Raw genomic sequence first — 118,547 nt, 5'->3', positions numbered from 1 at the left:
ATTTCACAAAACAGTTACATGCACATCCTGGTCGTTATGCAAATGAGGAAACTGATGAAGTCATCCACTCACTATTTCTTTTGTATTTCATTATATGAAATACGAAATATTCTAATTTTCTCCTCACTGTCAAGTGAACAATAATTAATTGGTCCATGAACATGTGGAATTAGCATTGTTTGATATGGTTCAGTCAAGTTGGTCCTTTTTGTCAAAGATGTAAAAAAAAAAAAAGGATAATTCAAACAATAGAAAACAAGAGAAATAGTGAGTGAGGGACATTATCGAAAGTCTCATTTGCATGACACTGAGTTGTGCATATCACTTTTTTATGAAAAATTAGCGAAACCTTAAAATGTCATAACTTTCTTATTTTACACCCGATTTTGATGAAATTTTCAACTTTATGCTAGTTTGATTTCTCTCTATTTATTCAAATCAACGTTTTTCTACGGTGGACTTGTCCTTTAATACTTCCGTGCCCACCTGCCAGGTGGACGAGGAAGTAACTCAGGCAGAAAGTTCACTCGAAAGAACTCAACTGCATGCCACATCTTCGCAGCTGAACAATAAGGCTGTTTGTGCATGGGTAAACACTTACAAATTTAAGTTGAAGTCCCTCTTTTTATTACAAAAGGAGGTAGATAGAATATGTTCTTTGAATTCATATTGGCCCGAATTCACAAAGGTGGACTAAAGTTATACCCGGGGTATAAAACGCGTCATTTGACGTCATTTTAATCCATGGACTAAAGTTAGCACCGGGGTATAACTCAGCCGTGGGTTAAATTTAACCCTGGGTGCTAAAGTTAGTCCATGGATTAGTTAGTCCACTGTTTGTGAATAGCGCGGTGGACTAACTTTATACCCGGGTGTTAGTTAACCCCCGACTAAATTTAACCACGGTATAACTTTAGTCGACCTTTGTGAATACGGGCCAATGCCCATAGTAGGCCACTGTTCGAATCACTCCAAATTCTTGACATATTTATCAATTGAATAGATATTGCATCTTAATTTCATTGTTCAAACATAATTTTTTTTTGCCTTGTTTACTCAATATTATGCTTTCATTAAATACCTAAGTACATAACTATAATACAAGGAATAAAAATAAATATCATTTATGGGCAGCGGAAAAACCCTGTTTGCTATTTTCAGTTAGTCACAAAGCACCAACAGTTTGGAAAGACCTGGCAAGTAATATAGCATCTCTAATGAATTACCATGCATTTAAAAAGTGTCAAGGAGCATTTAAAGGACTAGTCAACCCCAACAAAATCTTGATTTGAATAAAAAGAGAAAAATCCAACAAGCATAACGCTGATAATTTCATCAAAATCGGACTTAAAATAAGAAAGTTATAACATTTTAAAGTTTCGCTTCATTTTACAAAACAGTTATATGCACATCTCAGTTGGAATGTAAATGAGGGAACTGATGACATCACTCACTCACTATTTTTATTCCTATACCATTCCACGAATACTACATTGATACAGGTTACGGATGACTGGCTAATGTCTCTTGACAAAGGATACACTAATGGGGTACCACAAGGATCCATATTGGGTCCGGTCCTCTTCCTTCTATTTATAAACGATTTACCTCTATGTTTCGATAAATCATCAGTACACCTTTACGCAGACGACACTGCTGTTTATTATACTAAAAAATATCCCATTTTGGTTCAAAATACTCTACAACATGAATTAAATTCCCTGCAAAATTGGATGAGGCACAATAGATTAAAAATAAATTCTACAAAAACAGATTGTATGTTAATTGGTACTAAACGTATGATTCGAAAGCACGACGAATTAAATCTAAGAATTCACGATATCCGTATCGAGCAGGTTAAATCCATTAAATATCTTGGTATTACCATTGATTCTGAGTTAAAATGGAATGATCATGTTTTGAGCCTTTGTAAAAAGGTCAGTAAGATGATCAGTTTTCTTGGTAGACTCGGTTCTTTTTAGAATGAGTCAACTCTAAATCTTTTATACAAGGCTGTAATTATGCCACACTTTGATTATGCCGACATCATCTGGTCATCTGCAACTAAAACTTGTTTGGGTATGTTGCAAAAACTGCAAAACCGTGCAGGTAGGATTATTCTAAAAACTAAATTGTCCGAGCACAGGCCAGTGCATGGAATTCATGATACTCTGGAATGGAATACTCTTCAACAACGTCAAACTTTCCATACTTATTGTTTATTATATAAAATGTGTCATGATACGTCTCCTGCCTATTTAAAAGATAAAATGATTTTTAAGACATCGAAGTACCCCACAAGAAAAGGAAATCAAGTTATAATGCCTAAACCAAAGACTGAAAATTGTAAGCGTACATTCATATATCGTTGTGGTACATTATACAACAATCTACCTCTTAACATACAAAAATTAAACAACTTTTCAACCTATAAAAAAGAAATCCTAGAAATAACTAGAACTGTGTAATGATGATTTCATGGGTGGGGGGGGGGAATCTTAGCTTGCACTGAAAGTTCATGCATCTTAACTTTTATATCTCTTTGTATTAATTTGAAGTTGTCATTTAAATTGTAATGTTAATCTAAGATATTTATTTCCAGGGACCTCGGGGGAAAACAGATGGGCTATGTTATTTTTAGCCCATCTGAAACGAGTCATCCCTACGATATGTATAAGTTTTATATGTTTTATTATATTCATTATTTATGTTATGATTCTGTTCTACTTATTTGATCTTACAATGTATATCTTGTTTATATTTATATATTTTTTTATCGTGAATAAACCAAACCAACCAAAAATTATTTCTTTTGTATTTTATTATATGAAATATTCTAATTTTCTCCACATTGTCATGTGAAACAGAGTTTTATTTCTCCCTGAAAATGTGGAATTACAATTGTTTAACATTTTATGGTTCAGTTAATTTGATCCTTACCGTCAAATCTGTAAAAATTGAAATATTGTATTATTCAGACAATAAAAAGCAAAAGAAATAGTGAGTGAGCGACATCATCGACTCTCTCATTTGCATGTAACTGACTCGTTCATATAACTATTTTGTGAAAAATAAGCGAAACTTTAAAATGTCATAACTTTCTTATTTTACATCCGATTTTGATGAAATTTTCAGCATTATGCTTGTATGATTTTTCTCTTTTGATTCAAATCATCAGTTTTCTGAGATGGACTTGACCTTTAATCAATTTTCAAGTTGTGTAGATTTATTTTCCACATTTTACTTTTTTGCGTAGGATTTGTTTGTTTTTGTTTGTTATTTGGTATCTTACTATGTCAATTATATTACATATTTAGGGGAGGTTATCTAGACAAACTCTATTCTGGGGTTTTTATAGTTTCCCTATTTCCCCCGACGTTAACTTAATGTATACACACATTATTTCATGTGGAAGACTTTTGTAATACATGTACATGAATATGGTTTACATTAGCTCAATTATGTATTTTTATGAATTTTTATTTTGTGATTTTTAATTGGAAATAAATGAACTGAACTTGAACTTGAGTTGTTTAGTTATATGCCTCTCCCGTTCACGCTTACAAAAAGTGCTAAGAATGTCCATCTTTAGGAAGGAATGTCAAAAACTTTCGCGCTCGCATTATATTTATCGTTGAAATATGTATCGTCTTTCTTGCTAACTGCAAAAAGACCTTAACAGGTCGCTCTTCGATCAGGCCACAACGCATGTAAAAATTTATGCTAAAAATGATCACGTTTTAGGACAAAATACATAAAATTTTCAAACATTTTAACTTGCGCTTCGCATTAAACACAGGGCATGAATGAGATTATTACGCATTTACGTTGTTTTATAAGAATAAAGATAAGAAGTGACTCTTGGGACTACCCTTTCAAAGAAAAACAAGTGGAATGCCTCTGGAGATCTCACCTGCGTCACGCGATTCAATATAGCAGCAGTGCTGACTTTGGAAACTACTATAACTCGCACAAGATGTTCAGTGATACTTGGTTACTCTTATTTCCACGTTTAATGAACTAGACCAAATGAACTAGACCAATACACTTACAGAGATATGATGGTAATTCAACAAATACCCCCAACGTGGCCAAAGTTCATTGACCTTACATGACCTTTGACCTTGATCATGTGACCTGAAACTCGCACAGGATGTTCAGTGATACTTGATTACTCTTATGTCCAAGTTTCATGAGTCAGATTCATAAACTTTCAAAGTTATGATGGTAATTCAACAGATAACCCCATTATGGCCAAAGTTCATTGACCTTTGACCTTGGTCATGTGACCTAAAATGCGCACAGGATGTTCAGTGATACTTGATTACTCTTATGTCCAAGTTTTATGAACTAGACCAACATACATGTACTTTCAAGGTTATGATGGTAATTCAACAAATACCCCCAATTTGGCCAAAGTTCATTGACCCCAAATGACCTTTGACCTTGGTCATGTGACATGAAACTCATGCAGGATGTTCAGTAATACTTTATTAATCTTATGGCCAAGTTTAATGAACTAGGTCCATATACTTTCTAAGATATGCTGTCATTTCAAAAACTTAACCTTCGGTTAAGATTTGGTGTTGACGGCGCGCCGTCGCCGCCGCCGTCGGAAAAGCGGCGCCTATAGTCTCACTCTGCTATGCAGGTGAGACAAAAAATCATCTTTGAGAAGCCGATCGGGGAAAATATGGGTGAAAAAATTTGCCCCCCATGGTGGAAGCTGCATCAGCCCTTGTAATGCAATTCTTCATAGCTATGATATGCTTCAATTACGAAGCATAGCATGCATGTGCTTCAACGATTGATTGGGTGTATGATTATTTGAGATATTCATGTAAATTTCATTTATTGATTTTTGCAACATTTTCATAATAAAACTAACAAATATGGCAGGCATGAATTGTAGTTTTCTCTTACGTTTTTCCTTTTTTCAGAGTTGGAAAATTACTTGATAGGGGAGCAGTTGCCAGTTGTTCCCACTATTTTTTATTTACACCATTAGATCCCTGCTTTCACTTCCATCTATATCGAAGAGAACTCTGTAATCCACAGTGTTTTCACAGTGTGGAACACAATGCAACACCACCTTCACAGTGTTTTCAAAGTGAGGAACATAATGTAACACCACCTTCACAGTGTTTCCACAGTGTGGAGCACTATGCAACACCGCCTTCACAGTGTTCCACAGTGTTTTCACAGTGAGGAACACAGTGTAACACCACCTTCACAATGTTCCACAGTGTTTTCACAGTGTGGAACACAATGTGACATGACCTTTACAGTGTTCCACAGTGTTTTCACAGTGTGGAACACAATGCAACACCACCTTCACAGTGTTCCACAGTGTTTTCACAGTTTAGGAACACAATGTAACACCACCTTCACAGTGTTCCACAGTGTTTTCACAGTGTGGAACACAATGCAACACCACCTTCACAGTGTTCCACAGTGTTTTCACAGTGAGGAACACAATTTAACACCACCTTCACAGTGTTCCACAGTGTGTTCACAGTGAGGAACACTATGTAACACCACCTTCACAGTGTTTTCACAGTGTGGAACACAATGCAACACCACCTTCACAGTGTTCCACAGTGTTTTCACAGTTTAGGAACACAATGTAACACCACCTTCACAGTGTTCCACAGTGTTTTCACAGTGTGGAACACAATGCAACACCACCTTCACAGTGTTCCACAGTGTGTTCACAGTGAGGAACACTATGTAACACCACCTTCACAGTGTTTTCACAGTGTGGAACACAATGAAACACCACCTAAACAGTGTTCCACAGTGTTTTCACAGTGAGGAACACAATGCAACACCACCTTCACAGTGTTCCACAGTGAGGAACACAATTTAACACCACCTTCACAGTGTTCCACAGTGTGTTCACAGTGAGGAACACTATGTAACACCACCTTCACAGTGTTTTCACAGTGGGGAACACAATGTAACACCATCTTCACAGTGTTCCACAGTCAAATCAAGTCATTTTCACAGTGTTTTCACAGTGAGGAACACAGTGTAACACCACCTTCACAGTGTTCCACAGTGTTTTCACAGTGTGCAACACAATGTGATTCCACCTTCACAGTGTTCCACAGTGTTTTCACAGTGAGGAACACAGTGTAACACCACCTTCACAGTGTTCCACAGTGTTTTCACAGTGTGGAACACAAGTGCCATCACCCTCACACTGTTAAATTTCAGCATTTCAACAGTGTGAATCACAGAGTCGACCATGTGAACACTCATGTGTGAACCGTCAAACTGTCACGGTGTCCACAGTGTAAAAAACATCTCCACACTATTGAATTTAGGCCTTCCAGCAATGTGAATGATATTTTCACAAAGTCCACTATGCGAACACACTGTTATTGCATTGTATTGTGTTTATTTTCTGTCAATTAAAAATAATAATGATATATTTTCGATAACAAAGAATGATCAGTAAAAAGACGGATGGATATTGCTCTACTCAGCGTTAAAATATCAACGCTGTTTTACAGAGGGTCCCGAGAATTACACTGATGAGACAATGGCCCGTTTAACTTAGACCACGGTCTCACTCAGTGCTAAAATTATGGGGAGCCAAAATTTCACAAAATCTGTTTATATTGTATTTTTCCTGTTTACTTTTTTGTTTCCTTTGCTTTCATAATGAATAAAAAATACTTTAGTTATCATTCCCAGACAATTATGAACAATTTGAGTGTCAGTTTAGTTAATGAAGTGGGTTTGTGCTCCAATTGGCTCTCCATATTTAAACCACAACCTAAGACCAGGGTTTTAAACTCGAGTTCAGAATACGGACCCCTGTGTTCTTTCCAGCAAGGGATATTTTGTTTTTAATGGTTGATTTTTTTTAAAACTTTTTAATTAATTTATGTTATTTTTTGCAACATAATACATGCAAGATTTCACACACAAAAACGATATTGGGCAGCATTATTAGGTTTTTTATCAATTGTTTTTATTATTGATTTGCAATTACACCATGAGTGCATATATCTCACAATATTCTGCATTATATAACAAAACTATTACGAAAAACTACTTTATATCAACAGGCACGTCGGTTATGCGTATGAAAATGCGTAAAAGGCAGTTACTTAATTCATAGGCCCATATACTGAAGTCAGGTTTAAGTTAGACCGCAGTCTAACTCTGCTAGAATTATGGGGAGCCAAAAATTATGTTTGTATGTATATTTTTTATGTTAACTATTTTGTTTTATTTTGCTTTCATAGGTAGGAAAAACATTTCAGTTATCATACCCAGACAATTATGAACAATTTGGGTATCATGTGAGTTAATAAATTGATCGTGTTCTGTTAGGGATTTGTGCCCCAATTTGCTCTCCATAATTATACCACAATTTTAAACCAATGTTTAATTCAAACCCGGGGGGCGTTTCATAAAGCTGTTCGTAAGTTAAGAGCGACTTTAAGAACGACTGGTGAAACCTTCTTACGCGCTAAACAATCGTCAATTCAATATATAATTTACCACAAGAAAGGATCACCAGTCGTTCTTAAAGTCGCTCTTAACTTACGAACAGCTTTATGAAACACCCACCGGCAGTTACCATAGGAACAGTGCCTCTCAGCCAATCAAAATCATGGAAAGATGTCAGATCTGACAACTTGTCGGATGAAAATATTGATGAAACGCTCCCCTGAGTTCAGAATACGGGCCATTGTGTTTATTCGTGAGGGTGTGTGCACGTGTGCGCGCGGGGGGAAGGGGATGAGCATCTAGTTTCCTCTTATCTTCATGTGCATTTGATAAGATGTGATGTAGTGGCGTCATGCATCCACGCTGTTTGGAACTTTCACAATCGACACATACGAAAAGTTCAGCCATTGGACAGAAGAATATTAGGTCATTTATCCAATATTCATCAGTCTTTAAGCCCATCGACTGCATAAATTGATATCAGTAATGTCAGTGATCGACAGGACCAACGGCGTGCGACGTGAAGAGCGGTCCGGTGAAGCGCCCTCTAAACAGCTTTCCCAGAGAAGATCTGAATATTAGGTAATTTATCCAATATTCATCAGTCTTTAAGCCCATCGACTGCATAAATTGATATCAGTAATGTCAGTGATCGACAGGACCAACGGCATGCGACGTGAAGAGCGGTCCGGTGAAGCGCCCTCTAAACAGCTTTCCCAGAGAAGATCTGAATATTAGGTCATTTATCCAATATTCATCAGTCTTTAAGCCCATCGACTGCATAAATTGATATCAGTAATGTCAGTGATCGACAGGACCAACGGCATGCGACGTGAAGAGCGGTCCGGTGAAGCGCCCTCTAAACAGCTTTCCCAGAGAAGATCTGAATATTAGGTCATTTATCCAATATTCATCAGTCTTTAAGCCCATCGACTGCATAAATTGATATCAGTAATGTCAGTGATCGACAGGACCAACGGCATGCGACGTGAAGAGCGGTCCGGTGAAGCGCCCTCTAAACAGCTTTCCCAGAGAAGATCTGAACTGCGGATGCTTGGTTCCATAGATAAGGGGGTTAAGGCAACTGTTGAAGAGAAGAAAGGCCAACGCCAACGGCGTACCACCTGGTCCATACCCACCTAGGATACAAATACCGTAGGGAATCACACACAGGAGGAAACCAAGGACCACGTAGAAGGCATTCTTGGTGATCTTGTACTCAAGCGAGTTTCGACTGTTGTTTTTGGTGGCAGCGGTGGGATTGACCTAAAGTGTAAATATAGAAGAAGAGCTTATGTTTGCCTGTTTGAATTAACAAGTTAAAATAGCAAACTGATAGGCCAGATCGTCCTATGATTTTTGTCAAGGATGTGGCATCACTAACGTGCTGTTTTGGTGTAGACCTACAAAAGCCATAGGCGCATAATTCATGTTTCAGAAATGAACAAACGATATTCGTTATTTTATTCCCCTAAGTAGGCATTAAACCTGAACCTCAAATTTGAAAATAATACAATTGAAGTTTAATGGGAGAAGTTATTACTTTCATTAGAACTGGATTATTTGTTTCCTATCACACAGACTAAGTTTTTCACTGTTATTATTCTCCGCAATACCACAGAGAGCACGAACCTTATTATTTCCTGACGTAGAGAGCGTCTGTGCGGTCTCCTTGACAGAACTGGCTCCTGGTACTGCAGCATCGTTCGATCCTATCGGAGTCATGGACTGACTTGTCCCCGCAGTGTCGGCTGCCAATTTTCGCCCAAACGATGGAGGGACACTTTCTCTGGTTAATGAATTGGTCTTCCATGTGTTCTTGTTCCTTTCATGCTTGCGGATGAAGATGAAGATGCGGAAGTAGAAGAAGAGAACGAGGGCGAGTGGGAAACACGTCAAGAACGTTGCCTGCAGGTAGGTGTGGATTAGATTCTCCGAGCCTGTTACAAAAAAGCATTCAAGAAAAACTAGCAAGAATGCGACAGTTATCTCCGGCTACAAGGGCAAAATAGGGATCCGAAAAGGCAAAAGGTTACTTGGCGATAATGAATTTGAATTATTCATTTATTTAAGGTGGTGATCAAGGAGGGTGGTCTTATGGTATTTTTTTTATCCATGAAAACGTATTTGTTTTTAGCTTTTCTTCGTTGTAGGTTAATCTCTGAACTTTTTCTGAGGGGGGAGGAGAGGGGTTATAATTACGTTATTATTATATTAAAAGTAATATGTTTAGCACAGTATTGATCTTTCAGAGCTGGCGAGCAATCTAAAATAAATGAACAACAAAGGACTTTTGATTAGTCAACTTTGCTAAGAAGATCGACTCTATTCAGGAAGGTGTATGGGGTCTTGTTTTGTCATGGAATCTTTTGTATTATGAATATTTGTTATAATGCTCACCATCTTCGTTTTCTTCAATGTCTGAACAGGTGTGCGGTCCATCGGAATATCCTAGACGGGTGAAACCTCCAAGATAAGGCACCAGGATCACGCTCAGTGGGATAAACCATGTGACAAGCAGAAAAATCAACACGTGCGACTTTGAAAAGATCTGTAATGTCAGTATCACGATCAAAATAGTTACGAAGTAAAATTATTGACTGGCTAATTTGGCGGATGATTCACTTAATCACGTGCATTAAAAAAACCAAATAATCACGATACAAAATTATTGATTATCAGGAAATGGGCCCAGATTCCCAAAGCTCAATGTTCATTCCTCGTCAAAGTAACACATTAAAATGATAAGGGATGTGACTCGGTCCAAGCGAGCACTGGAAGTCTAAGGTGAAGTTTTATATCCCAAAGTAAACATTTTCTCTTTACAATCTGGCCTAGAGCAATATGAGAGATGATGTGACGAATGACACCTTTTGTAAATGAAAAAAAAAGATCGACGATTATATAATATTCATTTCGTTCTTCTTTCCTCCCTTTTTAAAGCTCTTGTTTTTCGTCAATTTCTCTCATATTTTAGAATGATCATTCGGGTGGAGCCACGTACCCTTTTGCTCCGCCCCCATGTAGGCCTACAATAAATTAGCCGACTCGCCCCCTTTCCATGGTGTGTCATTAAATCACCCCAGATATGCCCCAAATAATATAATATCAACAAATACACTGTTTTACAGTTAGAATAGATGAATCCCACTGCCCCCTCCCCAAATAATGTATCTTTTACCTTAATCCTTGTTGGTTTTGGGAAACCTATCTACCTGTTAAGAAGTTTTTATTTCATATAATTTTTTTTTGCATTTTGCATTAAAAAAAGCTTTCTCTCCCCCAAAAAGGAAATTTTAGAAAATACCTTTCGATATCTTGATGACGTCATCGTAATCAGGACCATGCGGTTGAATCCAATGATGGCCAAATGCCAAACACTGGATCCCGTGCAAACGAATGAGACGACGGCGACGAGAACGCAGGACGCGTCCGACAACGGCCAACCCGTGGTCGACACCACGCCGACAATCGTGAACGGGATCGTGAGACATGTCATCATGTCCGCCATCGCCAAGCTTGTCACATAAACATTGGTGATCGTGCGGAGTTTCGGGTAAATGACGACCACGCTGACGATGAGGAGGTTTCCGAAGAATCCAACAACGCCCACGAAGCCAAGCCAGCCGCTGAGGGCGATGCGGGGGATGATGTTTTCCGGGTCGACGGATTCGTTCGCGCTGTTGTTCACGCTGACGGTTGTTGCTACATTCATATTCTTGTTTGTTCTGTAAAAAGGAACAGGAGAAAAAAAGGCATTCGAGCGAATTTCAACTTTATTGACTATGATTGCAAGATAAGTCTTTGTCAAATCTTTATTTTTGTAGGTTCGTCTCATCAGATTTTTTACCATCAACCATTTCCCCTGTTTTTATATTTTAAAAACGAAATAGAAGACGGCTGTTATACCGTTTCATGGTCTTTGTTGGATTGTTATAAAATAAACTGTTGAATGTCCTTTGAAAATGCCTTTGTTTCAACAAGGGTGCCATAATCATGCAAATGCACGGTCAAAACACGACTTGCGCTTTGCCTTATACGGTATGTGTAACTGTTTATAGGCCTATATCGAATCTCGGCATTCACCAATTTGGATCATTACTCCGAATTATTACTGGAAATGTATAATTAGAAGCTTTTTGGCGAAGACCTGCAACTTTGCGATGCCGTTGCTATGGGTTGCTATGAAACTGTCATGGAAATTACCTTTAAGTATCCTTAGAAGGTGATATTGTAATTAGGATATAGCTGAAAAAAGTATGGCTGCTTATAATTGCCTCAAGTGTATGGCCTGAGTAATCTTGCTAGTATTAAAGCAAAACCATGGGGGGACTCCTGTGAGTGCTTCATGTAGATTTACAACGTGCAAAAGATCCCCTAACCATAAATTTCATAACTGTTTTTTTTTTTTCTGAGGGGGAACACTCTGATACTTATACTGATACGGGAAAACTGCCCCTTGATCTTTCCAGTGATTTTTTTAAAGATGAAAATATGGGAACATTAATGAAAGAAGAAAAAGAAAAGCATTGAAAAGATAATTTTGAGTTGTGGAAACTTTGATCATACGTACAACTTGAGATCTAATTAAACCGTGTGGGAGCTTACTATGAAAATTCCTGAACTATTTTTTTTTCATTCAGAATAGAAATTAAGCTACCTATATAGATCACCTTCCCCCATTAAACTACCCTGGATCCGCCCCTACTTTCACTCATAATTATTACTTCGGAGTGCAGTCAATACCCCCCTTTCACAGATTAAAAAAAAAGTTCTCTCTCTCTCTTTTACAATTTCTTAAATGTTGATCTCTCGTAGATATGAACACATCAGGACCCCGTAACACAAAGGCTGGCGATCAATCGCTAAATGAAATGGCCAATCAAGATCATCGTTGCATGCGCATTTTGCTCAGGAGACTGACTAGGAACCAATCAGAATTGTTATTTTCAAATTAACGATCATTCGCTAATCTTTGTGTACGGGGCCCCATGGGCGGAAATCCCAGGGGGACGCGTCCCCAACTCCCCTCTACCCAAAATAGTAGGGGGGCGCAATATCAAATGTCCCCCTACTATTTTTGGTCTTTCGTGACGGAAAGAAATACATCATTCAAAATCGAAATAAAACATGTATTTTGGTCGAAATGACATAACATTTGGGGTGATAACCTGTTTTGGGGTCAAATTTTCCAGCCCATGGTCCCCCTACCTTTAGGGAGAGATTTCCACCCTTGCGGGGCCCTGAGGTGGAACACTTTGAAACTTATTGAAAAGCCGATTGAAACGGAGAAATGGATTTGGAAATGAAGGATGGATGTCTTTTGATAAGCAATTAAAAGGTTGCGTTTTTTCGTTGAATAATGATTTTTACAAGGATAAATAATCAGTCTGGAATATAACATTCTTTTAGTAGAACTTGAGTAGACTGGTTAACAGTCTGATTTTTCAAGTCTCCCTCTCTCTATTATTTTTTTAAGTATCATAAATTTCTTTTAATAAAAAGTTAGTTAGCTTCACGAAAAGCACTTCATGTATTTTATTTTACTGATTTCTTTTTAAATTAACCATTGATATTAGAAATGAATTTATTAATATTTATGGGCATACTTGCAAGTAATAATCCCCCTGTCAAGAACACTTATCAAAATAAAAATACAAATGCAAAATTACTAAAAATGAAGAGAGAAATATTCCAATATACAGGTGATCATTTCGAAGAATAACATCTTGCTTCAACCAATTAGCCAAGCATGCGAGAAACGAATTACACGATCTCAAATATCAATTTGCACTTGAGAACTACTTAGACATTTTATTTCGTATATCATATCCTTCATTTTACACTTCATCGTATTGAGTTATTCCCAGGAGTGCAATTATGCATGCACGATATCAATGTATCGTGCTTAATATTGTCAGGCAATAATACCTCTTTCTTCGCCTAAAATCATAAGTGGTGATAATTATTATACGAATTGATATATTGCACTATTCCCAGAAAACGTGAAGTGATAATATTCCGCTATCGAAGTGTAAAAAACACAATTATAATAAATATGATTTTTTTTAACTTGGTAATAGTTTTCTGAAAAGGGGAGAATTCAGGAGAAAAAGAAGTTGGGGCGAGATAATATATATATATATATATATTTCTATATATGTTTGTGAAGAGTAGAGTAGAATCAAGGATGAAGAAAAGTACATGCATGTATACACTATGTTGTAAAGCTTTCGGAGATGAGAGATAGAAGACATGACACATTTACAAGTGATTTATTTTACATAGGCTATGTAGATTCGAATCAGTGATAGGTCAATACGCCATCACGTGACCATCATGCGCGGATCGCATTTGTTATATTCTAGGTTTTGACGTCACCTCAGTGAATATAACTGCGTTGTATTGTCAATAGCGGCGTTATATTCGCTAAGGCAACGTCACTCGCTGCTTGCAAGTTGCGTAATCAGGTAATTTATTTGATGTACGCGCTAGTGTTAATGCGTCGATTGCATGAAGAACGCGCTTGATGTATTTAAAGAAAAATCGATTATGACGTAGATGGATCAGAGCTGTAGCAAGAATTTCGGGTTGGAGCCAGATGATGAATGCAATCTCTGATGGCGAATCCACATAGACTATATAATATAACAGACATTGCCCGGTCTATCGTTTTAATAGATAACATTTCAACTCCCCTCCGAAGCTATATTTTTCCCTCGGGAGAAAATTTTCCATCAGCGCTGCGCGCTTCGGGCAAAATATAATCCCTTGGGAAAAATATAACTCAGTCGTGGAGAGGAAATGTTATATTCAAACTCTAGGTAGGCAATATCTGTATAATATATTATCACCTCTCTTTTGTTTACCGGGAAAGAGCTAAATGATCAAAGCGATTGGTACATATTATATTCACACGCCTCTCTCGTTTTCTCTCTCTCTCTCTCTATATATATATATATATATAAAACTTCGAGATTGGGTGGTCCTTTTCAGGACCAACATCTGCCCAAGAAAGATACATGGTGTACCGTGAAACCTACTACACTATATATATATATAGAGAGAGAGAGAGAGTATGTGTGAGGATGTGAGTATATGTGTATGTGTGAGAAACAAAGTCACGGGGGAGGGAGAGAGAGAGAGAGGAGTGGGGAAAGGGAGAAGAGAGATAGAAGACATGACACATTTACAAGTGATTTATATATTATTACCTCTCTTTCGTTTACTGGGAAAGAGCTAAATCTCCGCATCATTAAACCCAACGCACAATAAATTAATGATATGCCCTACCGAAGATTATAAAAATTGTAAAACCGTCATTTCGAAAATTTATTCCCATGAGGATGCCGATAGTGATCGTGACAGAAGAGGTGGTTTCAAACCGCCTCGATCACAAGAATCCCCGTTAAATTACGAGAACTTTTTTAGGCTGAAAAATACCCATTAATTATTCCTGCATTCACACCGCCCTGAAACATACCCTTCGGGATAAGTTCCTGAAGTTACGAGCATGCGCAGTATGGTCTGATAAGCAGCAAGGCGCGAAATTCAAAATCACTAGCCCAGCAGCAACCCATGCACGGCGCCGCACCCAACGACACGCTGGGCTAAAATTTCCCGTAATTTGCTTTCAGACCGCCAAAATACCCACGACCTTGGAAAAATCCCCGCGAAAGTTCTCGTAATTTCGCCAAGTACCTACTATTTATCGGGTATTTTCTTTCGGGGATATTACGCGTAGTTTGCTTTCAGACCGCCAAAATACCTGGTATTTTCTGATCGGGGTAAATTTCCCGATCAGAGAATACCTGGAACTGGCGAACTTCGAGGCGGTCTGAAACCACCTTATGTTTGGTTAATATTTGATATGGGGATGATGATTCAGCTCTCGTTTTATTTTGATAAAGTTACATTTTTGTGTGAGTCTGACCCAAAGGTCCGACCCCTTCCCGGTCAGCGCGGGGTATCCTAGAAAATGTCCATTAAAACTACCGTATATTCATTTTTTTTTTTTGGGGGGGGGGGTAATTTCAGCATTATTATTAAGTTACTTGTTTAGCATTTTTAATTGTATAAACTCGAAATTCTTAAAAGAGTCAATACTTTTTTGGGGGGTGGCTTGGTCGCTCAATTGAAATAGAGCACCGTCTCAAATGCAGCCCCTCAATTTTCTGGCCTTACTTTCCTTTAATAATAAAATCTATAGTGGATTTATGCTGATCTTCTTACAATATTATGTTAGTCAGGATTACAGGTTGTCGTGGGAGGGGGTCGAAAAGGAAGTTTTGATCTCGTCTTTAAATTGATTTCTTCAAAGAGGATAAGTGTGGAAAGTAACGGAAGAAGAATTGTTTAAAAAGGGAGCATTTAAAAAAAAGAGTGATGGGTCGCGAAAACCTTATATACTAGGGCCCGTATTCTGAAGTCAGGTTTAACTTAGACCATGGTCTAACTCTGTGCTAAATTTATGGGGAGCCAAAAGCTCAAGAATTCTCCTTATGATTTAAATTCATCTTTTTTTTTTGTTTCCCTTAGCTTTCATTATGAAGAAAATATTTCAGTTATCATTTCTGAGACAGATATAAATGATTTGAGTGTCATGAGAGTTGATAAATTGAACATGCAATTATATAAAGATTTGTGTACCAATTGGCTCTCCATAGTTAAACTACAACTTTAACATGTTTAAACCAGGGTTTTAAACCCGAGTTCACAATACGGGCCCGAGGGTTTTCTTTTCATTAAAACAATCAAACAATCTTTAAATTACTTTGCCCCTCCCCCTTCAAATACTCTGGATCTGCCCCTGATGCCGTTTTAGAAAGTAAACAGGAAGCGTTTCGTGAAAGGACTTGTCGGACGTTTTATCCGACAAGTCCTGTTTTATCCGACAGTTACCATAGTGAAGGTGCTTCTCAGCCAATCAAAATCTTGTAAAGATGTCGGATCTGACAACTTGTCGGACAAAAATTTTGATGAAACATTCCCTGGGGGGCGTTTCATGAAAGGACTTGTCGGACGTTTTATCCGACAAGTCCCATTTTATCCGACAGTTACCATAGGAACAGTGCCTCTCTGCCAATCAAAATCATGGAAAGATGTCAGATCTGACAACTTGTCGGATGAAAATATTGATGAAACGCTCCCCGGGTCTCTATGTAAATAATGAACGATCTTTGGTAGATATGAACATGGCCTTTACTGATGATTACCTGGGTCTCGCAACACAAAGGTTAGCGATTGATCGTACGCTTGATTTTTACGACTGATTGTACATTGTAGTCAATGCAATCATTCGTAGATAAAATTAAAATGTTCTACGATCGTTGCTAAGCTTTGTGTTACGGGCCCCTGGGCCCCGTCCTACAAAGACTTACGATTGATCCAATCAATCGTAACTCTATGGAACTCGATAAGTGTCATATTTTTTCTACGGGAAATCTGCAAAATGTACTTTGTAAACGAAGGAGAACACACCAAATTGATAAGAAATCAATTAATTTATGGATATACATTCATATCTAGAATTTTTTAAACAAACATGCATTTTATATGTCGACCGGCTTTCCATAGTTGCGATTGATTGGATCGATCACAACACTTTGTAAGACGGGGCCAAGGTGTTTCTAATTCTCCAGGTTTTCAGGAATTCACCCTTTCAGATTGAATACAGTGTCAAGTAGTTTTTTCACACGGTGAATCGTTCAAATCTAACTACGTATTGTTTTTCACACTGTGGACGCCTCTACTTTGAGTATTCCCAGTGTGTTTCTGTTTTATGGTAACTCCCGTAGGAACTTAGCCTATAATCTAGGAGAAAGCTGCAGTTATGCTGAACGCAAGCGATACGTCCGATGTGGCAAAGACTACGAAAAGTGTATGCTTGTGGATGCGAAGCATCAGAATTCGTAGTCTTTGCCACATCAGACGTATCGCTTGCGTTCAGCATAAAAGGAAAGACAATAACTTCAGCCTCCGCCTAGATTATAGGCTAGTAGGAACTCGGCAGGACAGCTTTCTGCTGGCATAACGCCATCTGGTATAACCAATCGCATGCGAGAAATTTTACGTCTAAGATAACCAGGCATAGAAGATGACCTTATATGAGACAGAGATTACTCTCGGGTCTTGAATATCGAAGTGGAGACAGTGGCAGAGCGGGGATTCGAACTCATATCCTCACGATTATGCGTCCAATGCTCTAACCACTAGACCATGCACACGACCGCCACCATCATCAAACCTAATCGCTCACGATGGCGGTCTCCTGCATTCCTCTAAATTATAATTTCGTTAAATGGACAATATGTTTGTTACTCAAGTTAATTACTTATGTTACGACCACAGGCACAGTATTGTTGATTTGTTATAAATTTTGTATGCTTATTGCCTCTGTATAAATTGTATATCTCTGAAGTGAATGCAGAAATGAATCGAAATCAAATCAACCATACCTGTCTGTGTTCATTTAACGGTCTATATTAAAATGTGAATCTATATACAAAATGCTTTAACTTTACCGTGCGAATATAATTTTTCACACTGTCACGCCCGTATATGTTCACAGTGTGTTCACACACATAGTAGACGGTGAGTTGAAAATATTCACATTGTTCAAATACGACAGTGTGAGGATTGTTTTTCATATCTGGGGCCCGTTGCAGAAAGAGTTGCAATCAATCACAACTCTAAAAATCCTGCGCAACTTGATTTTCAACCAATCAACAGCGCGCATTTGGGACTTGCGATTGATTTTTCCATAGAGTTACAACTGATTGGATCAATCGCAACTCTTTGCAAGACGATGCCCAGGAGGGCATTTTCAAGAGTTTTTGAGTTTGTTAATCATTCTAGATTGTAAAATAATAAAATTCAAGGATTTTTCAAGGATACATTTATGACGTTTAGACGGGCCAATAAGGATTTTATATTCTTGTTAGTGTCTACGTCCCTATTTTTTGTTTTGGGGGGGAGGCTCCCTTAATTGCTGAACTCCCTCGCAAAATTAAGTTACAAATTAAATTGTAAAATTGTGATGCAACCATGATTCATGGTCCGTGCAGACACATTCTGCCTCCTTCTTCAGCAAAACTATAACACGACACACAAAACAGTTAAGTGAAAAACATTGGTATATTTGAAAAACAATTTTTTTTTTTAAATAGATATTCCTGGAATTTAAAATTTGTATTTTAGGGTGATTAGTTTTGAAGAGAGGAAGCACGTACTGTTCTAGCTGATCATATTATTTAGTGGGTACTAAACAATATAACAAAATCATAGTACTCGAAATTAATCAATGAAGTATGGGGAAAGGGCTGCAGTGGGCAGTTGTATCGGGGCGTTTATTGAATTACTCGGAAGTTGACTTATCAAATATGATTATGGGGTTAGATCCTCATGTCCTTCCCTACTGCTGATAGGATTAATTACCCTAATTCCAAATCTTATTAAATTATATAGAGCAAGCGGTCAAACTTCTGAGGATGAAAATAAATAGGCCTACCTCTTTTATTTTAGTATAGGCCTATGGTGCTAGTCAGCCTGCGCATGCGGCTTTTTTTTTTTCGTTTCTGCCTTGAAAATCGTGGCTAATAACAGTTAATCCAGCTTGTAAATAATCATTTATTCCAGCCATTGTATTGACCTAGATTTATTATAATACCCAATTTCCGTTTTAATAATCAATATAATATAGTAGTCGGCTTTTTATGCCCAATCGTGGTAATTAGGATACAGGTAACTAACGTGAAATTTTAATGGACAGCATGGTATTATATCTGCCATTATATATGTCCTTGGATGGTTGGGCTTGCAATACCACGAAATATCTATGGGAGTTCATTATTAATATTGCTACCACCCCCCCCCCCCCCTGCTCGGATCGGATTTGCGCATGTTTTACAGGATGACTTCATTAATCAGTGCACTGAAGAATTTCCTATTCGTCTAATGCCAATTCGTCCAATTACCAACTCGTCTACTATCATTTGGTCTACCATCGGTTCGTCCACTACCTTCATAGTCTAATTGCCAATTTGTCCACTCTCCATTTCGTCTAATTACCAGTTGGTCCAATAGCCATTCAGTCCATATGCCATTTGGTCTTATTGGATCAAGTGTGAATATTGTGCAATAAGAATGAAAATGAATTGGATATTAGACCAACTGGACAAATGAGACGAAATGGTCATAGAGGAAATGGTGATTAGACAAAATGATGATTGGACCAAATGGTTGTTAGACGAAATATTGATGGACGGACTGGCATTTAGACTAAATGAAAGTAGACCGTGTGGTGAGTGGACGAGTTGGCAGTAGACGAATTTGAAATTTGCCAAAAGGATTATGCAATGTGTATGCATCGTGAAAACGATGACGCCTAAAAAGTTCATAAAAATTGTCACGCGAAACTGTCGTGGAAATGCGATTTCATGGCCTCGAGACATGTATCTAATAAATTTTACTATATATAATGAAGAATTGAATATGCAGTCTACATAATAGCTTTAATCCTCTCTCTTCTTTGTCTATTTTCCTATTAAGCGCATAAAGACGCCCATGGGTATATAGTGATATGCGCTATACAAGCAACTTTGTATTATTATTATCATTATTATTATTATCATTACATGTATTATTATCTTTATTATTATTATCATTATTATTATATCATTATTATTATCATTATTATTATTATCATTATTATTATATCATTATTATTATTATGAAGGGGTATCTGCAGGGCCCTGGGAACGATTTTATTTTTTTTTACTGGGGGTGCTGATGTAAATTTGAAACCCCGCCCCTTAAAAAAGGTTTTAACTACAACATGGAAATCAAATTGGTCCCGAGAATTTAAAAAAAAAAATCAGAATACCTGGGGTGCTGCCCCAGCACCCTTGCTTCCCAGGGCCATGGGTATCTGCATTTCAAAATGGTCATTGTCGTCGGTATTTTTTATATTCTGAAGGCCTTTTTAAACATATTTGTTTTTATGAGAGCTTCTATGGAGGCATCAAGATGGCAAAAAAATGGGATTTTAGTCATTTTTTATTACTACAAATGGTTTTGTAACACATCAATAAATTTCTTGGTAGTATTCATTTTTTCTCCCATGATATTTCTCATTATATATTTTAGTGCTGTGATAATAGGCCTTTAGCTAGTTCAACCACATCTTACAAATGGGGGGGGGGGGGCGTTCAAGTAGGCATGTCCATAAGTTCAATCAATACGAGAGTAAAATGAGTGTGAAATGAGATTGAAATGATTTTGACAGTAATCTCTTCCGAACACATAGTTACCTGGTTAAGGAACGTAGCTTCTGAAGAAAACGTAATTCACATTATTCTATTAAATTGAACCTTGTATTCCAGAAATTTCCCAAACACAACTTAAATTATACGGTAGATTTTCTGGAGAGCAAATGAAAATGGTTCTTGAATTTCTCAAGCCCAAAACCATTGGCGTACAGATGGGGGGACCTTGGGGGTGCTTGCCCCCCCCCCCAAAAAAAAAATACTATCAAGAAAAAAAATAGAAAAGGAAAGAGAGAAGAGTGAAATATGATATTATTTTCTGAATATTATGTCAAAATCTATCACAAAATTGGATATTTGTAGTTTAAAAATGTCGAATTTTTTGTCTCATTCCGCCACTGCTCAAAATTGTATACTATTCCATTGTATAAAACAAGGAATTTCAATTCAATTCAAAGTGGTCTAGGCCCATTTGAATAATTTCTTTTCGTCAAAAGTCGAATTGCAAAAGTTGAAAAATATAATGATCCTTGCACTGTATAACAAAATCAAATAGACCAAAAGGCTTAAGTACAAATGTTTATTAAAAAAATATAGAACAATGCATGGTATCCGCAATCAAATTGTTCTAATATAATAAAGTGATGAGATATAAATCAAGTGGACGTACCGTCTCTTAGTCCTGCATCCAAAACAGACATAAAGATTTATTTGAAAGCTATGGCTATGCTGAAATCGACTAGCTGTTCATCCGAAGCGTCAATGACCACGACTGTGCAGTGAAGCGCCGACTATCTCAAATCACAATGGACAAAATGACAACGATCGCGGTTATTATTTTATTTCATCACTCGCTTCGAAATATAATGTACCTGGTCACGTGATTGAAGCAACAGAAAATGCACCAGACAGCCATGAGGTTTGTGGGTGAAACCATGTCATTGCTAAGTAGCGTCTCGAAAATTATGATTTTCTATTGATTAATGTCACGTTATTTTTAGTTTGATGGAAAGCAGAGAAAGCGAGAATTTAGTGCTGCGCTGTGTGCATGTCGCTTTTCTAACCTCCATTAAACGCTGTTGCTATTTAGGCCTATTCTTCAATAATCGAATGACCAGGGGCGGATCCAGGATTTTTCGAAAAGGGGGAGGGGGCACATTTTCCCGAGGAAAAATTTGACAAGCAAAAAAAAAAGGAAAAAGGAATAAAGGGTTTTAACCAAAAATTAATGTGATTTCGTCCACGAAAAAATTTTAAAATGCAAAAAAAAAATAGGTTTTAACCACACAATTAGGGGATTTTTTCTACGAAAAAAAATTGACAAGAAAAACTAGGTCTTCACATCCAAAGGGGGGGGGGGGCACATTTCTGTTTTTATGGCATTTTTAAATTACAAATTCTAATTGTGCCTCTCAAAAGAGGGGAACGGGCCGTATGTGCCCCCCCCCCTGGATCCACCAGTGCGAATGACAGAATGAAGATGTCTAGATACAAAGAGAGAGAGAGAGAGAGAGCAGTGGCGTAGCTACGGGGGGGCCTGGGGGGGCACGTGCCCCCCCTGAGATTTGGTGTGCCCCCCCAGGTGCCCCCCCAGAAAAAATTGGCAGAGCAAAAAAAAAAAAAAAAAAAGGGAGAAAGAAGAAAAGAAAAAGGAAAAGAAGAAGAAAGACAGAAGAAAAAAAAAAGAAGAGGAAAATAAGAGGAGGAAGACGAGTGAATGAAATAATGTGAGGGGAAGACTTGCAATTAAAAAACAAATCTTTTCATGTTACTATATAAAATTTTTGCTGGCGCTTCGCGCCAGAATTGCCTGTTCGATGAGATTCATATCTTGCTCAATAGGCTGATATGGAGCAAGTTTTGAAGTCAATATGCAAAACATATTTTAGCTCGGACATCGAGCTTTCATTATTTTTTTTTCATTTACAAATTTAAGTGCTCTGTGAAATCGGTCCGTTTTATGGTCTACATATCAGCATTTTAAGCTCACGCTGCGCGGTCACATTGTTTGATTTGCCAAGCTCATATTGTATTCCATAATGTTCCATTAAACAAATGTATTCAGAATGCCCAGATTCTAGGTCTAAATCTAAAACATGCGCGATAGCCTGCATGTTCTTTATTTAAAATGTACTTAAATTATCCAGTTTCACATCAGAATATCAATAATCGTCTACTCACGCTTCACAATCGCATTATTAATTATACCCAATTGACTATATTCTATTTATGATTTACAAAATATGAATAGAGTGTCCCGCTTTTAGGTCTAAAATCTCAATTTTAAAATTTCTTCCTCTCGCGCTTCGCGCTCGCATCAATTATTTAGTTACATATCTACTCCATTTATTAATACAAAAAGTGCTTAGAAAGACAATTTTTTAGGTCGGAATGTCAAAAAATTTGCTCGCGCTTCGCGCTCGCATTATTGAAATATATACCGTCTTCGTGGGTAACTGTAAGCAGTCCTTAAGCAGTCCTTTTCGATAATGCTAGAACAGTTGATAAAAATTTCTGTTCACGCTTGGCGTTCGCAGTAACCATCTAGTTACATACGAATCTTGTTCAGGATCACACATAACATTGCCCAGAAAATTAAATTTTCAGGAAAAAATACATGAAAGTAAAAATTAAAAAAAAATCGCTCGCGCTTCGCGCTCGCACTTTTTATAAGGCTTATGAGATTATTTCATGTTTATGTTGTTTTATAAGAATAAAACTAAGAAGTGACTGATATAGGTGAAGATAATTTCGGGCCCCATCCCCTAATGGCGAAAGTCGGATCCGCCCTTGTGACACATACACACACACACACCGGAAAAATGGCCGGTGCCCCCCCTGAAAAAGCAAGGACCCCCCAGTGCCCCCCCGTGAAAAAAATCCTAGCTACGCCACTGAGAGAGAGAGAGAGTATTTGTACGCTTTTCCTATTTGCATGATCAATTTTGGAAGACAAATGTAGAATGCTACGCATCCAACCTAATAAAAATAATTGCTTGCTTAGATAGCCAAGGAGACGGCAGTATGATATTTTCTCTTCGGTATTTTTTGTTTCTATTTCTCTTGAGGGAACTCCCGTAGGAACTCGGCAAAGCAGCGTTCCACCGCATTAATAACGCCAAGCTGATATCATAACCAATGACATATGAGACGTTTTACGTCGAGGTTAATCAGCCATAGTGGCTGACCGTTAAAGTATCTGTATCATATCTTTGCATAATTTTAGAGTTTTATGGTTGCATTCTCAATTGTGGTATATTCAATTACTTTTTTTTCTTTAAGAAATTGATTTTCCATTGAGAAGGAAACATGCCACGCCCTCATGCACGCATCATTCACAATTCTTTCTTCCTTCTTTCATATTTTTATACAAACATTTTGTTTTATACATATATATTTTTTTCAATCTTCCGTTTCACTCCTTGATATTATTATATGCCAATTATCATCGTCCATCACTCTTTTTTCTCTCTCCCTCTCATCTTCCTGTTCTTTTTTAAAGAAATTAGCAAAGAAAAATAAATTATTCTTCAGCTTTTTCCCACTCTTATTTTTCGTTTATCATCGTCTCGTCTCTATCTCCGCATTCCCTTAATTCACATCTCAAGCTCTCTTTCTCCTCTCTTTTCACCCTGAAGACAAGTGTGTTGTAAATGATTAAAATATTGTTGAAGGTTTGAGGAAATCCATTAAAGATTAAGAAAGATATTAGAATTTTAGGTTTTGGATTTGTGACGTCATAAACGAGCAGCTGCTCCATACGTTATGTAATATAAATAACATAAATTTTAATTTTTCAATGGTTCGTCGTGACTTTTTTTTTTCTTCTTCTCAGGAACAGGTGTGAAATGATTTGTCTATTGACATACTGAAGGTACAGTAATAACCATTTTCAATTTTCTGAGAAAATGACATTTGATTGATTTTTTTTCAACATACGCTATGTAATATGAAAGCTGCTCGCATATGTCACCAATCAAATCATGAAGAATCTAATAACTTTTTTATTATCTGATGGATTTTTCTCAAACCTTCGGCACTATTATTGTTATTTTATGTGTTTTGCTATTTTTACAATTTTTTTTTTTTTTGTCAGGGTGAAATTCCTCTTTAAATCTCTCCATCTTAATCTTTCTTCTCTTCTTGGTTTCTTTTTCTTTATAATTATATTTCCTCTTTCTTTTTTTAACTGTCTCTGTCTCCTTTCTTTTTTTTAACTGTCTCTGTCTCCTTTCTTTTATATATTTCTCCCTCATATTTCTCCTTCTACCCACTAATCAATAGATTGAGGGGGCGTCGTGGTCTAGTGGTCATGACACTCCTCTTTCAATCTGAGGGGCGTGGGTTCGATTCCCATCAATAGTTTTCCTTCAGCGATTAATCTACCCGCATTGTGCTGCACTCAACCCAGGTGAGGTGAATGGGTACCCAGTAGGAAGAAATTCCTCGAATGCTTAGCGCCTCTAATAACGGCAGCGCAGCTTAAGCCGGGGTAATGATAGCAGTGCTTTGTCCTCGGGCAAAAAGCGCTTTATAAATTCAATTATTGTTATCATTATTATAGAGATATCAACAAAACTTTATATAGCATTACAAAAAAAGTAGTCTTGTCATTTTATTCTGATAATTGATTATAGGAGTATCAGGTTAAATAAAAGATGGTTCTGGGTAAAAGAAACATAATCAATGCCTTAAAAATGCAGATAATATCAATTTCCCAGTATAAAATGAAAAGAACAGAAATGCCATGCCTACATCCAATACCTCCTTCTCATTCACTCAGTACTTACCATCATTTTGGTATTTTCGCAATAATTACAATTCATGCAATGCAAAGAGAATACATTTATGATATCATTTGTTAATATACATTTCTTATATTTCATTAATTCTTCATTGTTATTCATTTTTCATATCAAAATTTGTATTTTAAACATCATTTGGCCTACTATTTATATAATAGGGATAATAGCATGTTTTCCCTCATGAAACTAATGCACCATCCATCACAATACACAAGGTATATATGCATATCATAGCTGTAGTGTACTAAATAATAAAAAAGGGTGTGTTGCAAGAAAATATTTGATATCAGTTGCATCGCAGATATTCTGTTTCAATTTTACAATAGTAGATCAATTTTAACTGATGTAGCCAATCAGATGAACACGATCCTTGTCGTAAGAAGCAGATTTAAAATCAATCGCAAATTTACAATTAATTGCAAGGCATATTGATTAATGGACCAAAAATAGACTTGTAATTGATCGCAAGTTTCGTGCAACACTCCATGAGAGTTGAAAGCTAAAAAGTCTATGTGACAACTACGTCTATTTCCATGTGATTTAAGTAATTCAATCCAATTTCCAATCAATCATGCTTGTTCCGAGCACAAGGTTTCCATGTAGCATCAATTGGTATTTAATGAAAGCAATATTTGATAAATCACTGGCCACTTAATGAAGTTATGCAAATAACATATATTATACTACACATTAGAACGATACGACCCCGACTCATATCCATGCGTGATATAGATGTACATTGCTAATATATGAGTTAATGAATGTAACAAGATTGTGAATTTACAAGATATGAAAACGGTGATGTTACTGAGAGTTCACTAGTGAAAAGCTTTTATAATAAGCATATCAATTTGCATTAAACTAAATAAATTGTTTGAGGGCATGTGGGGTTGAAAGGGTGGGAATCGGGCATTTTGGGGCGTATGATGAGGGTGCTTGGTGGTCAAAGGAATGCAATAGAATGTTTGGGTGTTTGGGGATATATTTCGGGTCAAAATAAGGGAGTGGTGTTTGACTAATACCTTGGACAATACCATGGATGATGGCATTTAAAGATAAAACACGTATTAGCCACCTCTACTTGATGTCTGATGAATAATTTGGACTGGAACATATGTGAAAATGCCCCGGTACAGCATTAGAACATGGACGGCCAAGGACTCTACAAATTAATAGACTAAAATATCAACAATGAATCAAGTGATGAGCTCTTCACCACATCAAAGTGGAGGATATTCAATTTGTTAATTCAACTTAAGTTAATTTCCTGTCTATCATAAGCCATAAATGTATGTCATGCCACCACGACGTGGTCAGGGATTTATCGAGTATTGATTGTATTTAAAGCTTATACAGCAACCCTAATCGTAATTTCATTAGGTCCGTTTTGGGGCAGGAGCATGTTAGGTAGGTAATTGGGTTGAATATTGATTAACTTACTGCATAATGAAATATTCCATTAATAATTTTATGAGATAGTATTGAATGGAAGTTGAAATGTATGTTGTTACACAAGGGGCTAACCTACGCTGTACATGCAGGGATGTAGTCAAAGCCGGCCTCAGGGAGATATTTTGCCGGCCTCGACCTACGTCAGGTGTACAAAGTCTATGAGAGAAGATTTCCTGTAGTGGCCTCGTGACTCGGAAGAGCCGGCCTTGAGTACATTCCTGCTATGAATCTAGCTTGATTAGAAACAATACTTTGAATAGGCCAACCACTGTGTACAGGTATCACAGGCCTAATTCATTTCCCGTAGTGGCACTTAAAAAAAAATCATAAAAAATGAGGAGGAAAATCGAGGTTAAATGTTTACTACCAGTGGATAGGAAATATATCTGACCAGAAAAGGGTACCTCAACCAGCTCATTTTAAAAATAAATCAGCATTTATGAAGACTACACCTGACAGGATCTAATTCCTCACTTGAGAGAGTAAAATGATCCTAATTCTTTCGCCAGTACAAAAATAGTTCCAAAGTAGTGATATAGTCAGGCAGCATATGTCATGATTTACCGGCTACTTCGACAAATTGGCTAAGTCTGATTTTTCACTTTTATGTGATCGGTGACATCACAAGGAACAACTTTCAACTTGGTGACAAATTTCTAATGGTCATCTTGACCATGTTAGGGGTAAAAAATAAGGTCAATAGGGGTCAATTTTTTAAATTGCCCCGATTCTGTCGAATGACACAGCAAATTGTTTGTCTTGTTATACTAAACAAAAAAGTGTACACAACCATATACTCTTGACCTCCCGTTAAAAAGTTATGACCGGAAATGTCAAAGGTCAACGAACTTTTGTTAAATGGCAAATTACACTGATGGTGTTAAGGAAGCTCATTTTTTCCGTTTTTTATGCATGTGTGTACTTCTTTATTTTCGATTTTGATAAGTCCATCGTCAAAAGTCCTTATCCAGGAGATATAAATAATATAATATAGGGTATTTATATTGCGCACATATCCACCTTGTTAGGTGCTCAAGGCGCTCCTATATTACCCGGCTAAGCTAGGCGTTCATAGCGCACACAGCTTTTTAAGGAATTACTTCCTACCGGTACCCATTTACCTCACCTGGGTTGAGTGCAGCACACTGTGGATCAGTTTCTTGCTGAAGGAAATTACGCCATGGCTGGGATTCGAACCCACGACCCTCTGTTTCAAAGTCCGAATACTAATCCACTGGGCCACAACGCTCCACAAGGGTCAAGACAAGGTCAGGGAAAGGTCAAAAGGTCAACAAACTTTCATTAGAAGCCAAAATACACGTCTAAAAGCGGTTAGAAGCTTAGAAGTCTTATTTTTCGTGGGTTCTTTATTTTGAAAAGTCTATATCTAAGAAGACATTATATATAAAGGGGTCAAATGTGCTTATTTTAGGAACAAAATAGATAAACAGAGATAGACGTCGAATACATTCAGTGTGGTATCATGGTATTGCAGGAATACCTTGAAACGACTTGACAAACCCTTATGCCCTTAAAATCTTATCACCTTCATGGTGTGATAATTAAGTGCAACCAGGAAGTTTTTTTTATTTACGAATTCAATTCAAGTTCAATTCTTTTTCAATTCACTGGTCTTTGATATGTAAAGAAGTATTTCCTTCATTTGCTTTGTACAGAATATTCTAATCAACAGAAATTATTGTAATGTATTGGGGTATAAGTATAATACTATGTTAACAGAATAAACACATCGATTGATCAGTGCTCCCAGCTCCTAAGAAAGTTGCCTAACATTTCATTTGGATTATCTTGCGAATAAGATGCTCGATCTATGAAGCCAAGAAGGACAACACATTTCCGGTGCATGTGCTGTTCTGAGCTTACCATTCGGGCCCTTTTGCATTTTGTAAAGTGAAATCTGAAGATTTCGTGCATACTTTTGGTCAATTTTATTTATTTTTCAGTAAAAATGCAAGTCTTCACAATTTATGGGGGCTGCTACCCCCCCCCCCCTCTTCCCGCTGTGGTATGGCCGTGGTTTACTTCTATGACAAGTGTGATTATTCTTTCTAGTAACATCCAGGTAGTTCAGCAAGTAGGAAAAAACAAGAACGACAAAAGAACACAAAACAAAATCTGCATCTATCATCTATCGCGAGAACTGGTTGTATGCTCTGGAAAAAACACACTTGATAAAATAGTACAAGCCGTGTTAATGCACATAATCAGGAATGTGTAGTCCTTGGCTCCAGAGATCGAGTAATGGTCAGAACATATCACATCAGCATGATAGACACATATGACTGACTACAAACAGCATGCTTGCACGATGTTGCCTCTTTGTCAGAAATAGTAGAAAAAATAAAACCGTCACACATTAGAATTAATTGAGGGGCAATTGGAGTCCAACTTATCATATCATCCTCAATTCTAACCTCATTATCTTATTCGTAAGTTAATCCAAATAAGATGTTTAGATGAAAGTTTGTTGACCTTTTGACCTTTCCCTGACCTTGTCTTGACCCTTTATATCTTTTGGATAAGGACTTCTGACGATGTACTTATCAAAATCGAAAATAAAAATGTACACACATGAATAAGAACACGAAAAAATGAGCTTTCTTCACACCTTCAGTGTAATTTGCCATTTAACGAAAGTTCGTTGACCTTTGACACTTCCGGTCATAACTTTTTAACGGGAGGTCGAGAGTATATGATTGTGTACACTTTTTTGTTCAGTATAACAAGACAAACAATTTGCTGTGTCACTCGACAGAAACGGGGCAAATTTAAAAAATTGACCCCTATTGACCCCATTTTGACCACTAACATGGTCAAGATGACCATTATATAATTTTGTCACCAAGTTGAAAGTTGTTCCTTGTGATGTCACCAATCACATAAAAGTGAAAAATCAGACTTAGCCAATTTTTCGAAGTAAATTACATATGCTGCCTGACTAATATATCTTTCAAATTTGGAAAAAGGAAGTTCAGTAGGTACCCTCCCTAGAATCAGTGTTAGATTGTCAATCACATTCATTCATTTTTGTCAATCAGCAATATCAAATTTAAAAATTGAGAATGGGTTGGCTCGAATGAATATCTTTTGCCCGACAGTTGTAATTAGGCCCGTGTAATCTTCAACAATCCAGGCAAACAATCTGGCGGGTGACAGTGTATATATCCACTGTTCATTAAACAATGGGGTACATGATAATACTTCCAAAGGGGGGAGGTGTTTCACAAAGACTTATGGGGTGTTGCAAGAAAGTTGCGATCAATTGCAAGTCTATATTGGGTCCCCAAATCAGTCGCAAGTCTTGCAACCAATTACAAATTTGCCTTTGATTGCCAATCTGCTCCTTGAAACAATGAGTGTAATCTGATTTGGTACAGCTAAAATTGATCTATCACTCAGTTGTAAAATTGCAACCGAATATTTGCAATTGATTGCAAATATTTTCTTGCAACACCCCCATACACTCATGCGTAAATCACGATTTGTAATGCACAATCTTATTGATTAATATGCAGTAGTGTACATCCTCTTCACCTCTAAGCATGAATTTCTAAGCATGAATTACCAATTATGCAGTGATGCCTTTTATACAGCATGCAAATGGGAATTTAAGTGCGACCCTTAACTCACACATAACTTTTTGTGAAACACCCCTCCCCCCCCCCGATCACATGATATCCCTCAAATTGGCAACAGATCATTATGTTTGATCAATATAGTGATAGAATAAATCCAATTTCTTTCAAAATATCATACAGACATTCAGAACATGTGTACTGCATAATGTTTTCAATGACCAGTTTAAGTCTCTCAATGTGGTGCCAATTTAGGGATTATTATCATAATTATTATTACCAGTACTCATGACCTATACTGCGCTTTTCCCATATGGCCCAAAGTGCTTTGAAACCAATAACATGATCATAAAAGAAAAATGGATGTACTGTTGGCAATTAGGGAGGCGCGATAGCTCAGTCGGTAGAGCGGGGGTTTCGGATTCCGGTGACCAGGGTTCGATTCCCAAGTGGTGCGCTAGTGCCCTTTGGTAAGGCATTTATCCTCATTACCAGGTCCCTTAGAAGAGGACCTTAAGCCGTTGGTCCCCTGGTTGCTTGGTCACAGGCATTCATGCTTTCTCAGCAGTCAGGTAAAAAACCTCGGTATAACAATAATTGATCTTTGGAGACATGAACTTGGATATATCAATTTGGTATATTTGTCAAATTTGAAACAACCATATATCATCACTTAAAACATAATAAGCAGTTTTGCCACATGAAAAACAACATTCCTGTCCTTTCATAAAGGACATTATATATTTGCTTTTTTTATGCAAATCGGACTTTATTTGACACTGGATAATAAACAATGTTTACCTGGATAATAATTAAAAAGAAAAAAACACATATTTTATACAAAAACACATAAATCCCCCGGGGGGGGGGGGGGGGGGGCAGTGAAATATATTGCTGTACATACGCGTGACCAAGGAATTTCCAAACACCCCCTAAACAAGTTTTTCTCTGTGTGCAAAATAACCCCCTAAACAAGTTTTTCCCGGGCTTTATTTACATATTTTGGCCCTAAACAAGCTGTCGCCAAATTATGACCTCGGGGGAAAAAGCTTGGGAAAAAAACATACCCTAAATACGTTTGACCCCGCGATTGACCATTGACTAGTCTTTCAAACCCACCCTTTTTCTTGAAAATCAGTGTTTTTGATACCCTTAACGAGTCCACACGCAAACAGCGTCTAAAAAACACCCCTTTAAATGCGTTTTTTGGTCACGCGTGTGTACAGCAATATATTTGACTGCCCCCCCCCCCCCCCGGGATAAATCCATACAAAGTCTAGTAGCTGAATATTACACTGTACGATGCACATCATCATGTACAATTGATCAACTATTACAGAATGCTCTCTTTTTCATAAATCTTTGGCCTTTTTTATCAATAACAAACCAAGACCAATAATCATCAAGGTTCTTGGAATTTGCTTGACTATTTCCTCTTAATTATTACCCCTAATTATTCTATCATAAAACATCTTGCTTTGCATTATGCCACTTACTATATACTTGGATACTTAAATTGCATAAAAAATTCTCCAATGAAGGACAGAAAATAAAACCTGATTGTCCAATCAAGTGCTGGTACATTACTTTTCAAAATAATTTACATTAGAACAAGCTACGTTGTATTTATAGGTGAAAAAAAAGGTTAACCAATGATTTGAAAAATTAATTATTGGGTCTGTTAATGTATACCTTTTACCTGATAACTAGTATCCATTTCATTCATAGTTCTAGTTATCCCAATTTCATTATTCAAAATCTACAAATATATACTCTATATTACAACATATCAATATATTTCTAAATTAAGTTTCTACCACAAGGAAGGGAAAAGACTAAAAAGAATGCAATAAATCAGCTTTACAAAATTGTGAATTACTGATGATTTCATTTTTAAAGCAATTATCAAAGTTTGGTTTCTAAAATTTCTATTACATAAAAATTGAAAGACTTTTTCATTAGGCCTACCCAACAATTCTGAGCATGCTCAAATATTATCGTAGAATAAAACTATCAAATCTTCTGTCTGAAACCAATTATGTAAAAGCAAATGTATTATGCTTGACATCTGGTTCAATATGTCACATTAACATGACTTATTGAAAGTTAGTTCCACAAGGATTAGTACTTGGTCCTCTTTTCTTTTTCTCCTTGCTTGTCTATGAGACCAAAGTGCATACAATTCTGCTACATTCTTAAAACATCTTAGACCATATTCAATCTAATAGTATAATGATAATGTTGCTCCTAAGAACAACAATTTTGTTTTTTAGTTTTGTTTTCACCTTATGGAGATGTAATAAACTAATCTAATTTTGGCATTTTCTAAAACTATTCCCCTTATTTCATATCAACCAACAGTATTAAACTCCATTCCGGTTTGAAAAAAATATCATGATGTAGATTGCAATACTTCTCATGAATCAAACTCAAAGTTTAAATATCATACTCCAGAAATTAAATCCATATAAATGTATTTTCCCTATATACTTAAGAGAAATTACATTAACTGCTCAATCACCAAGACATTCATTCCTTTTTCAGATTAGATCTGGGTCTATACCTTACTGAGTTGCTTTCCTATAACGGTTGTGACCTAGGATGACACTTACAAAACCAGGATAAGGTACATTGGAAGTAGATGACATTTAATGACTCATTTCAGATAAAATTTGCAGTACATGTAATTATAGAATCTAAATCTGTTTAGCAATATTATTGCTTAAAGTTTACTTCAGGTTTGGATTAACAGATTATTCTCCCCTACATAAACAGACTCTGTATATACAACTGATGCAGAGGAGCTCAGGGATAATGAAACAGGATATAGAAATTAAGATGTGAAAAAGATTAAATCAATTCATGTCACATCAAAATAACAGTTCCTTAAAAGGTAGCAGGCTGAGAATTATAACTTATACAAAGCTTTGCCAAATTTTTATATAAAAAATGGCAAGATGCAGAATAAATGACGGGGTCATCAATTTAACAAAGTCCTGTAAATTCTAAGCAAACATAAGATTGAATACATCGGACCACACCACAATATATTAATATACAATCCAGTCTCTTGGTTGAATCATAGATTCCATTAAGATAATATTTGAATAGTGAGAATTGTACCTCTAACATTTAATCAATGTCCTTGCTTTATCCGCAAAATACCAAGTAGAGCCATACACTATATGATTTCTATAAATTCTAAAATGTTCCATTGCAAGCAGTTTGAAGTATGAATATTCATCTCCACATGTCTGACTTTCATTCGATTATATAGGTCTATTCGCCTATACCGATGGCCAACATGATATTTTTTCCCAACAAATAGAAACTACATGATAATATATAATAACACAATATACATGAAGAACAGTTTATGTTTAATATCATATTTAAAATCTGGAATGGATATCTTGTACTTAATAAAGAAGTTTATTTGCTGGTTCACTTAAGGTAAATTGGTTCATATCATTATCAACCAACTTTTTCACAGTGAATATACATACACAGGGCTAAAAACACATTTTCATTATCGCAAAATTTTCATTAGAGTAATATGGTGACGATATGAAAAATATATGAAAAAACTTGTGCAGAGTTCATCAGGGCAGTTACAATTGTTCCAATCAATCTTAACTGTAAAAATCCCTTGATTTCTTCCTCCATGACATGTACACAATGTATGCACACAGACTGCTCAATAAAGACAACTTAGATTCATTAATACTGTAGACACTGGCGGATCCAGGGGGGGGGGGCACAGCCGCACAGCCCCCCCCCCCCCCCCGTTTTGAGAAGCAAAATAAAAATTTGTAATGTAAAAATGTTGTTAAAACAGAAGTGTGCCCCCTCCCCCCTTTTTAAATTGAAGACCTTTTTTTTTGCTTGCCAAATTTTTCGGGGATGAAATATCCTTAATTTTAGGTTAAAAACCCCTTTATGTTTTGCTTGTCAAATTTTTTCCGGGACAAAATATCCTTAATTTTTTTTTTTGCTTGTCAAATTTCTCCTTGTAAAAATGTGCCCCCCCCCCTTCTGGATATTTCTGGATCCGTCCCTGACTGTAGAGTGCTTCAAAGAGATAGATGTAGACTGGGAGTTGGCTTCACGGGCTCTCAATAGTCAAGTCTGATAGGATGTATCTCTGCACTTTGTGAGAAGGGGTCCAGGTAATGTAAATCATTTCTGTAAATTACATTCGCTTGTAACTCTTCAAAGGGCCTATTTTGGTAATATACTCAGATTCTATAACTATACCTTCCAATAAAGAAATGATTCTCTATGTACATGTACAGTTTAAACAGAATGTTATACTAACAAACCTGGAAGATTGCCTCAGGCATGACTGACATAGGAACAAGCAGTATATACAAACTCTTGCCCAATAGTAATAAGCAAGTGAATGCAATAGCTCATAGCATTCTGAAGGAAGAGATGTGTATAAATCTTAATAAATTACTAAACTGGTTTTTCGATAAAACAGATCTAGAAATCATTTTGATATATAAATGAATGAAAGATTTCTCTCCTCATGTCATCTGCAGCAATGAGTCGATCGTTGCGTCCTTATTGCCCCCGTTGGCCTCCAGCACGGATCGTATGACCTCTGAGTCCGTCCCGGGGAACATCTCCTGCAGAGCCTGGAGGTCGGCCTGTGTGATCTGGGGAGGCTGAGAGGGCTGCGGCACTTGCTGTGCGTGTGGCGGTTGCTGGGGAGGGTACGCTGTAAAAAGATTTTGAAAAAGGAAAAGAACGGGAAAGTGTTTTTAAGTAATAATTAAGATTTCTATCATTCTTCTTGGGCAATTCCATAAAATGATCAATCTTTTTGTACGTCCGACCCCCATTTTTCTCAAGTCTTACTTCACTTTATAAACTAACCAAGTCATGGTCCTTTGAGAACATCAAAGACTGTCAAAAGAACAAGAAATCAGAGACAGACAATTTCATGAACGTCTCACATATTAGGGGTCAGACGTACATATTTTATGGAATTGTCCCCTGGACAGGTTAATAGATTGCAAATTACAAGGGAAGTTCATTATGTTTTGAGAAGGCTACTTGTATTGAGTTCGAGGTGGCTAGGCAGAGGGGAAAGGTGACCGAAGAAGACACAGAAGCAAGTGGTGGAAGAGAGTAGGAGAGTTGGGTTGAGGGAGGAGTTCCATGAGTAGAGTAAAGTGGAGGAAGGGAGTTACATGTAGGATGATATCTGTGAGTGTGAGGTGAATCTGGCCACCCTACTAGTCGGAGATTAAACCAGACTTAAAACTTGGATTACTTCAATTACAAACACTTGGGCCCGTATTCTGAAGTGGGTTTAACTTAAACTCAGGTTTAAAGTTGTGGTTTAAGTATGGATAGTTAATAGTTACATAAATCACTAACGGTAGAGATATCATAATTCAGCTCATTTGGCTCTCAAATCATTCATAATTGTCTAGGAAGTATAAATAGATGATTGTCTTCACCATCATTGAATCAGGAAAGAGCACAGTAACCATAAGAAACATACAACTTAATAAAAATTTTGACACTTTTGGCTTCCCGTAATTTTAACACAGAGTTAGACCATGGTCTAAGTTAAACCTGACTTCAGAATACGGGCCACGGTGTATCAATTACAAAATTCTAATATCAGAAACAATACATGCACTTTGGTCAATAGAAAATGAAAACAATATGCCTTGGTACAGCTTAACTGGTTGCATTTTACCTGTAAAAAGTTCTTCCGTTCATTAAATAACTTTGTTCCTCCTGACCACCCTCAACAAAAGTTAATACAGCTAATCATTCAAGCTTGAATGTCCCATGGCACTTTAATATATCTGTTGAGAAATATACATTTTCCACACTATACCACACTATATGTGGAGCGTTGTGGTACAGTGGATTAGTCTCCGGACTTTTAAACAGAGGGTCGTGGGTTCAAATCCCAGCCATGGCATAATTTCCTTCAGCAAGGAATTCATCCACTGTGTGCTGCACTCGACCCAGGTGATGTAAATGGGTTACGGCAGGAAGTAATTCTTCAAAAAGCTGTGTGCGCCTTAATCGGTTGCCTAGCTTAACCAGGGTAATGATAATAGCTGGGCCTTTTTTATAGCTCCATGAGCACCGAAAGTCGAACCTGTGCACTATAATAGGCACCATTTTTATTATTACCAAGGTATTAAATGAGTACTAAGGAATCTAATGTACTTTGCTCAGCAGTAAGAATTATAATAGTCAAATTCATGCCTAGCTCGCAAGGAAAAATACTGAGGCTATTCTTTTTTTTTTTTTTGAGGGGGTGGTTTCATACAATTCTTTCTCCCCATTCATTTTGCTCTGCAAAGTGAGATACTTCTCAGGGAATGGCGAATGAGCATACTTTGTATGTGGATAGAACTCAAATATTACAACGAATGTTTTACATTCAAACTCAATGAGATAAAAGACAATTGCACCAATGAGAATAAAATGAAGTCATAGTATTTACCGGCAACTGGAGCAGCAACAGGTGTATATCCATATGTCGTTGGCATGACGACTGGAACTTGACCTCCGTAAATGACCTGCTGTGGAGCTTGGTACATCATCGGCATCACTGGCACTTGCTAAGATGGAGAAAAATATAAAGTATACATTTTTGATGGAATGCTACACTATTAAACAAACACTAAAATTTACGGCATGAATATCTGAAATGATCAGACTTGTGTAACATTTTAATAAGAACTAGAAATGATTAAAGTCTGAAGTGATATTTACTCCTTGAATCAAATCTACTTTACTTAATCTATAGAGTTAAGTCAAATTATAAGAGAAATTATGAAAATTGGCTTTAAAATTGAATGAGAAGTTAGCACCTCATAATATACTTACTAACTCCATTTCAATATGCTAAAAATTACCATAAATACAATACCTGTTCCATCCCTAAATTCCATTATCCAGTAGCAGTCAATCGGTCATCTCTTTATGCGTTTAAATCAACTGGTCCTTGGATATGGAATTCCCTCCCTTCCAATATCATTCCATTTTGCATTTAAAGCCAAACTACAAAGTTCATTCATAACTACATATGCCAAATAATCACATAATTAATGTTCACACCTTTTCCTTAACCCCCATTCTCTGTAGGTTTAATTTTAATGTCTATTTTCTACTGTGTTTTACATTTTCATGTTCTGCTGTTACAATGGGTGAAGATGGCAAATGTACAAAGTCTTACATTATCTCATCGACCGATTTATGCAAATGGGTAGGCAAGTCTTAGGGCCCTATCGCATAAACGTTACCGTTATGGTAACTGTGCTATCCAATGGTACGTTCCATGGAGTCCTTGATTTTGATTGGCTGTTGAGCCTCGTTTCAATAATGGCAAAGGTACTTTTGTAACAGGCCCAGCTGCCCAGATATTGTCACAAGTCCACATTCTTTCGTTTCTTTATATGATTTAAAAGATGTATCAAAGCTGCCGACCTGAACACGAACATTTCAGTATTTTTAAAGCTGAAAATCAGTATTTTGGTGAGGAAATCAGTATTTTCAGAGAAATACCATAGGACAACACATAAAACTGTAACGTTAGAAAACAGTATTTTGCATGAAACCGTCAGTATTCTCATTCTTCAGTGCTAAATACGGAAAATCAGTACTACTTGGCAGCTCTAGGGCCCTTCTTACAAAGAGTTGCGATTGATCCAATCAATCGCAACTATGGATGGCCAGCAACGTCTACATATAAAATGCATGTTTGTTCCCCCAAAAAAAATTCTAGATATGATGTATACTGAAAAATTCATCGATTTATTGACAATTTGGTATGTTCTCCTTTGTTTACAAAGGACATTTTACAAATTTCCTGTAGAAAGTTATGACACTTTTGGATTTCCATAGAGTTACGATTGATTGGATCAATCATATCTCTTTGTAAGATGGGGCCCTGATGTATGTTTTGTTTGAAACACTACTCACTGTATAAGAGAATATTAAGTTGATCATTCCTTCTTTGTCCTCTCCTTGCTTCCCTGTTAATGGAAACCAATCGTCCTTGGTTTCTCCATTCATCACAGCAGGTGGGATGGTGATCAGTGCCCATGCAATCTTATTATCGGTGGTAAATGCTTTCTGTTCAGTAGAGCATGTTTGGGAGTGGGGGAGGGGAGAGAGAGAAGGAAATGAAGAGAAAAATTGCAAATAAAAAAAGACAGAGAGAGAAAGAGAGGACATGAGATATCGGGGGGGGGGGGAAGAAAGGACACAGAGAAAAATTACAAATAAAGAAAGAGAGAATGAGAGAGAAAGATAGAACAAGAGATATCGGGGGAGAGAAAGAGGGAAAGGACACAGAGGAAAAAATGCAAATAAAGAAAGACAGAGAGACAGAGATGAGATGAAAAATATAAATTAGGGCCTTTCACACGAGAATCTTGAATCATCATTGTGATGCTGATTGCAATTCGTCTTTAGAATCAATTGTACATACCATTCACACGTTCACTCGAAAACTGTGATTTGAATTTGAACTCCTGAGCGAAGGTGGAATTGTGTCCTTGCATGACAATTTCATTATCTACGGAAGTGCTTGAAAGGTCACGTAAGCTCCGCCCCTTAAAATATGTTTTGGAGGTCAACCCTTTCAGACATAAAATTTGTACCATAATTTGAGTGAAACTTAACTGGAATTCACCTCCATAGTAGAATTTGAATTCGTGATTGTGATTAGCGTTCGTGATTCTAGTTTGGTCTCACACGTGCTAAAAATTCCTCAAATTATTTTTCCCTGGAATCATCATTCAAATTACGATTTTGGTACCGTGTGAAAAGCCTGTTAGTCAAGATCAACTGGAGAGGAATCACTTCATTACATCAACTAAAGAAACAAGAATAGTACATCTGTGCCTGTGCAGGTTTTTATACTCTATTCTAGAAACAAAAGTACCCTTCTTTGTATTTCTAAACTAATTACAAAAGAAAAGATTCAAGAAGCCCTTGAAAAATGCACATAGATAAAACTATACTAATTCTCTTTTACAGATCACTGATTGAAGGTGTTGCTACATACAACATCATCTGCTTTTTCTGTAGTGCAACGCATGCAGATATAAAAAAGCTAGACAGAACGAGAATAGCCCAACGTATAATTGGATGCAATAATTTAGATTCGATGACCATTCTATATGAGGAAAGAGTAGTGGCTAAAGTCAAAAGGGTCATGAATGACCCCACCCATCCACTCCGTCATAATTATAACTACAATAGGCCGGGTTTCCGCCTTTACGTACCGAGATCTGCTCGAGCAAGGACGAGACAATCTTTCACCCCAAACTCGATCCACTTTTTCAACGCTACTGCACAAAGATACTGATCAATTTGACAATTAGCCATCGAATGAATGTACGCCCGAATTCTTGATTCTTTATACTTTAATCTCTATTCAAAAATGTTAATTACTGTTACAACTTACAAGACATTGACCATGTAAACCCTATTAGTCCGGGTTATAATTGAGCAAGGTGCCACACGGAAAAGGAGAAATTTTCATATAGTGCTTCTAGACCAGTTTTTTACGCTGAATATGAATATATGAGGTAACCAGGCTGTATCCTGAAAATTAACCTGTGAGGGCGCTTTTTTCAAAATGGCCGCCAAATTTTCAGAACATTTGAATTTTCGTACATAGATTTTGACATAAACATTCCATTGCCACAAAATTAGTGTCATATGAAAGACAAATAAATTTCCTACAATTTGGTACCATTTATAGGGGATAGGTAAGTCATTTGGCTGAGATTTTAAGTAGAAAACTGCATTTTTTGTCATTTTTTTCCAAAAATTGAAAATTTTGCAAATACATGATTTTACATAATTCTAAGAAAAATTAATCAATTATCTTGAAATGTTCTAAAAAACTTTATTGATATACTATTATCATGTGGATGAAATTTCAACTCTGTATCATTCTTCTTAGCAAATTTATAAGGTATCAAACTTGAATACTTCAATTTCAGAAATGTCGCTTTTTGTATGCATTTTCATAGACTAATACGTATAACATGTATAATATGTATAATGTATAGTTACAAATTAAATGCAATTATCTCTGCTCGTTAATCACTTGGATAGTTAAAAGTAGGCTTTTCTCTATCAGCTATATAAAACAAAATGTTGGCACATCAAGGCCTAACACTCTCATGGGGTGGGGGTGTCGAAGCCCCCCCCCCCCCCCTTGGCTATATCATGTTGTTGTATATTGCCTATTTGTTGAAAAAAATCACTGTTTTTTGGAGCACCCATTGAAGCAAAAACAGGCATTTCTACGATACAGTACAGCCACTTTGATTGCTTTGAAACCACTTGGATAGGAAAGAGTAGACTTTGTTCTACCAGCTACATCCAAAGAAGTGGAACATCGAAGCCTACCCCTCTCGGGGGGGGGGGGGGGGGCTTTTGCTTAATATTGCATATTTATTTGAAAATTCACAATTTTTGACCCAACATTGAGGCCAAAGAGCGTTTGTGCTTTGTTGTACACCCCATTTTATTGATTTGAAACCACTTAGGAAAGAGTATAGTTTGTTCTACCAGCTACATATAAATAAGCACTGGCACATCGAACCCTAGCCCTGGGCTGTCTAAGTCACCCCCCCCCCCCTCTATATCAAGTATATTGCCGATTTATTGGATATTTCACCATTTTAGATCACCCATTGAGGCAAAAGAGCGTTCCTACTATATAGTACAGCCAATTTTATTTTCTTGCAATGACATTGAGAAGAAAGAGTAGGCTTTGCTCTATCAGCTACATAAGTGTTGGCAAATCGAAGCCTATCTCCTTCAGGCGGCTTTAGAAGTTACCCCACTAATTTTCAGTATTTGGCTATTTGTTGAAAAGTCACCATGTTGGAGCCCCCATTGAAGCAAAAAGGTGTCTCTGATATATAGTTCTGCCACTTTTATTGCCTTGAAACCATTTAGAGAGGAAAGAATAGGCTTTGCTCTATCAGCTGCATAATTTTGTGCTGGCAAATAAAAGCCTACCCCCTCACCCCTTTGCGTTATTGCCTATTTATTGGAAATTCACAATTTTTGAGCCCCCATTGAGGTAAAGAGGCATCACTGATATATAGTTCTGCCACTTTTACTACCTTGAAACCAATTAAGGAGGGAAGAATATGCTTTGCTCTATAAAGAAGTGCTGGCACATTGAAGCATACCCATCTGGGCGGCTGTCAAATCACCCCACCCCTCTTGCATTATTGGCTAATTATTTGAAAATTCACAATTTTTGAGCCCCCATTGAGGCGATATGCACTTCTGCTGTATAAGACACCCAATTTCTCTTTCTTGAAACCACTTGGAGAGGAAAGAGTAGGTTCCCCTCTTTCAGATATATATAACGAATTGCTGCCATATCGAAGCCTGACCCACTTCAGGGGACGATACATGTAGATGTTACCCCACCTTTTTTACGATTTTTGCCAATTCATTGGAAAACTCGCCATTTTGGAGCCCCCATTGAGGCAAAAAACGTGTTTCTGGTATATAGTAGAGCCACTTCTTTATATGTACCTGTTAGAGGAAAGCCTACTCTTTCCTCTCCAAGTAGTTTTAAGGCGGTAATAGTGGCAGAACTGTATATCAGAACCGCCTTTTTGCCTAAATGGGGGCTCAAAAATGGTCAATTTTCCAATAAATAAGCAATAATGAAATAGGGGTGGGGTGAATTCAACAGCCCTCTGATGGGGATAGGCCTTTTTTGCGAGCATGTCTTTATATGTAGCTGTTAAAGCAAAGCCTATTCTTTTTCTCTCCAAATGTTTTTAAGGGTGAAAAACGGCAGAAACATAATCAGAAATGACTTTCTGCCTCAATGGGGGCTTCAAAGTGGTGACTTTTTCAATAAATAGGCAATGCAAAAGGGATGGGCGATTTCGACAGCCTCCTGGATGGGGTAGGCTTTTATTTGCCTGCACCTTTATATGTGGCTGATAAAGCAAAACCTATTATTTCCTCCCTAAGTGGTTTCAAGGCATTAAAAGTGGCAGAACTATATATCAGAAACGCCTTTTTGCCCCAATGCGGGCTCCAAAATGGTGAATTTCAAGGGGGGGGGGGGTAATTTCGACAGTCCCCTGAAGGAAGTAGGCTTTTATTTGCCTGCACTTCTTTATATGAGGCTGATCAAGCAAAACCTATTCTTTCCTCCCTAAGTGGTTTCAAGGCAGTAAAAGTGGCAGAACTATATATCAGGAACGCCTTTTTGCCTAAATGGGGGCTCCAAAATGGTGAATTTTTCCAATAAATAGGCAATAATGCAAAAGGGATGGGGTGATTTCAACAGCCTCCCGGAGGGCTTATTATATTCACTCGCGTTCGTAATCACTCGCGTCGGGTTGGTAATCACACGCGTTTTTGATTTTTGGCGATTTTTTTTTTTCGGTGCGATTTTTTTTCTTACGGTGTCTTCAATGGGACAAACGTACTGGAAAAATAAAATAATATTGAAATTCGAGTTTCGTTTTATTTTAAGCTGGTAAGTGCCTTAAATAAAACGTTCTCGACCACTGTTTTAAGATAACAAGCAAATTTTGACTACTGTTTTAACATAATCACATTCCACATCTTAAATCTTAGAGCCATAGGCGGCGGAAGCGGGGGGGGGGCTCCCCCTAAAAAAGAGAGAGGGGGGAGAAAGGAAGGGAAAGAGGGAGAAAAGAGAAAGAAAAAAAAAAGACAGACAGAAAGAAAGAAAGAAGCAAGGAAAAAAGGAGAAAGAAAGGAGAAAAGGAATAAAGAAGAAAAAGGAGGAAAGGCTACTCTCGATTTAGCTTTGCCTTTGGAGGATTTTCCTGAAGTCTGTGGTATTCTTTATAAAGCATAGTGAGGTGCTACAATTTCATAATATCACTATTTATTTCCTTCTCCCTTTCTTTGTGAATTATTCTACACTAACGTAAAAATCAGGGAGGAAAAAAGTGCTGAAGAAGAAAAGCAAGAAGGAAGGAGGAGGAGAAGTAGAAGAAGAAAAAAGAAGATGGAGGACATAAGGGGGTAAAAATGAAACTAAAAAGAGAAAATTGAGGGGAGGATGTAGAAGAAGAGAAAGAGAAGATAAAATAAAGGGGAAGACTGAGAAGAGAAAAGGAAGAAGTGAGAAGGGAGATGAACAATAAGGAGAAAGGGAAGAAATTGAGTAGTAGAAGAACAGGGAGAAGAATAAGATGACATAATAATGGGAATAAAAAGAAGACTGAGAAGAAAGAGAAGTAGGAGGGGGAGTAAAGTGCACTCTGGTTATAAAGAAGTCCGAGGGACCAACAAAATTGTTCCTTTATACAAATAATTGTGTGTGTGTGTGATATCAGTTTTTTTTTATTTTTTAGAGTGGTCACAAAATTCGAGCGGAGTTGACCTTCCTTAGAGCAACACGCTTGTGTGTTGCTGCCCTCTACGTTCGTTGATATTGACCAAAAGCTTCGGTCTTTGCGTCTATTAATTATTATGTTGGTTGTTCCGCTGAACTCCGTTGGCTCCACTCACTAAATACAGAGAAATTTAAAAAAAATTAAAAATGTTTGAAAAAAACTCCTCGAAACAGACTGCTGCCAGCTGTCTGGGGCGGATCAAGCTTGTTATCTATTCTTGGTACTTAGAACAGTAGTCGAGTACATTTTATTTTAAGGCACTTAATTGCCGGCTTAAAACGAAACTCAAATTTCCCTGCATGTCTGTCACATTGAAGACACCGTTAAAAAAAAATCGCACCGAAATATAAAAAATCGCAAAAAATTCAAAACGCGAGTGATTGCGAACCAGAACGCGACGCGAGTGATTATAAACTGCCTCCCGGAGGGGGTATGCTTTTATTTGCCTGCACTTCTTTATGTGGCTGATAAAACAAAACCCATTCTTTCCTCCCTAAGTGGTTTCAAGGCAGTAAAAGTGGCAGAACTATATATCAGAAACCCCATTTTGCGTAAATGGGGGCTTCAAAATTGTGAATTTTTCAATAATTATGCTATAATGCAACAGGGATGAGGTGGTTTCAACAGCTTCCCGGAGGGGGTAGGCTTTTTTTTGCCAGCACTTGTTTATATGTAGCTGATAGAGCAAAGCCTACTCTTTCCTCTCCAAGTCATTGCAAGAAAATGAAATTGGCTGTACTATATAGTAGAAACGCACTTTTGCCTCAATGGGCGATTCAAAATGGTGTAATTTCCAATAAATAGGCAATATACATGAGATAGAGGGGGAGGGGTTGACTTAGACAGCCCCTGAGTGGGATAGGTGTCGATGTGCCAGCGCTTAATAATATGTAGCTGATAGAGCAAAGTCTAAGCTTTTCTCTCCAAGTAATTGCAAGAAAATAAAATTGGCTGTATGATATAGAAACGCTCTTATGCCTCAATGGGTGATCCAAAATGGTGAAATTTTCTATAAGTAGGCAATATACATGATATAGAGGAGGGTGTGACTTTGACAGCCCCTGAGAGGGCTAGGGTTCGATGTGCTAGCGCTTATTTATGTAGCTGGTAGAACTAATTCTACTCTCTCAAAGCAATAAAATACTATAAAGCACAAACACTTTTTTACCTCAATGTTGGGTCCAAAATGGTGAATTTCCAAATAAATTGGCAATTAGCAAAAGGGGGAGGGGTGACTTCCCCAGCGCCACCCCCCCCCCCCCCCCCGAGAGGGGTTGGCTACGATGTACCTGCCACTTCTTTTGATGTAGCTGGTATAACAAAGCCTACTCGTTTCCTCTCCAAGTGGTTTGAAAGTAATTAAAGTGGCTGTATTGTATAGCAGAAATGCCTTTTGCCTCAATGGGTGCTCCAAAAAAAACAGTGATTTTTTTCCAACAAATAGGCAATATACAACAACATGATATAGCCAAGGGGAGGGGCTTCGACACCCCACCCCATGAGAGTGTTAGGCCTTGATGTGCCATCATTTTGTTTTATGTAGCTGATAGAGAAAAGCCTACCCTTAACTCTCCAAGTGATTAACGAGCAGAGATAATTGCATTTAATTTGTAACTATACATTATACATATTATACATGTTATACGTATTAGTCTATGGAAATGCATACAAAAAGCGACATATCTGAAATTGAAGTATTCAAGTTTGATACCTTATAAATTTGCTAAGAAGAATGATACAGAGTTGGAATTTCATCCATATGATAATAGTATATCAATAAAGTTTTCTGGAACATTTCAAGGTAATTGATTCATTTTTCTTAGAAATATGTAAAATCATGTATTTGCAAAATTTTCAATTTTTGGAAAAAAATGACAAAAAATGCAGTTTTCTACTTAAAATCTCAGCCAAATAACCTACTTATCCCCTATAAATGGTACCAAATTGTAGGAAATTTATTTGTCTCTCATATGACACTAATTTTTTGGCAATGGAATGTTTATGTCAAAATCTATGTACGAAAATTCAAATGTTCTGAAAATTTGGCGGCCATTTTGAAAAAAGCGCCCTCATGGGTTAATTTTCAGGATACAGCCTGGTTACCTCATATATTCATATTCAGCGTGAAACACTGGTCTAGAAGCATTATATGAAAATTTCTCCTTTTCCGTGTGGCACCTTGCTCAATTATAACCTGGACTATATGTTTAAATTAGATTTATTATTCCTGCTGACTTGCTGATTTATTCATATTTGTCATCTCATTTGTAAACTTCATTTCCTTGTAAGCATTATTTAGTATAAATTTGTAATGCACCAGTGAAAGACAAATTTCCCGTCAGGGGATAATAAAGTTATCAATTCGAAATTCAATTCAAAATAAAATTCTATTCTAAACTGGTTAATTTGAAGAAAAAAAGTATTAACGAGGGCACAATTACTCTTTACAAGAAAATAAAAGTACTTGAAAATACATTAAAGAATATATTCCCATTCTCTTCAAATGATGTAAAGCTATATTTACCTCATCAAATAGCTCTATGTGAACGGAATCAATGCCCTGGCCCAGGTTGCACTGAATGGTTTTGTTCCATCTGGGGTTCTTGGATCCGTTCACATCAGTCGGTGTTTCAAAGACCGAATGCCCCGCCCTCACCCTGCAGTACGGATCCATCCTCGTCATGCCATAATTCTTTGCTAATCTTGCCTGAAATAAAAAGAATTAAAATCATATCTACTGTACCTTAATATTAAACAATGAAATTTACAAACTTTCCCTCCTGAAACTGGCAACATTTATTCATTCTTTTACCTTTCTTTCTTTGCTTTCATAGTTTATTTTCACTGACTTCTCTTTATGCTAAACAATTTCAGTGATATTTTCTCACTTTCATGCTCAATCATGTAATATCTGACCTGTCTTTATCTATGTTCCAAGAGAGCTTGAAGTTTTGTATTTCTTGAATTCATGTAGACTTACTTTTACCAGATGAATTTTCACTTTTCATTTCAAACTTTAGTACTCTGTTAACTGCAACAGATGTTTGAAATGAAATAACAAATCAGTACTGATTTAAATTAAAGGGAAGAGTTCCTTTTGCAAGAGCCACTCAAAGTGAAGATAAAATATGTTAGGGTTAGGAGTAGGGCTAGGATAAGAAGTAGGGTTAGGGTGGCTGTGGCAAAAGGAACTCTTTCAGAATTGAATAATTTTCTCTTCATAAATTAAGTATATTACCTGTGAAATTGTAATACTAAGTCGACCAACGAAAGAGCCATATCCTTGCTGAGCCTGTCCTCCATACTGTAGCGCCCTCGCAGTCTGCTCGTCTGATGTTATTTGCTGTTGTTGCTGCCCTGTGGGACCTCCTCCGATTCGAAGAAAGTCATCTGGCAGATCTCCAATAAAGACCTATAAGTGAGAACGCACAATGTATTTCACAGGTGAACAAGATGAAGAAGATCTTTCACACCCGAGGTAACAATGTGATGCCCTTTTTTTTAGAATCACAAATTCATCAAATGAAAAATGGCCCAAACTGGCATATTTCCAAGATTATCAATTAGATCTAGCAGTTCTAGTCTATGTATGTTTTATGGATTTAGAAGCAAGGTAAGCAGTACAGCCAGTGCTGGTCCAAAAATTGGGACTATCCCAGAAAACAAGGATATCCTCATAAACCAAGACAAATGGTGTCTTGATAAATTGGAATTGTCCTTGTAATTTGTATATGGGGACAGTTTCTGTTTACTTACCCCTGTGGGACATAGACGGCAATTGAGAGTGTTAAAAAATCCTCCATATGCATCTCATAGCTTGGCAAAGAACAAAAAGAAACAAGATGGCGACGTAAACATCGCAGCAAGTTTTCCCCGTTTTTTCATATTTTTCGTTTTTTAATGAATTTTTGTTTGAAAATGAAATCAATGTTGGAAATGAAGTTGTATCCCATTTACATGATTTAGGGCTGGATCTTTTTAGAAGGAAAGTAGAAATCCCGGGAGCAATTTGGTTTTTTTCGCAGTAGGCCTACACGCACATGAATTGAATGGGACGCATTCCCTGGCTTTGTGGAGAGTAAGCATACGTTAGTAAATGATTTTTACTCTCTAGGAGCCTCCTGATCCCAGCAAACATGATCTGGGCATGCTGGGGGTCCAGGCCCATGACCTCCGCTGCTCCCATAACGTTCCGGTACACTACACAGACACAGTTAGTTTAGGGCCTCGTTAAAGACGTTAGGCCCACTCCTAGTACCAATGAGGTCCAAACATTAACATGTATGGACCTCATAGGCGACATTACCCAAATTATGGGTTGGACAATGCTGTTCTGATTTCCAACCCAAGACTTTGGTAAATGTACACCTTAATACAAGTTAGAGTTATCCGATATACCTTTCATTCGGACGGCAAACCTTTATTTAGTTGTAAAAATAGTTGAAATTAAAATCGATTATTGTTAAACTTACATTTCAGGCCCTTTTTGTTGATTTTCGGTGAGCGTTCCACACAGCTGCGACGAGTGATCAACTCCGAAGTGATACGCGTACTGGTCAGCTGATCGGTCAGGTGATCGGTTGGTTATCTTTTTGTCAGACGTTCATAATTTATGTTAAGCGTATCAATCTTCAGTATCTTGATTTCAAAGCATCAGTATTGCATAGAAAAGTCATTATTGATTGGAATCAGTGGCGGGGGGGGGGGGGGAGGGGGGGGGGGTTGGGGTGAGCATTTCTGCCTGTTCCCCCTTTTGAGATTTATAGTAAACATTTTGGAATTAAATATGTTATTAATACTAGTTATGTGCCCCCCCCCTCATGAGAATCACGTACAGCATTATTTGTAATGGGGATATTTCGTTCATATTCTTTTCTCTTTTTTGCCTTTTTTTTTAATTGCCAAATTAAAAATTTTACTGGGAACAAATTAACAATATGACTTTCTATACATCACTTTTAGGGACAAACTTTTTTTTATGGGGGTGGGGGTTGGGGGCTTGCCAAATATAATCAATGGTGGAAAAAATGACCTTCTTTTTAGTGACAACTTTATAAAAAAATTGTCAAATTTTACGCGAGACAAAATGACCTTCGATCATTGCTATAGTTAAAACCTTTTTTTTTTTTTTTTTTTTTTTTTTGGGGGGGGGTTGCCAAATATCACGTGGACAAAATGACTTTCCCTTTTCTTATTTTTGTGGGGGGGGGGGGCTTGCCGAATATTACGCGGAAAAAATGACTTTCATTTTGAGTGACCATTTTTTTTTAACTTGTCAAACTTTACGCGAGACAATATAATGACCGTTTTTTTTTTTTTAGTAAGAACCTTTTTTGGGAGTTGTCAAATTTTACTTGAGAAAATTCACCCCGCCCCCCCCCCCTACTTAATTTGGAAAATCTTGGATGTGCCTCTATATAGTTTGAATCATAATGAAGATTAAGATCATGCGTATATATAGCTTACATCCACGGCAGAGGCGTAAACCGCCGGGGGCATGCAGGCTGGCCCTTGATCCCCGGTCCAGTGGATTTCACCAAAAAAAAACGGGATAAGAGAAAAGGAATGAAGGAAGGAAAAGAAAGAAAGAAAGAAAGAAAGAAAGACAGAAAGAGAAAGGGAAGAGAAATAAAAGGCCATAAAAAAGCAAAAGGAAAGAAAAATGCATGCGAGAATAATTCCGAATGTTATGTCAAAATCTATTGCAAAATTGATATTTGTAATAAAAGTGACAAAGGTTTTGCTCGCTCGCCTCTTCATCTGGTAGGCGCGTAGCTAGGGGCGGTGCCCCCCGAAAAGGTCCCTCCCCCCCAAAAAAAAATAAGGAGGGAATAGAGAAAATAAAAAGCGAAATGAGAAAAGGGGGATGTATATAACTTAGTTTATAATTGTTTTTCCTTTTTTTGGGGGGAAGGGGTCAAAACATTAACGTTATGTTTTTCTATAAATAGGTCTAATTGCTAAATATCCAGAGTTATCGAGACCCACCTGCTGATATTGCACTGGGGGTACACGATGGATAGGGGCCCCCGAAAGTTCTACAACCAAGATAAAAAAGAAATGAAGGGAATTAATGAAAAGAAAAGGAAAAGTGTAAGTTAAGATATCTATCTCAAATTTAGATTTGCACGAAAACTTTTTTTCTCGCTTGCTTCACTCGCTTGGAACATATAAAGCAACTTTATTCCCACGCGCCATGTATGCCTACCGTAAGTAACGGTGTATTAACCGCACCTTTTTCTCGGCGGGATATAAGCAAAAGTCGGGGGTGCGGTTTATACACGGTGACGGGTCTGAGCCCGCCCGCGTAACCCCTCCCGAACATGTAAGAAGTCTGCCAGTTCACAACACATCGAGTGGCCGGGCGTAGCCGCCCAGTGCAATGTCGTTTAGAGGGGTATGAGCCGCGGGTAATGGGTAGCGATTATTATGATCTTATGATCAAATACTGTCGTAACAAATGCACCCACCTTCATGACACTAATTTTGACTTTATTCTCGATTCAAAGCAGCGAAGTTCCCTGGCTAAGTTCAAAGAGACGCCAAGCATTCTCGGTAATAATTTGTCACAGCTGAGCGAGAGCCAAGAGCTAGCTTGCGTTGTATTGTGGTTTTAGTGCGACTTAAGCTGGCGCTATTCATTTAATTTAACCCCTCAAAGTCCCGTTTCGCGCCAGCTTATTTTTTTCTTTCCCGTTTGCTTTTCATAAGATACCATGTACACCGTGCACCACGCACGAGAGAGACGGCACGAAGCCGTCAAACAACTGGAAAAAATACCGATTTCTTTGTTTCTTGAACCTTCCTGTAATCCCGTATCCAAAATTCATGCTAAGACATCGAATGCTAGACAAATTCTGAAAGTGATTGTGAGGTTGTGATGCAAGAAATGTGAAAGACACAGATCACAATTTGATAAGATGTACTGGTAGTGGTACCGTATCGAAGTTTGAAATGTACATGTACAAGAAAGGCAGTGCTGTGTGTGTGTACACTGTGACTGTGAGGTGAGTGAGTGTGTAAATTGCCAATATTGGCGGGACCTTTCTTTCTTGCTAACATTTGTAGATGAATTGATCAAGAACAGCAGATTTCTGCATACTGGTAATCTCTTTGAATACTTTGAAATCTTTAACTTAGTTTTTGTTTCTTCGTACCTCAAACATGCATGTAAATGTGAGAAGGATATTTTTTTTTTTTTTTTTTTTTTTTTTTTTTTTTTTTTTTTTTTTAGTCCAAAGTTGGGGGTGCGGTTTATACACGGGTGCGGTTAATACACCGTTACTTACGGTACATTGGCCCTCTTTCTTTCTTTTATTTTATTTTTTTTTTACTCATCACGCTACCGTACTGCCACACACGGGTTTGCCCTAATGATCGTGGACAATCATAAAAAATATCATTTTCATACCATGTGACTGGGAAATTTTTGGCTCCACCCCCCCCCCCCCCCTCTCGATCCCTGTATCGATTTTGACTTGATAGGGTCCTATAGTACCTATACTAGGGTGTCTGAAGCCACACTGAAAAGTGTCAGCATAAGAGAGGCTGATTTAGGGGAAAATATGGCACATTTTTTTCGGGAAGTTCAGGCTACTAGAAAAATGTGATCTGAATTGATTATTAACTTGTGTTTGGCATGTATGGAAAGAGAAAATTCAGGGGCTTCTTTTGACAGTAAGGACAAGTTTATATGATCATTTTAACTAAGGATTTAGAGATAAATTGCAAACCCTTATTTTTGTGTGTGTTGAGATTGCCATTTCCCCATGCGTTTTCTATGGGAAAATGAAATTTCTGTTTTGCACAATTTTTTTCACTTTGTCGCAAATTTTCAATGTGATCTGGTTTCCAAATCTTTATAAAAATCATACCATCAGAAAGAGCATAAAAAATCCTATTGGACTCTTTATGGACAAGTTTTTGGCATTAATAATAAATTTATAACGGCTCTCGGAAGCTAAAAATTTGGATTTGTGTGTGTCCATTTCTTAACTACACAGTCTATGGCAGAGAAATGCTGAAAATTGACCTAATTTCATTCTTCTTTTTTGCAGCCAATAATCAGATTTTTTTCAAAAATGTTACATTTCTGTCAGTCTGAAGGTCATTTCTCTTCAAATTCACAAAGAAAATGTGATATTTTTTTTAAATAAGAAAAATAATATTTTTCTCCAGACACCCTACCTATACCTGATGGAATTAGCTTCATTCAATATAAAATCATAACGGATAGAACGCCTTGAATACAGGCCAAACAGCCTAACGACATTGCCGTGTCACGTGACAACCAGTATTAAACGAGAATGTGCACAACCCTATGGCGACAAAATTTGCCGCAAAAGTTGAGCAAGTTCTGGACAAAAAGGCTTCAAAGTTCAATACCCCAAGTCAAGAAAAGACCAGGCGAGTACTATTTATACATTTTTTCAATTTAGTAATATCTAGAGTCTAATTTAAGAACAGCTTTCGTCATGGAGCTCCATGGTAAGATCTAGTAATTTAAGTCCAACATTTAATTCGCGTGCACTCACTTTTTTAACACAGGAATTAATAGCCTTGGTGCACTCCTACTAGTACCAATGAGGTCCAACATTACATGTATGGACCTCATAGGCGACATCAGTAGTATTTTTGGTTAGAAATCTCTGAGAACAGGATATTTATATATTATATCACAAGTACAAGCCATATTCCTTTCTCTTATTTAAATTATAATTTTATAGTGTAAATGCATCGTTAGCAACAACAAAAAATGAAAGAAATGAAGGGGAACTTACATTTTCACGGCTTTTTCCTGATTTTCTGGGCAGCTGCTCTTCTCTTCTGACTTGCGATCGAAGCTGATATGAAGATCACGTGATTCGCGTTCTCGTCAGCTGATCGGTTGGTTATTCTTTTCGTCAGACGTTAATAATATATATTTTATAATGCTAGCATTCATCGCTAATTTAGGTGAAAGAGATTGAAGTTAAACAGCGCCAGGTCGGAATCATAATTATTTTGGAAGAGTGTATTTATACACTCGATCTCATACCTGACGTAGACGGCGCTATTCAACAAATGCACAATCTTCAATATAAAAAATAAAACAGAAAGAACGCCTTGAACACAGGCCAAAATGCCTAACGATTTCTCCGCGGCATTAACAACTATCGTAAAGGGCGCTCCATTTATCAATAAAGATGGATGCTAAGCTGTCTATGGCGACAAAATTTGCCGCAAATATTTACGAAGAATTGTGAGAAATGGTCTGAAAATGCAACAAAAGAACCGGTGAGTACCGATTAAAGTTAGGCAGGACAACAAGAATTTCAAAATGTGTTTGTTGTCGAGAGAATGATATCAAAATATTCCTTAATATCTAATTTATCATGTGAAACCACTTAAAACTTACGTAAAATTCATTTAAACTGTAAAAAAAAGGAAATTCATAGCACCAACATGGCCCGAAAAAGCCATAGACATCGCGGTACCTTTTTAATACACTGTACGTACTATCGATAGTTAAAACGATCACGATGTGCTCGCTAAATGCGCGCGCCCATCGGCGTCTGCTAGCCGTTATCTGCTGTGACTCTCCAATAGCCCCGCATGTGCAATTTTTTGTAAGATCGTCCCATATGCTGTTTTTCATGTTAGTACATACATGCGTGCACGTTATTTGCGGACGCAGATCATGTACGCATCTCCGTCGTCTGCTACGGCTCTCTTTATCAGTCCCAAGTGTGAAATATGTGTACATGGTGTATGTTCATTTGGTCTACATGCAGTTTGCCCACTTGTCATTTAGTCTAATGCCAAATGGGCTAAACCCATTTGGTCTACTGAATTGCCATTTGGTCTACACTACACTTGGTCTAATTCTCATTTAGCGAAATGTCCAGTTGGTCTAATTTCAGCATAACCTACATAATTACAATTTTTTTACTTTGTCAAATACCGGTACATAAAATTGGCTTTATATCATGCAGTTCCACAGTGTGAAATATGTATATATTCGTTTGGTCTACATGCAGTTTGCCCACTTCTCATTTAGTCTAATGCCAAATGGGCTAAACCCATTTGGTCTACACTTGGTCTAATCCTCATTTTGCGAAATGTCCAGTTGGTCTAATTTTTTTAAATTGTCATTTGGTCTACACTTTGTGTAATTTACATTTGGTCTACACTACACTTGATCTAATTTTGAGTCCAGTCCAGGGTCTAATTTCAACATGACCTACATCATTATGATTTTATACTTTGTGAATTTTTTTTTTCTTTATATAATTTCATTTCACCTTATAGTCTTAGCATTGGTTTCAAATAAATAATACTTGAACAGTGGCAAAGTCATGATAATGGAGCCAAAAGTTTTGAAAGGTCCATATATGGTGTATCAGGTAAAGTTATAAAGTTGTAAGCAGGAGAAGCAAACAACAAAAAATGTTGAAGCAGGGGGGGGGGTGTTCATTAATTTCCTTTTATTTTCCAATGCCAGATCAATCTTTGTTTTTGCTTGTCATTTTTTTTTAATGATATGTTCTGTTCACTCTACAATTTTTACTAATGATCTTTTTTTTTTGGCTTATCATTTTTTTCAGACACATTCGCACCCGAACCGACTCTACAATTAAGGGAAGAGAAGGAATTATTGAACCTCTTGAGAGAATATACTGGTCAAGGGCTGTAATAGTATACAGGGGCACTTCCTGAGAGAAAGTTAATTTTATTTTAATCATGTGTTTTCAGGATATCTAATAGTACTATTGAAATGGCGGTGAAAATTATTGCCCCTGCTGATGAGATTTTTCAGCTGCACCCCTCCTTTATTTTAGTGAATAAGGTGTGGCACTGCCCTATATGATTCATTTTGAATTTTAATGGGCTCCAAAATGCAGTAATTTATAAATTATAGCATAATCTTATTTCGATAAAGCCTTTGACATAAACAAAGCATATTTAAAACAGATTTAGTTATTGCATATCAGAATGTTATGTTTGCCTGATGTTTTCTCAATAACTCTAAGCTGTTATTAATGAATTCTTTCTAGAAACAAAAATAAGCAATTTATTCAAACATGTCAGTTTCATTTTGTAGACATATGCATTGAATTTACCAATTCAGTATAAGGTACGTATGCCATCTTTCACAAATGTTGATTTTTATCACTGGTGGATCTGGGGGAGGGCACATCTGGCTCACCCCCCCCCCCCCTTAGAGAGCCTCAGTCGAGATTTGTAATGAAAATATGCCATTTTCACCAAAGTATGCCCCCCCCCCCGGAAAGCAAGGCCCTTTTTTTGCTTGACAAATTTTCATCATGAAAATGTGCCCCCCCCCCCCCAGGATAAATCCTGGATCCACCCCTGGTTTTTATTAAGTTTACATGTATTTTCATTTTGAAAAAAAAGGTTTCCTAGAGATTTATAAACAGCATGATTTACACTGAGCGTGTCATACACTTCTGTGCAGAAGAATATTATCTTGAGAAATTTGGTTATCAAATTATGGAAAATATCTTTTGCAAATGAAATTACTTGATTGCAATTATTTCTTACATTGTATTGTCATTTTACTTGATAGAAATTCATTATTTTTTATAACCATGACAGTGTTCTAATTTCATATTTGCTAAATTGTAATAATTCTTTTGATCTTCCTTCATCTTCATGAAAGTATGAATTCTAGTCATCTGCTTCAAAGTCTGCCCAATACAATGGTTACAAAGGGCCTAAGCATCACTTGTCATTTTTTAATAAGTAGTTAAGTCAGTAGTCAAGTAAGGGGTTAGACAGTTTGGCTGTATTATATTTGTTTAATTATCTTACTAGTGTCAATTTACTAAACTTTTGCTGTTTGTGATTGAACCCCCAAATCGCTCGATAGTACCATTATGTTGGACAGACGTTAATATTGACTAGACGACTATTATTACTTTCCAAACCAACCTGAAGATAATATGATACTTCACGTAGTACAGGGGTATATTGTCTCCCTTCCATTGTTGTGATGTATGGGCTGGGTAATATCATCTAACTTGTCCTGGAATAATCATTCTCTGCAACAAGTTCCACTTCAGCGACTCTCAGTTGAACATCATCATTCCTGGCATTGGCGGCGGAAGCCAAAAATTTTAGGGGGGAACCGCCAAAACTTTTTGACAAAAAAAAAAAAAAAAATAGTGACCAAAAATCTTAGGGGGGGGGGACACAGGAAACAAAAGTGAAAATTGACAAGCCAAAAAAAAAAAAAAAAAAAAAGGTTATCAACAAAAAATTGAGGGGGGGGGGGGGGGTCGTCCCCTCCCCACCTAAAATTTAGTGGGATACGTCCCCCCCCCCCCACTTCCACCGCCTATGATTCCAGGTGCTTGGAGATCTTCGAAAGGCATGCTATAACATCCACTTAAGTTCCAGTTTCTTTCATGTTTTTTCCTCATCTTAGTGAGCATCTCCAAGTGTTCATATTTTTAGTGTCCTTTTTTAGATTTACCAAACTCAGTTTTATTACCTGATAAATGAAATTACAAAATTCTATCCCAAAAATTGAACACTTTGATCAAGTTTGGTTACTTAAACTTAATGTTAAATAAACTGAAAATATGTAATAAAAGGCAAAATAATAATAATGATGAAAAAAATACCGGTAATAAAAACAAAAGTTACTCAAATTCACTCAAAACCATACACTTATCTACTCTCCTCAAAAATCAGTTCTCACTTTTAGGTATTGATCATTCATTCAGTCAATGAAATAATAAAAAGAGACAGGAGATCCTCATCAAAATAAACACAAACAGTGTCTCACACACACACTACACATTAATAGTAAAATCAGTTTGTATCTTTCGTGGGATTTGTTTTTATGTAAATCTGGATTCTTCTTGGTAGTAGGGCCTTAGGTCGCTCTGACTTGAACTTAAAACTTCCAATCTCAAGAAGGCAAGATATATCTCGGGAGATAGTCATCATCAAGATGTTTAGGAGTTCAACCTGGTGGTGAGGTTATTCATGATGGCATCTGGTATTCTGGCAGAAAGAATCAGAAATATAAAATGCATAAATACAATTGTTTATTTTTTTCAATACAAATTAAATTACCTGAGTCATTCAAGATAGCGGGTATTTTTTTTAGGGGGGGGGTGATGGCATGACAAGTTTTTAGTCAAGATTATTTTTATCTTCATTTATCTTTTTTTTCCCACTTTGTATTACCATTTATTCAAAAATTGCAATAAACATATCAATAAATGAGTTTTTAATCTACCGGTAGTTGGCAAAAGTAAAGCCAGTATTGGCAGTAAAACACTGACACCACGGCACTGACACTGACAGTGAATGTTCATTTTCCAGTGCATGCACATCACTGCCCCATCATCTTCACTCGTTTTCAGAAAATATTTAGTTATTTCTCAAATATGACCATGATTATCTTATTCATGTCATTACTCTGGTGTTTATTCATGATTTTAAATTCAGGAAATCATTCAGCAAACGAAGAAAACAAAGCATTTCTTGACTGTGATTCCGTGTGATTCAAGTTCAATTTCATTTCTGTGTGTATCACAGGTACGCACGTACGTGACGTAATCTTAATCATCTCTATTATGATGTAAATTAATCATCCCGCGCGCGATTAAAATGGCTCGAAATTCGACCAAATTCAAGAACAGCTCAGCTTGCAAACCTCACTGAGAAGGGCTTCCACAGCCCTTGCGATTCCCCGCGCTGCAATTTCACTGCAATACACAGAAAGGAAATCAACTCAAGTTTCACAATCAACGGAAAATCCGGAACCCTTCGAGACCCATTTTACAAGAAATACAACTAAATAAGGTAAGAATTGAAAGCAACTCAAGACATTTTCGACTTACCGACACTTTCATGTTTATTTTCGGAAGATTTCATGGAATTTGGGGCACGAAAATGGTATCGGTAGCTCGCGAAAGTCCTGTGCAATACGATGACATATTTTTCATCGCACGGGAGGACAATCACAAAGAGAAAATATCATACACATCCGCGCTAACAGGGGCTTAATTTTGACGATATCGCATCGCTATGCGATTGCAATGATTGACATGCGAACGAAGCTTGCGTACAAATTTTGAGCACTTCCGCGACAGCGCCATCTAGTGACTACGGCCGTGCCTATTAAAGTTAACATTATTAAAGTTGTAAATAGATTATACATACCTTGTAGATTTAGTTTTTAAGGTGATATTAGTGCTTAGTTCTAAGCTAGGGAGGCCCAAACGCGCGTGAGTGGAGTCCCAGTTTATTAGCACGGGTAAGTATTGGGGTGTCGCCTAGAGTGCCTTGGTGCTTAGAGTGTTAGGCCTCGCGCCGCGCCCCCTTGTCTAAATTTTAAACAACAAAAAACGTAGTTGGTGGGACCGAGCTGGAATTGCGGAATAAGCTTCCGCAATTTGGAGGCGAATCTCAGTACAAAGTAGACATCATATAATTCAAAACGTTCAGTGTTGCTATCTTCTAATTCTTATGATACTCACAAAATGTTGTATTATTCGCTAAGTTCACTTAAATGAGAGAAAACGTACCTGATCTCTTCGGGATGTCGCAGACGTTGCCATTTTCCAGTTTTCAATAACATCGATGACGTCATATATGTGATGTCGATCATGATTGCAAATTATGTTCAATGTCAAATCATGATTGTTTCCCCAGCTGTTTCTGAGTCACACATCATAAAATCAGTCAACCTCTTTTCACGACTTATTCATTGTTCATAAGAATTTTTTGTTTGTCAATTATCAGGGAGATCTTTCCTTTTTGTTACCTCGATCGGCTCGCTCCATCCATGGGAGAATTTGGCATTCTTGAAGGGGAGGTTCACCCTGACAAAAAGTATATTGGTGAAGGTTTGAGGAAAGCCCATCAAAGATTTAATTAGACAGTTATTAGAATTTTAAGGTTTTGATTGATAAGGTCATTATGATCAGCTGCTCCATTTGTTATGTAATAGGCCTATAACATGCATGGGCGGAAATCTGTACCCAAAGGTATAGCGGGGGGGCCGAGGGTCTGGGAATTTGACTCGCAAAAAAACCAAAAAACTAAAGGTTTTCACCCAAAATGTAAGGTCAATTAGTCCAAAATACATGTATTATTTTGATTGTGAAGTGATGTATTTTTCTCTATCATAAAAAAACAAAAATAGTAGGGGGACATTTGATATTGTGTCCCCCCTACTATTTTTGGTAGGGGGGCCGTCACGTCCCCCATGGGATTTCTGCCCATGATAACATGTATAAAATGTATAATGTTCAATTCTTAAGTTTATATGGTTCATCTTGCATGAAGGAGCAGGCGTGAACTATTTTCTCTTGCATTACTAAAGGTACAATAAAAACCACAAGTTTCAGTATTTTATTGATTTTTTTCAAGTTTATAGATTCATAATATATGGGAAGCTGCTCACATATTACATCACAAATAATAAAAATACAAGTAAAATAACTTTTCAAATATTTGATGGATCTAATTCCTCGTTAAACCTTCAGCACCAATATTTTTCTGCTACTTTTACAACTTTTTGTCAGGGTAACTCTCTCTTAAGACCACCACATTATAGGGACATATGTATTTTGTTTTGCAATTTAAGTCTAAGAAGGCTCTTCTGTTGTCTCCTTAAGAAATTAAGTGCCCCATTTTCATTTTTTTGGAGCTTAATTGCCACGTGTATACTCGCTCTCTTCATATCAATCGATCATCCAGTGATTCGAACAAATAAGTCAATCTATTAATCAATCGATGAACCAACCGAATCAATTGATCAACACATTGTCATATATCTCATCACAATTAATCAACAAATGAACTAATCAAATGATTTGTAATTGAATGGTTAGAATCCAATCAATATATTCATTTGGTCAGTCAGAAATCAAATCAAATAGACAATCATATCAATAGGCAATCTCTCTACCAATCATCATTCATCAATTTGTCAATCATTCAATGAGATCAATCAATATTGGCCAACCAAATAATCAACCAATCAATCAACATTGCCCAACTAATCAATCAATAAGCCTATCAATCAATCAATTAACCAACCAACCAATCAATCAATCAATCAATGTACCAATCAATCAATCAATCAGTCGATCATTCATCAATTGATCAATCAATTAATCAACCAACCAACCATTCATTCAATCAATGAATAAGCCAATCAATCAATCAATCAACCAACCAATTAATCAATTAAACAATGTACTAATCAACCAATCAATCATTCATTCATCAATTGATCAATCAATCAATGGATTGATCAGTCAATAAATAAATCAATCAACCAATCGACAATCAATCAATCATTCATCAATTGATCATTCAATAAATCAATCAATGGCTCAAACAACCAAATCAAATCAATGTTCTTTACCCCGTTGGAGACTAGCTGATTATGCTAAAACACAAATTTTCCTCATACTCGATCTCTAACAGGATAAGAAACAAAATATCCAGTAGCCTTCTTTCTGTTCTCTCTTGGACACCAAACAATGCAATGACCATTAAATCGCAATTTCATACATAATTACATTGGAACTACGGTTACGGAGATTCGATACAAATGTTAGACAATGAATTGCATAGAAATTATGATATGACAATTCAAGATAATCACTTTCATGACAAAAATTCGGTTCTTGTCTCTTTGACCAATCTTAGTCACTGACGTCAGAATGACCATTAAAGACATTGCTTTTATGCACAGCAAAATAATGTCTCATGTCTGACGTCATTAATTTCCATATTGGTTATAATTCCAATATAAAGAGATGGGTTTTTTTTCTCCATGTTAATTGTGGTTGTTCCATAGACCCTACGGGTGGAGAAATCTGATGTCGCTATATTCAGGAGGGAGGGGGTTGACACAATAATTACCCCATCCCCTCCTGAACAATATGTTTGCTGTTCAAAACTCTCCATCAGTGATGGATCCACATAAAGTTAAACTAAGTTCCAATGTAAATCAGTAATTCATTACAAGACGCAACAGATAAAATGCTACAGCAATATTTTTTTCATCTTAAAACTCAAAGAAATATAATTTTCCCGAAATCATATCATAGTACATACATCATGCATAAAACATCACAAGTGAAATAAAACTGGTCTGTTCTCAAGAAAAGCATGTATAAGAAACTGTTCAATTTCTCAAGTCATCAAATCCACTCAATTACTTAAATCTAAAGATAAAAAATATCAAGTAATTCAAATGGATTTGCACAGATTATATCTAAATTTCAAAAGCATCAATGTAATGGTTCTTAAGCTTCCCAGCTTAAACAAATGTATTGATATATTTCTTTCTAATTGAATTGTAATTTCTAAGTAGTACTCTGTTCTACATAGCACCATAAAAATTTAACATCATATGACTTTTAAAGTTTGCGAGACATTTAAAACACAATGGCCCGTATTCTGAAGTTGGTTTAACTTAGACCATGGTCTAACTCTGTGCTAAAATTATGGGAAGCCAAAAGTGTCAAAAATTTTCATTAAGTTGTATGTATCTTATATTTACTGTGCTTTCCTGATTCTTCAATGGTGAAGACAATCATCAATTTATACTTCATAGACAATTATGAATGATTTGAGAGCCAAATGAGCTGAAATATGATATCTCTACTGTGATTTATGTAACAATTGGCTATCCATACTTAAGCCATAACTTTAAACCCGAGTTTAAGTTAAACCCAACTTCAAAATACGGGCCCTTGTGTTGTAATAGTGTCTCGCCTGGGGAAAGTTTCATGAAAAGTTTGGTCAGTGATTTTCACTGACAGATGTTATAAGCTACTGCAAACCAAAGCATCTGATTGGCTGATAGCAAATTAGTCAATGAAAATCTCTTTAAAAAACTTTTCATGAAAGAGCCCCCTTGAAATATACTACTAATCTAGGGGAAAATGAAATAATTGGATTAAATCATTCACATGTGTTTTGTTAAAGGGCATTAATTGACAAATTTCTGGGCAGCCCTTTAACCCATCTTTTAAGCAGCAAACAGAGGGTATAAAAAACATGAATAAATTTTTATATATATCATTTTTGGGAGGACAAAGAAAAATAAAACAGGGACTCATAGCTAGTCAGACATCTAACCCTTTTTATGCTTAAATCTTCAAAAGTAATAACTTTTTAAAAAGGTTGCATTTGAAATTCTTCTTATTCATGATTTGATTTTCTGACAGAAATTCACCAAATAAGGGAAAGGGATTCAAATTGAATTCCATTTTTCTTCAAATATCAATTTTTCATACAAAGCATATAATTTCTCACATATTCCAAAAAATTTCACAATGACATTCAAAATACTACTGCATTGTGTGAATTCATCAAATTTGCTTACTCCAAAGAAGAAAAACACTAAAAATTGATGTTCCTTAGAAAGAAGTTTTTAAAGAGATATTTTGTATTTCATTGACATTTTTGGGGTAACCTCAAATCATATAGCAATTGCTAATTTTGCCTATTTCAATTGAATTATTTTGCTGATAATGAATTTATTTCACAATTGTCCAAACTGCGAGGAAATAAAATTGAATATGCAGCAAGAACTAACATTACATTTAGAGAAAAATAATCAGAAGATATATCTTTAAAGACAATATGTAACTTCTCAAGAATAAGTTCAAATGAAATTTATATTCAGCAAATTATGATTGTAATATTCATTTATCAAGATTTTTTTTTTTACTACTATCAAGTTTAAATCAATACTAGAAAAAGTGGTCAAATTAAGCAGAATTCAAATTTGAATTAAATTATTTTCCAGTGATGAAGCTTCAAATTTCCTAAAGTGGTCAGCAATATTCCAATTGATATCCAGTCCTCTGATAGTCTTGAATCCAGCCTTTGACTTCATAATCCAATAATTCCATGATCGTGTGATGGTCTAGTCTTCTATCCAGTAAAAGCGGATCAAGTCATGCATCTTTGGTGTACACAATCGGCTGCATATTTAGAGCGGGTTGGTTCCAATCTTTTCAGGCAATAGCATATGTTCCCTCTTCGTCACCAATACAGGATTCAAGGAATCTTCGCAAGACCACAATAAGAGATCCCGGACAGCATTCTTGTAAGAGTTCCTATCTCCTTGTCGACCCAGGGCTTCATGGTTTCATATTCATTATCAGAAACGTTATCTTAAAAATACTTCGTTTGGGGAGAATATGAAGATTGACAAAGGGCATTGTATTCATATGAAAACATAACCCTAACAAAGAGAGAAATTTTGCATATCTTACTCTTGACCAAATATTTAATTGGTCATTTTTTTTCTGAAAGCTTAAGAATGTAAATAACTAATATAATTGCAAAATCATTTTGTTTTTGGAATTGTGATTTATATTTTCTACCATATTCAATGTTAACATCTTTTTTCCATATTGAAATTACCATTTGTAGATAAGAAACAAACATTGAGGGATGCTTCAAGAAGTCATTCACAAAGTTATGCACAATTTTACAAACAACTGAAATATAAAGTGGCATACGTAAGTTAATCACGAGTGACAAATACATATTAACAAAATATAACTGGATTTCTTCAAATAATTTCCTTCATATTAAGGCCAAAATATATATAAGTTAATTTCACCGTTGAGATTTCAATTGATGTTTAAGTACATGTATATCAACATCAGCTTGTGCGATTAAGACACACATTTGGCTTGCCATACTCCAGTCATTTGTAATGTTGAGCATACCTTACTTGACGAACAGTCTCATGAAAACAGCCCAACAGAATACGATTCATGAACAATAATTAACGTACAAAATTGTTCAGCATTGCTTGATACTGCACTACAAACCATAGTATACACTGTAACATGAGTATACAGAGTTAGTAAGCTCAGGTATTAATAATAAGGTGGGAACAATATCACTTTAATTATAATGCACTAGACATTTCTCACAGTAACATCAGATCTTTGCAAAAAAACATATGCAAAATCAACATATTCTTGATCATCCTGGCCAAAAACATTGCTTCTGTCAATAATGTAAAATTGCTAAAGCTGTTGCCTGTCTTGGCAACAAGTATAATTGCTTGCAAAAAAATAGCATGTTTATAGAAAGATACATGAAGGCCTATTTGTAGAGCATGAAAAGTTATTGACTTCATTTTCAAAGGTCTAGTCCCTCATAATTATTGACAAAACGAATTGCAACAATACATTTCAATGTCAACATCAGGGACATTTCATGTGAAAATGGCCATCATATTACATTTTGTGAGAGTTTCAGTATTTCCTTTGCTATACAACACAAACCGAACAGTAGCAACGGCCAAACTTGTGCAACAAGTATATGATGGGATTTTCCTCACAATGAAAGAAATAAGGAAATGAGATGTACAGTGACATTTAACACAAACAAAAGTAAGGCAGTCCATGGTTTAAAGATAGAATACAAGCCCAAAGCCGCCATATAAAAGGGAAAAGGATGGAAAATGGTCAAGGTCACGACCATCAAGAAGCTGAATCAACGGACTAATATCAAGCAGGCAAAACAGAAAAAATGGAAAGTTAAAATAAATCAGTCTTTAGAATTTGCTCTGTTTATAAACAAAACAGTGACTTTATCAATACTATACCAATGAATCCACTGAGGATACAAAAAAAGAGAGCTCATATCATAATTGGATTGTTAATTCAGATACATCCCAGAATATGACTTTATCCCTGTTTCATTAACCTAAGCAAACTCGAAGACACTTTCCTATTTTCTCACCGAATTTTGATAAAATTGTACTGTTTTACTTGACTCATATTTGGGGTAAACATGGCATTTTGATAATAAAATCTATTCTGAGATTCAAAATCAAGCATAGCTATGGAAAATTAGCTTGCCATCTCTATAAGTCGATGGCACTTTAAAGCTTCTGTAAATATAAACAGAAGAGATGGCCATGCAATTGTCATTGAAGAACAGAACAGTTTTGAGGGATTTAAAGCATGAGAACCATTAAACAAAACATCATTTTGAAAGAAGAGTTGAGCTACTGAGTTGGAAAAGAAAGGAGATACAAATTAACATAAAACATAGGTGGAAGGGGTTGCTAAAAAGAAAAACAAAGAGTTATGCATCTTGTTCATTCGATTAAATAAAAAATAAAAACATACGTGTAGGCAAAGCACACAAATTATAATCAGTAATAAAAAGTATCAGGATGAATTCTTCTGTCTCAACATCGGGCAATTATTTCTTTAAAATCACCAATAAAATGACTTCAATGTCACCAATAAAATGACTTAAATGTTTACAGAGATATATTACTTGATCATGTTTTGCAGCACATATTATGCATATTTTTGGTGACTAACAATTTAAAAACATAATGATTATCAAGCAGGCATGAGCTGAAACCAAATATTTCAATATAGAAGAATCATTAGTATTCATGTTTACTTAAACAAAACAAGGGTCTTTTCAGGGTTTAAATTGAAAGTAAATGAGCAAGATGCCATATCAGGGGATGATTTTTACAACACTCATACTTACACTACCGACAATTCCAACTTGGTGATTGGTTGGCTATAGTAATCCTTTCGTCCAATCACATACGAGTCTTGGGGCACTCAAGAAGCAAGAGGCAGCAACAACAAGATCAGCATCGCCTAATATCCCAGTTGGCTATAACCTACAGAGACGTCTTCCTGAGCGTTTGGCTCTCAGTTGCTGTAAACCAGAAAGACAACAACAACAAAAAAAGGACACAGGTGACCACTTGCCTCTCCATCTTCGAGTGTAAGAATAAAACAAAGACTGATATTTTGCTGTTCATTTCTTCATTATCATTATCATTATCATTATCATCATCATCATCATCATTTTTGGGAAGGGTATTTTGTGACTAAAAATTGTGAAATGTTCACTTCTTGGCATAACACTATTTTAATTCTTAATACCCCTGCTTGTTTATTCAGCACTAAACACTCTCTTTATCAGAAGTCTCTAAGTGCTTTAAAATAATGCAGCATAAAGTTTTTAACACACAAAATGAATGAAAACAGAAGCTACTCTTTTGTTTTTATTTTGTTCTCACATTGCACTTACAGTTTTAAAGAAAAACAAAGGAGAGTGTTGACATTATCCTTTTAAATCCTATTAATTTCATTAGCTTTATTTCATAAATAAGCCATGGGAGATCAACTTGGGTCCAATTAATGATAATAATAATATGCAACATTTATATAGCATATAGCGCTCAATACAAATGTTTCTAAGCGTTGCATACTATTACCCCTGCTTTAGCACGGCTAACCTGATCGGGCACATCGAGCATTCAAAGAATTCCTTCCTACCGGGTACCCATTCACTTCACCTGGGTCAAGAGTGGCAAATGTAGATAAACACCTTGCCAAAGGATGCTAGTGCTGCGGTGGAATTGGAACCAAGGACCTTGTGGTTCAAAGTCCAAAGACTTATCCACTGAGCCACAACACCCCTAGAATTCTAATGTTTTAGTTGATAAATTCTCTGTGGTATAAATAATAAAAATTACAGTGAAAAAAATGTAATGGGGCTTACATTACATGAACACATGCATGTAAAATCCTCCCAATAAATTGCCAAAACTCAGTGATATTTCATCAAAAAGATGATCAAGCTATTCCTACAAAATATTGGACAACACAGACAGTACTTACATGGATTTTCTGAGTCAGGTTGTTTCAATTACCTGTAATTGTGTCACGTTATTGGTGCTCCGGGAAGAACGTCTGATTGCTGAAAACCGATCTCTTGGCACCGCTGGAGTAGATCGCGGAGTGTCGCCTCGTCGTCGTGAGCGATCACGAACGCTATGAACTGCTCATGTTAAAGAGGGGTCAAGGAACGGAAAGCATAGCCCTAAAAAATGAGGGTCTTATAAAACGCTATGGTATGGTCTGAACAATGAGGTGTGTTAACTGAAGTCAAATTAAGTTAGTGAATGTATTAATGATGATAACAAGGCTTAATTTTTAATCTAAAAAGTAAAATTATCAAGCTTAAAACAAATACATTTTACATCCATATTTCCTTGCATGGACTGAATTATATTTTTCAACTAATTTAGCAATTAAAAATGTTTAAAAAATGAAATTGAAATTGAAGAAATTCAATAAGGAAGAATATCCTAAGAAGTGACCTCCTTTCCTCTTCACAGACTTATAAACATGAATATATAATTACCATTTTTTATTTATTTTTTTATATATTAAGAAATATCAAATCATGTAATTAAGGCAGTGTGTTGAAAAAAATTACACATGAATTTAGGAATACTCAGAAATGATGTTTTTTTTTCGATTCAGGACCATTCATTTCCAAGAAAGAATAATATACATGGCATACTGAGAAACCTCTATTGCACAGCATATGCTACTGAATTATTCATATCTTAGTTAAACAAACAACTTTGATCAATATCAGTCAACTTAATATCAATTCCTCATCATTCACATTTACCACAATTAAGAAAGGCAAACTTTAATTATCTGTTTCATGACTTTAAAGATGATAGGCCTATTCCATCACAAAAGTGTGTTTTTTTGCAAAATTTGTTTAGAAAATTTGCAAGGAGTTAGAAAATTTGCAAGGATTACAAAAATTATTTAAGTTAAACAAACAACTTTGATCATTATTAATTCCTTATTTTTCAAATTTTTCACATTTACTTTAATCTAAATATTAAAAAGGGCAAACTTTAATTATCTGTTTCATGAGTTTAAAGATTTAAAGATGATATGCCATCACAAAAGTGTGATTTTTTGCAAAATCTGTTTAGAAAATTTGGCAAGGATTTAGAAAATTTGCAAGGATTAAGAAAATCATTTTGTGATAAGAAAAAAATAAGTTATATTACGTCTTTCCACAATGAAGAGACTGTGTGATTGTAGAGAACGGCTTGCTCGTACAGGGAATGTGCCTTCATTGCATTGAAATAAACACACAAGTGGTAGGCAAAAACGGACAAATAATAAAAGAGAAAAAATAATGAAGAATGATAGAATAGAATGACAACACAAAGAGAACAAATGATAGAATTTATGAAAGAGGGGAACGAGATGGACAGAGCAAAGGTAAAATATTAGAAAAAAATGTTTCATGCAGGGTGGAAGAAATAAAAAAGGAAATAAAAAGACAACAAAGGATAAATGATAGAAGAAAATGATATGAAATGGAGATGAAATAAACAAAGCAGGAAGGAAAAATGAAAGATATTTAGAGAGACATAAGAGGTAAAATATAATAAGCATCAAATTAAATATAATTTGAGTAAAATTTCAGTTTAGGTGAAACAGAAGAAGGAAAAAAAAAGGAGAAGAAGATGAAGAAGAACAAAGAAAGAGATGGGGAAAGAGGAAGAAGGAGGAAAAAGGAGAAGGGGGAAATGAGGATAAGGAGGAAAAGAAGAGAAATGGGAGTGAGGAGAAAAAAGAAGAATAAACATGAAAAATGTCAAGGAAGAGAAAAGGAAAAGATAAAATAATGGATAGAAAGGTCGAGAACAAAAGAAAACATTAGGTTTGTGAAAGAAATCATATAAAAGGAAGATATTGGTGCAAAAGCAAGCATAGCAAAACAGAAATGAATGGAAGAGAGTGAAAAGAGGGAGAAAAAAAGAGAAAAGAAAATGTGTCAGCACAAATTCAAAGATCTTGTAGAGAATCCCATATCATATTCATCACAAAAATGCTATGGAGAGCTAAAATGTGAAATCTAAAATATCATAAATTTCAGTAATCAATCGATAATCAAATACTGTCATACTCCACCACTTATATCATTATTATTTCAATACAAAAGTATCTGTTTTAGATAATCAACATGTGGGGATACTGACCAAAACATCATCCAATAGCAACACAGACAGGTAGATACAATTAAAATGCGATGCAATTAAAAAACAGAGAATTTGTTTACACCAGGTGGGTGTTTCTTAAAGCTGTTCGTAAGTTAAGAGCGTCTTTAAGAACGACTGGTGATCCTTTCTAACGCGCAAAACCCTCGCCAATGAAGGTTTTTGTGTATATTATTTACCCCAAGAAAGGATCACCAGTCGTTCTTAAAGTCGCTCTTAACGTACAAACAGCTTTATGAAACGGCCCCCTGGGCTCCGTAACACAAAGGTTTGCGATGGATTGCAAACGATTGCAAATTTGAAAGAACCGCAGCGGCACTGATTGGTCCCTGGTCAGTATTTTAAACCAAATGCGCGTGTAACATTGATATTGATTGGTCAGTTCATTTAGCGATTGATCGCTATTCTTTGTGTTACGGAGCCCAGGATAGAATGTTTGATATTTTCAAACTAACTACAGTCATCATCGTTATTAATTCAAAGTTCAAGTTAGAAGTAGAAAATCTTCTCGATGCTTGGTATGCAATGAAATAAAATGAATAACCAGTAAAGTAGTTTTAAGTTTGTAGATTAAGGCCCTTATTCTGAACATCGGGTTTAAACTAAACCCTGGTTTAAAGTTGTAGTTTAAATATGGAGAGCCAATTGGGGCACAAATCTCTATCAGTACATGTCCAATTTATTAACTCTTATGACACTCAAATCATTTGCAACTGTCTCAGCGTGATAACTGAAATATTTCCTTCATTATGAAAGCAAAGGGAAACAAAATAGTAAATATAAGAAATATACAATATAAGGAGATTTTTTTAGTTTTCTACTCCCCATGATTTCAGCACAGTCTTTGACCATGGTCTAAGTTAAACCTGACTTCAGGGTCCGTAACACAAAGGTTAGCAATTAATCGTACGCTTGATTTTTGTTGATTGATTGTACATTGTAGTTAATGGAATCAATCGTAGAAAAATGTTCTATGATCATTGCTAAGCTTTGCAATACAGGCCGCAGAATACGGGCCATAAGAACCATACAACAAATGAAGGTTTGAGCAAAATAAATCAATGTAACATGAAAACTGGCTATAAAGTGGGTCGCAAACATGCAAGCTAAGTTGAAGATAAAGTAATATTTTCAATCTAATTTGAACTTAACTTGTTTGCATTTTCATAATATCTTTGCATGTGTTACCCCTCACCTCTTTGTACCGTTGACTTTGAAGGGCCAATGAAATTACTCTGAAATGAACAATAGAGGGCTCTAACCATTTAACGACTATATGCAGAAACTTGATATAACTACAACAAAAAGGGCATACTATGTCTACTGGGGAAAATAGCTTCAAATTTTGTGTTCTATTCTAATCTGATGTTTTTGTGGAAATGAGTTAAATGAAATCAAATCTCATGCTTAACTTGTGCAAGTTTTCACATTCATTATGGTCCTTACTGTCAAGTGGTTTATTCGAAAGGTTCTTATTACTACATGTACTTGATCTTTATAAATATGGAAATAAACTTAACAATAAGACCTGTATTTTGAATACGTTTTTAACTGAAATTATGTTTTAACTTTGTAGTATATACTCAAGTTTGCAAAATGCAAATTCAAATGACATATATATATAATTTTCAATACTTTATAAATTTGGCAATCAATGGAAATTCTATTGTCTCTGAATGACATCTACATATATTTTCCTATATTAAAACTGTATGATATAAGAGAGAACATTAATTGTAACAAAATAGATATTTAATATGTTTGGCTACCAATAACACAGACTTTAATAGATCCTGGCTCAAGTACAAAATATGGGATTTTTGCATTCTTGCTTCATGAGTGCTGTATCGATTGTGGGTGTATATCAACCGTGTTGGCATTATTTTAGATTGAATTTGCGCGCTACTTATATGACTTCTTTAATGATTAATGCCTTGTGATTCTTTGCATTTATGTATATAGTATATTTATATAATTTATTTATATTTACAACTGTGAGACTCGATACTTTGAATAAAATCCATTTATCTTTAATTATCTATCTATCATCCTTATGTTTAAACTATAGATATAGATTTCATTTTAGAATTTTGAAATCTGAAAGAGGATATGAGGAAAGAAATACTGTACATTTTCCAGAAGACGACGCTGTCCGGAGATCTATGGAGGGCTGAGTAGGCTATCTGAAGACCGAGCTGAGAGAAACCACTTTCAACTGCATACTGACATGCTCTGTGTGGAAAAATAAATATCAATATTAATATGTATAATAATGATATTCCGCTTTATTTAACACTGAATAAATCGAAACGACATCTCTAAATGGTTTACAGACATACTATTACACTATAAGATTCTGCTTATCCGCAGACAATTTACATACCGGTGCTTTCTCCACTCCCTGGGCAGCATTGTCACTGGATTGTCTCCTCGTAACAAAATGTATACATTTTCTCCACTCCCTGGGCAGCATTGTCACTAGATTACCTCGTCCTCACAATGTATACACTTTCTACACTCCCTGGGCAGCATTGTCACTAGATTACCTCGTCCTCACACAATGCATACACTTTCTACACTCCCTGGGCAGCATTGTCACTAGATTACCTCGTCCTCACACAATGCATACACTTTCTCCACTCCATGGGCAGCATTGTCACTGGATTGTCTCGTCCTCACACAATGCATACACTTTCTCCACTCCATGGGCAGCATTGTCACTGGATTGTCTCGTCCTCACACAATGCATACAGTTTCTCCACTCCATGGGCAGCATTGTCACTGGATTGTCTCGTCCTCACACAATGCATACACTTTCTCCACTCCATGGGCAGCATTGTCACTGGATTGTCTCGTCCTCACACAATGCATATCTTTCTCCACTCAATGGGCAGCATTGTCACTGGATTGTCTCGTCCTCACACAATGTATGCACTTTCTCCACTCCATGGGGAACATTTTCATAGGATTCTGGCTTGCTCGAACAAAATTTATGCACTTTCTTCATTCCCTGGGGAGCATTTTCATAGGAATCTAGCTTGCCCGAACAAAATTTATACACTTTCTTCATTCCCTGGGGAAGCATTCCAGCAAGAGTATGATGTCAGCTGATAATCATTCTTTACAATCACGTAGCACTTTCAACTACATTGATTATAGTATTAGTATATGACACCTAGAAAGATCCTTGTCATTTGATTGCTTGTTTGATATCAATCATTCAGCCCATTTTACAATGACGTCATCAACCGTGCAATTCTGGATCCATTCATCGAGCAATTTTGTATCCATATGATTTTGTCAATTGCACTCTCGCACTGAGACTCCAGGCACAAGTAATTACACACGTGTTTGCAGCCCATTTATTGTATGTACATGACAATCAACAAACCGAGCTTACACTGCATGAGCTTATTTTGCATCAAAATTCAATGAATTTTAAATGACAAGGATCTATATTTAGGTGTCATATAAACCAAATAATGAATGCTTTTTATTCGCGCAATGGAAAGAATGCCTTATTCAGTGAAAGATGAAATAATGATCCATTAAACTTGGCTACGCCTCGTTGAATGGATCATTTTCATCTTTCACCTCATGAAGTATTCTGTCCATTGCACTCATAAACATTCATTATTTGTATACTATTTACATATTGATAAGTAAATAACAATATTGGATAGAGTCCCTGAAAAGTATACAGACACCATGAAATTGAAAAGTGAGGACTCCTAAAATAAACAGATAAACTCTCTCTCTCCCGAGTACCCGCCAATTCATCTCACCTCAAGTGCCAAACATTTATCAAAATTTTATGAGGCCGCCATCGATTTCAAGCTTAACCGCTCCCGATGGCGGTCTCCTGCGTTCATTAAGTATTTTTATTATTATTAAAAAGTCAAGTTCATGCTCACACCATTATGTTGTTATATTGTTTATTTTATGGATTATTTTGTATATCGCATATAATTATGTCACATTTGATATTGTATTATTTCGAACGCAGAAATAAAAGCAAACAAAAACACAAACTCACCTGTACGCTAGAATAACATTATCTGGCATCTGCAGTTGAAGCTTTTCATATTCCTCCATTTGCTCTCCATCGTGAACTTGTTCCATATACAACGCAATCACCCGATTGTGAAAGGAGAAATCGTTCCACGTCTCCCCTGACCGCGAGAACGGGAGGGGGTATTGCGTTGCCGTGGAGAGCAAACATCGGTGAACAAGCTTTGCTAGCGAGGGAATGGAGTCCAGAGATGGTGATTTCGTCTTGCTAGCAACATAGCGTAAATACCTAAGGAATGGAGGAGTGAAATAGCATTAGAAATGTAGTGGAAATCATTGATTTTTACTGAGAATATGTTTCTTTTAAATGTATATTATACGCAAACTAACAATTTTCACTAAAAATATATTAAAAAAAGATATTATACACAAACTCACGATTTTGACTGAAAATACTTTGTATTTTATATATATGAATCAATATCTTAAAGAATATTAATTTGACATGCTAGGACAAAATTTCAAAAAATGTTTAAATCCTGGCCTTAGGACCAGAGGGCATTAAAAGAAAACTAGCCAATCTTGACAGCCAAGAAAAAGAGAAAAAATTATCCCCGAAAAAGTCAGAAGAATAATCTTCAGTTTCCTATTCAATACTACAGAAAATTTTCACAAAAAAAAAGGAACACACAGATAAAACAGCAATTTTCTTTCCCCAAAATATGAATATTCCCATTTCATTTGAACATTTGGCAGGTTTGTGATTCATCATTTTTTTTTCCAATACTCACTCAATCCAGATCAACTCCAAATCTTTCCTCCCTTGAACCATGACGAGAGCACTCTCGAAGGCTTCACATGCCGACCTCTCCCCCAGGATGAAGTTAGTGAGCATGATGTAACAGAGCCACATGTAGGTCTTATTGTCCTCTCTGAGCTGGGCGGGAGCTCCTGGGGATGAGGGTGGCGGTTTGAAGTCCAGAGGCATGGGTAGCTTCAATCTATGTCTGTAAGATATGAATAAATATCAACATAAGATTTGAATTCATAAGCGACCAGACTTGTTTGCAACACTGAGTTTGCTAACTAAAATGCTGATCAACAGTCATTACTACATATCACGGTGCATTGCCCTACATTGTGATAGTCCCAAACAACGACTGACTGGAATACTCATAAGAGAAAGTAGAGGGGAGGGAACTTCTCCATGGAAAATATTCCTCAGGGAGAGGAGAATATTCCTCAGAGAGTGGATGATACTCCCATGGGAGTGGAGACTACTCCTAAGAGAGTGGAAATTACTCTTCAGGGAGTGGAGAATACTCCTCAGGGTATGGAAACACTCCTGAGAGGGTTAAGAGTACTCCCTAAAAAGTGAAGAAATCTCATCGAAGACTAATCATCATTATAATTGTTATCAACATTATCAATATCTTTATCATCATTACCATCATTTCCATTATCATCGTCATTTTCATCATCATCATCATCATCATTTTCATCATCATCATCATCACCATCTTCTTCATCATTATCACCATCACCACCATCATCATCACTACCATCACCATCAACATTATCACTACAACAATATACACTACATGCATCTATAAACTTAGCTAGATTTTAATGAACGCCCTTTGACCTTACACAATGACTGTTCACAGACCTATCCAACTACCCCAAACCCCAATTCTCTCGAAATACGAGAGTCAGAACTTACCTATAGAGCTGAAGCAGATCATCGTCCGATACAGTCTCACCAGACTCTGGCTGGTAGAAGTTGATGATACACTGGCGAAGAGATGACCTAGGGTCATCGATCCCGAAAAGAAGACAAAACTGAGCTTCCATGAAGTGCAAGCGACATGAGAAAGGGAGTTGGCTCACGCCCATCTCCACATGCTAAAAATGAAAAGGTAGAGAAATTAAGTAATGTTGTTTGGAGGGACAAGACTGTTCCTAATTTTAATTGAAGATGGTAGAACAGAAAATAATCTTTGACAGGCTGACGGCTAAAGCTAATCTATCCCATCCATTCTCTTTAATACTCTTTCCATAGTGTAAAGCCTGGTTTTCAAAGGGCTCACAAACGTTTTGCCAAGGTTTTGCAAGGAAGCAAATGTCAAAATATGTCGAAGAATAGCAATCACATTTTATTGGGCAAAAGTGCTCAAAACATGAGCAAAAATGTGTGCGTAACAGTTCGGAAGCTTCACAAATTGTCTGCGGGAGTCACTTTGAGTCGCTTTTTGTTTGCGACCAGTTCAATCATGCACTAAAGGTTTGGAAGCTTTGCAATCCAATGCAGGACTTGCATTTTATTTGTGAGTAGTTATCTTTTGAGGAAGTTGCCTGGAGTCACTTTTCATTCGCGAAAAAATGCTGACTTAGGCAATTACTCAACTTCTGGAGGGGTGAAAATGCAGACGCTACTGCTATATTTATTAGTTGAGGTCTATGCTCATGCTATCCACATTAATAACATACCATTAAAACATCTGAAGGCTTCATCTCTCTCCTATGAAGCGCCTCAATACAGCGACAGTATAGCTCCTCGCCTTCTTTAGATGGCCTGCACTGACCCATGTCAAGTTTACAGAGCTGATCTACCCAGTCACCACTGGGTGAAGGAGAAAATAACGATACAAAATAATATTCTATATTGGCAATATGTATCATATAATATCATAATAACAATAATAATATCAATGGTATTTACTTGGTGATTGGTGGGGATTTTTTACCTGATTGCTAAGAAAGCATGAATGCTTGTAAGCAAGTAACCAGAGGACCGACGGCTTAATTAGGTCCTCTCTGAAGGACCTGGTAATGAGAATTAATGCCTTACCAAAGGGCACTAGCGCACCAAGTGGGAATCGAACCCAGGTCACCGGAATACGAATCCCCCGCTCTACTGACTGAGCTATCGCGATCATTACAGAAGCTAACTGGGTGATCAACATTCTTACAAAACATATTCAGTAATATAAACGGTGCCTGCAATATAAAGTATAAGATTCAAGATGTATTTATTCAATTATAGCAACTCGAAGGCTGAATTGCCATAAGAGACAAACAGATTATGGTAAGCGACAAAGACAAAGAAATCTTATTAATCGAGAGAGAAAGAGAAGATGAATTGGAAGATAGTCAGAGTTATATGAATAAGGAGGAGGAAAAAGATCAGTGAGGGCAACATATCTCTACATAAATGATCACGATGGGCGGAAATCCCAGGGGGGGGGGGCGTGCCCCCCCTACCGAAAATAGTAGGGGAAACACAGTATCAAATGTCCACCTACTATTTTTGGTGGATAGAAATACATCATTAAAAATCGAAATAAAACATGTATTTTTGGATGAAATGACGTTACTTTTGGGGTGATTACCTTTTTATTTTATTTTTTATTTTTGCTTGTCAAATTGTCCAGCCCCTGGTCCCCCTACTTTTGGGGAGAGATTTCCACCCTTGTCACGATGGTTTTATCATCTGAGAAAGGGGTATAGTCATACCTGCCTAGTTGTTCCTCTATCTCTAAATTATACAACTCTAGGATGTTAGAATCCAATTGTTCTGATGGGGGCCTGCCCTCAGTACACGCCTTGGTAGCCCCCTCCCATAGCTCATCTACTTCCTGCTTGTTAAGGTCACCAGCATTGACCTTCCACGGAATGGAGAACAGTTCCTAGAAAGTTTGAGAGAAAGACAATACTTTGATCAGAAATAAAAAGTGAAACATATACCATTTGATCAAGAATTTGATATATAGGAACAAGTGGTAGACTATTTCACTGTGCAGTTATTATATTTTCAGACAAGGCTACTTATCTGTAGGGCATATCTCTTTGTATATTACATCTTAAATGAGAACATTTGTTAAGGCCTTGAATCACTTTGAGCCACGAGATGTTTCTTTTTCCTCATTTACCGTCTTCACATTGGTTTTCAAATTTATTCCAGTCCTGTCACCCTGCCACGGGATGGCGACACCGCTATAAATGAATTCACAATGGAAAAGTTATCCCGGCACGGTCCCGGGATAAATTTCATGGATCCATTCACACTGCAGCAGGTGATTTTTATGACTTCCGTAACAAAACATGTGTAGGCTTGTCACCCCGTGAGTGACCTAACTCTGACATACCGGAAATACTTGCGGGCGGGGAATCGAACCCACGTCCTTCAGATTACAATACAAGAGTCATAACCACTAGACCATGATGCCCTCACATTATAGTAAACATATCAAAGGTGGTTTATCCCGGTGTTGCAGCGGTGTGCCTTCACAATGAAGGTGCACCGTAACAGTCGCGGAGCTGTCCCGCTGCTATTACTATGGCTTGCCTAGCGATAGTTTGTTGCGGAGTTATTGCGAGGCGAGGTTATCCCGGAGTAGTTTATTGCGGGTCCGAGAATTCACACTGAAGGCAACATCGCTACTGTCTCAGGACAGTCCCGGTACTGTAGTTGTGTATGCTATTAAACACCCCACTATATACTGTACACACCCACATTACTATAAAAAATAATATAAAAGATATTTTATTAACATTGGTAGGTCGCTAAACAGGTGCATTCTCAAAGAAGCCCTTCAAGAAGGAGCGCATACCATGAATAGAATATGCAATATTAAAGGCTTGCTGGCGAAGTTTCACTATATTGTAAATACAATTAATGGCTTCCCACCCAGTAAATAAGATCGCATTGATCGATCTGTTTGATAAGTCAGAACAGATCTAGGAACCAGCAGGATTTGAACCTCTCATCTACTGATAGCCAGTCAGAGACTCTACCACCAGGTCATCGCAGGTCCATGGTAGTCACGATGAAATAACAAAAAAAAGAAACATTTACTGGGTTGAAAGCCATAAATTCATTAACAATGACAAGAATAGTCAATAACTTTTTTTTTAATCTCAAATTTTAAGCAAAAATTCTTTACCTTTTTGACAATTTTACTCGGAAGCCTAGCGGAAGGGTCAAAGAGACTAGATGGAAGACTACCAGTCGCATGAATATTCATAAGGCTGAGCCAACCAAGGAAGAGGTCAAAGGTTACCAAAATAGAGCAGCAAACATCTCTGTCAACTTCTTGATCAGGTATACTGAGAGAACACTAAGAATAAGAAAAATAACAATGTAATGGTAATAATTTACCAAAAAGAATAATACCGATAAAAAAAAAAAGAATAGTAATTCTTGTTTTACCCAGGATAGCTACTTCTGGGGCCCGTCTTACAAAGAGTTGTGATTGATCGCAACTATGGAAAGCCCGTAAAGTCAACATATGAAATGCATGTTTGTTCCAAATGTTTTCTAGATATGATGTATATTCATAAATTCTTAGATTTCTTAACAATTCGGTGTGTTCTCCTTTGTTTTCAAAGGACATTTTGCAAATTTCCTTTTGAAAAATTTTGACACTGATGGATTTCCATAGAGATACGATTGATTGGATCAATCTTAACTCTTCGTAAGACGGGCCCCAGTTTTTATGAACTGTTCTACAAACGGACCCTGACAAGCACAATATGTTATGAATTGCAAATTCTGGTAACTCCCAGATCAAATCTCTTGAGACCACAGGAACCTGTTGAATCCTGTTCAACTAAGGAGACTAATATGACTTCAAATGGATAAACAAGTTTTGCAAATATTGGTCTAAAAATTATACTTCAATTTATGGGTGATTACAAGGCTTAATAAGGCTTAATAAGGTTGACTAATGCAGATTTAACTCTATAAAGTTCCTTTGTTGAGAATGACACATTATAATTTATGAGCTCATTTTTATCAATGCACTTTGAAAAGACTGGACCTATTGCCATCTCTTCAAATCTGAATTCTTGATAGCATTACCTCTGTGAAAGTAAAATTACAATATAATTAGTATTCAACACATTTTTTCCCCCACACAATTGATAGCTAACTATCCCAGTATTCTTAGAATATGTCTGCTGAGCAAAAGACATCACTTAAATTATTAAATTCATTCAGAGAGGAATGCAAAAGAAAGATCTTTTGAACATCTAAATTAGTTACCTTTAGGCTCTTGACAGCATCATCTTTATGGCCCATATTGAGATGAAGCTGGGACTGATACAACAGGATCTCCAAAGCCTGATGGGATATCTCTTCCCTGCTCGCCATGGGGCCGCTCACATTGTCCAAATTCTCTCCAACTTTTCCATCAATGGAAGTATTCATTGTTTTCGTATCCATCTTTCTCTCTCCTTCATCAATATTATCCTCCCCACTAGATCTTCCTTCACTTTTAAACGTCCTTTCTCCTGCGACACCTTCAGCAGCTTTGACAGTTTCGCCTGACACGTTCAAAGTGGCAGTTCTAACACCTTCCTGTGACGGTTCACTACAGGTAGTTGGGTTCTTTGGGTTTTGCAGAGTCCTTGCTTGCTCGGTGCTTGTATCACAGTCCATATCCTGCGTCTCTTCCCTGAAAGAGCCTTCAGCCTTTTTTAAGTTTTCAGATGTCTTGGTGGTAGTGGTATGGGACTCCTTCAGGAACTGGAGGATTTTCTTGCAGATTTCTAGTTTGGTTAGTACTGAATATTCTGCCTCTAATAACTGTTGAGGAATAAAGCGCATAGATAGTCAAAATAAATTATGCTGTATTAGTGAAATACTGAGTAGTACATTGGTAGTCAGAATGATAGATATATGTCTTTGAATGGTGACACAACATTTGCTCCGGTCGTAATATAGAGAATATAGGGTTAGAATTAGGGTTTATTTAGTTTTGGAGGTTAGGTTTTATGTTTGACTTAATGTGTAGATTTTCAAACGGAGCAATTGTCGCCGGAGCAAATGTCATGGAACCCTTTAAAATATCACATCTTTGCTACATTACTTGTCCTTCTGTAATGAGGAAAATGGTCTTCATCTCTAAGATGCACTATCAGAATAAATATTTCTTCCTGTTTTATGTTGGATTAATCTGCTGGACATATTTTTTTGTTGCTTAACTATGTTATCTTTTGATTCTAATAGTATTACTGTATTTCTAAGAAATGTGAAACAAATGAATTGGATTTCAATCAGTGAACATCTTTCAGATGAAATAATCGTAACAGCAGGATAGAAATTGCAATAAAGCGGAAAATGTTTTAAGAACCTACCATCCACCAAGTCGAATAGCAAGGGGCCAACTCAGTTGCCTTGAGGCACATCTCCACATAGTCTCCTCTCTCAGCCCTCTCTTTGTAGACTGTGAGGTACTGGATCCAGAGAGGGGCTGAATTGCAGTTCAGTTCTAGGCCTCTTGATAAGGCATTCAATGCTCTGTCCACACTGGAAATAACAAAAAAATACATGGTATGAGATCATAATATTTGAAAAAATGCCTACAGCAACCCAGTGGTCCCTGGGCAAAGCAGATAGAACTTACATAATTCAGTGGACAGCAGGTTCAAGGTGATAGATAGCTGTATCAAGGTTTCATACAGCCCAAGTATAATTCAAATTGCTCTGGTGGTCCTCAGCGTATGTCATGTTAGGTTCCCACTGCCATACTACTTCATTCTTTCATGCCTGATCATGATATTTTGGTCCTGGGCCCCATCTTACAAAGAGTTACGATTGATCCGATCAATCGCAACTATGGACGGCCAGAAACGTCAACATGTATTATTCATGTTTGTTCAAAATATTTTCTAAATATGATGTATATTCATGCATTCGTTGTTTTCTTGAAAATTCACTGTGCTTCCCTTTGTTTACAAAGGACATTGTGCAAATTTCCTATAGAAAAAATTGTGACCTTGATGGATTTCCACAGAGTTACGATTGATTGGATCAATCGTACCTCTTTGTAAGACGGGGCCAGGGTCTGTCTACTAGTTTAGCGAGGATTATTGGGATATCTTGATCCAAATTGCACAGTATTCCTAGATGACTATATATTGTTGACATATCAAAATATTCTTAAGGCGTCAGGTGCAATTTACAAGGGTTCATAAAAGTTTGCGAGAAATCCCAATTCTTATCAATGTTGCCATCAGTTGCTTATGCTTGCAAGCACTTGTGTTTGCAATGGTTTGGCAACCACAGATTCCTGAAGAACCCAGACAAGAACTCACCTAGACTCCTGCAGCAGACTCCTTGCCAGCCTGAGCCACAGTCCTACATCCGAAGGCTTCTCCAGAACGGCTGCCTCTAGGTCATGAACCCGTAGCCTACCAAGGTCCACGAGGTCGTCACCATGATAACCACCAAAATACCTTGCCTCTTCCTCCACGCTTTGAATGGCTTCCTTTCTAATCATCGTCTGAGCGGATGATTTGGAATACTTTGGAGGAACGAGGGGGAGGATTTCTGTGAGGGCATCGGAGTCGCCCGAGGAGAGACGCTGGGTGCGGGGGCGGGGCCTTGGGCGCCATTTACGGGGGCAAGAGATAAGGCGAGAAACAACTCCTGTAGACGAGTAAGCAAAAGAAAAATCCACTTTTCACAATGGTTTCATGTTGTGACTTCATGGATAGTCTGTACATATTCTTTAAAAATTTCAAGGCTATTTACAGCAATGAAGTGGACAAATAAAGACGATGTAGTGTAACATCTTCTAAAGCTAATTCTAAAAATCTGTGTATTAAAGAACAATTTCTGTAATTAATTTCATGAATGCTTACAACTGCAGTGCTGCGTGACATAACAAAACCTCTGATCTGTGTAGCATTCCAAGTTATTTTGATAACAGTGATGTTCACAAATTCAAAAACATTTTTATCTAAATTTAAGATTTGTATTCTCAACCACAATTAAGTGAAAAAGTGCACAAACATACTCATAAATTTGAACTGTATATCCCTCAGATCCATGATTCAAAGTAGCAAACTTGCTTTTTGTAGCCTAAGTAAGTCAACCTTCCAAGAAGTAATGACCTTATAAATGCATGAAAGACATGCAACTGCCACAGATGCCTGTCCATTCTCCAAAATTATACGACTCCCAAGAATGTTCTGTAATCTGATTGGTCCAAATCGGATCACATGATATTCAGCGAATTGCACTATGGCATCCAAAATGCACTATCCTGCACTCTCACATCATACCAAATGCACTATCCTGCACTCTGACGTCAGAGTGCAGGATAGTGCGAGGTCTGGAATCATCTAGAATTATCTAGAATTTAGATCAAATATAGCATTCGGGGCAACTCAGTAACATGGGGGGTGTATAAAACAAACAATGCACGCATTCTTGTGCACAGAGGACCTAAACAATGAACATTGTGCTCGACTCGCTAAATGGATATACCGTACCCGGTCCTGGGACCTCGGTGAGGTATATCAATTGGCTCTTCTCGCACATCATTCATTATTTGGCCCTGCGTGCACGCGCTTACGTGCATTATTTGTATAATACTGTTCCTACAGTTACCTTCTTCATTTCCACCAAGAACCTTCTCTATGCAGGTATTGAGTTTGTCTTTCTCAGTGGAAGCTGGTTTATGCCGAATCGGGCTCGCAGGGATGTTCCTCATTGTGATGTCATCCTTGTCATGGGCCTTGCTGACAGCGTTGTAGGAAAGGAGATCAGTCAGCATCTCCCTCGACGACATGGTATAGTCTCTCTCATGTTGCCTGAAAATCAGATAGAAATAAAAGATAAGGATGTACATTTGACTAAACTGATGTTTTTTAAAAATAAATTCTTGTAGTCATATATCCAGCTGGATATGTTTAAATAAATAGATCAAGGGCGAGGCATTGCCACAATAAACCTCTTTCCCATCTCTCCACTGTCTCCCTCCTTTCTCTTCTTCAATTTCCCTTTCTCCCCTTCCCAGTTACTCTCCCCCCTTAATCCTCATCCCACCTCCTCCTCCTTGCCCCTCCCCTTTGCCTGCTGAATTCAAGGATATTAGTGAAGACTCTACCCGCCCTCTCCCTCACTCTCTATCCCTCCCCTACTGGACTCACTAGATACAGTCATCATAATTGCATGTACTTTCCAGCTCATACTTACAAGTGGTCTGCTGATATCAAGTTTATTGGTAAAGACTTGATGACTGGATACACTGCTACCAACCATCTCCCTAGCTATCCACCCCTCCCCTACTATACCTACCAAACACAGTCATCATCACTGCATGTTTCTTTTAGCTCATACTGACAAAGTGGTTGGCTGGCATCAAGCTTATGCTGGGTGACAGGAATCACTGCGACAACCCCCCGCGCTATCTACCCCCTCCCAACTGCACTCACCAAACACAGTCATCATCATTGCATGTTCCTTTCAGCTCGTACTGACAGAGTGGCCTGCTGGCATCAAGCTTATTAGTGAAGCTGGGTGATTGGACGGAATAACCTGCCTTGTAGCGGAACAGGGGGCTAAGCCTAAAATGTGAAAAATGCAAGTGGAATGAAAGCAATGAATAAGTGGACTGAAAAATAAAACCACAACAAAAATGTAACAAAAACACAAACAAGTGGAACGCCTCTGGCAGTCTCGCCTGCATTACGCAATTTAATATAGCAGCAGTGCTAACTTTGAAAACTACTATAAAATAATCATTCACAAAAACATCATTCATATAATGACATAATACCACGTTCATTGACCATAAATGACATTTGAACGGAGACTTAAGACTGTTAACTACACCCATGTCCACATTTCATTCACTCTATCCATAAACTTTCAAAGTTATGATGGCACTTCAACAATTACCCCAACATGGCCTAAGTTTATTGACCTTAACTGACCTTTGACTTGGTTTTGTGACCTGAAACTCACAGGGGATGTTCAGTGATGCTTGATTACTCTTATATCCCAAGTTTTATAAACTAGATCCATAAACTTTCACAGTTAGGATGGTAATTCAACAAATACCCCCAACACGGCCAAAGTTCATTGACCTTTAATGACCTTTGACCATGGTCATGTGACCTGAAACTCGTACAGGATGTTCAGTGATACTTGATTACTCTTATGTCCAAGTTTTATGAACTAGATCCATAAACTTTCAGAGCTAGGATGGTAATTTAACATATACCCCCAACACGGCCAAAGTTCATTGACCTTAAATGACCATTGACCATGGTCATGTGACCTGAAACTCGCACAGGATATTCAGTGGTACTTGATTAACCTAATGTCCAAGTTTCATGAACTAAATCCATAAATTTTCAAAGTTATGATGGTAATTCAACATATACCCCCAACTTGGCCAAAGTTCATTGACCCTAAATGACCTTTGACCTTGGTCATGTGACCTGAAACTCAGGCAGGATGTTCACTAATACTTGATTAACCTTATGTCCAAGTTTCATGGACTAGATCCATAAATTTTCAAAGTTATGATAGTAATTCAACAAATACCCCCAACTTGACCAAAGTTCATTGACCCTAAATGACCTTTGACCTTGGTCACGTGACCTGAAACTCGACCAGGATGTTCACTAATACTTGATTAACCTTATGCCCAAGTTTCATGAACTAGGTCTATATACTTTCTAAGTTATGATGTCATTTCAAAAACTTAACCTTCGGTTAAGATTTTGAAAATAATTTTCCCAACATGGTCTAAGTTCATTGACCCTAAATGACCTTTGACCTTGGTCATGTGACCTGAAACTCAGGCAGGATGTTCAGTAATACTTGATCAACCTTATGTCCAAGTTTCATGAACTAGGTCCATATACTTTTTAAGTTATGATGTCATTTCAAAAACTTAACCTTAGGTTAAGATTTGATGTTGACGCCGCCGCTGCCGCCGCCGTCGGAAAAGCGGCGCCTATAGTCTCGCTCTGCTATGCAGGCGAGACAACAAACCACAAATGAACAGTACTTTATCAAAATTCTTTTCTAAATTGTTTAAAGATAAATGGCACAGGGCTCAGATATACCAATGATATTGAAAAATATAGAGAAGCATTTCATGAAGTCAATTGCCAGTGAAAAATAACTGATAAACTGTTCTAACTCTGAAAACCCTTATCTGATTTGCTTGAGCAGAATTGTCTGTGAAATTACTAGTTGCTTCACGAAACACTCTCCTTATTTACTACTGGTTACCTGAAAGCTTTGAAAGGCAGTAAGGAACTTGTGTAAGCCATAAGACCTCTAGAATCAGCCTTGACTGGTGACACATTCTCTCCTTCATTCTTCATTGGTTCTACAGCTTCTATACTTGCATGTTCATCCTTATTTGTGTCTTTACACCAGTCTACATGGAAGCATCCTGACCCTACTGCTTCCATAGAGGGCAGTCTTTGATTGAAGCTCAAGGAGAGAAAGTCTGGGCCCTGCTTCTCCGATTCCTTCTGCTCTTTCCTAATGCGACTCATGTACCCCGATTTCAGTGCCTTTTGACCAAACAGCGGCAAGTTCTTAGGAGTGTCCACGGAGTCAGGAACCGGGCTACCGGTCCTCTCTGATGACTCAATCCACTGCAGAAGGTCACTCTCCAAGGACGTGTCAGACAGTGAACTTTGAGCTGACTTTTGACCCGACCTCTGACCTTCTGACTTGAATTTTGCTTTCATCTTACCAAGTGCAGCCACACTTGGGGTGCTGGGTGTGGAAGGCTTAGAGCGGCTCTTGATATTTGGCGTAAGGGTCGGATTTGCATCCAACCATGATTTCCTCCTCTCTTGACCTTTGGCATTTGACCCTTCAACTTTCACCTCTGGGACCTCATTATCTAAAGCTGCTGTTGCCTCAGCACTAAGCTTGATCACATCTTTGGTGTAAATCTTTGCGGAGGGTTTTGAAGAAGAGAGTTGCCGGACGAGTTTAGCTTTGTTTTCTGGGACGACAGACTTTGCGGTGACACCTATGAGGGCTTTCTTCGCCTCGGCCTCTCGAAACTCGCGAATCTTGTCCGCTAGGTGCCGCTCCATATCTTGAAGTTTCTTTAGGTCAGCAGTCTGGCCAGCTGTCTTTGCTTTCTTTGTATCCTGAAGAGAAATGGGTATCAGAACAAATACCTTATTAATATCAAAGTTAAAGGTGCATTGCAATGGTAGAATCTTCCCCTATATAAGAAAAAAAAGCAAAAAGGATTTGCAGAGTTTCAGAAATAAGTTCATTCTAGATCCGTGTGTGATCCAATATACGTTTTTGTGTGTTTAATTCAATGTAGACTTGAGAAGAATTCTATATCTGTATGGGATGCAGTATGGAGGAATAACAGAACATATAAACATGCAAGATGATCACTTACTATATCACTAGATTCCGATCCATCGTTTCTCCTCTTATCTCCGAGCACAGCAGGCACTTCTTGGGTACTTGGCCTCGAGAGGTGGGACTGGTACTCCGATTGGCTAATGTTAGAGATGGCCACGCCCCTCAATTTGGCAAGATGGGAGCCGGCCTGGTTGTCTAATTCAAGGCGCTGGGCCATCCTCGCCTCCAAAGCTGTTTTCTGTGGGTGAAGGTGGAATTGAGATTGAATGTACCTACAGGGGCCTGTTACACGAGGCTTAGGGATTGATTGTACAATTAATTATTATGCTTGATTGCACACAATGATCAATGGAATCAAGTGTAAAAATCTGCCCTGTCATCAAGCACTAAGCTCTGTGTTACTAGGGCCATAGTGACACGATATCACAAGAGATAGTACATTATCATCTATATAGAGTGTTTTAGTGATACATTAACAAGTGGAGCACCTCAGGCAGTCTCACCTGCATCACGCGATTCAATATAGCAGTATATGACCTTGATCATGTGACCTGAAACTCGCACAAGATGTTTAGGTGATACTTGATTACTTTTTATGTCCAAAAATAAAAATTGCGATACCAAATTTTTTTTAAAGTGCATTTGATCAGGATCCTACAAAGAGTATGTGAATAAAAAATTAAAAGTTTTTAGGTAGTATAATAGTTGATTAGAGCAGATGTTTTATTTCATGAATAAATTAGCATAATTAATTCATTAAATGAAAAATCTTATTATTTAAAAAAAATTCACCATACAGCCTTGTAGATTATATCGCACACTACAACTGTGCAAATTTTCACGGTGCTCGCGCGATCGAAGGCCGAGATCTCAGGGGGGGCGGAATCCGCCCCTCCCCGGGTGTGAGATGGGTCCAAATAACCCGGCTCTTTTAGGGTCAACTCATTTCTAACATTTGCACAAAGATCAACTCATAATATGAACACATTCAGTTTCTAACCTGTTTAGCATGCTTGATCATTTGGGCCTGATTCATACTAAGTGCTTTCTCCATTGCAGCGACTTGTTCCCTGAGCCGTTCCAACTGTACCTTGGCTACGTTGATGTTCTTACGTCTTCTTGTAATCTGTTGTTCCTGGTTGATGATTAGGCCTTTATCTTTCTTCAAGAGTAAACTGTAATGGAAAGAGTTACACAGTCACAATCATTTAGTGACAACTCATATAAAATGCACACCTGCGAATAAAAGCAGCGAATTCGATTTCAGAGTTTCATAACTTGACCAATTGCAACCGATTCCACTACAACTTTTTAAATCGCCTAATTTTCTAACATCTTTTCACTGGAACAATTTCCCCCCAGTTATAATTTCGTACATATATCTTTTATTGGTTATTTTTCAACTTTTCGGACACAGAAACATGGGTGATTTCAAGTTCAGTGTTGGTGTTGGAAGCATAATTATGATTGCCGTCCACAGCTCCAAAACCTTAATTGAGTTTACAAAATTGGTCCAAATCACAGAATTGGTGGCTCAAGACCAAGTGAGAGTTATCCTTGACCAGACAAATTTTCATTTTGGTAATGTGCAGATAGAAAAATTGGCACAACACCAACACCCAAAAGGTCAACATCGAATTTGAAATCTTCCAAGGTGTATATTAAAAAGATAAATATAGGCAAACTCACCTATACTCCTTCCTCTTCCTCTCCCATTCTAAGACCTGCTTCCTCCTGGCCTTCATCTCCTCCATCTTCTTCCTCTGCATCTCTTCTTGCTTCTCTCTCTCCATCATCACCTTTGCCAGCTGCTCTCTCTGCTTTTCCTTCTCCGCAATTTTCAACTCCAGATTCTTCCTTGCAACTTCGTTGCTTGTGTTGTCCTCCTTCATGCTTCCTGCATTCATTGATAGTGGAGGTTGCGTTTCTACGGTAACATGTGTACCAGTCAATGCTCTAATGGCACCCAGTTCCCTGGACAATGCTGCTTCTAGTGTGCTCTGCACAGTCCTGGTGGGATTTGCCTCGCCCTTGAGACGAGAGGTGGGGTTGACGGTGACCTGCAAAGGTATCGCCTCGGTGGTTCTACTGCCTCCCGCAGGAGTCTCCTGCGTCCCTTGGTCAGCGTTGGCCGTGACCACACCCTTTACAACCTGTCTCTCATTATGAGCCGTTATCCTAACCTGCATCTGCCGCCTCCCGAGCTCAAGATCCCCACCATCTACCGGTAGACTAGTCGTGCCACGCCCAGATGCCTCACCCCGTCCACTCCCCGATCCTTTGTGTCTTTCGACACCTGCATGCTTAGGTGTCTTTCTGTCATGCAGTTCAGATCTTCCAACAGATCCTTGAGGCTTTGAGGATAACGTTCTATGCTCCCGGCGAGCGATCTCCTCTCTGAGACGGTGGTATTCTTGGCGGCGCGGTGTTGGGGCAGCCTTGATGGCTTCTGGGGTCTTAGGAATCGGGGCTACCTTGGAGGATGACTGAGCGTGTTGTTTCCCTTTTGCTGTTTGTGCAGTAGTCTTAGTACTCTGATGAAATTAAACCAAGAAAACAGAATTTATAAAAGAACAGAAAAATAAACTTTAGGTTTCTTTTTTTTGGGGGGATATGTAGTCATGAATGCATACAGAATACCGAAAGTAGGCCTACATAGTAATAAATTTTGAATAAACTTATTTCATATGATAGAATACAAAAGAAAAAGTGGGGATATGACATCATCAGCCCACCTAATGAATATTCATAAAGACATGCCCAGAACTGATTCACCGGAATAATGCAAATTTTTAAAATTCAATAACTTTCTTATTTTTTATCCGATTTTGATCAAATTGTCAGCATTTTGCTTTGTGAATTCTACTCTATTTATTGAGATATAAATATCTCCATCCTGGACGATCCCTTAAAACAATATACCAGGTGAAAATAGAACTACAAATTCAAAAAAACACCAGTGAATGATAACAAAGTAAACATTCTAGAAAAGGATTAGAAAAATATATGTAAAAAAAATACACCAAAGGACTTGAATGACAATTTTCTGAACATAAAATATATAGGCAATGATAATCCATAACTTTTCAAAAGAAAATCAAAGCTAAAAGTGTCAATAATGATGAACAAAATTATTTTTATACAAAAATAAATTAATAAAATAAGATGATAATCCAACATTTAATGTAATAGGGAAATCAAATGGTTGTTACAAAATGATTTTAAGACAGACTCTTACCCGAGTATTGGAAGACATCCTGAATTCTTTGAGGAATGAATCTAGCTGTCCCATGAACGGAACACAGCTTGACGAGGACTCTTCTTCGCTCTCATCACTGTCCTCTTCAAGGTTGATTACGACAGGAAGATGGACTGGAACCTGAGAGGGGAAAAATTTCAACCATTTTTTTTGTCAAATCAATTTCTTTTGTGACATTGTTTTTCACACAAGAGCAAGAAACAATTAATAACACTTTAACTTATCTTTTGAAAAGAGAGATGGATTCTTACAGTAAAATTAATCATACATCCAACTTCTAAAATTGATCAATTAAAGGCCTCTGCAACCCTTCATATTTGACCTTATGACCCCATAATCTAATCAGATAACACGCATGCACGAGACAAGTTTGAACGGCTATCTGGTTATTGCTGGAACAAGATATGTTCATGTATGCAGAGAAATTCTTGACCTCTGAAGTTGCTACCCCCCAAAAATGATCAGGTCTCTGTAACACAAAAGTTAGCGATTAATCACACACTCAATTTTCACAATTGATTGTACATTGTAGTCATTGCAGTCGATCGTAGAAAAATGTTCTACGATCATTGCTATGCTTTGTGTTACAGGCCCCAGATCATCATCACTCACATAATGAAGTTTGAAGATGATCCTCTAAGAGGTACTTATGATATCACAAGAAAGATTGGGAAAAGTGATTACGACGACTCATGAGTAAAATCGTCAGCGATCATCACAGTGACTAATCTCATATTGTGGGTGCGTCGTGGTCTAGTGGTTCTGACTCTCGCCTTTGAAACAGACGGTCGTGTGTTCGAATCGTAGCCATGGCGTATTTTCCTTCAGCAAGAAATTTATCCACACTGTGCTGCACTCGACCCAGGTGAGGTGAATGGGTACCCGGCAGGAGTAATTCCTTGCATGCACTGAGCGCCGGTGATGGTAGCTCGAGCTAAAGCCGGGGTAATAATAGCAGCGCTTTGTATCCTCTGGCAAAAAGCGCTTTATAAATCCAACTATTATTATTATTATTATACAGGGAGAGATTCTTTACAGATGTCGATGAAAAAAATAACATAATTATGATCCCACATTATCAAATACAAAGGATTAAAAAAAATAGGCTTATTATCTGAATCAAGTACCTCACTTACCACTGGTGGCTTTGCTCGGCTAGGCACCTGGCTGGCCAATGAGGAACCCTGTTGCTGAAGCCTTGTGGGGACAGGAGAGGACGACCTGGACAAAGTGGGCGGAGTCGAGGCATTAGGGGGCGGGGTGGAGGTACGGTGGGGAGGGGTCGAGGATGGGGGTGGGGAGGGGGCCGAGGAAAGCGGGGGTGTGGCCGGTGACAAAGGCTTGCATGGTGTGCTGCCGGTACTGGAGTTGATCTGTGTGTGAGAATAAATTATAAAATATATAATAACATGTATGTATGTTAATATTGGTAATAATGTTTGAAAATTGAAAGGAACTAGTCGGGGCCAGAAATACAGGCTGCTTTTTGGGAGCAACTATTTTTTTGCACATCACACAATTAGGTGCAGACATTTTTCTGGACTTTCTCCTTTGGTCTGTAAAAAATCAAGGGAAATAGAAATGATTGTACCAACAAAATTCTTGAAAGTTCTTGTGGCAGATTTGGGGCGATTTTGAAGGATACAGTCGCCCCAAAGAACAAGGAGTCATGAAAATTAGGCTCGATTTGGCCTTGCAATGGGGGCGAAATTGTCCATCGCATCCTCTGAGGTTATTCTCAAACTGGTTACCTTTTCTGATTGTACTTTAGCTGCTCTCTTGGTAAGCATAGATTTCAAGAGTTGAGCCCTCAGAAGATTCTCCTCATCGTCGTCCTCATCCTTGACCACCGCATCTAAGGCTGCGATAGGATCCTGTAAGAAGATTGGCAGAACAGTAAAGAGCAGTCCAGTATGTGGAGATATTCCTGAAGAAAAGCTGTTGCATTTGAGCTAATCATTGCACACTCTAAATTGGCAATGCGACGAAAACAAATCAGTGTAACAAAAAATGCAAATTGGCAACTTTGTTAAAATTTTGCCATTATCGCAATTTTGATAGAGCTCTATTCTATCCACTCAAAATCATTTTAATTTATGGTCACTATAAAATCATATCTATACAGGCATGATATTCCCCTCAGAAAAAAAAAATTGAAAAATAGCCATGGGTCGCTAAGTCACCGCCGAAGTCCGAGGTTCTCCGGTCAGGGTTACAAGCTTTGCATATTAAAGAATTTAAAAGTGATTTTCAAGGCGAGTCTGCATGATAGTTTCATCATTCGACTTAAAAAAGAGCATGAGACTGTTCTTGGGCAAAGGATTTGCACGTAAAAGAAAAACAAATTACCGGTATAAAAATCAGAATTCCAGAAACATACATTTCTTTCTTAAAGATAAAATTCATGACCAAGATGTACAGGTGCTCTGTTAAGACAGGTTGTCTATTACACAGTTCTCCTAAAAGGATGGATATTAATTGTAACTACAGACAGGTAGTCTAATGAAATTGGTTCTACAGCACACATCTTCCTTTATCAAGGAGCAAAATTCATGATCAAAATGGGTCATAACTTGTGAGCTTTGTTGAAAGGTTCTACATTATTTCATTGTAATTTGGGAACAACTTCATGACACAAATGGAGGGGTCAAAGGTCAACCTTCTGTACAAATTTTTGTACGAAGTAAAAATATTTTTTATTTTGTATCTTTTAGATTGTTCTTTGGGCCTGATGTTGCCATCATAAAATGATGAAAAGTGGCCCGTAACTGCCACGTAATACGGTAAACCATAATTAAATTAAAAGTACAAGGTTTCACATTAGGCTAATTAAACATGAATTAACACTATTCTTAAATCTGTCCATGTTGGGAGCTTAAGGGAATGTGTTGGAGTGGAGTGATAAACTGAGACAAAATTAATATTAAAAAAAAAAAAAAAAAATTAGATGAAAGAAAAAAGTTACCTTAACTGAATTGCCTGCTCCTTGAGTTCCAGGTTCTAATGCAAAGAAAGATAAATTATCAGCAGAATTATTTCAAAGATAGAGATATTTTACTAGCCATTTCAAAACATTCTTAAATAAAATAGTACAAGAACCTGGTGAACATGTTTGAACTTTGTTTCATCATTCAAACACAAATATGCTGAGACAGAGATGTTCATTTTTCCAAGATCTACACAAGTTAACAACATGATAAGAATTGACCCATTGTGCATGATACTGGTAAATGAGCCCACTTCCTCATCTCACAGTTAATATGCAAATGAGACTAATACATATGTAAATAATAATTTCAATTGCATTGATAATCTGAAGTTTACAGCGCAATAATGAATGAAAGAGGCCACATCATTTCAGCATTTCGGCATTGTGAGAAATTTGATCAAAATCTAGTACCCATGTGTGGTACGTCTGGACAGTGTTCCATGTGATTCATATGCAAATTAGCTCATTAAATATGCAAAGATCTAAATTCCCCCCGAACCTCCATGTACAATGATTGCAACTGTTAAAACTCCATTGAAATTCAACCAAGCATGTGTACCACATGTTATTTTAGTATATAAACACACACAGTTTCAAATTTTATTTCAATATGCAAATGAGCTCATTATATATGCACAAATCAAAATATAAGCCATTTTACACGTTCTCAGAGCATTTCGTAAAATTCCTTCATCAATTACGTTGAAAAACACAAAATCAACCTCATCACTCATCCAAACTGACAAATGCATACCATTTAAAAGATATATCACACTTATACATTTTATTCACTGTATATCATCCACACATCAACAATGGTGGTATATAACCGGACTATTGCCTTAACCCTGATGGAGGGGATGCTTACACATGGGGTTACATACAGGTATCTGATTACCTACCACACCCCAGGGAAGGTCTGAGAGAAGGGCAATAGCATCCGAGAGGGGTGCCCCTGGAAACAGGGGGTGATGTAACAGAAAGCCTTGGACCTTACATGGGGATCCCTTAGGGCAGAAGACGCTGTGTAAACACACAGCGGATGCTCAATGCCCCAGTGTATCGGTTGGAATACATCACGCCAGCAAATCTGAGTCAAATGTGTGAGGCTGCCAGGCAGTAACTCAATTCAGACTATACTCTCCTCCACCTTTTTTATTCACATTTTGGAGAATATATGATTTCAAAGATATTTTTGTTTCACTAGCATACAGTGTTTTCATCATCAGAATTGTGTTTGAACTCTCTAAGACAGCTTTTTTTTCCCCCTTAATTTTGGTTGTCTGAAAATTTGTAACCTCCCCACAAGGTTTTCCAAATACTGGATGTATGTGAATTGACAAATTTATCCGTTTTTTATGCGAAAGCAGACCTGCCAACCTCTGGGAATGAAAAACTGTATTCTGTGATAAAAAAAACTGTTTTTCCCAAAAAAAGTGTATTTCATAATAAAATGCTTGGCGCACTCGCTCATCGCCGCGCTCAAGCTGCATGCAAGCTAAAATGCGCACTGCTCTTGCAGATGAAAAAAAAACCATTAAAACATGTGTATATCTTCACCCTGGTTTGAACAAAATGATTGAAAAAAAAAACAAGTTACCTGAAATTACATTGATCTAATAACCATATTTGTGCACGTTTTATGAAATAGAGACCTATAGAGATTATTTTTCTCAATAAATCACTATTTAGTTTTTTTTTTAAATACTGCCGTATTTTGGTTGCAAAAACGTACTAAATACGGCTAAAACGTACTGGTCGGCAGGTCTGCGAAAGGTGAGTAATCCATTTCTTAAAGGTATAAATTTGATATAAAAACATCTTTTCTTCTCAATGTCAGTGAGTTGAAATAAAACAAAATTTAACCTTATTGCTCACTTAATTCATGGACACTAAACATGTCACATTAAAACTAAAATTGCAGCTCCATGGGATTTTGGTGTATTATTTGATGTCAATGGCATATCTTTGGAGAATTTCTTCAAACAAATTATCCTGGAATAATCTAATTATTACAATTGTGTCCATGATTTGCAACCACTTTTCGAGCTCACCTTCCCAGTTTTGTTATATTGTATTACGGTTTACATTAGATCCTATAGGAATTTCAGGGGCTCCGCATACGTTTTCCATGGCTCTTTAGGGCACTTACTAAAGGGGCAAATACACTAAAACCAACATTTCCTTTGATATAAATAAAAGAATTATCTTACTGGGCACATTTTCTTTTTCTTCCTCTTCATCATCCACTTCCATTTCTACTTCTTCATAGTTGTCAAACTGTCCCTCAGGAACAGACGTGTCTTGCTCCCCCGTTGCTGACGAAATGGTAGCTTCCGAAGAATTGTTATTATTAGCTTGGAGTGAACTTCCACTCTGTGGAATAAAAAAGTGATGTCAAAGTGGTCTCCAATCAGAGTATGACATGCAATCAAGCTTTTACATGTAAAATGTCTAGCGGGTGTTTCTATGGGGACAGGCCTTCATGTATGGCAGTAGCTAATGAATTTGCCAGGGTTCCCATCTTTTCAAGAAAACAAAATCAATGAATGGCCGAGATCTGTGGGGGGGGGGCTGTTTTGCAACCCCCCCCCCCCTCCTCTGGGCTATGCAATTTCGAAACAGCCCATGTCATATAGGGTTAGTCTATCCCTCAGATCTACCATAATGCCATTATTGACCATATTTTTTTTTAACACTATTTTGTTGGTATCTTGATATCTTCTCAATTAATATAACACAAAGTAAATTAAATGAAATTAAATGACCCGTTCCGAATGGCTGTATCAATGATTTCCATTTCCCCTCTTGTTACACAAACGAGAAAATATCTTTAAATCGATAACTGAATACGAGAGCAGGGATGTACATGTAACAACTACCCCTACTGTATGTACATACCCAAGGCCCTCTAACATAAAAAAACAATCAATTGTACTATTTGATGTTATTATAAATCTACGGAAAATCATGCGCAAAAATGAATTGCAATCAATTGTAAATGTTGTGTATTTGTGTATGTTTCTTTTTCAACCAACCTGTTTCTCAACAACTGGAATTTCCGGTTTGATGACGTCACCATTTTTCCCAACTGAAATCTGCACATCACCTAATGGATTTAAGAATAAATTCAACAAAAAATTATCACAAATGCTGGACTAAATATTTCATTTGCTAAAATTTTGGGGAAAACCCAAGCCTAATTGATTGATGCGTTTTTTTTTTCAATTATTGTTTTATTTCTTTTTGGGGGGTGGGGGTTATAGCAGCAGAGGAATCAAATGGAGGTGGGGATATTTGCAGCACATTTCCATCCAACAAATAATTTCTTAAAATCATGGAGGGTTAAATCCAATTTGGAAAGAAAATCAATTCAATAGAGTATAAATGAAAATTTGGGGCATATTTATGACACTTAGTCATTTTTTACAAATATTATATCAATAACCTTATTAAATCACAATATTTCAAATCACATTTAGATAGAATATATATATTTTTAAAGAATTTTTATCTTCCATTCTTCATTGTTTCTCTCTCCCCATGCACTTCTGTACGGTGACACGGCATTTGCTTCTGTGGCAATTACTCCGGGTTTCATTTTGACTAAGATGTGGGGTTAGGGTTGCAATAGGGTTTTATGTTAGTTAGGTTTAGGGTAGGGTATAGTGTTAAACCCAGGGTTGAAGTTGGTCTAACGATTGGTGTGTGGAATTTAGAGCGGAGCAAGTGTCATGGAGCCATTCTGTGCCTGTATCAGTCTTGTGTGTCTTCCCTTTCTCTTCTGTTGCCAGAGATGCCAGGGCAACTTTTCTGAGTTGAAGGAGCATCATCATGTTTGATTAAATATTTCATTTACTAATTTGTTTCTTCTTTTTTTTTTTTTTTTTTGGGGGGGGGGACCCAAATTGTTGCCGGGGTGACATGGAACCATTCTTTACCTGCATCAGTCTTGTCTGTCTTCTCTTTCCCTTTCTCTTCTTTTGCCAGTGACGCCAGGGCAACTTTTCTGAGTTGAAGGAGCATCATCTCTTCATCTTCATTATCTTCATCTGGTTTCTGAAATAAAGGTGGAAAAGGGATCTAAGTCAGCGCGCAACACTGGCACTGGTCTGACGGTCCCAGACCAGTAAAAATTGCTGCCGGGCCAGCAACTTTTCAGAAATAGCCAGATTTACTGGTCCGACATGACCGGTGAAAAATATATCAAACTATTAATACAAATGATATTTTCTCCTCTTTAGTGAATAATAAAAATGGCTTTGGCATCTTAAAAAATGGCTTTCCAAAATTGAGAAATGACAGCAAAATAAACAAGTCTTTATTTATGTTTTTCTTTATTTTTGAGGACCAGTAAATTTTAGGTTTGGACCAGTAAAAAATGGAAAAACTGGGTTGGTTGGACCAGTAGAAAAAAGGGTTAGTGTGGAAAACTGTCTAAGTCATTGCCATCTGGAGCCTGTTACAGAAAAGTTGTATTCAAATGACAGGCGCGAATCCAGCATCAGATGCTACAAAGCATTTCATGGGCCCAATTGTAAGGGGACAATAGTGACTCCATTATGCTTGTGCATAGGCCCATACATTTCTTTGTCATAGTTGGTGCTGGATACGCTATTGAATGAAACTGGGAGAATCAAATCCAACAAGTCCCAAATGTTCAACCCATTGGCGCCCGAGCCCATATGTGGGCAGGAAATCATGTTATAGCAAAATCATTCAGCTTCCATCGGTTAATTCTGATTGGACAAAAATGAAGAATTTGCGCTTAATTTCAAAGATGTGTTTGATTGAAAACTCTTGTGCAAGGACAAGTCACCTAATGCCATTTTTTTCTCTACAACCATTTCACCCTAACAACTATTGTTCTCATTGCCTCTTTTCCAATTTCTCATTTCCTATTTCTGTCAAATAGCCTGTAAAAAGACTTCCATCTCAATGTGAGCTTCTAAAATGTATGTAATCAAGTGTCATATGATTTTTTTTTTATTTCTAGTGGAACTCTGCAACTTTCATGCCTGCCCTAAATTGAAAAAGTTTAGAAATTGCAGTACCTCAGTACCGTCAATACATTTCCCCTTTAAGTCTTAGATCATGATAAATTTTTGAAACGTGATCATAAACAAATCCTTAAAAGTTACCTCTGAATACAAATACAATCTTATCATCAATCGTAAAAAGTAAAACTGAGATGACCATTGTCAGTTTAGTTTTACTTTTTAAGATTGAAGATGACATACTTTCTTGGTAATTTTCACTGCTGATTTGTCTTTTGATCTTCCACGACTTTTTGATTGTGAAGTCTGCCCTTTATCATATCCATGTGTAGACTTGTTGCTATGGGAACCACCAGAGAGCCGTCTCTCTTCTTCTCTGATCTTGTTCTGGATGCTGCGATGATCTCGAAGAAGACGTTCATATTCAGCAAGCTCAGGCTCATGGGTCAATTGCCGATTTGATCTCTGATGTCTGATCACCGGTGACCTTGACCTTGATCTTCGAGACAAATCTGGTAAAGGAAGGAGATAGATCTTTTTTATTTTAAAGCAATAATTACCTTCACTCTACACATCTTTACATTGGCTTGCATAATATTTTCATGGGATGCAATTGTGAGAAAATGCCTTTTGTAAATTTGGAACTTGGAAATGTTGGAACTTAACAACAGTTAAGCCAGACCAAGGCAAAGGACGTGGGGGCATTGTTTTTTCATTGCTTCATAATTCCTAGCCAGTGTCGCTCACAATACTGCCTTTTATGTGATATGTTTGCACTCACAGATTGTCTCAACAATAATAATTTTATGTCTTATGAGTTTCAATGAATTTCATTTCATTGTTTGTGGGAATTGAGCCTTTTTTGTTTTGGCTTTAGATAGAAATATAATAGAATTTGACTGGGGATTTTTTTTAAATTTAGAATTAGGCCTAGATCTCGATCTAGGAGTCTAGGACTAGGTTAGTTAGTAGTAGGTAGGGTCCTACTAGGCCTAGGCCTAGTTTTTTTTTTTTATTTAGACAAACTGACATTATACAGTGATGCACTGCACTGGTACCGGTAGGCCTAGGCTTGATTTTCCAATTAACATGTTTAAAATTAGAGTTCAACTCACTTCGGCTGGATCTCCTCCCCGACCCCGCCGGTGATTCTCGGTCGCGATCTCGTCTTTTGCTGGCGCGCTTCACCGCCTCACTTGCCCGTCTCTGTGCCCGACTCTTCCCGCTGGAACTCGACGATCCACTCCGTTTCCGCTCGCGTCCATCATTTTCTGGACTCCGGGATTTCTTGCGCTTTGTAGTCCTTGTTTCCTTTATCCTGTAACTTTTAGGTAAAGACTCTCTTCTACGACTTGCATTTAATTTTGGGGTCCGCTTCTCCTTTCCTCCGTCAATATCGCCAGTAACCTTTTTATTCTCATTTGACTTGTCCGGAATATTTGCTTTTTTTGCCGATGTCGGACTCGAAGGCGACGGCAACTGAACAACATCGACAACACTGCTCAGTTCATCTAGATCTGGAGGCAGAATTTGACCTTCTTCCTCTTCAATTTCACCATCCTCTAGTTCTCCTTCATCTGATCCACCGACTTCGTCTATTACTTTCATCATCTTCGTGCATTTTTGTGCAATTCTAACCCTGAAATTGAGTGTCCTTCCTTTCGCATCTTGCTGAAATCAACTTCTCAGTCACCTGAAATGAAACAATCGACCAAAATATTAGACTGCCGATCGGCCCGGTCACATTGTTGACAAATTTGAAAACAAAAAATATTTTTAGATAATAATTTGTATAATTAAAAATATATTTAAACTAATTGAATTTATATAATTTTTTTTTTAAATTTTCATACTTTGAATAAACATAAAAATAAAAATATGTGTATTATCTTTAACTTCAGAGAATTCGCCTTCTTGCGATTGAATCGAACGTAGAGGGATATGGAGAGCCAGTCATGTCGGTGTGTGTGTGGGTATCTCTCTCTTGTGTTCTTCCTCCGCTAAGGTCGGAGATCAACGGCGCCGTTGGAAGGGCCGCAATTCATTTAAGGCTCTAAGTTGCAATCATGAAGTACTGAGTAAGTTTTGACGAGTTGTGTGGAGGTTGCGTAAGAAGTATAGAATAAGCGTATGTAATTGGGCTTTTGTGTTGCAGCTAATACGCCCAGGAGGTAAAAAAAGGACCGACTCTACAAAAAGAGCAGGGGTGGATTCAAAGCATGGTCCGAACTGCTTGGTGTTGGGATTAGCTTTAACCCGCTGGATAAGGTCCTGTCGGACAGGTGCTAGGGCTGAACAGGTAGCAACCAGATGTTCCACATCCTCGCAGGCTGACATGCACAGACGACAGCAATCATCAGGTGCTTTGCCAATCTTGGCGAGCCGGACTTGTGCCCAGGGTACAGATCCATCGCCTTTGGTTTAGGTGTTCTAGTCCATAAGGACAAGGATGTCTTCTTGGTGAGGGCGTTGTGCTGCCTGGCCTCAGACACCTGAATCACTGCCGACTGAACCATTCGCTTCCACAGATGGTAGTTAGGGGGATTCCTTACAAGTTCATCAAGTGGGGGAAGGCTAAGTTGTTGAAGTGCATTACGCCATTCTTGTATGGATTTGGTGTTGGCACAGATACCATGAAGAAGCATCCTTCGTTCTATCCTGTCCATGTCGGTGCACAAGATCTGTCCCAGAAGTAGGAGCTTTTCCTTGGTGACCAACAGGCTAATTTGGATTACGTCAGTGAGAAGATATACTGCTTCGTCGGCTGATGTTGTTGGTAGACCCAGAATCCGCTTAAATAGGTGAATCTGTGCCTTATCTAGGCGATTCAACATTGCCCTTGAGAAGGGAATGCTGGAGCAGCCGAAGATCATCCTGGGAACACAAAAAGTTTTCCATAGTTTTGCAGCGACATGGGGAACTACCCTTGCTCCCAGTGGTGAGGTTCCCACAAGGGCATAAAATGATCTGTATCCCTTTGTGATAGCATCAGCAGCGTAGTCATACTGAAGATTGTCAGTCCTGACGATGCCAAGGTGCTTGTGTGAGGAGACCTGTGCAATCGGTTCACCATTGATCTGCCAAGAGTTGTCACTGTTCAGAAGGTCTTGATTGAGCACGATGATTGCACTCTTGGAGGGGTTGATCTTGTACTTCCACTCCTTAGTGTAATGGAAAGTGACATTCAACATCTGCTGCAGTTCCATGGGCTCATTGCTAAGAAGTGCAATGTCATCCGCGAAGGCTATGACCCCAACATATAGGTTGCCGACTGAGCAGCCAAGATGATACTCCCTCAGACGCTTGATGAGGTCGTTGATGTAGAGAGTGTACAGCATGGGGGAAAGCACTCCCCCCTGCCTTACTCCTTGGAGGACAGGAAAGGAGGGACCAACTTCATGTTTCCAGAAAACCTTGCTTGAACAGCTGTTGTAAAATTCAGAAATTGTATCAAGCATCACTGTAGGTGGACGAGTCACTGCTATCTTCGAAAGGAGACCATCTTGCCAGACCGTGTCGAATGCTTTCTGGGCATCCAACATAGCTATGTACAAAGGTTGGTTGAGGGACTTGTACACTTCGATGACAAGGTCGAGTGCTTTACCTGTAAGAGTACAGGACCTCTCTCGTTGGAAGCCAAATTGCAACGGGTCTGGAATTTGGTGTTCTTGTAAGTGTTGGGAAAGTTTGGGCTTTACCAACAACTCCAACAACTTCCCTAAGACTGGAGTCAGGGTGATGCCCCTATAGTTTCCTGGGTCTGTTGGATTCTTGTTCCCACCTTTGAAGAGAGGGATGACAAGGCCATCTTTAAGACTGAGAGGAATGTGCTTCAGATGTATCATCCAGTTCATCATGATGAGGATAAGGATCCTAGTGGTGCAACCAGTGTACATTAGGTGCTCAGGAGAGATGTTGTCCGGACCACTAGCTTTGCCAGGCCTCAAGGAAGAGATGGCCTGGGACAGCTCCTTCGAAGTGAAGAGATGGTCAAGCCCTTGTGGATGGTGTATAACAAGGGAGTCTATATTCTCAGGATGTGTTGGATTCAGAACCTGTGTAGGACTGGAGACAGATGGGGTGGCAAGGTCCTGGAAATGCCGAGTCCATCCCTGGATGATATCGGGCCCAGAGTAGGTGAGACCTCCAAGGTTGAGTTGGTGCACATCAGAGCCAGGGCCTTGTTCTTTCACTAGTGTATAGAACAGCCTGTCGTTGTGTTCGTCGGCTTCCTCAATTCTTGACAGAAGACCATTCCTGCAGGCAGCTCTTGCCTGCCTAAGCTTAGCACGAAAGGCTTTTTTCAAATCGGCAGATAACCCACCAACTGGACTGTTCTTGTCCTCTCCAGATCTTTTCCAGTCTTTCCACATGTTGATGTGCCTTTGATAACACTCCTCCACTTCGGGACTCCACTCAGTCTTCCCTTTACCTCTACCATTCCCTTTTGTGTGAGGAAGATTCATAGAGGTCTGAACAAGGGCTGACTGCAGTCTGGCAGTAACAAAGTCAAGGAGATTCTCATCAGGCATAACGTCCGCAAGGGAAACAAGAATGTCCTCCGAGGCTACATCAAGAGGTTCTGTATACAGCTCCTTGATCATCTGTTTTGACAACTCCTTCCACTTGACTTTTGGACGGCGGAGAGGGTTGCTGGGAACTGTGTGGTGAGTCCTTGCTTCGGATACACTAGATGTTGCAGGTGACCAGGTTACCTTGATAGGAGAATGGTCAGACAGGTTGAGGGGTTCATCATTGTAGATCAGGAGGTTGGAGAAGTCACCAGCAGACTTGCTGTGGGTTAAAAAAGTGTCAATGTTGGACCGTTTGGTGCCATCATCACTTTGATAAGTGTAGGCCTCGCTGTCCCCAAGTGTCCTTGATAGGCACACCAAGTCGTTCTCGGCCATGAAAGAGTCAAGAATGTTGAATGCTCTTTTTTTCCGTTCCTTGTTATGGAGATCCACATTCAAGTCACCACCAATGATGACACTGCTAGACCTGTTCTGCTGCATGATGCATTGGATTTCTTCTAAGATGGCCTGGTATTCGGCGAGGGCTTCAGATGAGGCATCACAAGGCATGTAGCAGTTGTAAACCAGCACATTGTGTTTTCCAAAGAGCAAATGGAGACAAAGTACCCTTGGAGAGATTGTTGGAATAACCTTTAGTGAGCATGGGAGCACCTTCTTGACAAGGGTGGCAACACCTCCTCTGCCTCTTCTAGTTGGGAGAGAGCATAGCTGATCATGGGCTTTGGAGAAGGCATGAAAATCTGACTGAAGATTATTCAAGAAACCTAGTTCACCCTCATGAATCCAGTGCTCTTGAAGTAGTAGAAAATCAGTCTGTTTGAGTAGTAGAAGAATGAAGTCTCTGTTGGACTTTACCCCACGAGTATTGAGAGAAGATATGTGTAGGCTTGGTGTGGCGTTTACCTCCTCAGAGGAGGAAGCAGTTGCAGACTGCTTTTTGTGAGGTCCATGATTTGGAGGTGAAGTTCCCTGATTGAGACATCGATCGTGCTGGTAGGACCTAAGGATTGGACTGTCAACATATTCAGTAGAGATGCTGTGAGGTAGTATACCCTCTCCATTTGCCCGCAGTACGTTGCAGCTGATGCGCGGCCATGCCGAAAAGGAGAACTTTGCAACGTAGTGTCTCTTGTCCTTAACTGATCTTGAGTCCCTAAACCTGCAAAATTTTGCCCTTCCTCCTTGCTACACCTCTGGGCTTCAGCAGACAGGGAAGACAGAGTCTGTGATGGCTCGTTGTTATTTCTCGATGATGGAACAGTCGAGTGTTGGTCATTGTAAGGATAGAGGTTGAGAACAAATCCATCAGTTCTCCCTGACTTTGACTTCTCAGCAGAATCTGTGTTCCGGTTATCCAGGGCAGGTCGGCTGTTCCTACCTACCTGTTGGTGTGGACGCACTTCCTCCCCAGTGCGGGGTGTTGGCTCACCAGGGTGCTGTTGAGATGACATCTCTAGATTACCTTCAGGAAGATGATCAGCTTGATTCCTGCCTTCTTCACCATCCACACCAGGTGTGACAACAGGAAAGGTACACTGGCGAGACAGAGGTTTCATTGACCCTGCTTTGACCACCGGGCTTCTACCAGAGTGATGTTGCTTCTGAGTGAATTCCAAGCTTTGCTTTGTGGACATTGAGCCATTTGATGTGATCATGAGATCAGTGGTGAAGGTGCGCAGCCAGGGGGCGGTCGTCCCCCCCCCCCCCAAAAAAAAAAAAAAAAAAAAAAAAAAACGCTCCCAAAAAGAAGGGGGAAAGGGAAGGGAAGAAAGGAAAGCTTTGTTGTTGTTTTTCCTTCTTTTTGAGGTCAAAAGAATAAAAACCTAAACGAGACGTTCTTCTCTCTTCATAGAAAATTTTGCTTCCTCGCTGCGCGCGGGAAAACTATAAAACTTGCCATTCCCTTTTGTTTCCCACACTTTTTTCTACTCCATTTTTACCCTTCCCGGCTGTGGGAATCGTATATTCTTGCCAAAATTTTTTAAAGGGAAATCCAACCCAAACAAAAACTTATTTTTATAAGAAAAAGAAAAATCAGACAAGATGATAGGTGAAAGTTTGAACAATATTGGACAAACAACAAGAAAGTTATGAATTTTTAAAAGTTGTAAATATTGGTAATCACTATACTCATGGAGACTTCAAATTGGCCGCATATGGGATGTCATAGTGATGTAAGGCAAGGACTACTCTTCCATGTACTCCAATACATATTATGGCTAAAATGTCATTTTTCCCAAAAGTTTTATTTCAAATTATATTTTTCTTTCATGAGGACATTAAGCAATATACTACCTGGGTTATATTTAGAGTACTGCCCCAGGGGAATGGGTACTTAGGAGAAAACCACAAATCCCTGATAATAAAGTACATGGCCTATGGGAAAGTTGTCCTTGCCCCTTGTCATAATTTACTTACCCAGTTGCCAATTTGAAATCTACATATAATAGTGATCTCAATTTTAAAGCAGCTATAACTTTCTTATTGCTTGTCCGATTTCTTTCAAACTTTCGCCATTCTGTTTAATTTATTTTTCTCCTTCCCAACAAAATATTTTATGGCCAAGGCTGGATTCCCCTTTAAGTATACATTGGTGCAAACCGGGGTGTAAAGAGTATGAAAAGTGCTTTTTTTTTATATTGCATTGAGACAAAATTTTGGCTCTTCTGTTCAGAGCTGGTAAACAATATACCATCACTCCCCAAATCATGAAATACTATTTTTCTTCTGCTTTTCAGCAAGTAATTTTTGGCAAAGCATCTGCTCAGAGGGGGGGGGGGGGCATTAAATTCGTGCCGTGCTCTGATATGCAAAAGTATATGTACGATACTAAACTTTATTCTATATCGCTGCACATCCATCTCCTGTCTTGTTTTGCGCCATTGATTTGACATTTTGATTATCACTGAAGTTTCTTAAACTAAAGGAAGCGCTTAATATGAAAGATATTACACAATTTTTTTCTTCCAAAATAAATCAAAGAGGTTTCCGTACTTCGCGAGCATGGGAAAGGAAAAGTTCCTCTTGTAGCTTGCAAAATCCCTTTCACATTTCTAGTTCTTCTTCTTAATCGAGTATAATCAAGGAAATATAAAAATTAGAACAGGTTAAAGTTTCCGAGAAATTTCTAAAATTCAGAGCTTCAATGCCATTCGCGGGAAGGAATAGAGCCTATTTCTTTCCTTTATATACCCGTTTTCTACCCTGTTTTGCGACTTGAGTTAACAAAATTGAATGTGGATAAACTTTTACAATCAAATCTGATGTGACCAAGGTACGTAGGAACAATTGTAGGCCTATCATTTCTGTTCTCTATTTTTATAAAACGTTTTGAGCTTTCGCGCTTCGCGCGGTAAGAGGAATTATTTCAACTTCATTTCTTTTCCCATTTTGGGGGCGCTCATAATTTCTTTAGAAAAATATTTTTTTTAATCACAGCTAGTCAATATTCGAGTTGAGGGTACCAGAGACGAAAGAGACACCTTCTTTTGATTTGAATTTGATGAGATATCAAAATTTTCGCTGTCCGCACTTGAATAAATTCCATCCTGTTCATAATTAAATGAAGTGTTCAGAATGTAAAGTTTTCGGGTCGAAATATCAAAAAATTTTAGCTCACCAATTAATTGTTTTTAACTACGATCTTGTTCATAGTTTAAAAACAAAGTGCTTAGAATGTCCACTTTTCAGGGGGGAATCTCTCAAATTTTCAGCTCGCTCTTCGCGCTCGCATTAATTAATTATTCAGTTAGAAACTACTTTGTTCATGGTTACTAAAAGTGCTTAGAATGTCCAGTTTTTAAGTCGGAATATCAAAAGTTTTAGCTCACGCTTCGCGCCCACACGACTGTTTAGAAACCCATCCTGTAACTGCTTAGAATGTCTAGTGTCCAGTTAGGAATATCAAAAAAAAAATCTCGCGCTTCGCGCTCGCATAATTTATTAAAGGAGAATGAAACCCTTGAAACTAGCTGAATCCATATTAAAGAGAAAAATCAAAGAAACATATTGTTGAAGGTTTGAGGAAGATTGAATGAATAATAAGAAAGTTATGAGCATTTGAATATTGAGATCACTAGTGCCATGTAGATCCTCCCATCGGTAATGCGACCAAGATCTGTGATATCACACACGTACAACTCCCTCATTACTTTAGTACTAATTTCACTTATATTCTCACTTTTATAGAGTCTATCACAAGGTTAGGTGTTTTCTTTATGAGATCACAAGTACAGAGGTTTCACAACATTATATCATTGATGAACCGTTTGTCATATGATTAGAATGAGCAAAAAGAGATGTTTTGGGGTATATTTTCAGTTTCCGAATGGGAGAGTTGTACGCGTGTGACATCACAGATCTTGGTCGCATTGCCAATGGGAGGATCTCCATAGCATTAGTGATCTCGACATTCAAATGCTCATAACTCTTTTATTGCTAGTCCTATTTTACTCAAACTTTTGTTGATCTTATTCTTTGATTTTTCTGCTTTCACAAAAGCTAACTTGCTCCAAGAGTATACCCATTCTATTCATAATTAAATGCACAACTTAAATGTATCGTTTTAGGTCTAAATTCTTAGAAAAAATCAGCTCGTGCTTCGCGCTGCAATTATTATTTTTATATTTTAAACTGATTTCAATGTCAAATACCTCTTTTATAACGTCTCCAAATGAGCAGAATTGGGGACATAATGGAAACACCTTTAAAGTGGAATAAAAGAAATATTTTGATATAAACATTGCAATTACCAATAAGAAATATATCGATCACGATCCAATACATTTCATTTCTGGAATGATACACAAAAAAGAATTAATTTCGACAATAAAGTGCAATCGCCCGGCGATAGCAAATATCAGTAGTAGCAAGATCCAGACTGTTTTATTGGGCACCCCCTGGGTATAGCCTTTCCCACCTTCAGTGCCACTGCCAGACCTACACATCCAAACGTGTATGGGAGGGGTACGTGGGCTGCAAAATGCAGGGCAACGATCGAGGACTGCGAGGTGCCCAAATATCCTCGTGTATTGGTAATTTTATGACCGAATGTATAATTTCTGCACGTTTCACATCATGTAAAAAGGCTAAATAATAATTTAAAAAATGTTCGCTCGCTTCGCTCGCACGAAAATTAAAAACTGTGAAGTTTATATTTGGGCAATGATTATCAGCCCCCCTTGAAAAAATTGTGCCTATATACGTCTATGCCTACTACCCCCCCCCCCCCCCCCCACTATGCTCATCCTTGTCCCTTGCCCCCCTGACGAAATATGCCAGGTGATGACCTTTTTTCCTATTCATCTTCCTAAGCGCAAGATAAAACTTGTCGATATTCCATTCGAATATCTGAAAAAAGGGACAATTTAATTATTGAATTAATAATCTAATAAGCCTAATGAGAGCACGGAATCTGTTAATGTTATGGCCTGAGACAGAGTGAAAACTGAACATTTCAAGCACTTTTGTGATTATGAATATGATGCATGAGTTAATATTTTTTAACAATTAATGCGAGCGCAAATCGCGAGCCGAATTTTTTGGTAAACTGTCATGAAATGGGGATTTTTATAGTTTGTTATCGAATTAATAGTGAGATATGCATAATTCACCAATCAAAATGCGAGCGTGCAGCGCTAGCTCATACGTTTTTACAATCAGACCTGATATTTTGAGAACTTTATGGAATACACAAACTTAATAGGTACCTGACAAATCAAATTTTGCGAGCGCCCCGGGGGGGGGGGGGGCACTTCCATTGACGAGTGGATACCATGCGCGACCATGGGGTCTCGAAAAGCACCCTAAACAAGTATTTTCTATATTCTGAAAATGTACCCCTTTACAAGTAATGGTGTGTGAAATCCTACCCTTGACAAGTATTGGAAACAAAACGATACCATTGGCAAGTATGTCCTTAAAAGAACCCCTAAACAAGTACAGCGATATTTTAATTGTTACATGTTACGGACGTCGGTTTTACCTATACCTACATGTACATCGCTGGGTTTAGTACGGCCCCACCCCCTCCCACACCTCGCGCAAGTCGGACTCTAAGCACGTATAGTCTTGACTGACGGGGCAAAAAGTACATCCTTTATTTTTTAGTCTTTTTACCCTCACAAATTTGACCCTTAACACGTAGCTTTCCTAGCGAAATAAATACAATTTTTTCATTTTTTTAGTGTTTTTGACACCCTTATTACGTTACGTATAACGTGCCCTATCTTGAAAAAGACATCCTTTCTACTTTTTTTGGAGGGGGGTCGCGCATGGTATCCACCCGTCAATGTAAGTGGCCCACCCCCCGGGGCGAGCGCTCAGGGGGTAGTTTTGAAAGACTGGTCGATGGCCAATCGCAGGGTGAAACGTATTAGAGTTTTTTTTTTCAAAGTTTTTTTTAAGACTAGCCAAACGTGTTCATGGTAGTTTTTTTCCCAAAGCTTTTTATTCACCGGGGTCATATTCTGGCAACAACTTGTTTAGGGGCCAAAATGTAAATAAAGCCCGCGAAAAACTTGTCTAGGGGGTAAATTATGGATGGATTTCATTTTGCACACAGAGAAAAATTCATTTAGGGGGTGTTTGGAAATAATTTGGCAACGCGTAATGTAAAGCAATACATTTAACTGCCCCCCGCGAAAAAATGTTAATATTCAGACCATAAACTGACATTTTACAGAGCACTTTTTAAAAATCAAACAAAGTAATGAAAGTTCAATTCCCGAATACGTAATTTGTTTTGTATATATATGTATTGACTTGGATATTTTAAGCTCCATAGCATATTGAGCAAGATATGTCAATCATCTGACATGCAATGCTCGCGCGAAGCGCGAGCGAAAATTTTATATAGTGACGTGAAAGATTTTTTTCCAACTATCCCCCTCATCTTATTCTATTCACTCTAATTCCTCCTCTTCTTTTCCCCCCACTTTTTTCCCTTATTTTTCCTTTTTTTTTCTTTCTCCCCCCCCCCTTTATTTATTTTTTAAAATTTAGATCCGCCTATATATGCTTTGGAATAGTCTGCCAATTGACATAGGAGGTTCGCCATCACTTACTATCTTCAAATCGAAATTGAAAACATATCTCTTTAATTAAGAAATACCTGCCCAGATAGCAAAATATCTGGGCCCCATATGGGTCCAATGTGGGTTATCTGGGACCCATATGGGCTAGAAGTGGGTAGGTCCACATGGGGCCCAGATATATGGGGCCCATCTGGGTTATATCTCGGCCCATATGTACCAGATGAATATCATCTGGGCTGGAGATGGGCATTTCCAAGTGGGACCCAGATGGGCTAAAATATGTGGGACCCATCTGGGTTAAATCTGGGCCCATATGTACCAGATGAATATCATCTGGGCTGGAGATGGGCATTTCCAAGTGGGACCCAGATGGGCTAAAATATGTGGGACCCATCTGGGTTGTATCGGGGCCCATATCTACCAGATGAATATCATCTGGGCTGGAGATGGGCATTTCCAAGTGGGACCCAGATGGGCTAAAATATATGGGACCCATCTGGGTTGTATCGGGGCCCATATGTACCAGATGAATATCATCTGGGCTGGAGATGGGCATTTCCAAGTGGGACCCAGATGGGCTAAAATATATGGGACCCATCTGGGTTGTATCGGGGCCCATATCTACCAGATGAATATCATCTGGGCTGGAGATGGGCATTTCCAAGTGGGACCCAGATGGGCTTAAATATGTGGGACCCATCTGGGATATATATTGGCCCATATGTACCAGATGAATATCATCTGGGCTGGAGATGGGCATTTCCTAGTGGGACCAAGATGGGCTAAAATATGTGGGACCCATCTGGGATATATATTGGCCCATATGTACCAGATGAATATCATCTGGGCTGGAGATGGGCATTTCCAAGTGGGACCCAGATGGGCTAAAATATGTGGGACCCATCTGGGATATATATTGGCCCATATGTACCAGATGAATATCATCTGGGCTGGAGATGGGCATTTCCAAGTGGGACCCAGATGGGCAAAAATATGTGGGACCCATCTGGGATATATATTGGCCCATATGTACCAGATGAATATCATCTGGGCTGGAGATGGGCATTTCCAAGTGGGACCCAGATGGGCTAAAATATGTGGGACCCATCTGGGATATATATGGGCCCATATGTACCAGATGAATATCATCTGGGCTGGAGATGGGTATTTCCAAGTTGGACCCAGATGGGCTAAAATATGTGGGACCTATCTGGGATATATATGGGCCCATATGTACCAGATGAATATCATCTGGGCTAGAGATGGGCATTTCCACTGCATGTGGGACCCACATGGGCAAAAATGTGTGGGACCCATCTGGGATATATCTAGGCCCATATGTACCAGATGAATATCATCTGGGCTGGAGATGGGCATTTCCAAGTGGGACCCAGATGGACAAATATATGTGGGACCCATCTGGGTTATATCTGGGCCCATATGTACCAGATGAATATCATCTGGGCTGGAGATGGGCATTTCCAAGTGGGACCCAGATGGGCAAAAATATGTGAGACCCATCTGGGTTATATCTGGGCCCATATATACCAGATGAATATCATCTGGGCTAGAGATGGGCGTTTCCAAGTGGGACCCAGATAGGCTAAAATATGTGGAACCCATCTGGGTTATATCTGGGCCCATATATACCAGATGAATATCATCTGGGCTGAAGATGGGCATTTCCAAGTGGGACCCAGTTGGGCAAAAATATGTGGGACCCATCTGGGTTAAATCTTGGCCCATATGTACCAGATGAATATCATCTGGGCTGGAGATGGGCATTTTCCTGTGGGACCCAGATGGGCAAAAATATATGGGACCCATTTGGGATGTATCTGGGTCATATCACCGGATCGATCTGGACTGCATGCACTCATGAATATTCATTACAACAGTAAATGACCAAAATTTTAGCTAATACAGCTACAACAATTAATATGTTTATGTTTATGCAAGGATTCCACCACGAAAAGTTTCAGAAAAGTATGTAATTTATTACCATAAAATAAAAAATCGAAACATTTAATTTCAGAAGAAAATTTTCAAGGTTAAATATTGAAAATTGTTATTAACCATAGCCTGTCAAGTATAGCAAACTCGCTCTATATATATATACAAGTCAATAACAAGATTCAGTTGTTAGGTGTAGGATAGGATTAGGATAGGATTAGGATTTAGGATTAGAATGTAGGAATATAGGATATGATAAGGATTAGAGTATTGGGTTATAAAGTCACCCTAATGACACAAATTAATATATTTTTTTTATTGATTAAAACATCATGAACCTACATGGGGCCCACATGGGACCCATATAAAAAAAACAATATTGTTTTCATATGGGGCCCAGATGGGCCATTTGGGGTTTACATGGGTTTCATGTTGGCTTGCCCAGATTTACACCATATGAAACCCACATGGCCCACATGGGACCTATATTAAAATACAGTATTGTTTTATATGGGGCCCAGATGGGCCATGTGGGGTTTACATGGGTTTTTTGTGGGCATGCCCACATTTTACCCACGTGAAACCCACTTGGCCTATATATGGGGCCCATATGGGGATGACGGTGCAAACGGTATATAGGACCCATATGGGTCATATGGGGCCCGTACATTCCCATATTGGCCCCATATGTGTTGCACATATGGGGCCCATATTGTTGCCCAGATTTGCCCAGATTAATCCTATACATGGGCCCCGTATATTTTGCTGACTGGGTGTGTACACATAGATTCAAGTAACAATATTATAGAGCTCTGATCTATATATAGTGCAGCTGAATATATTCATCTAAAAGCTGCGCTATAAAAATTTATGTTATGTTATAAGAAATAAATGAGTTTTTAGGGCTCTATCGAAGCTGTCAGAGCTTCCAATCTAAGTTGGTTAGCAAGCCCATTCCAGAAGATAGGAGCTGCTTTTGAGAAGGCATGAGAGCCATAACTCTCTAGATACTCACGTTCCTTTTACTATCAACAGAAAATCAAATTATAAAAAGGTCCCACTCCACCCGTGGATTACTAAATCCCTTTTGAGATCAATCAACCGAAAGAACAAATTATACTATAAATACATATCCAAACCAAGCGACAAATCCCGTTCTAAATATACATCATATAAAAACACACTTACTTCTTTACTTCGTATTGCAAAAAAAGAATATTATACCTCCCAACTTGATTTGCACAAAAATGATATGAGGAATACTTGGAAAATTATAAATGGCGCGTTAAACAAAAAGAATAAAAGTTCCACTATATCAAAAATAAAAACACACAACACAATCATCGATGACAATAACTTAATAGCAAATGAGTTTAATTCATATTTTTCCAATATTGGCAACAATCTGGCAAGCAAAATCCCATTAACACATAAATCATTTAACAGTTTTCTTAACAACCCAAACCCTAACTCTATATTTTTTAATCCTACCAATACAGGAGAAATTATTAATATTGTTAACAATCTGCACTCTAAGAAGAGCCCAGGTTTCGATAGCATTCCTAACTTTCTACTCAAGAAAATTATTTTAACTATCGTCGATCCTTTGGTGCACATATTAATTATTTCTATGAACACAGGGAAAGTACCTAGTCTCATGAAAATAGCCAAAGTCATCCCTCTTTACAAAAAAGGCGACAATCAACTTGTTTCTAACTACCGCCCTATTTCATTACTCACCTCATTATCTAAAATTCTCGAAAAACTTATACATACACGTACAAGTACGTTTTTTGATAAACATAATATCTTTTCTAACTCACAATTTGGGTTTCGCGAAAATCATAGCACTTCACATGCAATTCTGTCTTTTATTGATAAAATCACTACTTCCATAGATAAAGGTTTTCATACTGTTGGTATTTTCCTGGACTTCTCCAAGGCCTTCGATACCATTAACCACGAAATACTTCTTTATAAACTTTCTTTTTATGGTATTAGGGGGAAGGCCTTGGAGTGGTTCAGGAGTTACCTAACAGATAGGTCTCAATTCGTATCAGTTAACAACGCTACTTCTTCTACTCTTCCTGTCACCTGTGGAGTACCTCAGGGTAGCTTACTTGGCCCTCTTCTTTTTATTACTTACATCAATGACATTAAAAAAAGTTCAAATTTACTAACATTCATACTGTTTGCAGACGACTCGAATATTTTCTTTTCTCATGATAACGCAAATCAACTTGTAAAAATTGTAAACTCTGAACTCATACATGTAACTGACTGGATTAAGGCGAATAAACTATCACTTAACCTACAAAAGACAAATTATATGCTTTTTAGTAACAAAACACATACATTACCTGACAATCTCATTTTTGATAACACCGTTCTTGAAAATGTATCACAAACCAGATTCTTGGGTGTTACTATTGACAATAAGCTATCATGGAAACCACACATTGATAATATATGCAAAACAATTTCAAGAAACATCGGAATTATTAACAAGCTCAAATATTTTCTTCCATCTCACACTTTACTTACATTATATCATACACTAATATTACCATACATTAATTATGGCACTTTGGCATGGGGTTGTGCAATCCAAACACAATTACAAAGGATACTGTTGTTGCAGAAGACGGCCCTTAGAATAATTTTTCAAACTCATTTCAGATCACACACAGATGTCCTTTTTTCCAAAATAATATTCTTAAAGTGAATGATTTATATCTTTTCCAACTTGCCCAATTTATGTATAAACTAAATAAAAATGATCTCCCCACAATTTTTTCAAATATGTTTTGTAAAAACTCCTCCATACATGATTACCCAACGAGACAACGTAATTGTTATCATCTACCCCCAACCCGTACTCTTTTAGCAAAAAAACTCTTTCGTCTTTTTGGGACCAGTGTATTGTAATTCACTGCCCAATGACTTTAAAGAATCACCAAGCATTAACATTTTCAAGCGCAAACTTAAAAAGATGCTAATTTGTCAATACTCCACACCAACAAGTCAAGCTAATATATAACTGTAACTAAACGTATTTACAACTATCATTTAATTGTCAACAAATTTGTCTAATATATATTCTAAATAATGTCACTACAGTGTCCTATGACCTGTGCACCTGTCATGTTCCTCTTTTTATTTTCAGTTTTATTTGCACCACCCTTTTCTCCCCTCTCTTTCCTTTGCCTCCCTTTTCCACTCTTATAATTTCTATTAAAAATGTTATCATCATTATCGTTATCACTCCAATTATTCAAATTACTTTCCACTTTTTGTTGTCGCTTATACGCTCTATTTTGGTATTTTGTAGATTATGTATTTTATTTTTGTTTTCCACCCGTCTCTTGTATATAGGTTATGTTAATTAGTATTGGAACTATGTTTAGGGACTTGCCTTATTTACAAGCTCTGCTTTTCTTGGCAAGTCCCTCCGTTCAGATAATTTTATCTTTAATATTTGTTATGAAATGTTATAGAACTGTATGTATTATTTTGAACATGTATTTACACTTTACTTTGATTATATCTTTTGTTTGAACGGAAATAAATGAATAAATCTAAATCTAAATCTAATTTTGTTTGGGTTAATGATATTTGAGCAGTACGAACTACGAAGATTTTTTTAGTTGACGATGGGAGGTTTCTGACGTTTTTTTAACATTTCACCAAAACTCTACCACTCCGAGAATCAGGAAGTTCTTTTGCTTAATTGATAGATTTTATTTCTCATGATAAAAACAATACAAAATATGTACATTCAAACAATAAAAACATAATAATTGAATCAAGAATATAGTGAAAAGGTATATGAATTTGAAATTATAAAACTGATGTTGTAAGAGAAATATTGGAAAAACCAAAAAACTTCAAGGAGCTTGAAAGGGGTTATCCCAATTACAGAATACGATTGCGGAATACATACAAAGAAAGCACAATTATTATGTAACTTGCCCAAGAGAAATCCTTAACTATATACCCCCCCCCCTTACATAACCAGAATTTGTCTTTCTTCCGACTAATATTTAGCTAGAATTTGATTTTTTAATTTCCTTTTAAACGTCGATAAGAATGAAGATTGTTTGATCTCACTGGGAAGTGAGTGCCAGACATCGGGACCCCTGCATGTGTTTTACTGATTTAGATGTTAACATACTTACTTGGATTTACTTGGATGTTGAGACGTAAAGCAATATGCTTATGTGCCCCTCGTTGAGTTTCTTATCTTTGGTAAGGTCTGTACTTCAGAGGATGGTTGTGCCAAAATGTTTCAAGTCTGGATTTGAACTGATTTAGACTAGTTGCACTTACAACTGACTCAGGCAGGGAATTCCAATTATTGCAGCTCCTCAATGAGAATGAATTTTGGCGAACGGCAGATCTGCATCTCTGCTTCTTTCATGCTATGTCCTCTTGTACCAGAGTCATGGATTCGTTCAAAGAACAGATCTGCATCTCTGCTTCCTTAGTATCATGCTATGTCCTCTTGTACCAGAGTCATGGATTCGTTCACAGAACAAATCTGCATCTCTGCTTCCTTAGTATCATGCTATGTCCTCTTGTACCAGAGTCATGGATTCGTTCACAGAACAGATCTGCATCTCTGCTTCCTTAGTATCATGCTATGTCCTCTTGTACCAGAGTCATGGATTCGTTCACAGAACAGATCTGCATCTCTGCTTCCTTAGTATCATGCTATGTCCTCTTGTACCAGAGTCATGGATTCGTTCACAGAACAGATCTGCATCTCTGCTTCCTTAGTATCATGCTATGTCCTCTTGTACCAGAGTCATGGATTCGTTCACAGAACAGATCTGCATCTCTGCTTCCTTAGTATCATGCTATGTCCTCTTGTACCAGAGTCATGGATTCGTTCAAAGAACAGATCTGCATCTCTGCTTCCTTAGTATCATGCTATGTCCTCTTGTACCAGAGTCATGGATTCGTTCACAGAACAGATCTGCATCTCTGCTTCCTTAGTATCATGCTATGTCCTCTTGTACCAGAGTCATGGATTCGTTCACAGAACAGATCTGCATCTCTGCTTCCTTAGTATCATGCTATGTCCTCTTGTACCAGAGTCATGGATTCGTTCAAAGAACAGATCTGCATCTCTGCTTCCTTAGTTTCATGCTATGTCCTCTTGTACCAGAGTCATGGATTCGTTCACAGAACAGATCTGCATCTCTGCTTCCTTAGTATCATGCTATGTCCTCTTGTACCAGAGTCATGGATTCGTTCAAAGAACAGATCTGCATCTCTGCTTCCTTAGTATCATGCTATGTCCTCTTGTACCAGAGTCATGGATTCGTTCACAGAACAGATCTGCATCTCTGCTTCCTTAGTATCATGCTATGTCCTCTTGTACCAGAGTCATGGATTCGTTCACAGAACAGATCTGCATCTCTGCTTCCTTAGTATCATGCTATGTCCTCTTGTACCAGAGTCATGGATTCGTTCAAAGAACAGATCTGCATCTCTGCTTCCTTAGTTTCATGCTATGTCCTCTTGTACCAGAGTCATGGATTCGTTCAAAGAACAGATCTGCATCTCTGCTTCCTTAGTTTCATGCTATGTCCTCTTGTACCAGAGTCATGGATTCGTTCACAGAACAGATCTGCATCTCTGCTTCCTTAGTATCATGCTATGTCCTCTTGTACCAGAGTCATGGATTCGTTCACAGAACAGATCTGCATCTCTGCTTCCTTAGTATCATGCTATGTCCTCTTGTACCAGAGTCATGGATTCGTTCACAGAACAGATCTGCATCTCTGCTTCCTTAGTTTCATGCTATGTCCTCTTGTACCAGAGTCATGGATTCGTTCAAAGAACAGATCAGCATCAACATTGTCTATCCCTCTCATAATCTTGAAGATCTGGATAACTTCTGCCCTTTGTCTTCTGTATGCCAGGGTTTGTATATAGTCCAAGGGCTTTCAACCTGTCGGGATATTCCAGATTTCGAAGATGGTACGGAGATTTATTAAATGGTAATTTTCCGAGCTTCTTGTGGTATATAAATAAATTTGACAAAATTGCGTGTAAACATTGAACCGAATTGGGAAGGCAATATCTTATTCTTCAATCTAAACATGAAAAGTGCAGTCTGAATGATATTTACATCAGCAACTGTTAATATTCCCAGCTCTTTACTCTGTTTAAGTATAATAATATCGCAGGTGCAATTTATTTTATAATTATGATTATTTATTCAATGTATTTATTCCCTTTCATAGTTTGCATGGAAAGACCGAATGGTAATATAGCTGCATGTATACAAGGTATGATTACATAGGGTCGATAAACTCTCTTCCACTTTAATTGTTTTTAGGCCTACATCCGATCTAATGAAAATAAAATATTTATTTAAGCTAAGTTAATAAAAAACATATCATAATCACAAAGTACTTCTTTATTATAGATATTTATCGATAGATCTGAGTGTTGTTTAGAGCCCATTTTGAAAGTGCATTTGTATGTTATATCCACCTTGTAATGGTATAGTACCCCCGGTGTTAAAAAATATATTTCTATAAAAATCAATTAAAAAGTTACACTAACCTTTAATAAACTAAATTTTAGTTTATCATGGATATCGTTATCTGAAAGTATTGTCTTAATGACCCCGGACCATGACAACGCAGCCGGTCATATGCCTTAAATCCATTTTAAAATTTTGAAAGTACATTAAAATCTCGGCTAAACAGATTAGTTGGTTGCCTTTTTTTTCGTTCGTTCCTTCTAAGTTTTATTTTTGCTCTCCTAGCTTCAAGGAGAATGAAACCCTTGAAACCAGCTGAATCCATATCAAAGAGAAAAATCAAAGAAACATATTGTTGAAAGTTTGAGGAAGATTGAATGAATAATAAGAAAGTTATGAGCATTTGAATATTGAGATCACTAATGCCATGTAGATCCTGCCATTGGCAATGCGACCAAGATCTGTGATGTCACACACGTACAACTGACTCCCTCATTACACTGCTGGCTAGCGACCGACGGATTTCCATTCTCAGCCGTTCTCTGATTGGTCAGTTAAGACAGTGCGATGTCTGTGTGTTCCGTGTGTGTATGTGTGATGCGAAACGTGCTGTACATGTGTTCACTGGACGTGTGGGCATAGATTAGATACCCAGTCGTTTTATTGATTTTAACCTTACAATAACAACGATCAGGGATGGGTTTATTTTGTTGCTGTGTGTGCATGTGAAGGATAGAAGTTTTTTACAGCTCTTAATTAACTGACTAACAGCAATTATCATTATAATTTTAAGCTTGGAAAGAGAGTCAGTTAATTAAGAGCTGTAAAAAACTTCTATCCTTCACATGCACACACAGCAACAAAATAAACCCATCCCTGATCGTTGTTATTGTAAGGTTAAAATCAATAAAACGACTGGGTATCTAATCTATGCCCACACGTCCAGTGAACACATGTACAGCACGCTGCGCATCGCACATACACACACGGAACACACAGACACCGCACTGTCTTAACTGACCAATCAGAGAACGGCTGAGAATGGAAACCCGTCGGTCGCTAGCCAGCAGTCTCATTACTTTCTTATTTCACTTATATTCTCACTTTTATAGAGTCTATCACAAGTTGAGGTGTTCTCTTTATGAGAGGACAAGTACAGAGGTTTCACAACAATATATCATTGATGAATCGTTTGTCATATGATTAGAATGAGCAAAAAGAGATGTTTTGGGGTATATTT

The 118,547-nt window shown here is 37.6% G+C and overlaps 3 protein-coding genes across 4 annotated transcripts; all 3 read right to left on the bottom strand.

Moving 5' to 3' along the window:
* Nucleotides 1-6,971: 6,971 nt before the first annotated feature.
* LOC129282876 (G-protein coupled receptor moody-like) lies at nt 6,972-11,190 on the bottom strand. Its single transcript, XM_054918734.2, has 4 exons — nt 10,775-11,190; nt 9,868-10,018; nt 9,100-9,407; nt 6,972-8,733 (listed from the first exon to the last, which is right to left on the bottom strand). Exons 1-4 carry the CDS (start codon nt 11,180-11,182, stop codon nt 8,425-8,427), a joined length of 1,176 nt encoding a protein of 391 aa, XP_054774709.2. The 5' UTR covers nt 11,183-11,190; the 3' UTR covers nt 6,972-8,424.
* A 20,013-nt stretch (nt 11,191-31,203) lies between these two features.
* Nucleotides 31,204-54,430, bottom strand: LOC129282449 (toll-interacting protein-like). 2 transcript variants are annotated; one of them, XM_064114785.1, is made up of 6 exons: nt 53,398-54,430; nt 47,239-47,412; nt 46,525-46,707; nt 38,548-38,700; nt 37,067-37,184; nt 31,204-35,308 (listed from the first exon to the last, which is right to left on the bottom strand). In XM_064114785.1, exons 1-6 carry the CDS (start codon nt 53,743-53,745, stop codon nt 35,115-35,117), a joined length of 1,170 nt encoding a protein of 389 aa, XP_063970855.1. In that variant the 5' UTR covers nt 53,746-54,430; the 3' UTR covers nt 31,204-35,114. The 2 variants fall into 2 exon arrangements, with proteins under 2 accessions (XP_063970855.1, XP_063970856.1); XM_064114786.1 differs by lacking the exon at nt 53,398-54,430 and adding an exon at nt 50,471-51,174.
* A 6,610-nt stretch (nt 54,431-61,040) lies between these two features.
* On the bottom strand, nt 61,041-98,995 carry LOC129283242 (uncharacterized). Its single transcript, XM_064114896.1, has 29 exons — nt 98,402-98,995; nt 97,530-97,798; nt 96,231-96,348; nt 95,328-95,398; nt 94,503-94,665; nt 92,266-92,300; nt 91,052-91,174; nt 90,437-90,673; nt 89,280-89,420; nt 87,731-88,575; nt 87,042-87,216; nt 86,076-86,279; nt 84,926-85,809; nt 83,113-83,244; nt 82,286-82,488; nt 80,986-81,319; nt 80,026-80,197; nt 78,932-79,474; nt 77,832-78,005; nt 76,402-76,574; nt 75,376-75,508; nt 74,609-74,790; nt 73,677-73,892; nt 72,911-73,174; nt 71,005-71,106; nt 70,070-70,109; nt 67,876-67,938; nt 66,709-66,836; nt 61,041-65,705 (listed from the first exon to the last, which is right to left on the bottom strand). The coding sequence occupies exons 1-28, from the start codon at nt 98,895-98,897 to the stop codon at nt 66,720-66,722; spliced, it is 6,609 nt and encodes a 2,202-aa protein (XP_063970966.1). The 5' UTR covers nt 98,898-98,995; the 3' UTR covers nt 61,041-65,705; nt 66,709-66,719.
* Nucleotides 98,996-118,547: the final 19,552 nt, after the last annotated feature.

The sequence above is a fragment of the Lytechinus pictus genome, unplaced genomic scaffold, assembly GCF_037042905.1.
Source record: "Lytechinus pictus isolate F3 Inbred unplaced genomic scaffold, Lp3.0 scaffold_20, whole genome shotgun sequence".
NCBI classification, from domain to species: Eukaryota; Metazoa; Echinodermata; class Echinoidea; order Temnopleuroida; family Toxopneustidae; genus Lytechinus; species Lytechinus pictus.
The sequence above is the reverse complement of the archived record's forward strand: the minus strand, read 5'-3'. Positions and strand labels throughout refer to the sequence as shown.

What these genes read in the sequence shown, in the direction of transcription:
- LOC129282876 (XM_054918734.2), bottom strand. Translation starts at nt 11,182, where the DNA reads ATGAATGTAGCAACAACCGTCAGCGTGAACAACAGCGCGAACGAATCC. An exon ending in CATTGAAGAAAACGAAGATG is followed by an intron (nt 9,408 to 9,867) that starts GTGAGCATTATA and finishes TTTTTGTAACAG; the next exon opens with GCTCGGAGAATCTAATCCAC. An exon ending in CTACGTCAGGAAATAATAAG is followed by an intron (nt 8,734 to 9,099) that starts GTTCGTGCTCTC and finishes TTTACACTTTAG; the next exon opens with GTCAATCCCACCGCTGCCAC.
- LOC129282449 (XM_064114785.1), bottom strand. Translation starts at nt 53,745, where the DNA reads ATGTACACATATTTCACACTTGGGACTGATAAAGAGAGCCGTAGCAGA. An exon ending in ACATAGAGCTATTTGATGAG is followed by an intron (nt 38,701 to 46,524) that starts GTAAATATAGCT and finishes TCTACTGAACAG; the next exon opens with AAAGCATTTACCACCGATAA. An exon ending in TGTTGCTGCTCCAGTTGCCG is followed by an intron (nt 35,309 to 37,066) that starts GTAAATACTATG and finishes ATCTTTTTACAG; the next exon opens with CGTACCCTCCCCAGCAACCG.
- LOC129283242 (XM_064114896.1), bottom strand. Translation starts at nt 98,897, where the DNA reads ATGATGAAAGTAATAGACGAAGTCGGTGGATCAGATGAAGGAGAACTA. An exon ending in GGGGAGGAGATCCAGCCGAA is followed by an intron (nt 97,799 to 98,401) that starts GTGAGTTGAACT and finishes TTCCTTTACCAG; the next exon opens with ATTTGTCTCGAAGATCAAGG. An exon ending in AGTCTGCTGCAGGAGTCTAG is followed by an intron (nt 80,198 to 80,985) that starts GTGAGTTCTTGT and finishes TGTTATTTCCAG; the next exon opens with TGTGGACAGAGCATTGAATG.